The 144,179-nt window shown below is 39.4% G+C and overlaps 1 protein-coding gene across 5 annotated transcripts; it reads right to left on the bottom strand.

The window, feature by feature from the left end:
- Positions 1-65,454: 65,454 nt before the first annotated feature.
- Positions 65,455-127,649, bottom strand: TENT4A (terminal nucleotidyltransferase 4A). Of its 5 annotated transcripts, none has more exons than XM_069853460.1 (12): positions 126,835-127,649; positions 111,981-112,104; positions 110,495-110,541; positions 109,504-109,624; positions 107,789-107,896; positions 106,953-107,081; positions 105,653-105,866; positions 98,698-98,824; positions 91,079-91,179; positions 90,643-90,815; positions 78,886-79,044; positions 65,455-67,692 (listed from the first exon to the last, which is right to left on the bottom strand). In XM_069853460.1, the coding sequence occupies exons 1-12, from the start codon at positions 127,593-127,595 to the stop codon at positions 67,513-67,515; spliced, it is 2,244 nt and encodes a 747-aa protein (XP_069709561.1). In that variant the 5' UTR covers positions 127,596-127,649; the 3' UTR covers positions 65,455-67,512. The 5 variants fall into 5 exon arrangements, with proteins under 5 accessions (XP_069709561.1, XP_069709562.1, XP_069709563.1 ...); XM_069853461.1 differs by having other exon boundaries at positions 65,455-67,689; XM_069853462.1 differs by lacking the exon at positions 78,886-79,044.
- Between the last annotated feature and the right edge of the window lie 16,530 nt (positions 127,650-144,179).

Genomic DNA, 144,179 nt, shown 5'->3' with positions numbered 1-144,179 from the left:
TCCCAAATCGTTGCCAGATTTTGTTTCTTCTTCCTAAGAAAATTCACTAAGAAATCCAATGATATCTTCTGTGCTCACAGGCTTTGCCATGCCCTCATTAGCCAGCTGTACACTTGGCATTGTGCTGTAAAACGTCAAGTCTGGCAAGCTGCAAAATGCACTCCTATTTTATGTACCATTTTGCTTGCTAATTGTGATGGCGTAGGATCAGAGGAAAGCAACTTATAGTCCAAAGGGGATATAGAAGTTAGAGTCTGCATTTGCAAAGAACTTACTCTCAGCCAGAACTCTGCTGTATTATGGGGCTATGCTGGTGGCCCTCTGAAAAGCCTGCTGGGCAGTTCAGTGCTGCTAGTTCCCAGCTCCCAGCATGGAACCAAGCAATGCTATTTTAAACAGAAAGAAATTAAAACGGTCTATTTTAAGGTGCAGAACCACTGAACAGGCAAAAGCATTAGCTGATGATAAGTTTGCCAGGCCTTCCCTTTCAACAAGCTGCATCAATCCGTTTCTAAAATAGTTTAAATTACAAGAATATGTATTTCCAAGATTCTCTACTGTAAAGGTGTAAAGGAATTAGTGGTCCTGGCCAGGGCTCTCTAGATGATAGAAAAGATCAATGTGAGAAATTCTATATCACCTGACGCAGGGACCGGACAGTGTACACAGTGAAGATGATATAAATGTAGACTGAAGGTTTGAATGTAGCTGCATATATTGAAGGACCAGAGTACATTGCAGGTACCCTACAAGCACACCTAGCCCCTATTAGCTTTCAATATGAAAATGTCTGACATTGGTTTCATGAGAGAACTAGGACATTTATAATTACTTATCATTGTAATCTCCAGCATACATTCTACCTACATATTCATCCAATGTATGCAACGTGTCTGTGAGGTACATTTCCCTGTAGTGCTTAGATACTTCATATTTTTTCACCCCATTACATTATATTCCCACGCTTACTTTTCTGGAAGTATTGAGAAAGCATTTCAGTTCCCTGGAAGGACCATTTTCTTTATCAAATGAAAATCATACTTATGATTTTTTTTTTAATTTATATTTATAAAGATTTAAGCATGTCCTTTTTATAGTTCCAGGTTTCCTCAATGTCTTGATCAGTTAACAGCCATGACAGAAAATGCATTTCAAACATTTCATTAACTTGGTATTTCACATTTATCCAAATGCTTTAAAATAATTAACTTCTAGAGTAATTATATTTATATCCTGAAACTCTAGGCTCAAATATTTCAAATGTGAAAGAATCCCAGGGTCAAATCAAAGTTTTGAAGAATTTAAATGATAAACAAATCATAGCTCTAGATTTACATACAACTGTCTTAGAGGGTACTCCCATTGTATTATAGACTTTTTCAGAAGACTGATATATTATTTTAGTAACTGAATTTCAGAATGATTTAAGATAGCTGATTCTAGCTGTCATTCCTTATTGTTAATTTAATCTGTCAGGTTCCAAATTGTCTACAACAGCAACAAATCCAAAATATATGCTAAGTGATTTCTATGTAACTCAATTTCTATATCAATAAATCCCTCAGGTTTCAATGCAACTACAGTCTGCAAACACATTCTTCCATAAAGGACAAAAGTATTTTTAAAGACCGTGGGAATATTTTAGTTTAGGAATTTAAGTAGAATTATTTGCTTTAAACTGATTTTACCTAACACTACGTCAAGGGCATGTCTCCTCCCAGAAAGCGATCAAGTTTACTCCTCTAATTCATTCAATCATCTGTTATCCAAGACTTCATCATAGTCTATAAATCCATTTTTAGCTTGGTATAGTTGTGGTGTTCAACACACCTTTGGGTATCTAAGTTGATGAGCTAAATGTGGAAAAATAGAAGTCTGGGTACATGAATGTCCAGTTTCTGCCTCCCAGCTGATGTGAAGCAGCTTTGCTGAACTGCAGGAATCATTCTTCTGCTCGTTTCGTTACCTCGTATATGATAATACTTGCTACTTCATTGGCCATACAAGAGGCTTTCAGGAATATATTTTCTTCCTTTTGCTGGCTATGGAGCTCTCTCCTTACAGTTCAGATATTCTCACCATCTCCAGCTGAGATAGATGTGTATACACTGCAGTTTACTATACTTGTGCCTCTTGTTTCACCATGGGAGCCCCAGGTGTTCCTGTAAACCCATGCCGAGACTCCAAAGCATCTGTGTGTTCCTGTAAGCCATAACATCTCAAGTCAGAAAGGTCAGACTTCAAATAAGCCTTTCACTTTGTCTGTGTAACCTGAAATTGTCTCTTCAGCAGGTTGATAACAAGGAATTTTGCAAAGAGAAATACTATCAATTTTCCCTCTGCCTCAGCAAAGCCTCTTTCAGAGGCTTACTCAGGTCATATAACATTCTTTGCAGTTATAATAATCTTTGCAGTTATTTCATTTTGAAAATGCACAGCTACACTGAGTAGTTAAGGAAGTCAAGAACTTCGTAAATTTGGGAAGCAGCTTTTGAAAGGTGTTGTGTTAGAGTTGCTTATGGTGACTCTGTGTTAAAATACTTTATAATTAACACTGCTGATATTTTAAACAGGTATAGTTATTATCTCATGTGAGAAAAAGCCCAGCCACATCTCTGAGATAACATCTGAGACTGCTTCTGAATAAAAGCTTTCAAAAATGAATGGGCACTGTTACAGAATTCCAAGACTCTGTCTCTGTGAGCAAAGAATTCAATGAAGTGGTAATTTAGCAGTTAGATGGACAGGGTTTTGGAGATGTCATAAATCAGAAGCATTCCTTCTGGAACTAACAGCATTCATGGCATAGCATTAGGCCAAGTGAATGTTTTATATTAGAAATCTGAGAAAGCAGATTTTACAGGGAGCTGATCTTAAAAAGAAGGCTAACAATCAACTTTGATCTTCATTTATGTGGAAAGTTCAGAAAGCTTTAAGACTTCTCTAAGAAAAAGTTACTTTACAAACATAATTATTTCAATATGTGCATAGTAGTAATCCACAGAAATGCATGCACAAATCAGTGGAAGAAGTTCTAAGGGAAATGGTTCAATACTTATGGATATCATGAAAAACTAATGAAATAATTAATTCATTTTCTCCCTTATTACCATTTAGATGAGCTCAAAGCAAGCAGTTAATACAATAAAATGTGATTACTCTTTTAAATATTCATAAAGATCTGAATAAAAGGCAGTGCCTAAATATCATATCGCAAAGTATTTCAAATGCATTTTTGCTGTGAACTTATTAAATATTATGTCTGAATAACAGATTTTTTAACAATAAGAAAAATTAAAAGAAGTGTTAAAGATTAATTTCCAGTTATGGAGAATGAAAAATCTTTTATGTCATTTATGCAGTAGTAGCAATGCCAGAACTCAGGCTTTCATCAAACATAGCATGATACGAGAAACAGAGTTTAAAACTCCATTATCTTTATTGCATACAGTTCTGAGATTATTTTACCTTTCATTTTTGAAACAATTAAATTTCTAGGTCTTGCAACCACACAAAAAAAAGTGTAAAACATCCTTTAAGAAGCTCATAATCAAACAGCAAATGCTAGAGAAAATGTGATTTGCTTTGTTTTAATCACATGATTTAGGTCTAGGAGGGAGTTTTGTACAATATCGAAGAGCTGTAGCCTATTTAATGAAGACAGTTCTCCCCTCTGACAATATACTTCATAACAGCTGATGTTATGACAACATCGTACTTGTGAGGCTACTCTCAGTTATTTTTGAAAGGCTGTGATGATCAGGGGAGGTTCCTGAGGACTGTGGAAGAGAGTGAATGTCACTCTTTTCTTCCACAAGGGCAAGAAGAAGGACCCAGGGAACTGTGGTCTTGCCTTGATCCCTGGGAAAGTGGTGGAGCATCTAATCTTGGAAATCATTTCCAAGCACATGAACAACATGAAGGTGATAAGAAGCAACCAGCATGGATTTACAAGTTGGAAATCATGCTTAATCAGCCTTCTACAATGAAGTGACTAGCTTGGTGTGTGGGCATAGAGCGGCGGACGTTATTTATTTGACTTTAATAAGATTTTTCAGCACTACGTCTCATAACATTCTCACAGATGAATTGATGATGTATAGGCTAGGTAAGTTCACAGGGAAGCAGACTGAAAATTGACCAAAGTGCCAAGCTCAGAAGAGTGGTGATCAAGGACACAAAACTCAGCTTGAGACCAGTGACTAGTAGTACGTTCCAGGCATTGATTACGGGTCCAATCCTGTTTATCAACTTCATTAGTGGGACAGAGTAGACCCTCAGCAAGCTTGCAGATGTTACAAATTTGAGAGGATTAGCTGATAAGCCAGGTGGTTCTGCTGCCATTCGCAAGGACCCTGAGAGGCTGGGAAGATCTGCAAAGAGGAACCGTAAGTAGTTCAACGAAGGGAAATAAAAGCCCTGCACACAGGAAGGAATAATCCCATGCACCACTACATGCTGGGAGCCAACTGGCTGGGAAACAGCTTTTCAGAGAAGCCTTTTTAAACAACTCCAGTAATTCTATAACTCTATAAGTTCTATAATTCTATAAATCACAGATTTTGGTCGGAATATAATATGGCATTTAAGCCATAAGCATTTAAGCCTTAAGCGTTTAAGGAAATTTTTGGTGTGTGCCAAAGAAGATGAAAACCAGGCTCTTCATGGCAATGTATGGTGGGAGGACCAGAGACAAGAGGTATAAAATGAAACAGAAGAGATTCAGGCTAGGTATAAGGAGAAATTTTTCTACCATGAGGACAGTCACGTAGTGAAACAGGTTGCCCAGAGAGCTGTTGCAGTCTCTATATTTGGATATTTTCAAGACCAGAATGTATAAAGCCCCAAGTAATCTAACCTGATGTGAATTTTGGGGTTGTCCTATGCAGGGACAGCAATTGGAGCCAATGATCCTTGTGGGTCCCTTCCAGCTCAGGGCATTCTATGATTCGATGATTCTATGACCTTGTATAGTTGACTGTTCTTTGAGCTGGAGGTTCAAATAAGTGATTTCCTGAGCTACCTTCCAGACTGAATTTTGCTATGGTCCTACCTTCTCATTTTTCTATTATTTCTATAATAAAATCCCTCCTTTCAGAAACAAGAATTAAACTACAGAATTTTTATTAAACTGGGTTTTTTTGTTCATATTCATTACATAAACCCCTCGTACTAAAGCAACTGTATTTCACAGACATTTCACTAGTTATTTTTCCCCATGTTATAAAGGTGTAACTATAATAATATTTATTTTTGTAAGTCTGTTTCAAGGCATGCTAACTGATTTAAACAACCTTTAATGTATTACAGAAAACATTTGCTCTCAGTGCTGAATTTGCAGCATGCATCATCTTTTAGATAGTGTTCTGTTACATTTTTTAGAAATTAGGCAAAAACACTATGCAAATAACTTTGTGCTACTGATTATTTAAAAGCTTTCAGCTTTGAACCTGTTTTCCTGCTTTGCTTCAGTTAGCATCTGTTACTTCAGCACTCAGAATTTTGTTCTTGGCTATACATGACACTTCTCAAACTTTAGACTGAAGCTACCCAACCTGGTTTTGAGTTGCTCAGTTAAACAAGACATTGGCTGTTGCATGCTTTCTCCTCAAAGGTATAAAAGAAAACAGTTCTGAATTACCCCTGGTGATGATCATTATTTGAAATGCAGACCAAAAGAAGTTGATTCTGCAGCTGACATTTCAGGTTTCCTAAGAAGTTCACATGGACACTGAAAGGATACACTGGAAGAACTGGACTTTGTGGGACTCTCCTTTCACATTGGCAAGGTACAGAAAGAATACTAGGATATGTGGAAAAATTTATTTTGCAAATTTCCTCTTTAAAATGGGAGTAATGATATTCTAGCCCAAATTTTGCACCCAGTATTAAAAATACATGGAATTTTTTTTATTGTTGCAGGATTTTTGTTGGGTGGGGGTTTTTTGTAATGTTGTTTGTACATTTCTTAAACAGGGCATGGCATTTGAGGTTGAGATAAGGAAGTCGTAATGAATGTTGGTTATTCTGCTTTGTTCCAGTCAGGTTTAGAATCACCACCAGACAGCATTAAGAGAGGCAAGGGAAGCTGTTAGAAACAGGGGCATCAATGAGAAGACATGAGGTGGGAAGGATGAGGATGATTATAGTTTGGGAGACTTTCAAGGGAGTTCAGTGGGAGGCAGAAGATGTCTGTTTCTTGAAAGAGTGCAGAAAAGGCACAGCATTTTCTCCCACTCTTGAAGCTTAGGAACTTCTGTAAAATGTCATCTTACCCAGTGAAGACAGTCACACTGATTTGCCAGAGATGGGGGGAGAAAAAGGCATTCCCCGGGAAAGTGTAGTAAGCTTGGATGTATGGCATGCCCTTGTGTAACATACATTCTTAAAAATATGAAGTGGAATTTTAACTTTTATCTCTTTCTAGCACATTAGCAAATACTGTTAATTATTTGAGCTGGGAATCTAGGAATTGAGCAAGGTTTTTTGGAGAACATATGCCTCCAAGATATGCCAGCAGTGTATTTTACTGTCATGACCAGTTTTGTTGCCTATGCTGAAAACAAACACAAAAGGGCAGCCTGGGGCACAGTTGGAAGGTCTCTTTAATTGCTTCCTTTGGCAGAATTTATTTCCAGTAATGTTATCACAGAATTGGAAATAAAAATATCTCAAAGGAGCATTTTCAGACAACATTCTCAAATGTGACTCTTCTGAAAAAGTGATCAATGAAATAATATATAGAAATACAGACGTTACCTACTCATTGCTGCAGTTATCACCCTCTCCTGTTCCCTTCACACAGAAGCTGGCAGTCCTGGGTTTTACAGGAGAAAACAAGAAAGTTTTTTTTATATTTTAAAATCATGTCATTATTCTTATTTTTCTATGGTTCTGAAACCTTCTTTGTAACTTAAGCTGATTACAAATTAGAGAGTGGCAGCCATGCAAATCACGCATAAATAAGGATCTTGCATATTATCTTTCAACAATCTTTTTTTCTGCATTGACTGTGTTGCAAATGTAGAAGAAAAAGGAGTATATACTCCTCCTTTTTAGTTTTGAATGCCATCAAGTCTTACATTCATTGGAGAGCTGGGGAGAGGTCTCCAGGATTTCTCAAAGGACACTTGCCTACAAGAATCTAATGCCCACAGACAAACAAAGAGAAAGAGATAGCAATAATATTTGATAAGATCTTGCCACTGACTTGTTTATCTGAGTGTTCTGTTTTACGTGCTACAGAAACCCGCAAAACTGAATATTTTAAGTAACTTTTTGTTCTGGTTTGAGATAAAGTAGAATCACTTTTCTAATTTCAGCTAAGTCCTGTCTAAGTAACTTCATTTTCTGAAAGTTAACTGTGCGTTTTTTAGACAGTGTTTCTCTCTAGAAGTGATAATACTGGGCATTCACATGTAGAAAGGCCATTGCTCGTTCATATTCCTATAGAAATCAAGGCCATTCTTGAGCTGATGAAATGCCTTAAGTCAAAGAGTCAAAGAAGGGTCACATCTGCAAGGAGTGCACCGGACAGGTAACCCCAAACTGACCAACAGAGTACTCCATCCCATGTACGTCATACTCAGCATAAAACTGAGGTATCGTGAGGGTCACTCTCTCTTCTTCAATGGCCTATGTCCAGTGAGGACCTTGTCTGTCTTTCTTGCCCCTGGTCTCAAATCCATGTGTTCCAGAACACAGTTTCTGAGTCCAGCACTTTCCTGCCACTGACCTTTTCCCCATGCTTACTCAGCAGCATTTGAGGTGATGTAGTCACTGGGGGCAGGGGGAAGGGGCAATTTTGTGTATTTGTGTATATTTTATTTTATTGTTGTTGTTGTTAAGTTAAAGCTTTTCTAGTTTTAGCTTCCAATCCACAAGTCTTTTTCCTCTCATTTTCCTTTCCCTGGTGAGAGGGGAAGGGAATTGGGAGCCCAACTGCTGCATTTTAGCTGCCAGTCGATCTGGGCTGGTGCTAAACTGTGACATTATATCTAAGTCTCTGGCCTAATGTTTAGTGTCAGAAATATAAAGGGTGCTGCAAGTAATCAATTTGTATCTCCAAATGTAAATAGAGGATTGCACCTTTCTTGGCATTATGGAGAAGAAAATGTCATTCTTCTTCTGTACAGCTGACTAGATATTGGTTTACCTCAAAATTTCATGTTGTGGTTTCCCAATGCAGAAAATCCCACATGTTGAACAGCAGCATGTGAAGTATTGCCATGTATTTCTGAGCAGCCATCTCTATCACAGAATGCCCCCCTATTCTACTCCTTTTCAAAACTCAATGCAATGCACTTTGCAGTTTGCACCATGTGTACTTGTACAGTCCCCTGTCTTTTCTCAGTGAAGCTGAAATCCTTTTGGTTTTTGTTTACTTATCACTTAGTGGTGTAACTGAGATCACCAGATGATAGAAGCACTTAAACTGGAAGGAACTCTGAAGGTCTTCTGAGTCAAGCACAATTACAAGGAAGACTGTCTTCAAAGTCAATTCAGGTTGCTCAGGGTCTTGTCCAAATGAGTTTTGAATATCTCTACAATCTCACCGAGATACCTGTTCCAGTGACTGAATGCTCTTCAGGTGATGAATTTTATCATTACATATCTTCAGAATTTTCCATATAAGTGCTGCCATATCACTTTTCCCTATAATGCTTGTGAGAAGACTCATGCCCTCTTTTCTCTATAATCCCTCTTTAGGTTATATAAGACCAAATCATCCTTGAACGGTGAAAACAAATATAGAAAAATACACTGTTCTTGGAAATAAGTTACTGTTAGTATCATTTCTTCTCATTTCACAGGTAAGAGTCATTCTGCTAGAGATACTTTTGCTTAGGAAAAAAAAAATAATGCAAACATTATTAAAATAGCCCTGGTTTCTTTCCCTTTTTCATGAAAATTTCTTGTCTCCCTATCTCTTTCTGAAGATCTCACAAATTTCTCAGTGCATTTCTCAGCCAGGTTTATTGTTGCACTAAGGTCTGCCAAAAAGGGAGCTGGCAAAATTAATTCTTCTGCTTTGTATTCTGATAGTATTTTCTCATGGGGATAAAATAATTCAGAACGTATATTTCTGTGCACAGTATTTGATTATTCAAATGTCTGAAAGAAATTTATTGTGAAAATGTGTGAGCTTGTCCAAATGCAAATGTATCCAATTTTTCCAAAGAAATTATGCTATGTTTTCAAAGCCCTGATATTTACTTCTTAGCTTTATTACCGTTTGAATATGAAGTGCTAGAGGCCTGTTTTTTAGGACTGTTAATTGCAGGATTACTCTGCAGAACAGCTGACCACAGTCTACTTGGAAGACAGGTATGAAATGTACATGGAGACATCATATATTCTCCTGGACCTTGTGGAAGAGTCCTCAATTCTACTGAACCAATTTAAGCTAGGAATTTGCAGAACCTTACCAGGGAACTCAAGCTCATCTTCAGCTAGGAAGAGGTTTATCTAAGAGTTTTGAAATTCTTTATTTATTTTTTTTCTTTACTGAAGAGAAACTATAAGAAAAATTAAATTCCTAGAATAGCTTCTTTTTTTCTTGGATAAGCTGAAAGCATAGTCTGAATGCACATACTAAGACTGAGAAAGATTTGGAGATTTGGAGATAGCATTATATTATGTCAACATATCTTCTCATTGACGACAGTTCAACGTGGAAGAAGCTACTGTTGAATCAAAAGTACGTGTCTTTAGGGAGGGGAAAAAAAGAAAGAGAGAGAGACATGAAAAGGGGGTAGAGGCACAGAGAGAGTTCCTTTAAGTGATAATTCAGTCTCCCTGGACTTTTTTGTTTGTTTATTTTATCTAGTAGGCTGAGAAATACGTTGTTCTCTCCAGATGAAAGGTGAAGATAGGTTTCAATTGAATTGAAAAAGGTATTTAATGAACTTGGCTGATGATAACCCTGGTAATAGAACATTGAATTGCAGTGAAATGCCTTACTTGCTTTGTATTCACAGGAGTTTAACTTAATAGTATAACTTAATGTTCTAGTAGTAGTAAATCAGGTTATCCATCCTAAAAGTGCTTTCTAAGTAACAGGAAGAGTAAAACAGAGAGGCAGGCAGTGCAGCAAAAAAGTTTTGCCCTTAGGTTGATTTTTTTTTTTAATAAAGGAGATGTACACAGTTCTCGGCTTAGATGCAAATGCTGAAATGCTTTATTCATGAAGTGATACGTGATTCAACCTCCCCACAAAGACTTGGAGCTATACCCCTTCAGTATGCAAAAAGATGGAAAGTGTCATGGGGGAGTGATATGGCAACACATATGTTTCTCACCATTCTTTCACTGTATAGTTTAATAACTAACATATCACAGGAGGCACTCTACCCCTCGAAGCCTTAAATGACATGTCCCATCAAAGTCCTTAAAGTAAACAATATGAACTATTTACATATTTCATCAAGGAACTGCTAACTCCCCTCCTCCTCATTCAGTTGTAAGTTGTTTTGCATCAGGAGGGGTCCAGGTTTTTTCTAGATCTCAGTAGGAAAGGCACAGCAAAAAATGGTGCAACAATGCTGTTTTAATAACAATAATAATAACAACAACAGAAATGGAGATAGAGATAGAAATAGAAAGAAAAAATAGAAATGGAAATAGAAACAGAAATAGAAATAGAAAGAAAAATAGAAATAGGAAGGAAAATACAGATGGTGAGTAAATCGTATGTCTCTTCAGGTGCTGTTCTGCAGCATTAGACAAGACCCAGATGCATGGTCACAGCACGCTGTGCAGATCCCATCAATGGTGAGGTTCACTCCTGCCCAGTACCATGTCTCCTTATACCTCCTGAAGCAAACAACAATATATATCTTGCTTTGACAGGTGTCTTCCTTTATGCCCACCAGAGCATGCCTAGGCAAAGATATCTTGGAAAGGTATCCAGAAGCAGAACAAATCCAGAGACTTCAAGCATATTGCCCTCCATTGTTATATACCTGGGGTTATGCAGCTGTTCCTCACATGAAGTTACGTGTAAGTCAAGCAGAAAACACAGTATGGTTGTCAGGCGTTGATCAAGATCACTGGCTCCTCGAATGCAATGTCTTCCATAAGACTCCCAATGCAACAGTATTTCTCCTTTGCTTCCCTTGGGAGCCAAGACAGAAAAAAGGCGTACAAGAAAGAGGAGTACAGACTGGAAAAGAGAGTGTGATGGGATGACAGCCTATGGCAATTAGTGTATCTTTCCACTCTGAAAAGTCTAAAGGTGCCTACAGTTCTCAAATTTTACCATTCCTCTGCTGTCAACAAACATATGTGGAATGAGGGCTGATTTAAATAGAAGATAACACCAGCTGTTGATGTTGGTTTTTCCATTAGCTTTAGTGACAAACAGATGTGCAAGAGGTCTACTTGTGATGGGCTCTGCGACTGTCCCCTCTGTGATAGGATCTGTGCTCTTTTAAAACAGAAGCAAAACATATAAATGTCATACAAAGGAAATGTTATGAGTAGACTTGAGTGCAAAATGTTCAGAAACTTGGATATTAATATTCACTACAAAAATCCTCTTTTTTTTTCTTGTAAATATCTGATTCTGCGTATTAGATGTATCTGCCTTCTGGATGACACAGGACAGTACAATAACAGAGGCAGCAGATCTGCCAGAGTTTGAAGACATGGTGTGATGAAGGCAGAGGACCATATGAGACCACACTAGACACCTGATCAAAGAAACCAAATGCTAATTAGCAGACCTACTCTGCAGCTCTGTCTCCTCAGTGTACCTGTAAGGATGATTGTTAAATGAGTAAAGTAAGAAAGGAAGTTTCCTGAAGGTAATGACTCATTTATGTTGCTCTATTGCAGGATTCCTTAACTAAGACTCTATTGCCTGATTTAAATTCTTTTTTTTTTTTTTTTTGATTTGCAGCTGCATCAAGTACTTGCAGCTTGAAATGAAATGAATAATGCTGTTTCTCTGAATGTATGAAAGTTTCCTTCCCCTCAGGGGTTCTGTGAAGATACAATATCAATATATCATGCATGCTTATAATATTGTGATGAGTTCCAGGCAATAGTTTATGAAAAAAATATTTGGCTTTTTTCATCTGAGTGAGTTCTGAATGGTATATAGTAAATTAGGCCTCATTGGAAAATATGGAGGAAAAAAACAGATAATGAAGAGACACTTGCTTAAATTATTTCCAGCTAGGCTGTACACTGAAAGAGGTAGGATGGTCATGGGAAATATCTAATGAATTCTAAGGCTCATAGTGGACTCAAAGATAGTCAGTTTCAGGGTCCAAATTTCCATTATCTTCTGTTTGCATATTGTTATTGACTGCTTAACAATTCCAAGAATTGTTAGAGCTCTGAGGACACTAAGAGGCCTTGGTCAACCTTCCAAGGTTCCATCCACCCCTTCTACTCATGAGTCCAGGCCATTTTAAGCTCCATCATGGGCGGTTAGTCCCTGTTAGTTTGATGTATGTTGTAGGTTTGCTTGTTCCTACCTGTATCGTAGCATGTGCGTGCCTGGCCACAGTCCCGACTGCTGTGCCTGAGCTGTGGACTGACAATCTGGTTTGACCTCAGACTTGTCCTGTCACCTGCCTTGATACTACTGGACTGGATCTGACCAAGGGTACTATTAAATGATTTGGCTTACATTCATAGATTACTCCTTGTCTTGCTTCAAATGTGGTCTGAGGAAAGCATCATTTTCTTGAAGCTTGGGGAAAAAGCTGTATATGAAAACAGCAGCAGGTCTCATGTTATTTGCAATCAAGTCTTCTTCATGTCACAACACTCTTTAGTGAGCTGGAGGGCAGAACACTTTTCCTTGGGAAATGCATCAGTCCTATCAAATCTTATAGTAGTCAAGAATTTCCAGATTAGACTTAGAAAACAACTAGAAGCCAGAGATGGGCGTCATTTACTGTTTTGGCTTTGAAGGAGATTTTGAATGCTGTATGAAAATGTGCTGGGAGTCGTTTGTGACTCAATGCTTACAGAATCTAATTAATGGATGGGATTCTCATTTTCTTATATTTATATGAGCACTTATTTTATGGGATATTGCACAATTCACAACAGCTGCAAATCTAGTCAACGGGCAGTCCATACTTCATGCAGAATAGGATGTGTATTTCTTTTTCTGTTTGACAGGTAACCTTGTTGTTATCAGATAGCTTGAACAGTGGACCATTAAGAATTTATTGCTCCTTGCAGAAACTCATCTGTGATAACAACAGAAGGTGCACCAGAAAAATCCATAGCCCACAGTCAAAATCATTTTCTTTATGCAATATAAGAGAATCGTTCCTTATAAAAAAATTATTCTTCAAACGAAGAAAGAAAATACTCTAGTTATTCTGATAGTCTAATTCTTTGGGTTTAGGAAAAAATAACAATAGCAAAAAAAATAAAATTTAATAAAGAAAACAAGGTATTTTCTATCTATCTGCTCTGTGAAGGTAAGAGTCAGGAAGAATTGCCTGTAGGATTCTTTAATGTAAACTGAATGTTGGCACGTGGTTTCTCAGTTTAGACTGACACATCTTTTTTTCAAAGTGAAGATAGCAGTTAATCATATTTATCTAGCATTTTTATAATATTTGTCTACACTTTCTTCCAAATTTCTTTGGTCAGTACCACAGAAAATTCTTAAGTAGATCTGTGTGATATTATGTGATGATTTTCTTCAAAGCTTAGAAAATAAGTTACCAGATATCTTCAGTCCACAGGGCCCTATTCAAAGAATTATCAAATATTTTAGGCTGGAATTATATTCTGATTTTAGGATCTCAGAAGGTCATCTAGTCCAGTTCCCTCCTCCAAACAGGACTAACTACCATGTTGTATTGGACCTTGTTTCCTCACATTTCAGAAATCCCTAAGTCTGGATATTTCCCAGGAGGAGTCAGACTCCATCCTCTCTGCCACTACCTTAAATAAAGGAAAACTGTAATGAGGCTTCTCACTCCTCCTCCTTCAATCACTTCTTCTCCAACTTATAAATCCAGCTCCCTCACTCTCTCCACATACATTAAATGCTCCATCCTCCTAACAATCATTCCAACTGAAACACCTCACCTTGTAGACAATGGCAATCTAGAGTGCCTGCATGTCACTCTAGCTTGAATGACTAACTCCCAATCTCTGCTGTCAAGAAACAAGCAAATGTAATAAATCCCTAAAAGTAATGTTGGGTGGGGCTCTGAGCAACCTGATCTAACCGAAGATGTCCCTGCTTACTGCAGAGGAGTTGGACTGGATGACCTTTAAAGGTCCCTTCCAACCCAAGCCATTCTATGATTCTATGATTCTATGATTCTGTGATTCTGTGATTCTGTGATCCTATGACTCTATGACTAGGAGGCTCTTCAGCACAGCATCAGCTGAAAGGTGGGCCTCTAGGTGCATAATAAATCAGAGACAAACTGCTGTCACAAACCAATAAAAAGCAAGCAAGAAAATGATACTTTTTGTTTTTACATATGGATACAGAATTTAACAGTAAAATACCTCATTGAATTAAAGTAGCCCAGAGTATCTAGAAGCAAAATATTAAACTGAGGTGCTTTTAATGTTTTAGCAAATTGCAGAAGGTACTTTAAGAAGTATCCCACGTCTAGTTTTGAAGTTAGCCCTGGTTGGAGCAGGAGTTTGTCCTAGATGGTATCTAAAAGTCTCTTCCAAATTAAATTACTCTGTTTTTATTCTATACCCTGAAACACTCAATTCTATGACATACTTAAGAGAGGATCATCTGTAAAGACAAGAGCAAATGACCAATGGATGAAGGAAAGAACATTAAAATGGAGATAAAAGAATATATAGATACTTGAGTCCAACATTTAGAAATATAGGTTGTTCCAGAAATACCCACTAACCTGACACTTAGAGATCTCTACGAGTCTGTTTTCCCTGAATTTTCACTCCAGCTCCTGTGTCTCATTTGCATCATCTCACTCCATCCACTGCATCAGCATAATTTCCTGTGCAGTAACACAGTAATAAGGGTAACTCTTTCAAAAGGACATCACAAATCCCACTATTTTGTATCCTAGCTAAGAGCCCTGACTCCTCTGCTCAAGCCCATTTTGTTTCTTCTGTCCTTAGGGGATGAGATTTATTTTGTGCAGTAGAGAACAGATTCAATAGGATAAACAAAGCCTCTTTAATCCCATCTGAACTAGGTTGCAATTTGTGATATTTTTCTGAACTGAAAGAAACCTGTCCACTTTGTGTACTAGAACAAGTGACCCAGCTGGAAACATTAGGCAGATTCATGAATACAAAAGCCCTTCCCTAGAGCATTTATGAAACTTTGCTGCTAACCTCTAGTAAGACTCTCAGACTTGCTAAATTCAGGCGTTCACTTCCAATGCACAAAATACAACAAAGGGATCTAAACTGTGCAAGAAGTCTGTTGAAATCTAGCAGAAGTTTGTCAACAAAACACTACTAATATCATGATGCAATAGAATCGTCAATATAAAGATGGTGATATTGGGTCAAGTCTAAATATAGCTTCTTGGTGTTAATACCAGTACCTTGCTTCTGACCAAGAGCGGCTGGAGCACTGAGCCCTTATACTGTGCCATTTGTTTTTCAGCCATCTCAGAGCACCAAGCTGATAAATGCATAAAAGCACCTTTTGTAACTGCAAATTCTTGCTCCCAGGCAGTAACAGTCAGCTCAGAACCCATCTTTTTGTATGTAGGATTATTCTCATGTGCATTGCTTTATGTTTATCTAACTAGAATGTCATGATTCATTGTAGTGCCCAGCCAGTAACATGAGTTTTGGCTGTAGTAAAAAAGCCACACGGGTACCTCAGGTACCTCAGTATGAGCTGCAAACTTTGTCACATCACTGTTTATTTCCTTTTCTAGCCTGTTGATGTACATGTTGAATGGCACAAATGTAAGCCCAGATCCTCAATAAATCTACTAGTGACCCTGCTCCGCTCTCAAATCTGACCTCTACACACTTCACGCAGCTCACCAAAGGCTCTTGAATCATGGAAGTGAAAGTAAAAAGCCACTATGAACCAAAATTAAATTCTGTGGTAATGTGTAAGGGATGAAACATTCAGTCACCAAGAAAATGCTTTGCACAGAACAAGCACTTCATCTTTCAGTCCTGATCCTCAAGGGAGACTTAGAAAACACTGTGCACAGACATACCTTGGAGCTAAATGCATAACACTAGGACATCAAAACCCATGGATTCAATAGAGACACTTTTTATGGCACATTATAGTCACCTTCTTCCCCTTTCAACATTTCTGAGCTTCACAGATTGCAAAAACTCTCTCTCCCTCTTTCTTTCCCCCCTTGTGCCAATATCCTATGTGCTTTGAAGATTCCAGACATCTTTTCTTTCACATTTAGCCCGATAAAAGAAGTAATCTGGATCTCAAATTCTGTTTGGAGTTTGCTGCTCTTGGACAAGGGATTGCATACTCAAATTTGTCTTCTTTTGTCCTCATTGTACCATTTAGTCTAACAAGAGATTACTGCCTCTAGTCTTTATCCAATTATATCTTTAGACCATCAAGTTTATACAAAATGCAATATTTTTGTTTGGATTTGCCTGTTTGCTGTTGTTTTTTTACATCCACAGGGGATGCAGCTGGAGTGTCAGATCTCCAGTCTTGAATATTATCCAAATATTTCCCAAATATTTTTTCACCGGGCAATAGCCCAATGCTGCACCTGATTTCAGGCACTGCTCCCAAGCTGTGCCAGCTTAGTCTGACCTTTAACTTCTGAAATACTTCCAAATGTCTTGCATATGTATTTAAAAGCCATCAGCCTGCTTATACCTCTGGACATCAGGGAATATTAGACCATCACTCAACATCACAATTCAAACTGTCAGGTATCCAGATATGAACCTTCAGTAGAAGAATCCCTCCATTGTTTTTCATTACCACGAAAATCGGTCAGATAACAAGTGCAGGCATCCTGTTTCTTACTAACAGTGAATGAAAATGGAATAAAAATACTCTCACTTGGTTTACTGAAACACACTATGGAACTGCAAATTCTTTATGTTCTTTATGCAGATCATTTGCTTACTGGCTTACAAGGAACTGCAAAAAGAGCACATGACACAAAGCATGGGGACCTACCATGTCCTTTCAGTAGAGGTCAAATATTGAACAAAGTTATTGTACTTTTTCTTGCCTACATTCACTCAGAACAAGTGTGAATGCAATAAGCATCCACAGCCATATTCAGATTACACATCAGTGATACGAGTGCCAGTCAGGAACTGGATTACGTACAGCAGAAAATCAAGTGCCTTCCAGATTCACAGGAAACTGCTGTCCAGGCAAATACAAATTTCCTAGCACAGTCTGAAACTAAATGAACTGTCATTAGGGAAGATAATATCTATATAGGAAGTACTTGTGCACAAAAATTTCCCTTGTAATCTCATTTATTCATATCCCTTTAAATGGCTATAATGTTTGGGGATTTTAGGTTTTCATTTTAATAGTGACATGTAAGCAAGTAACATGGTGCTGTCAAGCATTCTGAAAAGCAGAAAGTAAGGACAGATACAAAGAACTAATCAAAGAGACAAGATACAAGACCTAATCAAAGATGTCATTCTCTCTAACTAGAAATTCAAGAATAATGTAAAAAAGGATGAATGTTGGGTGGGTATTGGACCCACTTTTATCCTGAGCTAAAAGACTTTGTGTATTTTGTTTATACTGTTTTACACTTCTTGTTCCTTAAACAGACTTATTTGCATGTCCATGAAGTAAAGCAAGTAAATCAGTCCTGTGCTGAGATACTTCCTCTCACAATTGAAAACAATACAAGATCTTCATTTTACCGGCACTGAGATATTAGAGTAACAGTTCAGTTGTTTCCTAGTTGTTTCACTTTACAGATTCTAATATCATTTGTCTTCAGTAGGCAAGTTCATTTGTGAGTGACACCTTTTGTTTCCTCTCCTGTAAAAATTATTTTACAGTTAAGTGCAATTTAGGACAATATTTAGACAACAAAAAGCATTGATAACATTGATAGCATGCTAAATTGTAAAAAGCCACAATCTTTGATCAAACTGCTGACAACAATTTCATTGAGGTGGGATCACACTAGTGTGGATTCAAAGGAACTAATTCCTCACTCACCTGTTTCTCCTACAACACTGCCAAGTCCCTTGTTGCCAAACAGAGCCACAACTCCTTTCCAACTTTCTGACCCCCATGTAGTCAGTACTGAGAGCCAGACCATGTGTCTCTTACCAGCTGCATCTTGTAGCAACTCCTGTCAGATATAGAAATAATCGTTACTGTGATAAACATTCACTACTAATATTTCTAGAATTCTCACTGTAGAAAAGATCTAGAGATTGAAGAGTTTTTCTTTTCTGAGATGTCTCTTAGAGACAGAAGAAAAAGGAAGTGGAGAAGGACATGAAACTTTAGGAGAGAGGTGGACATGATATGACTTGACCTTAGGTACTACCTCCCACAGCATCCTCATTTGGAAACTGAGGATGAACATAATGGACAAGACGACTTTTAGAAGGACTTAAAATTTTGTGGACTAACATGCTCAGAAAGTCGATATCAGCATCCTATTTGAAGATGGCAATGAGAGAAGTGGAGATTCATATTAGTGCCCATATGGGTCAGCATTTTCATTGGTGGCTCGGATAGTGACAGAGCCCATGTTCAGCAAATCTGTAGAGGACGCTGACCTAGGGTTGTGGTTATGACTGTTAGGACTTGCCAAATCCTGTAGCCCAGGAGAGAAATGCTGCGGCAACTCCATGCCTCCAGGACCAATGAGTAGCAAGGTTGAACGTCTATCAGCCAAAGTCCCATGCACATGTGAACAGCACATATATACACATATACACACATCCAGATGCACAGATCACCACAGAGGGACAATCTCAGCCCACAAACAAACAGCACAAATGGCCTTATTCTCTTCCCTTCTCTGGTGGAGGAGAATTTGGCAAAGAGATTTGGAGGACACCATGCTCTCTGCCTACACTGCTAGAAGAGGGAACTACAAAGTCAAGGGAAAAAACATTTCACCATAGTTCCAGGCAATATAACAACTAACAATAGCTGCAACCAGCAGCGTGGGGGCTTCAACAAGAGGGCAATGCAGCACCAGAATAAGTTGTCCAGGAGAGATGGAATACGTATGATTGGAGGCTTTCAAGCTGTGGTTTTACAAGACCCAGGCTGGTACAAACTAGTGTTGCCCCATGTGGGAGGATGAGGTATAGGAGCAACAAACCAGGGGCTGCTCTGAAGGAGGCAGGGCAGGGGCTTGCCAGCCTGCCCGCTCCCAGTCCTACAATGTCATAGCAGGATGAGTGGGGCAGGCTAGCGGGAACAGTCAGATTCAACCAAGAGTCCAGGCAGGTCTGTAGTCGCAAGGCAGATCCAAGGTCAAGCTGGGTAGACCGTATGCAGGTCAGGGTCCAGCCGTGCAAGGACGTGGTTGGAGACCAGCACTCCTACAGTACAGCTCAGGCAGGGGTTGAAGGCCAGAGGCTTAGTTTGGAATGGGGCACCAGGACCATGAACAAGGTAGTGGGAGGCTCCAGGTGGGGCTGTTCAGGGCCAGGAGTCTAGGCAGTACCTTCAGAGCTCTGGTGGGATGCTGAACTAGAACCCTCCAGAGATCTCCTCCAAGCAGCATTACTATGGTTCTTCAGAGGGTAGCAGCCACATAACCTCCATCACCATTCTGCTAATCTGTATTACCGGAGCCATGAAGCAAGCTAGAGAACCAGATTTCTCTTACTTTTTTCCCCTCCCCCAAAGTAAACTGGGAACAGCAGAGAACCTGCCTAATCTGATTTTCATAAAGTAAATCTGATTATGAAAATGGAGAGTGCTTGCTAATGCAATCAGCATTTCAAAAGATGGATGATTTTAACAAACAAACCTGACAAAAGGTTCCTAATTATGCTTTTAAGCATACATTCATCCTCAACTTTCTGTATTCCCATACTGTCTGCAATATATTTTCTGTGCTGACACACATATTTTCTGTTGTGTTTCTTCTTGGCTTTTCTGTGAATCAAAAGCACTTGATCATCCAGTAAGGAGAAAAGAAAAGTATCAATTTAATCTTTTTTACATACAGAAGTAGCAACTAGGAAAAAAGGAAAGACCAAATAAACCATGCGAGGAAGTACTCCCTGTTTTCAGTATTAAGTTGGTCTACACAAGGGCAAAATAAATACCTCTAGGGTATCAGCTACTCAAATTTATTGTGAGAGAAAAGCAAATGAAAATGATTTATGAGAGGTGAAAGTCAGATCTGTAGACGGGTGTGAAAAAATTTGCATAACACGGGGCATAAACTGAGAGATGATAAGAGGCAATCAAGTTTTGCACTATGTGAAAAGGGAGGTATATATGAGATACACCAACAAAACCTGATGTGCTTTAGAAAGTAACACACTTAAGGAGAAACAAAAAAGCAATGAGATGCAAAAGAGAAAAAATATTTTCTGAGGAGATACAGAATGAAAGGTGATATGTTAATATAAACATGTAAAAGTGAAAAGTAAAACCTTTAAATGTCATAGCTGAATAGAAAAAGGAATGATGAAATGGAAAAATAATAATGAAACGTAAGTATTTAAGAAGAGGAAAACATGAAAGAAATGTAGAAAGCATCGCTGATGTGGTGTGCATTCAAGACTGATGTGTAATAAAGAAAAATGTGTAAAATGGGAAAAATGCAAATAAAAAGATAAATCGTGTTCTATAGAAAAAGAAACATAGCAGCCCAGGGAAAAGAATATTCAAAGTAAGGTGGCAGAAATAAAAGGTTAAATAAGAGGTAAAATTTAAAAGCTGTAATGTGATTCAAAAAAAATGGACGTGTGCTTTGAAAGTAAAAATTAAATAGTGCAACGTACTGGCAAGTGGGCAATAAAAGGTGCAAGAACATATGCAGAGGGGTATGAGTGCATGCGGCAGGAAAGTTAAAATAAATGTTGAGCTACAGGGAAAAGAGCATGTGTTAGATATGAAAATGCATACTGAGTTAAAAAAGTGAGACACTTCAACAAGAGGTGGAAAGAAAAACATAATGAGATGCGCAATTTAAGACCTAATCAATTGTGAAAAAAGAACCCGCAGTACGAACATATATAATAAAAGGAAAACCTGAAGAAAATATAGGGAGATGGTAGAGAAGTGGATAATGATATGAGCAAAGATCACATGTGGTGCATATGAGATCACATCTGCTGCTCATAAACACAAATAAGTATTAGTAAGTGGAAAAATGCAACATTAGCAATGCATAAGGGCTGTAAAATGGAAATGTGTAATGGCATTTTAAGGATAAATGAGGAACAACATGTGAATAATGGAGCTCCATAATGAAATGTAGAACAGACATAAATATTAAAAGAGGAGACACAAAAATCTAAAATGGGTTATGTTATACACCAAAGGAGGTAGTGTATAAGTTAAAAAGTCAAACTAGGTGATTCATTCAGGAAAACATCTAAGAAAAATTTAGGCTTGATGAGAGACAAAAAGGAAAATTCATTTTGAAAGGGAAAATTAATAAGAAAATGCAAAAATAAAAATGTGTAATTAGATAAAGAAGAAAAGTATGACAGTATTCAAAATCAGAACTACGTCATGAACTACAGAGTCTGAAACATGTCATTAGAAACAAAACAAGCCTCATAATCACATGCATTACAGAAAGTGCAGAAATAGCTCTGAAAAAAAGAAAACAAAAAAATGCACAATGTGAAAAGGAAATGTGTGAGGATTTGCAGATATGAAAATGTATGCCTAGAGGCAGAGCCACCCCTAAGTTTCAAAAAAAAACACCCAAATGGAAGTTCATTATGCACTGTGTAAATGAAAACCTAGTATGAGATACAAAAACTAAATCTTCAATATGATACCATTCAAACGAGTGATGAAATATTAAAAGAACATGTTTATTGAGGTGCAAAACAAACAGTTTACTCAGGTGTAAAAAATACCAGATTTCAAGTCATAGTAAGAAGCTAGTAGGAATATGTGAAGATTACCTTAAGATATAAGAAGTTAACTGAAGAATGTGAGAAAAGGAAAACACATGGAGAAATCTGAAAGCTCATGCTTAGCATGCTATGCGTGGTCTGTAATGGACAACAAAAAGGAAATTGACTAATAAGCAATGATACATTAAATTCCTAATTGGATCTAAAAGTACATAATGAGATGCTGAAGCAAAACCAAGCAGTGAAATAAAAATGAATATACACAGCAAAAACCAAAACTGGAAAATGGAAATGAGATGTAAAAAAGCATTCATATCAAGATGCAGAAGCAAAAAAGTGGGTAATGAGATGTGAAAAGAAAAACTCATAATCAGATTCAACATCAGAAATTCATAGTAAGTTGAAAAATTGTAATAAGCCATGAAGTACAAAATCTGAAAGAGTAATGATGGGCAAAACCAAAAGTACACCTTTAAGATCAAAAAGTAAAAATCAAATAGGACACAAAGTTAAGTAGTGAATCAATGTGATGCAATAGGGAGAATACAGAGTTAATTATGAAAGACTAAATGCATGAGGAAATGCATTTTGGAAGAAAATTTTTGGAAGAAAATGCATTTGGAAAGAAAAATCCATAAGAAGTTGTGAAATATCAGTGTTTGATGGGAAGAGCTCCCCCGCAGTGTACGGTGTAACATGAACACTGAAACCCACAGTGAGGATCTGGAAAATTAGTAATGAGATGTGAAATCAGAAATAAAATTATTTGTGATAACTATCATTCATAATGACAAGCAAAAACAACAATTGAAATGCTAATGCAGCACGGCTTGTGAAATGCCAAAGGAGATACAATAGCTGAGATGCATAATGGAATATGGAAAAAAGAATATAAAATGAAGAGTGAAAAAGAAAACATGTACCAAAAGAGATGTTCATAATAAAACATGCACAGCAAATCATCTTGACTTAGAAGGATGAAGAACATAAAGCAAAATGAAAATGGAACAGTATATGTGTTGAACTGTCAAAACTGAAACATGCAAGATATTCAGAGCAGGAATTTTACTCAAATATTTGAGCAACGGCATTAATTACCAAGTTACCGACTGTTGAGGGCTTACTTTACCTTTTTTTTTTTTGGGCTTGCCCCACTTGCCTCTAGTCAGATATGTAAAGGATCTTGCCCTCCATTCACATGAGTTTTTGACATCCACTGATAGAGTATCCTGATGTGCCGGCTTTGTTTTGGGTGGTATCCTCTCTCATTATGTCACAGCAACAGGCTCCACTGGCATACTACATAGGAGGAACAGCCTCTGGGAATTCTCCTGCAGGCATGTCAAGGCCACCAAACAGCTTATTAATTGCATAACAGTCTCAGCCTTCAGGCCCACGTGCAGAGACGTGGATGACTTTGTTAGGTATAGGTCTATGAAGAATCAGACAACAGATACGCAGTGATTTCACACATGTTAATAGTGTGTACAAACTATGGGCTTGGGTGTCTAAAGGGGAAGGCAAACAATGGGTGTTCTGTTGAAATGCTGGGTCTGCTTGGCCTTGATAGCACCTTCTGGGGTGTCTCCAGTCATTGGGCTGTGACTTTGACTTTCACCTGCAAACACTTAATGCTAAAACAAACCTGGAGTCCAGTATCTACCCCAAAGGCAATTTGACATTGGCATCATCTCATGCTCCCCAGGATTTTTCCATCTGACGGGTAACTCAAATTTGCAGAGACTCTGTAGCACAGGTAGGCTGCAGGTACTGCTCATTCAAAGAGGGAAACCTCTGAATCACCGTGAGGGCAAGATTTAGGTCTTGCAAGACATGCGCCAGGGAGGCTATGCAGCCACAGGCAGGTTGGGAGCATGCTTCACCTCAAAAACGATGAGCTGGGGTCTCTCTGGGATAAATGTGGGGATGCAGAAGCAGCAAATCCAGCTGACTCACACAAGATCATCCTACCCCTAAAACGAGTACTTCAGAGGCTGGTCTGGGAGCAGACACCAGAAATACAGTGTAGCACAGGCTGTCAACCCTGGTCAGGTGGCTTGCTCAGGAGGGGTCACTACACTGAATTTGCACTGCCTTATTTCTGTTGCCTGTCATCCCTGCCACATGCAATGCAATAGCCACTGCTCAGAAGCCCCCCCTGTATTGAGGCTGCTGCTGTTTTTTCCATTTGCAGTAGAATTTTGGAGAAAGAACCTAAAACTCTTCCATAGAGCTGGCTGAAGTAGAAGAGGGCAATGTTGGCACTGATCTCTCTTTGCAATCTCTTTGTCTGTTGTAAAACTATCATGGCATGCTACAATATAAACCAGCTAAGTCATCAATTCTGACTGTACAAGGGTCAGCCTGGCATGCTGGTGGTGTTGTGGAAGGGTCCCTGCTGCTGGGCAAAATTGAAAAGCCCTTGCATGGTACCTCTAGGGTATTTCTTGGTTTAGTATATGGTATGATCAAGAAGTGTTCTATCATCTTTGCAACTGCCCACTAAGATGAAGGGAACAATTAGTTGATCCATCAACTTTTTCAGAGGTCCTCAACATCATATGTTTCCTTAAGTCATATGTTATGGGTTTCTGATCATCTTTATCTAGCTGTTGTCATATACAGCTAGCTACTTTATTTTATGCTAAATGCTATGCCTAGGACTACTTGAAGGGTCGCAAATTGTAGAATGGTTTGAGTTGGAATGGGCCTAAAAGATCATATAATTCCACCCCCCTACCACCACCATCTGGATCAGGCTGCTCAAGGCCCCATCCAACCTGGCCTCGCACACCTCCAGGAATGGGGCAACCCCAACTTCCCTGGGCAACCTGTTCCAGTGCCTGGCCCCCCTCATTGTGAAGAATTTCCTCCTTAGAGCTAGTCTAAATTTTCCCCTCTCCTACTTACAGCCATTCCCTCTAGTCCCCTCCTGCCCTTTATCATCCATGGTGAAGTATAATCATCAAGGAAGTTTGATTTGGATTTATATAAATGTATATACTTTGTTACTCTCTTATTAATATTATTAATACTTTCCTTTTTTATTACATTTTTTTCATTAAAGCTCTTTTAGTTTTAGTTTCCAACCCACAAGTCTCTCTCTCTCATTTTCTTTTCCCCTTTCCCTGGAGGGTTTTGGGACCAGAGCTGCTGGACTTAGCTGCTGACCTGGCTGGGGTACAGTGTGGGCAGCTAAACCAGGACATCTGATCTGAAAACAACATAAAAAGCTTCTTGAGTTCTATAAAAGGTGGTTGAGGAAGTAGAGCTGCTGGGGACAAGCATGTGTGAGCTCCCTGATCTTATAAGACATTTCCTTCTAGAGATGCCTTCCCTCTGGTTCTCATCCTAGAGTGCTGTGAGATCAGGGCAACAACATTCAGTCTTGGCTAGGAAGCTAGCATGAAAGAAAAATGCAAAGTGGCCTTGGTGGAGATTTGCAATGGTTAGCATCAAATGTTTCAGCACAAGTGGTTCAGAAGTTTCTTTGGAGGGGAATGGTTGAAGATGGGTTTTTAATAGGGAGAGGCTTGTACCTCCTCACTCCTGATACTTTTCTTTTTTTTTAATGCACACACAACTTCAATTTGACCCATGATTTCTTGGAAGGATCAGCATCAGATTTGAAATGTCCAAGCCCTTTCATCTTAGACCCAGAAATGAGAAACTCCTCACAGAAAGCCGACTGTCATCTAAGCTTGAGGGAAAACACCATGTGACTGCAAGAAAATCCTGATTTCACCAGTACCTCCACTTCAAAAACTGATTCTTCTAGTACAATAAGCTGTAAAATTTGATCTGACAAGAGGCAAAGCCCTCAGTGGCATTAAGCTTATTAGACTGATGCCAAAGTAAAAGTAATACTTTGATTAGTGTATATTGCGTGCATTAAGAGCATAATGAATAAGAATAGAGTAAGTTGCCAGAAGCAGCTGGTAGCTTGTCTTATGCCGTAGAGTCAATCCAAATTACTCACTGAACAACAGAACACTTTAAAAAATGGGTAATGTTTTGGATGAGAAATAACACAAAAATATAGACTCTGATAGTAAAGATAATAAAGCTAACACAGAGGTACTGAGCACACATACAGAATCCATTATCTTTCCACAGCATGCTTTCCTTCGATATATCCTGCAGCCTCCATTTATATTGTCTGGTAAAAGGGTATTAAAGCCATGCTCAGTCAGCTACAGAAAATGCTCACAGATTATCTTAAATAAAGAGGCATTCAGCAGAACTCAACTTTAATGGTGCACAAAGCATTTTGTCAGAGCTAAAAAACAAGAAGATTGTGTATCTTTGATACAAAATTTACCATACAGTTGGTTCCATCTCCTGAAAATGTTGAATAGCTTTTCTTTTTTGAGATAATCAAAATGTCATTACAAAAGTCTCCTTGTTTCAGTTAAATGTAGGCCACCCAGTCTCTGGGTGTACATTATTTCTACTACAAGTAAAACCGGTCCAAATTGTGGAAAGCAGTTTGCACACCTCACCTAAACCTCCAAAATTTTAAGGGCCTGTTATAATAAACTTTGTTTGCAGCTCCTCTCTAGATCACCTTTTTGTTTTTCTTCTCTATCACGCTATTGTAATTCTCCTCTAGGACGTTGCTTGGGTGATATATTGCAGCAGTACAGTCAATTGAACCTGAACAAAAAGCTGCACCAAGGTTGGAAAATGTTTCTAAGAAAACTGGAGTCTTTGTATGGGCATTCCAGACAGAAACATGTAAAAGTGTCCTTGCTTTCTTCTGTTTATTTAAATTCTCACATTGCTATGTATCAAGGATGCGGATGGGAGGAGACTGGTATTTAACATCTCATCATCTGGTACATAACCAAACGGTGTTTCAAGTGAGTTTACACTGGCTGGCAAAGACCTCTTTGAATTGGATTTAAAATTAGTATAACAGGCTCTCTAGAGGCCACACTGAACAGCACAAGTTAAAACTAGAGTTAGTGTAGAAGTCATGACTCCCACATTGCACAGTGAATGCTTCCAGTAACACTTTACTGGAAATGGGAGCAGGCTGACTTTTAAATACTTCCTGCTCATAAATAAGAAACCAAATGGATATTTAGCATGTAGTTAGGACTGATTGATTTTTTTTTAGCATAAAAATTGTTTTCTATTAGTTACAATTTTGTTAATCTTAAGCTGTTTGGGTTCAGATTCCACCATTTTTGTGCTGGCTGCAATTGACGATTATCTTTAACTTTTAGCCCATGTAATACAGCCATTTCCAAGGTAGATGTGCCAAAACATGATTTCTGCCGATCTGAAAATAATACGGCTAAAAAAAAAAAAAAACTGAAGAAAAATCCCTTCTTACATATGTTTCTTTGAAAAGCCTTGGCACTTCTGCAGATGAAGGTGTTGCTACAGTCTCTATATATGTTACAAGAAGGCTTTTTTGGCTCTGGAGGCTGCCCAATTACATTAAAATGATAATTCTTTAGAAATTAGAAGTTGGAAGTCCACATGTATGCAAGGCTACAAAGCCATCTAAAGATGTGGCCTTCAACTGAGTATATTCCATCCTTTCACTATTTACATATAAGTAAACAGCAACTGCTCAGTGAGCCACAGAGCAACCCATGCGTATCCCACTTCAGTGCTGGGCGGAAAGGATTTTAACTGCTGATCTTCCTCCTGACTAACAAAATGGGAAGTCCCTATGAGTTTCACAGTGTTTTCTCTGGTGGCAAAGAGCCCAAGGAGACACAGACTCTTTCCCTGCTGATCCTCCTTGTAATGGGAATGGGAGTTCTAGAAACAGAGACAGGGACAGTTCTTCAGTGTCTCTGCAAACACATGGGAATACCATTGGTAAAACATATGTCTCTTTTGTGGCGGTAAGTTCATATCCAAGCATCCCTTTTAACAAAGGGGTAGGGGGCTGTGCTGTGGCTCTTCAGGCCCCCAGGCAGCAGATGACTCATACTTTAAGGAGGGCTTAAGTCTTTTTAAACATTTCCCACTAAATTCTAAGGCAAGAAGTCTAATTACACTTTAGGCTTTAGCACGCTTAGAAGAACAGCATGATTTGGAAATGGCTTTTTTCATAAAATGGCTTTTTAGAACACATTTGAAAGTGATTGCTTTCCTGAATGCAAATGTATGAATTCCTCCAATTATGTAACTGGGGAAAAAGAGGCTTTTTTTAGACTGCCAGTATCTGAAGAAACTATGAAAGGACAGAACAGCTTCTCCCAGTATTCCTTTTTAGTGTGTTTTCTATTCTGGTTCTAATACATTTAACTAGTGAGACTGCCAGCACTTTCTTTCTGTTATGCAGTAATTAGATGTCACTCTTTAAAAAAAAATATGCCATGATTTTAAGTTTCAGCTTCTCAATCCTAATTATGCAACGTTGTCACACTGAAGTTGGGAGCCCCCTAAACACCATTGCATGCGGTTCAGAAAGGAAGAAGAAATGTCTCCAGGACTTGCTATTGCAAACCTAAACTTGTCTTTATCTTTACAGGTAAATATCATGCCTGTAGTAAGTACAGCATCTAATTGTGTGAAAAAAACACAGTAATAGTGCATTTTTCATTTTTTTTGATGTAATTTCACAGCAGGAAACTGGAAAAACAAGCATCATGGCTGTATCTGAGCTCCTTTAGAATATGATTTAGAGATGAAAATAGCTTCTATACTCACTGCTTACAGGTGGGAGTATCATCAAACTGAGTCTTGAGATTTCTGCTCAGTTTTCTGGGATGGGCAGGGGTTGGGGTTCCACTGCAACTTTTATTTAAAACTTCCTCAAGGGAACACTCAGCTGCAGTCAGTCAGCCTCCACCTATCTCACTGACGCTTTTGTTAACAATATCAGGCATAAAAAGATCATCTTCATGTCTTTCCTAACTGCAAGAGAAGATATGGGCTGTAGGTATTAAGCGCTTGGTCCTTAATGGATAGGTGTGGATAGGTATTCATTCTTCTTATGATATGCATTAGTGATTAAGCCTTGATCTCGCAGCCAGCTCCCAGGACAGCTGCAGTGGGAAGCTAAGGTACAGATGGTGTCTGAACAATCTTTAAAGAAGCTGTCAGTCCTGCTTCTGCATCCTTGTTTTCCAGCTGCCTCTCTTCCTACTATCACATTGTTTTCTGTCATCTGTGCAGTTGAACTCCCATTTAAACTGCCAGTCGGCAAGATGTAACTGGATTTCTTGAATTCCACAGGGCATTTTGCAGACAACCCAGTCTTAGATTTTGTTTCTCTTGTTCTCTATCTGCTTCATGACTGTCACAGTTTAGATCTCTATATGTCATGGCCTACCTGCTTTCAAAAGACCCTAAATATGAGTCTTTAAGTATATATTTTATTCAAATAAACTAATTCCACCCACAAGAGCCAATTTACTTCTCATTTCTTAGAATAAGTTAGACTGTTCTCAATTCAATAACTTGAGTTGTCCCAGGATTTTCCTTCACAGTCATCTGAAGGTTTAGTGAATGGGACACATTTGCAAAAGCAACAGTCCCTTCTACACCTGGGAAATTTGCCTTATGGTGATGGGTGTCATCTCCAGACTGTAAAGCAGAATAGACTCCTGTGACAGCCCTGGAAGGAACTGGAGCAGGAGTTCTACTTTCCTGCTCTTAGTCTGTACACTGACTACAGGTGACAAGATTTTGGCAGCAATGGGAATGAGGGGGTGTCTGCAGTGAGATGAGCCTCATTTCCCCCTGTGCTGCTAAGGGCAGAGGTAGATGAGTTGGAAGTGAAGAAGTGAAACTGAGCCTGGGAAAGGGGTAAGGGAAAGTTGTTTTAATGTTTTTTCCCCATCCTGATGAGTGGGGGAAGTGAGTGAAAGGCTAGGTGGGCGTTTGGCTGGTGGCTGGGATCAACCCACCACAGCTTGTCAGTAACTTGCCTGTCATGTTGCATCTGTGCTCCTTCATGTTTCTGGAGAAGGGCCTTCTATGTGCTGATTATTCCTCTGTGATAAGCCTAGGAGTAGTCCGATAGAGCATTATTTAGGTTCACCACTACCACCATTGCTCCTCTGAACACTTTTGAGTAAGTGAAAACAAACTTTTTATAATACAACCTAGCATTTTTTATCTTGATATTCCCTAAAAGAAAAGTCTTCCATGTCCTTTGCTCCAATTCCTACAAGAACAAACCTCTTAAATTCAGTTTCTATGAGCTATTCTCCAGTGTTTTTCTGTACTTATTCTTAATATCCCCTTCTCTGCAGATAGCTCAAGCAATGAAATTCTCTTCTGCTGATTCACTACCCATTCCTGGACTCCGACTAATCCAGCAATTGAAACTAAGATACTCCCCTTTTCCTTAGGAGACAGCACAGAAAGGTAGATAATTTCAAATCTTCCAAATCTTGTTTTTCTAAGGAATAACCAAGATTTTCTTCTTCCCAGCCAAACCTTCAGGACTGAGTATTTAATTTATGTAGTTTAATCTGCATATCCTGCAAGATGCAGCTTGCTGAAAGTCTTGACCAGCTGCAATCCTCCAGTCTCTTTAGGACAGACTATCCTCTTCTGCTATTTATAAGTCTTATTATCTTCCCATCTTTAGACATTTTTCATGTCTAAAAGTCTTCCTGGTCAAAAAATAATATGTACACCTTTTCAGCTTCTTTATGCTTTCAAGATGCATAGTAGCAGCAATCTTATATAGTCATCTGCCTCCTGGACATGAAGATGAGAGTGCAGGCATGCAGTTTTTGTATGTTAACCCTTTCCTATAGTTTACGCTGTCTGGTAATTCATAAAACCAAGGGAGGGTTGAAAAGCAAGAGGCAGTCATGGAAACAACTTCTATCACATCGCAGCAGATAAACTACACTACACTGTTCCCAGTGACTAGTTGTGCACAAACTAATGACCCTTACTGCTCAAAAGTCCCTCCAACAATGCCAAACAACAGTACAGTAAGTGAAAAACTGTTCTGTGTACTTGATCCCAGACACTGACACAGCATGTGTGCTCTGTATGTTTTATATACATACAGATATTAATTAATATAGATGAAAGTGTGCATTAGGTAATCTCTCATGGCAATAGAAGTGCTGCAGCTCTACTTCTTCATTTTTAATATTAGCAAAAATATTTGCTGGTCTGTTTATAGAATCCTGTCCCAGTTTTCCTGTTGGTCTATAATGGCTCTTCTTATCATCTAAAAGTTGGTAGTGTATTAGACTAGAAAAGTAAGAAGGTACCCGCTAAGTGTTTCCTCTGTTGTGACCACAAGATTTGGATTTCCTCATCATTTTTATCTATCCTGTGAGGGAAGTAAGACCTCCCTCTTTCCTGTACATCAGATTTTTTCTATTCCCAATAAAATATCATGAAGCATTGTTGGGTAAGATGTATAAAATGCACACACATATACAGATACATTTTGCTTCCTTACAGATTAATAACATTAATGAACTATTAAATCAAATCTCATCTTAAATACTAGAAAATACCACTACTAGATTTCAACTGCCAATTAGCAAATCTCTCATTCTTCTTCTCCTGCTTAAGTATAATTACTTCACTTTTAGCAAAATCAAGAGATCCAGCTCTTCAAAGCAGAGAATAAAAGCCAAGTGGTCCATCAGTAAAATAATTTCACATGAGATCAGCGATCAAAATTAGTGATAATCATAAAATATGTTTACTGGTTTTCACAAAGTATAGGTTTGGATTTCTGAAGCCATACAGTAAAAAAACCTGAAGGAGCAGTTATCCATGGTTCAGAGAAATACATTTATGTGCTTGTACAACTGGAAAAAGCATTGTCCTTGGTATAAAGCATTACACATAAGTATGTATTTTTCAATATACCTGCTGCTGTCTGTTCCTAAAACACATCTGAAAACTGAAAATGGGAAGTAATATCTTTGCCCTGACTAACTTTTTGTTTCTTCAACAGTGATATTGAAGATGTGACTGATTTCCAGAAGGGTATAATGTAGTTATGTCGTTGCCTTAGGGCAATGATATCATCTCTAGGGAATATTGTGATTTTATCCTGGTGCATACATCAAGGCTCCTTTCCAGTGTGTGTCTCAAATATGAAAAAGAAATAACTGCTGTTGTAAAAAGGAATTTTCTTAACCTCACATTATACTTTGAAAAAAAAAATGGAAACAAGAAAACTTTGGTATAACACCTTCCATCATGGAATTCAGTTTCAAGTTAACATTGACATTTCTAACTTTATATGCTAAAACAGAACTTACAGAGATATATTAAGGTGTATAGGAGAAAAGAACTTTTTTCCACAGGGGCTTTTCTGGTGCTTTCTTTTCCATTTTTGCACAGTGAACTGTGGCAACCAAAGAGCACTTTTTTTAACGTAGCAAGGGGTCCAGAAGCATATTAAGTTCACCCAGAGGCTGTTGTGACTCCATCAACTTCTAATCAGAATAAATGATGAAAAAAGACTTAGTTACCTGATAGGAAAATTTTATTCTTCTACCGTAGTACTCTTTAACAGTTAAATTTTAATCCTATGCAATCAATAGATGAGACAACACTATCAAGAAACATACATTTGTGGTGTAGATAGGTGCACCCAAAATAGAATCATTCTTTGCAGCTTGCATAAGATCAATATGTAGTGTCAGAAATTTTGTTCTGTCAGATGAGACCTTACTGCAGTAGTTGAAGAGTTTATTGCTCTGACTCTGTATCCTGACCTTAGGTTGATTTTTGTGTTAATTGAATGCTCATGAAAGATCATGAAATGATAAACTCTCAGACTGGACCTTTGTATGTTTTCCCACAATAAATAAAGTAGGCTGTCAAGAAACAATGTACATTTTCACTGCATTTTTTCCCAGAATAAATAAAGTATGCTGCCAAGAATCAATGTACATTTTCACTGTTCCACTGCAGACTTAGATGAGACATTCAAGGCAAGAAAGTGAAGTTAAGTGAAGTTCAGTCACTGAGATTGTGTCAGTTGGAAAATGTAAGAAAAGGGAATGAAACACTTTGCTTGGCTAAGAAGCTTTTTCTGAAAGTCACATTCCAAAATACACATAGTGTTAGAAATTCTTCCACCTTGATGATTGCAAATATTTTAATTCTAATCACAATAGTTCAAAAAAAAAAATAAACAAGGTCTGGGCATGTAATAACAATCTAAATTAAAATCACATTTATTCATTAATTTAAGAGTCTGTTAAATTACCATATTTAAAAGATAAAACAATCCATATTAAAAATTAGCATCAAATTGATAACAAAATTAAGAAGTCGAAACACAGAATTCAAACTTTTGGTTGGTTCCATTTCTTTGAGTTGTTTTAAAACATTTGCTGACTCCAAAATAGTACTTAAATATTTCATTATCCAAGTGGTTAGGATGCTAGCTTAGAAGAAGGAATGGGATGACATTAGTATGGTTAGGAATTGTCAGATAGCACAGCATTAAAAGAGCAAAACACAAAATTGGAGTGCAGTGTAGTATGCATTCAACTGCAATATCAATTATGGAGACTTTAGATTGAGTCTGACTGTGGTGGAATCTGAAAGCAAACAAGGTATTTTACTTCTAGTCACATGTTTAACTTCCTTCTTGACCACATAACTTTAGGGACCATGTTCTCTGTTGTGGTTGGTAGTTTGGGAATACTTTATTTTTTCCTTCCCTCAAAATCAACACAGTGAGTAAGCACCAGAATTTTCCCATGGACCAAAGGCTCAAAGCCTTCACCATACAGCTGGTGAGGTCCCTGGAGCTCATGTGAGTAGGAGGTGAGGCTAGCAGAAGCATAATACCTACACAGCTTGAATAATATCAGTGAAAATGCCACCTTTGAGATATCACTTCTGGGCAGAACACATCACACTGTATCTTGCAGAAAGGTAGTTCATTTCAGTGGAATGTGTGAACCATCTTTTAAACCTTTGCAACAATGCTTCAGCCATCTAGTCTCCAGTCACAGGCCTGGTCTGCAATCTTGTCATAAGGAAAGGAAATCTTAAACCAGATAAAAATCCTTACACTTTTTCTGAAACTGGGATCTTAGCACCTATTTGTGGGAGAGATTTGCCAGGGGGTCCTGCAAAAACAGTTCACTTTGTGGCAGGCATCACCAAAGGATTTATCTTGCTCTATACTTATCTTGAAGAGCTCTAGCTTGCTGAGAATGTTTTGGTTGCATTATTGTGCTATGTGCCAACCAGCAGTGATAACAACAAGATCATTTCTGCGATGGGTGATAAGCTGCACTGACTGCCAGTATATTGCCCACACATTGACACAGTCAACGTTAAAATAAAGAGTGACCAGAACAAGCACATCTCATTTCTCTTTAGAAAATTGATTGTAAAGTAACATCTGCAGCCTTGGAATTCTGCAATATTTTAAAAAATCCCACCAACACAGTAGAAGCAAATAATTACAGTTATCCAGCCTTGTAAATTAATTATACAGTACAGGCAAACAATGGTGCCCCTAGTTTTGCAGGCATTTCTGCTATGTATGCCACAGGTGTAGGTTGTATAGACTGTAGCCTGCCATATATTCTGTGTATGTCACTGGTACACTCCATATACCTCAGCTGTAGAAGGGCAGGACAACTTTTGAAAAAGGGTTTGGAAACTATTTTCACTTGTTGAAAATATCCCTCAAGACAAAAAAAATGCATTTGGGCGCATTTCCAAGGTCATGCTGGGCAAGTTGGAAACAACAGCAAATCAAGGAGGGTTTGTGGCTTATTTACATTCAAAGAAAAATCTTTAAAAGAAAGAGAAACTTGTCATGCATCTTGGCACACTTGGCATAGGAACATCCTGTGCATGCTCTTTAGAAAGACAAGGATAGGAGTCATCAGACAGCAGCCTGGATGAGAAGAAGAAAAAGAAAAATATAAGTAAAGAGGTGTAACAGAAATTGAAAGATCAGGAAAAAAAGAGAGGACCTGCTCTAGCATTGTAAAGGACATATATCTTTTAAGGGACAGTTTATTTTTAAGGCTGCTCAGAATAATACATTGAATTCAAGATAAGTTTGTTCGAAGTGTCCTAAGCACAGGCCAGCATTAAGAAAAAACTTTGTGGAGGTACCTCCAGTTTCCATTCTGCACCTCTGGACTTTTTCAAAGGCAGAAATGGAAAACATTAGACAGATATGGACACTCTGCTGTACCTTCGCTGCAAACCTATGAAAGCTGGTGGGTCTAACCTCAGTGTCAGGGAACTGTGACCTTGTTGGCCTCTGTTTTCTGTCAGTTACACTGAGGAAGCCACTTACACCCCAGACCAACAGCTGCTACCCCTCCTCACACTAATTCTGCCACCCCTAGTTACATCGGTGACACTGACCACTCATTTCTCCATGGGGCTGTTATGCAAAGACACGGCTAGGCAGCAGAAAGCAGAAAATAGAAAACATTTGAGGCAAATTGGCTCAGCTCTGATGGCCCAGAGTAGGAGGATTAAGCACTTGAGACCACTCCGCTGCAATCTGTTCTTTGAAGACAAGCTTTTGTAGAACTGAGTGGATGTAAAAATTAGACTGATGTGCAGCACAGACAGCATTTGTTTGATGGACATCCTAGCAACAGGGGCCTAAAAGCCAGGCATTACCTATGGCTCGCTCTTTGTAATGAGAATGTGGATGGCACACAGGGTACATTTAGGACACAGTGAGTCTTTACACGTGGCCAGTGATAAATACCTTGTTGACTGGATGGACTTGAAAGCATTCAGCATAACAGCAGACAGCCATGCATGTCAGCAACCAGGAAAATTTTCTTCTGGGACAGCTGCCCAAGCTTGTTGTATTTGTTTGGATAAATAACAATGCTTTGAGCAGCAGTTGTGCTTAGAACCTCTCCTTTGAACACTGATATATAGATTCTGTGGCTTTATATGTGGATCATGAACAAACTATATGAAAGACTACAGATGCTGTCAATCAACAGGGAAGAATTCACCCTTGACTATATCCTGTTTACCTTCAACCTGTCTCCAGTTCACTATTCCTTGATTAAAACAGAAAACATGCGAGCAGAAATACACTCTGTAGGGGCATTGATCACCACTGTCAATATGATTTTGGATGGCATATTTGGTGAAGTGGTAGAAATAAACCAGAGGAAATGTGACTTTTGACTAAATGTGAAGATAGACACCAAACAGCTCTCCTTTTTTTTTTTTTCAGCAAACCTCTATGCCAGACAAATGTTTCTAGGCATGTACTTGAATGACTGATGACATAGCCCTGAGAACACTAACAGATCAACAGCTCCAGAAGATACAGGTCACTTATCAGACAGTGGGAAATCATGCTGCTAAGCCTGCCCTGATAGCAAAGCAGGATGTTTGTCTGGGTCTTCCCTATTTAGCACTGGATGCTGGTAGCCATTTTCAATATGTAAATGGCCATCTGCAGTGACAAAAAAAAAAAAAAAAATCAGTTCTTAGCCTGAAAGCCTCCAGAAGCACCTAAACAGACAACCAGGCACCCATATGGTGTAACTTCAAATGCTTCTAAAAAGAAGCTGGCCACACTGGCATACATCTGCTCAGCTAAGGACACAGCCTGAAGCTTATCTCAGGGGTTCTTAAACTTCACCATGTATTTTAAGTTGAGGGCGAAAGTGCAGCTCTTTTCATGTATGTGCCCATTATCTCTTGTTCATCCTTGGGATAACACTGAGAAGACTCTGGCCCTATCTTCTTTATACCTTCTCATTAGGTATTTAGACACATTGATAAGGTACCTCTAAGCCTACTCCTTTCCTGGCTGAACAATCCCAGCTCTCTCAGCCTCTTCTCATAAGGATAATCACTAAGAACTTCAGCTGAGTTCTCCGCAAATCTGATTAAAATATATTGCAAAGCAGTTCCAACTTTATTTGTAGATTTGCGGTTCAGATGCAACAGCTGTGAACAACTACAATTGAACATGACACTCTGGGGTCTAGCAAAAAGCAAGCAGTTGACATTCTCCAAGAATTTTGCAAAGTACTTTTTCCCACAGTATTTTTTCCCATTTTTAGTCAGTATCCTCTTGTTGTAGAGCATCTCTGCATCTTCTGAAGGGGCCTTGTTTCTATCACACAGTTCTTGCTCATGACAGCAGAGCACTTTACTATCATAATATTTTGGGGTACATCAAGCCCTGAATTTATGCTACAGTCTAAAGTGGGGTCCTTCAGCAAACCAAAATTTGTGTTCTCTGATTGTTTCCTTTAGAGTGTTTCCTTTAGAACCTTTACCTTTCCTACATACTGCAGGTAGGTGTAGGATTTGAGTCTTCATGATGCAGACTCAGTAATGTGTTTGTCTGATAGCAGTTCACTTGTTAGGTCACCTAAACAGGGCTCAGTCACCAAGCTGGGGATGTTCTGACCCCCTGAACAACTCCAGAAAATCTGAGTTTGTGCTGTGATAAAGCTAGTGACACTGGAGGGCACCTGAGAGGTCATAAAGCTCTAGGCATATGTATGTAGGAGCAAAGCAAACTTTGAACTGTTAGCACTGTGTTCCAGAGTCACGCCTTTTGGCATGTGCCTATGAATGGGGGCTGCATCCATATGGACTGAATCACACGAGGACACAGCGAAAGTCAAAGAGGTTGCCATACAACTTATCTCGTTCCCTCACACTAGAAGAGGTAGAGTTTGCTTTCACCAGCCCAAAATACACGATAAGAGTGTCAGAGCTTTCAGAAATAACTTTGGGATGACCAAGATGGCACTGTTTTGTTGATGAAGTGATAAAAATTAGTAAAATCATAGTTATATATCATCTGATTTACAGGACCTGAGCTGGCACAGGTCTGCACTATGACCAACAGGCGTAGGCAAGGTAGCAAAGCAGATCCAAGATAAGTCAGGAAAGCCAAACAACACTCCAGGAACAGGACTAAGGGCAGACATACCCAGTATGTAGCTCATGAAGGGACTGAAGACCTATGACTGTCCTGTAAATCACTAACTTCTCAATGGACAATAGCCTTCTGGTCTACTACAGTTACCCTAAACTGTGTAGAAATCATGAAAATAAAAACCAACCTAAAAATGTTAAGACTAATTACCAATTAAAATCAAGCTTCACTTCTTATGGCATCTACACATGATGGTTGTTATTTGGAGATGGAGCTGTTGGGACACAGCAAGCATAAAGCACAGAAGAGAGCATCAGTATTTTAAGCCACTCTGAAATCAAGAGGCCTGTGGATAAAATTCAATTTAATGTTGTTGGAAGTCCAGTGTCACCAAGGGCAACCACAGACTGATGCAGCTGATGGAACTCCGTGTTATTTAAAATCATCTTCAAAACTCCTCAGTTCCGCCTGGAATACATTGGTTTTGATGATGCTAGAGTTACTACAAAATTAACTTGTTTTAATTCAATTAATTTTGACCACAACACTTTAGAAGCCAAAAGCTGTGAGTCGGTGTTTCTGCTTCCCTTGTATTTCAAGCTTATCTCTTTTAGAAGAGGTTGTATGTACTTGTTGGTGAAATCTTTCCAATGAGGCTCCAGATTGGAAGTTTGAGGTCATTTTTTGCAGCTCAGTCCCAAATGCTTGAAAAGTGAAGTATTAATTTTCCATTCTTTAGAGCTGCACAGACAGCAACTGGATCATGCAAAAAACAACTATTGCTTCTGATGTATTTTTCCAGGCATACATATCACCCACAAGGAAGCTTGGGGCTAAGTGCAGTAGGGCTAAGTTATTTGTCTTACTTCAGGGACATATAAACAAATCCACTGTGATTTATTACTACTGACAAACTAAATGAAATAGATTGGGAATATCCATTCATGAGGTACTAACCAGTGCAGGAGCAGTGCACCAATGTATGAATAATAAAAATGATCTATCAAGATAGACTGCATGATGTAAAGGCAATTTTTTTATTTAGTACAGTTTAAAGAATCAAAATATTTTCTTTCCTTTTTTTTTTTACAGATATTTTTGCAGGGCAAAATATACAAAAAAAAATCAGCAAAGAAATTAGTCTTTGCCTTGATTATTGTCATTTGCATTTTTTATTGGATCCTGTTCTGTTGAGCAATCCCATTTTCAGCCATAAGAGGTTTGCGTTCTCAAGACAGTTTTCTAACAAGATGGCATAGAGCAATTTCCCTCCTAGCTCATCACTGTCGATGTACTGTGAGTACTGCCTTCAGGTCTTTCATGTATGTTCACATTTTTCATTTCTACTAACCTCTTCTCTTTCCTCTGTAGATGTTTGCTTTGAAAAATCCACAAGACCTACATGATGTTTTTGAACTGTAAGTTTATATCATTAATTTTGATTGAAAACTATTTTTATGTCTTATTTGTTTCTTCATCTTTCCTACTTGCCTATAGCCAAAATCATCACAATGTGTGATTGCCTTTGGAATACACTCTAACTCTTTGCTAAATAATTATGATGACTTTTATTATTTTAACCATCTATTTCTTCCTTTTCTAATACACTCTAGCCGACATGTTGATCAAATGAAGTCTTCTCCTAATCTTTTCCATGAGAAGGTAGTGACAGAGAAGCAAAGGCACTCAAGAATCTGAAGCTTTAAAATTAATTCTTGCCCCAAAGGCTGCTTCCAATGAACTCAGCCATGCACTGGTCCTTTAAATGTCATCACAGGACACAAGAAGTAAAGCTACCTGTAAAGTTATGTAGATTTTGACTACAGAATCTGGATGTGTTTTGCCACCCTGCTGCAAAGAGCCGTCTGGTCTTGGACATAACATTAATTTGTTATCTTTGAGACCTTTTATTTCTTCTTCCAGCTGTATTACCTCTGCCATCTAATGTTAGGCTCTACTCTGTCAAATTCTCTGAGACTATCTGTGACGCTTAAGTCTTAGACTGGTTGCGTTCTTATTACAAATGACAAGAGAGATGATTTCCTGGTGATATAACTCAGACATGCAGACTAAGAATGAGGAATTGCAGAATAAACTTGAAAACAAAGTTGCTCATGCAAAATCCAGGCACCAAATTACAAAACACATAATGAATTTTTCATCTCTTTTAAACCTTCCTGTGAGGCTTGAGACTCAAAGTCTGAAATCTCCAAATTCACAGTTGATTGGCTGGATTTTGTGGACAACAGCAATTCCCTTAATCCCCTATTTAAAGAAAAAGGGAGATTTTCCTCCTTTCTTAGCGCATGAAATATCACTCCCATTAGCCTCCTCCCCAGACACTGGTTACAATGTTAGTGAATCCACTTTTAATGACTATCTATTGTAAACCTGAGCAGATACAATCCTGATCCAAACACAGGTGCTGCACAGAATCCTATGCAACTGTACCACATACCACGGGAGCCCTGCACATTTCAAAGACTACCAAGAGTTTAAATCCTATCAATGCAGGGGCTAAATTTGAGTCTCAGACTATATCCTGTGTTCATAAAAACAGGAGCCGAGCTCAAGACTAGTTCACAGTTCTTTTTAGCTTGCAGGTAGGAGCAATGAGAGCATGCGTGCATTTGTGAATGTCTTATACTCAATTAATTGAATATTTGTATTGCTATAAACTAGAATTCATTGCATTACAAAGCATTTTAGTTGCACCCTTGTGCAACTCCTGTCATGTTAAATTCCTTGTATTTTAATGAGATGTAATAAGGTGTAATCATCAGACAGAATTTTCAGACTGTTAGACTGGTTACACTCAAATTAGTAAAAAATAGTGTTCAGTCTGCTCTAATAGAATGACGGTGTTGTCTTTGTACAGACGGCTCAGCTTCCAGTCTAGTAAATCAAGTTGAATACCACACGAGCACTTAGCACTCACACTTCCAGAAGGAAGAGCAGCCAACTTCGCAGGGTGGACCAGAGGAGCTCAGGGCTTCCAGGGGACTCCAGGTAAACAGGCATCGGATGAGTGAGAGAGGGCTTCTGGCCAGCAAGGGGAATGACTAGTTCAAGCCTTAATTAAATTTAACTTAAACCACAGTGTAGGGCTTTCTTTGTTAAAATATCAGTTTTGAGTTTGAGAGCAAACCAACACTTCTGGGCAGTGAGCAGATAAGAGATCTATCTCAAGAAGAGATTCTTCTGGACTCATTCTCCCATCTAGATCCAGAGGGCCTTGAAAAATCTACCCAAGTTTTTCTGGTTTGGAACAAGAGTTTATTTAGTGGATCCCATACTGATCATTCCCCTTTGGAGGCAAAAGCGTAGGATTATCAGCTACCATGCAGAAAGCCAAGATGGCTTAGCAACAGTGCTATGGTAGCAAGCCACAGTGGAACTGGTCAGAGTCAAGCTCATAATGTTACCTACTGATAGGACTTTTCAGGCTGCTGCTGTACAGACCTCTGGAGTAGCTGAGGACTTTTTTAAGGCTTCTTCATCCAGTGCCAAATGAGCAACAGAGAGTTGCACATGCGCTGTATTTTGGATCCACAGTGAGCAGAGAGCAAATTCAGAGTGTGTAATGAGGCGAGGCAAGGAGGTCATAACGAAGACCTTGATAATGTCTATTTACTCACAGCTAGCTTCCCCAGATTCATTATCTTCCAGTGAAGGTGCATTGCCCTTTAGGTGAAGTTCCCTTGGTTTTGCTAGGGATGTAAGTCGTGATAGGAGCCTAGATGATGGAATTCAGGTCTCCTGGTTTGCAGCTTTTCTTATTATGTATTTTTAAGGAGGTCACCTCCTCAAGAACTGATTCATCCTTCCCTGTTACTTGTGCCAGCTGGAAGGACCACTAGAATTTTACCACTAGTTCATTATAGTTCATTATCAGAATTTCTTCTTTTTCCCCCAGTGAGGGAGAAGGGTGTGGTCTCTGGAGTTGTTCTTTGAGTATAGTCTTCTATGCAAAGTGACTATAATGTTAAGGATTTTTCATGTTTGATTCTGGCAGTGCTTGACTTTCCTGTGTGCAATAAATCTGGAATTTAGCAGTTGGACCCTTAATCAAGCATGCAAAAATGCCTCGTACTATGATATTCTGGCTTGTTCAAAGAGAGTTTCCTTCAGGGTGCATAATTAGAAATCCCTGGACAAACTGCTAAATCCCAAATTGTATATAATACCAGTTCTGTAGATTTTCAGTTTGTACAAAGCTTTATGTCAGAATATATACAAGAAATTACAGTATAAAATTAGACAAATTTCTTGTTAACTTGGTAATAAACAGTTATATAAATGTAAGATTAACTCTGGTTAATATTAGTCTCCAGTTTGCCATGACAAATGAAATTTTCAGGTCACCTATAATCATGAAAATTTCTTGTGGGTACATGGATGATTCGCACGTACTCTGGAGATTGACTGAAGTAAAAGAATGGTTTCTTTTCATGTTGTTCCTAGTCATCTCTCCTCACCCAAGAGTGAAAAAAAAAAAGGTTGTTTTGGTCTTTAATAAGGAGTGGAACATTTTGTTTTAAAATGGAATAGCACTTCCCTGCTATTTAAAATGTTTATTACTGCACAGTTTTTCATCTCAGTCTGAATTAAAAAGTACAATCTCTCAGCTGACCATTAAAGTCTTACTTTGCTGCCAGCTTGTTATATAAAAATCTCTTCTATCTTTGTCATCTTTGTAACCAATAGCACATATTCAGAATCCCTCAGGAAATTTAGGGCGAGAGTGTCAGAGCAGACACTGTTAAACATTGTCCTCAAAATGAACTGTAGTTTTTTCATCATATGTAAGGAATATTTTTTCCCTTGTGCATAGATAATAAAGATAGATGGGCTAAGTAAATTTCTGAACATTTTCTGATTGTGAGCTGAACGGTTGGACCACTTCAGCCTAATAAACCCATAGTTTAATAAAGTCATACTAGCTGTAATACAATATTTGAGAGATACACAAAACAGCAAATGGAACAGTAATGGAAACATATTCCGAATTTGAACCTTCCACTTTGATTTCTCCTGAACTGTGGTAAACAAACAACAACTTGATTTCTGTGCTACTTTCACATAAAATTTAAGTTTAGTCTGGGGTCTGGTTCCAATTCACTACAGGTATTTTTATCAGCTTGCAGTCTTTTGGCAGATAATCCATAGAGAAATATTAATGATGTTGTAATTTCCTTTCTTATTTCCCTAAATATAACTGCAAATTCCATACATATATTGAATTTTAAGAGGAAAAAAATTGCTATTTCGTTTCCTGATAGATAATCTTCATGATGGTGAATATGATTTGTGTCTATTTTAAAGTGTCTTCAATCTTAATAGTTACTAACGCTATCTGTTATTTAGGCTTCCTAAGGTCAGCAATTTAAGAGTCTCTATTTTAAAACCATCATTTGTCAAACTGATCATTCCTAAATAGACAGACACTTGGTAATATCTTATCCCAGAAATAAATTACCAGAAGTACTGGCACATGCAAAAACCATCATTAGAACCTCCCTGCTGTATGTGTTATCTGCCTCCAGTATCCTACGCCTCTTTGTATATTGCTGTTTGTTATTCACAGTGCATCACCTAGAGATCCCATTTAATACCAGGAGTTTGTCCTGCAGGACACTGCACATACATCGAAAGACAGTGCCTCTTCCTCAAAGTCCACCCCATGGGCTGTTCTGTCCAGGCAGTGCAGAGGATGGTAGGATCCATCCTTCCCAACACTCTTTCAATAGGCCTGTCTCCACCTGTACCTCCTCTCCCCATGCCACATGTATCCTTGGCATCATCCTGGGGAAGCAAGCTTGGAGGTAGCAGCATTATTCCGAGGAAGAAGATATGGGTCCTTGTTTGCCTGAAACTCTCCCAAGACTCAGAGGAAAGAGATAAAGTAGAGAGAGATTTGTAATGTCAAATCACCATCAGCTTTGTACAAGATGCTGGCTGTATGCAAAATACAATGTGCACAGCGTTGCTTCAGATGGACATCTGTGTATATGAGGGTGACAGAGGTGAATCATAAATGTGATGCTCTTTTCCCTATCGCTTCTGCTCCCTCTCCCTACTTAGCTCCAGAAAATTCCCAGTTGCTCTCCAACCACCTAGTCTATGAGCGGGTCAGTGGACCACAGGACCTTAGGCAGAGAACAGAGGAAACAGACAAACTTACCTTGGAATAAGATGACTATTTCTTGCTTCTTCATGTATATATAGAAACAGGCTGGAAAAACACAGCGGAGAGCTGCCTCGCCATCCACTCTCCCCTGCAGCCCACTTAGCTACAGGTAATCACTGCGGCACAACTCTCCTCCCCCACGCTGGAGATCATTTGCATTTTGTAGGTTATCCTGCCTAGGCTTCTCCTGCAAATAGTCTTATTTGGACATGATCTGTAAAAGAGCAATAATAAAAAAAAACCAAAATAAATAGTTACACCTAAGCACGCCAGGAGTAGCAGTCATCAAAGAGCAACATTTTTCCAACTCGAGGTTACAGAAGTTGCAGCCTGATAAAAGGGCAGCAGATTGCTTTAGAAATCTGCTGCAAGCTGTAGTCAACAGACTGTTGTGTAGGCTACAACTGCAGTAGTTAAGACAGAGAAAGTTCTCTCATGATTTAGAAACAAAATAATATAAGTTGAAGCATCTTCTTTTTGTAATACCACAGACCCACCACCTGAGAGTTGAAGTAACAAGAAACTGTTAGAAAAACTTCAGTATGAGCTAAAGCACTGAGCAGAGCAAGAAGATGTGGCTAGAAGGGCAAGCAATGAGGGATAACAGCAGCAAAACTGGAGAGCAGAAGTTGCTTACAGCACAAGATCTACAGCAGATCTTCAAGACTTGACTGTAAATCTGTAAATACAGTTGTTGCAAAAATAACAATTTTTGTTTCTTTTGAACTGGTTTCCTGCTAGCTTTAATAGTTTAAGCCTCAAGGTTTGTACTGTAGAGCCGTGAACATATTTGTCGAACACTATTATATCTCCCCTGTCTTTTCTAGGCTGTAAAGTCAAGTGGTAGGTGAATGGATATTTTTTTCCTAAAAATAGACATTTGATCTTCTATTTGGACCATTAGTGAGCACTGAGACAATGTCTTCATGGAATCATTTAGCACAGCCCCATCGTCTTGCCTCTGCATTGTACAGATCAGCTCTGGGTCCATCATTGTACAACTGAAGCAACTCGTACCTTCCCCCAAAGTGTATCACTTTACACTTAACCCTGTTAAATTTTACCTGGGTAAGTTTATTACAAGACTGGGTGACCAGGAAATGCTTTTCAATTCTTTGGAGACTAGTTAAACCTTCCTGGTATGAATAACTTTGCACTATGAGCAATTTTCTTAACCCATTGCTTGTTTCCTTTTCTGATTTGCAGTTCAAGTCCTTGTAGATTCACTGCTGAGCTCTCTTTAACCAGGCCCAACCATTTACTCTTATTCCCTGCCCTTTTAACCCATTGTATATATTGATGCATGGGCCTTCTGCATGCACTTTCCCTGAAGGTGTTTAAGGCACGGGTGGACGAGGTGCTAAGGGACATGGTTTAGTGTTTGATAGGAATGGTTGGACTCGATGATCTGGTGGGTCTCTTCCAACCTGGTTATTCTATGATTCTATGATTCTATGTCACAGCTGGAGAGTTTCCTTAAAAGAGTTGGTGAGAGACATTGTGCGAAGATACTGATCTGTTCTGCTTATTTGTTCATACTCTGGAAGCTCTGATCGACTAGGTACCGTAGGACATAAATCAGTCTTCTGATGAGGCTGGTCCCCTAACAACCCTCATGCAGTGAAGAGGCTACTCAAACGTAAGCAACAACCACAGCATTTAAGAAGCACCAACAACAGAAACAGCTGATATAACAACACATCAATGAACTACAGGTTGTCGCAAAGTGAAGTAGGCAAAGGCTCATGATAACATGCATTGCATTCTAGTGTGGTAGGTGAGTAAGTCTGTGCGAAATCCATAGGGCACATCTGGAGGCAAGAATCACTACGCTATATGAACAGGGCCAGTCATTCATTGTAGGGAAAACAGGGGAACAGAATGAAATTCTTTTGACATAAGCCAGTCTCCGGCAAAGGGTCACTATGGTGTGATACCATGAGTATAAATAAAGACATGTGTATGAATATATGCATACATGTATATATAAAAATACACAGATAAACTCAATTTGCATTTTAAATTTATCTTTTAATATTCAAGTACTGAATAGTATTAAAACATGACTTTTTAATTGAATCATTAGTTACTGATTAATAAGTAATGACTATTAAGAGACTAAATATTTGCATATTTCTTTTAAAATTATTCATTTTTTAAAACAATCTAAGGATTTCTCTGTCAAGAACTTGCACATCCTTTCACATCTCATTTTCCCCCCTTACAGGAACTGTCAAGAATCCCAATATCATATGAATATTACAGGTGCCAATGCAGGAAGAAAATCTACAACCAGACAGTTGCTTTTCAGATATGACTGAATCTAGAAAACCAAAGAGGTTAACTTCTGTTGCTACCCTTCTAAATCCAAGTGTCTCAAAGGTCCCAGAATCTGGAATTCGGAGCAGCTACAGGTAGCACTGTGATAAATGTGATGAAAGAACCAGAAATTAGAAATTGTTATAGGATATTACCCAGATCCTGACATTTTTTTAATGAAATGAGATTTGTTGAAAGTAAAGCAATGCCTTGAAAAAAAACGGTTTAACAGTGCAGTTTAAGTCACATTTTTTTCTAAATAAGAATTTGGAGAAAAATTTTCCTCTAACTAGAATTTTGTAAACTACATTTCAAATCCACTTTCCTAGAATATGGCAGTACTCTAAGTAATGACATAAGACTGGCAGATGCTATTCAGAAACTTATCAAGAAAGAATTAAAACAGATCGCTGCGAACATGTGAAGAGGGAAATACCATAGTCAAACATTAAGACAAGAATTTCCTTGGGCATGGAAATGTAAAATAATGAAAATTTCAGAAAATTGGTCTTTATTTTCAAAATATAATCACAAAATACTTTATGTAAGGCACTTTCTCTCTTTTTTATGAAAGGTAGCAGGAGATCTTGGAAGGACTTTGTTGTCAGTAGAAACACCATGAAGAGTCAGTAGGTAAAGATTTTCTTTCAACATGATCAGTGCACATCATGGTACACTAAGTCAAGTGGATCCATTCTGGTTTTACAACCAGAGAGCCAGTGTTATGTTAGCTTTTCTTTCTGCAGACAGTGCTGAGCCACTTTGTTCCTGTATGGCTGCAAAAATGGCTGGTATGATACAGCACTAAAAATCCCAAGACTAAAATCATAAAATCTGTCAGCAGAGGTATTCCCAGTAGATTGATTCACATTTTACAGCCCATACTCAAGAAAGGTGAAAGGCATGTGGAGAAAGTCTACTTGAGAGATGAAAGCGAGGGGGGGAGGTGTGGAGGGAGCTGTTTTAAGAGAAACTGACAAGTTATTTGTTGTTCAGCTCCTAGCAATCTTACTCTAAAAGGCAAAAATTATTCTAGCGTGTATATTTGAGTTAACATCAGGGAAGAAAACAAACTATTATGCATGAGAACAAATGTACAAATAGCCATGAGAAAAGGACATCTAGACTATTGATGTAGTCATGTTCTGACATGGGATTTTGAGAAAAAGAGGAGGATCAAAAACCCCAGACAGTTCAAGTCTTAGTAAATTCATGCTTGCAAGAAAACTGGACTGATTTGGCTGCTCAGAAGTTTTTCACAAGTTCCACTGAACAGTGGGAAACACAATCTGGGCTGGACCAAGCATATTGCCTGGCAGTTTCCCTACCTGTAAATTACTGTGAAGTTGAAAATGAAATCATTTTAGCCAATGAGTATGGCCTTTGTTAAGCAGGAAATAAAAGAGCTGCACTAAAGAAAACTCTCAGAAAATGGAGTCTTCTATTTTATTTAAAAAAACTATTTAACTACCTTTCTATTCAAAGTTTTATTCTATTTATAAGTGTCTGCATCTAAATCCATATTGTCACTACATCTTAAACAACTGCTAGTGATAATTTACTATTCCTTGCCAGCCTCATCCTTGCTCTTAACTGACAGACTTGTATTCAGGTCCACAACTAGGTACAGCAAGCAGTCTCAGACCTTCCCAGCAGAGCAGCCTGAAGGTTAGGTCTTTAATGAAAATTAATTGACTGACGCGATACTGAAACATTCAAAGCCTATTGAAGAATACCCGTAGGAATAGTTCTTCCCATAGACAAAATGAAGAGTAAATACGCACTGGCTAAAAAGTACAGATAATCTGAACGGCAATGAAAATGCAAACACTAGATAGCTCACCTGCACTCATCTTAACCTCGTGTATAACAAGGGCAAAATACACAAGACAGAGATAACACAGGCAATTTGAACACTATGATACTAAGAGTACAATGAACCCATGGTCTCAAAAGTGATAAGGTAAGCTTCCCTCTATATACACAGGTGAGATTCTTCAGCCTATAGCGAATAGGCTGAACTAAAAGCAATTCAGGGTGTTTATAAAGTCTAAGCACAGAAAGTACTACTACAGGCCAAGAATTATATCATTTGCTTCTTCAAGAGCTCCTACTATATATGACATTTCCTGGAGCCTGATATCACAGCCATTACACCAAACAGGCCAGTTCACTGTGGCAGAAATAGTGCAGCATCCAATACATGATGATGTTAGAAGCTGGCAGGTTACTATCCTTGGGAACTCCTGTTTCTTATGCATAATTCATGTGTGAGGAACAACAGAACTGAAAAGAATAAAACAAATCTCTATTTACTGATACAAATCTAGGAAATATGGAATCAAACTATTAAGAGTTTGCTCATATAACCATGCAATGTAGTTTTGCCATGGCTAGTAACAGGCCATAAGCTTTGTGCTGAGTTTAAAAGGCATCAGACCTGGAGCTTTTAAACCTGTTCTGTCCCAATTTTTCTTAATCTTCCTGCAAGTTTGCTTTACTTGGTTATTCCAAGTTACTCTACTTGGTTACCATGTGTCAATGGCTATTTCATTTTAGTTACGTTTGTCTTTATATTGTACAACCACAGCTTTATATAGATAGCAGTAATAGTAATTTTTTTCTATGTAGATTCAGTTGTTTATGCCTCTAACATAATAACAAAGTATAGAGAAATATAAGCCTGGTAAGACAGAAGAGCAATATATTTATGAACAGTAATATATAAAAGACATCATATAAAGTAAATTTTCATACAACTCAGAGCTGGAAATGAATGAAGAAAGAGCAAAGGTGTAAAAGTGTGTAAGGAAACATATAAAAATTACCCCAAGTGGATCCTAGAAGGAGGAAGACAAAACTATCAACGTTAATATCCTATTCCTCCTAGTAAAGAGTACCAGGTGCTGATAAATCACCCTAACACCTACCACCACCAGAATGAAACCACAGACAATAGCTGGAGAAGGAACTGCCCTCCTGCTGCCTGAAGTCACAAGCCTCCAGCCTTCACAATCATGGGAGCCTCCATTTACTTCTCCATGAGCACAGGGTCTGGCCGTTCCTGCATGCAGCTCAAAGTTCAGGCTCTTGTTTTTGCAGTGACTGGATCCTGTCTGGAAAAGGTCAATGTGTTTCTCATCATTCGTAATGCTGTGCTATGTGCCACTCTCCCCTCACACCTCCTTAACTTAATAAAATACCTCTCATGTCAGGATATCACCTTCCTCCACCACAAACTTAGCTGGCAGCACCAGGAGCTGTCTGCAGCTCCAGACGTCTGGAATTTCACCTGAGCAGAGACCTCTGATGTTCCTGGGGTGGTTGCTCCTGTCCATACTGGATAGGACAGTGTCCTGAGGTATCAAGTTGCTGTCACATATGCCACCATCTCATTCTGAGAAGCCCTTGCAAGGAAAATATGTGCCTACTATGATTTAAATTCTAGGGCAGAGGTATGAATAGCAACAATTTAGCACAGAGTAAACTAACAACTAATAGGCAAATCGGAGGCAGGAGCAGCTAGGGGGGAAGATCTACCTTGGTGATATTACCCAAAATAAGTACCATAGCTTTTTTTTCTCTCCTTTCCTACGAGCTTTTAAAAAGCCAACTCTGAATGATACTAATAATATTTAATTAGCTTCCTGTTTATCAATCATTGTTCCTTTCAGAAAGGAAGTGTATTTTTCAATGATTCAATGCTTTCTGTAAATATTCTGGCTATTTAATTATGTTATGAGCAGTTAGAGCTGATCTTTCAGTATATTCTCTCAGCTAAATCAGACCTGAAACATGCATTTTCCACTTATAACAAGAAACACTTTCATCCAGTTTAAAGTCCACGAATATAATGGGCTGGTCCCCCTACACACACCTCTCTTCCTTGAAGCTCTTTTGAAATCCACACAGTGTCCAAACTATTACTCTTCCTTGTTTGGCTGTTTTTCTCTCAGTCTTATCTAACATTGCAGTAGGGGTTTTTATCAATAGTAGGGCACCAGTCATTTTCAGAAGCTGTTTAATCTCTTGACTTCATATCATGTATCAGGGGAAAAGAATTTCATCTGTTAATGATGCAAAAAGAAATATTTCAAACATATCACTGATGTAACAAGCTGTCTTCAGCAACAGTCCTGATATTCAAAAATAAAATTGCATCAACTATTTTTCATCCAAAATAAACATATCAGGATATAAAAAATCACAGTGGTGCATAGAAAGGGTATATAGCAATCACCATATCTCAGAATGCTTGATACAGGTGTAGCAGATTCATACACAAAAAGATAATCTCAAGGAGAAAGCCAAAGTCAGCCTTCCAGGATCTTTCCACATATAAGTGAGGAAAAATGACATGAAATACAGGGAGTATTTCTGATTATGTAGGTTGAATCCTTTCTTTCATGATTTGGGAAACATTTTCCAGAATGTCAGTAGAAGAAAGAAAAGGCTCTGTAAGGTGTCAGTCTACAAGACAGTCAACATTCCTACTAAGAGAATAAATTATTACGATAACAGGATTAAACTTTAAACTAATTATTATTTTATAAATTGTAGGATTAAGAAACCAGAGACAAATAACATTAATAAATATTAGAACTGCTAAGTAAGTGGGAACAGTTAAGTCTCTTGAACAGCTTAAGTCTCTTGAAACCTCTCGCAAGAGAAACCGAAATACTGAAGCATAACTGCTTTCTCCAGTTCATCTTGCAGAGTGGTCTTGTTTTAACAGGTGGGTCCTCCTCATCTCGTTTAATCTACTGTGGGTGAAAGGCTTTCTCCCCAGATATTACCAGTTTACTGTAATAAAGAAAAACAAAATTTGTATCTATTTTTATTATAAATTAAAAAAAGCTTTTTTTTTTTTTTAGGGAGAAGGAGGGGCAAAAATGTAAGAGCACTCTCCTGTTTACACAAGTATCTCATGAGGTTAATCAAATTGGACAGAAAAATAGGGTCATAATATAGCTCACATTGGAAGGGACTTCAGTCTCAGAAGGTCATCTAATACAATCTCTAGCTCAAAGCAGGTTCAGCAAGACATTACTGAGGGTTCTACTGAACCTGGTCCTGAGAACTAATGACAGAGACAACTCAACCACTCTGGGCACCATGTTCCACCATTTGACTGTCATCATGGTCAAGAAGTTTCTCCTTACAACCAGTCAGGGCCTCTTATGTTTTGATGTATATCTTTGGCTCTTAACATCCCACCAGGAACAACTGTGAGGAGCCTGGCTCCAACTTCTTGATAACCTCCCTATGCATACTGGCAGCTGCTGTCAAGTCACCCTGAACAGTTCTCTTCCATGCTGAGACATTCCCAGTCCCTCAGAACTCCTTACAGAGAACATGCTGAACAAGCCATGAGGTAACTCACTTTCTGCACCTTCCCTAAAAATCTGCAGCTGGATGAAGGGGAAGCAAGAGTACAAGAGCATCCTGACATCAAACTGCAGTGATAACTCAGAGGGTGTGCCATCCATACAGCCATGGTCAGCTGGAAAGCTACAGCTCCAGGTTAGTTACAGGATTCTGTCCTGCAGTGATATCACAAGACACCCCGAGTCACTGAGGTTGAGGGTAGGAGACAAAAAATAAAATCAGAGCAGAGTGAAATTCATTAGTTCTGCTGGTCATAAACCAACCTGCTTCTATCAGATTTTGTTTCCTTCAGATACAAAATTCAATCAAACTCACTTTGCAAGCTTTGTGTTTGTTGCAGCCCTTTAAGCATTTTGCTTCTGCATAGATATTATATTCATTCATTGTTCTCCGATTTATAGTCAAAAACTAAGTGCGAAGCAAACAGAGATCAGCTTGAACAATTTTATTCTGCATTGTTGAACTCAATCCAAGTCATTAATGTATGACTTTTTCAGAGTGATAAACATTTTCTAGTTTTTGAGAATAAAAGTAATTTTTTCAAACTGAAAAGAACTTATAGGAAATGAAAATAGCTTCAGCTGTTACCACTGAACAGCTATACAGCAGTTATTCCTGGTATTACAATCCTGTGCGTGGACATTTTACTTTCTGAGACTCCCTGAGGTGAGCTATATTTTTTTAAGACTCTCATCTCAAATAATGAACAACTTAATTAGCAGCAGGATTTACACGCTAAAAATAAATGGAATGTACCTGCAGCAAAGGAGACAAATATAATCAAAATGTTCTCTGCTGCCAAATCTTGATATCTGTCACAAATGAAAAACTGCAGTTCTGTTGAAAGCAAGACTGATTAATAGGTCTAGAAGACCATATTTTTAGGTAGGTTTCCTGAGAAAGCGAAGCCTACACCATTTCATTTTCTAGTTGTCCATCTACGTGTTTTCTATCAGAAGATTTCATTCTGTTGACCAGCTTCAATAAGGCTTGAAAGGTGTGAATATCAGGAAGATAATTGAGTTACTCTAAGTCACACGAACATTAACAGCTTGGTAGATGACACAGAATCACAGCAGCATACTTGAGGAGGGAACATTGCAGAATTCACCTTCTACAACAAACACCATTTATCAACCTCTGAAGATGATGACATTTGAATCCTAATATCACCTTCTCATGCTTTTATAAGCACTTATTAATTATTTCAGTATTTTATACTTCTTAAGACATTTTACAAACATTAAATCCTGCATTATATTAAAACTCTGGAGAGCTCTTTCTTAGCTGATGCAAATCAGTTAATTTCACAGCAGGATTCTGACATACACCAACAGAGCAAGCGTTTCCACAGAAAATAAGACAATACTGGATTGCAGCTAAGCAGAAAAGAATTACAGTGATGCATTCTGCAGTCTGCCTGATTTATTTTTTCTTTCCGTACGAGAGCATACTAAATGTTTTTATAATGAAGTAACAAAGTCGTCTAGATTTCACCTCTCAAAGTCCAGGTATAAATGAATGTAGTTATGGAGTAAAAATTTAGTAAATCCATGCATGTGAAATCATTGGATTTTCAGGAAGGGAAGTATTTTAGTGTTAGATATTGTTAAATACAGGGTTTAAGGGTGTTCCCGCATACCTCTAGTAAACACTGTGCAGTATAAATTACATGCCTAGGGACAGGAGAGATATTTAGTTAAAAAACTCTTTAAAAGCACAACCAAAGCATAACCATTGTAACCATAAGGGAACGATAATATACTAAAGAGGCTTCTACACATTAGGGAAAGCTCGGTTTTATATATGTAAGAATATTAAGTGTATGCATGAATATTATGAATATTTACCACAGATTCCACCGGCCTGAATCCCGCATGTGGGTAGGAGCACAGCCACACTAGAAACAGCACTGGCCACACAACACAGGAGTGGGAGTGACAGGCTGAGATAAATCAGAACAGCAGTAAATGGCAGAAGGGACAACAACTGGAGGCTCTAGTACCACAGGGTATTATGCAGAAGATGGGGAAGTGGTGCAGTGGGGCAGAAGGACAAAGAAAGTAGTAAGGCCCCGTAAGTGGCTGCAAACTCTCTGATTTTATTCTTCCTCTTTTTCCTCATCTGCCACAGGTCACACTGATCCCTCCTTCCGCTCCCCCTCTCTGCTAACTCTGTGCAATTAGCTTGTGCTTCATTTTCTCCTCACTCTAAAGCCTTTTACTGCACTCCACTCTCCTGCGTAGTAGGAGAAGCCAGTATCACCATCCCCTTTTAATGCAAATTTTCTTTAATTTCGTCTTATGTCTTTTCCCAGATCTTGTTCATAGCAGAAACTTCTTTTCTCTCCTCTCCCTTTCCTCCTCCATACAAACTACTCAGCTTATTTGAAGACAGCTTACCACACCCTGAAGCCAGCCAAAGCTCTGGAGCTGCTGCCGGCCTTTGAGGGGGATGAAAAGAGATGCAGTGGGAGAGAGATGCCTCCATCTGCAGCGCACAGCTCTGCTTTCCAAACCAACCCCTTTGCAGCTCTGGTTGTTGCATCCAGAGGTGTTATCTCATATTTAATAGCCCTGAATGGGTTTCTTTTCTTGGGATTTGTCCAACTGCATTTCAAACTCATAAGATTTCACATACAAAAACTTTCAGAAAGAAATTCTGCAGCTTAAGCAGAAGTTACTAAAATTCTTCCCTCTCCTCACTTTCAACCCCCACCTATGGGATTTGTTAAACTGTTATTAGAAGAGACTGGCAACTATCCCCAGCCTATTTCACATCTTTGTCGTAGCCATCTTCACTTACCTATTGTCAAAGGTGAGAAGTCCTAATTTGTGTGTTCTATACAGCCTTATACGGAAACCATACAGGACATTGCTCTCAACATCTCCAAATCTGCCAATACTTCGAATAGATGACTCAGATTCTTAATTTAATCTGAATCAAGGCATGCATGGAATGACTGACAGCCACATGGAAGCAACTTATGAGGAAAAAGAGACATATGGGTTAGGCTGCATTGCTGAAAGCTTTTTTTAACATAGTTTGAATTCAGGGCAAGGAATACAATATCAAACCAGAATTTGAAGTGTTTTATCAACCTCCAGCATAAAAAGTTTTGGCAAAACACAAAAAATTTGTGACAAACCGTGATATTTTCTGAAGGACTACTCATTATACAGCCTAGAAGTAGGTGGAGAGAGGAACAGGCTCTAGAAGAGGTCTCCTTTTGGAAGAAAATTCAAGACCCTTCCACTACTGCAAACAAGGGCTCACTTCTGACAGTGAAGCCAAGCAGCTGTGTAAAGCCACACATTTCCATAGTGTCCATGTAAACACCAGACAATTAAAGTCTCTTATTGAACATTAGCCTAAATTGAGGTAGCACCCCAGCTAAAAGGCACAAGATGAGAAACAGATGTTAGTATCTCTATTTCCAGTAACTCGGAGGAAGAAGCAGGGAGGAAGACAGGAAAAAAAAACTGGGGCGGGGCAGGGGGACAAATGCAAACATAAAACCAGCATTCAAACCCAGTGAGATGACTGATGCTGGGGCAGGAAAAGATAATCTTGTGAACAAATATGGTTAATTAAACATAAGAGCCTGCTTAAACAGAACGTCTACTGTTGCAGCTTGTTTCACTTACGATTCCAATTTCTCTTTAAAAGCACAAAATTACCTCTTAAACTGATGATAGCACAGACTCCCTGCACAGAGTCTGGACTGTATAGAAGAATTTAATTAAGTTCTGGTTTACACCCGTCTTTGCTCTATATTAGAAGTCCTATTGCTATTTATTCTTCCCCATGCACATTTAGAGAGCACAAACTCATTTGCCTTGGTGACTGATGATATTACATTACTGATGAAAGATTTCACTCTATCAACTCTAAACCTTAGAAAATGGTCCTAATGGTAAATTGACCACCGAACTAAACCTGGATAACATTAGCACTTGTTTGCACAAAACAAGGAATTTCCAGTCTGCATGATGCTTGGATATATAAACAGTGGGTTTACAGTGTCCATGATGAGTATAATCTATTTTGAGCTGACCTGTTGGTGAGCCACTGGCACAGGTTACCCAGAGAAGTCATGGATGCCCCATCCCTGGACGTGTTCAAGACCAGATTGGAGGAAGCTTTGAGCAGTCTGATCTCGTGGAAGGTGTACCTGCCTGTGGCAGGAGACTTGGAACTGGATGATCTTTGAGGTCCCAACCTCTGTGCTTTTATTATATTAAATTTGATTCTGTGCTTTTATTATATTAAATTTGATTCTGTGTTTTTATTATATTAAATTTGAAGGGAGAAAAGTGAAAAACATGCCCCTCCAACCCAAAAAAAACCCCCAAAAAACTTAAAAATGGACATTTCTGGCTAGGTGGAGAAAATCTGTCAGTCTCCCAGTTCCACTTTCAAGAGCAATTAGGAAGAAAAAAATCTCATCTGCATGCTAAAATAATTAGGAGCTCGTGCACCTGGGCTGTATTTACGTAGTTAGGGGACTAAGAGATCCCTGAGGAGGAAATAACAATTTAACATCTGGAAGTATGAAATGTTACGCTAGTGGTATAGCAGCACAGCTGTAAGGGGTTTCCCAGGTATAGTTTTGATAGAAAAACAACTGCCTTTGACAGTGATCTTTTACTTAGTACAAATAAAGTGTTCTGAGTATTATCCATACAAAACAAAATGAAATTACATTTACAGCTACCCTGTGCCTCAGGAAAGGTTTTTCAGTCAAGGTAGCACCCCCTCCAAATCAGAAGCGGGTGAGATGTTTCTTTCTCGATGGGATAAAAGAGCGGTGCAAGAGCGCACCCTCTCTGCAGTCAAGGCAAAATGGATTTAGCAATTTTCATTTACCTTGTTAACAGCAGAAAATCCTGTAATACCCTATAAGGAGAGAAGTTTGTTTGTTTTTTTTAAAAAAAAAAAAAAGAAATTCTATACTTGAGTCAATTTAAAGTCCTACTGCTAGATGAGTGATGTTCAGTTCCAGGACTCCATGGTGAATTTCACATAAAGTAAAGAAAATCCTCTGCAAAATGAACAGGGGAAAAGGTCTGTTTTACCCTGATGCAATGTTTACTTAGAAATAAATAAGGACAAGCTAATTGTGAAGTAGTTACTGACAGCAATGCTGCTTTACAATGCTGAAAAAAGTTAATTCACGTTCATTCCAATCCTTTTCATAATATATCTTTAGAAAGATCCTGCTCAGCTGTTTCTACCTCATGTACATCAGAAGGGTCTCTGAAATTTAAATGCAGAATTAATAGTGTGTTTTGTCTTGGTAATTTAAATAGTATTCACAGCTAGATGATTATAGACTTCACAATCTCTGATGCCTCCCCGTCCCCTTTCCCGCTGGGTCTTCTTTCCTCTCAGGAGCTCACAAGAGCCAGAAAGCACAGGTTTTCAGCTCCTACCAAAGATAAATGGCTATAGGGTAAAAGAGAAGAGAGCTGTGAGATAAATGAACAGGCAGATCATTTTGAGAAATGTTTATTACCCTTTTCTTTCTTTGTGGCTTGGTTGACATGGCTTTTTTTACCCTTGGATGCTCCAGGCTGCATCCTGCATCTTAGGTTTTGTCTGGGAATTTCTGAGTCTTCTAAGGTAACAACCTTAGCACTGCCCTGCAAAATGCTGTTCTACACTTGGAGGTCTCAACAGTTCCATGTTTGATGAAGGTGCACATGGAGATCCCATCTAGCTGTTCTGAACATATCATAGATGGAGTCATTTCTGAGCAAAGCTCCATGCATGGCTTATGCCATGGTGGAATATAATCTGATCACTCAGGTGCATCTTGTGATTATCACATGATCCTATAGCAGACTCTTAACGTGATCTAATAAGCTCTATCAGCTTGAATGACAGCTCCATAGTCAGAGTTGGTCCCAACATCCTCCCTGCTGTAGGTACAGTATTGGGACTAAGGCTTAGTGCCATGAGCATCTTGAAATATTGAAATATTCCTCTGGCCTGGAAGCATCTGCTTTGAGAAAATAACCCAATAAACTAATTCCCTAATCCAAAATGTACTTCAGAGGATACTACATCAGGCATCTGAAAGGACTGAAAGTAAGAAACTAGCATGGATATAGATTCAATAAGGTGATATCTGTCATTAAGCCCTGAACCTTGACTCTTTCCAGGAGGTGGGTAACAACCACCAAAAATTCTGCTGTATAAAGCTGTAAGACCATGCTGTAACCTAAGGCACATTCATGAGAGTTTCCTTTACGCATCAAATGTGGAGCTTCAGGGAGCAGCTCTGTATACATTTATATCCTGCATAAATCTGAGACTATCGGTATTAAGAATATTGTAGAGCAAGCAACAAAATCAGATTAATGGAGCTATTTCTCCCATTCAGGACAGCCTAGATTATCCATATCAAGTTAAAGAAAACACACTAAAATAATGGAGAAGAAAATTATTTCAGGTCACTAGGACCTGACTATATAAGTAAATGGGAGAGGGATGTAGGGAAGAGACAGAGACATTTAATCTATTTAGACACAACAATCTATGGTAGATCTTTCCTTCATTGTGGGAGGATCCTTCTCTTTGATGGACTAGCCTTTTTTCAAGCAATCACAGACAGCCAGGAGCCATGCAATGAGAATTTAAATAGCTTTCATGCCTACAGGATTACAGTCCTCACAATCTCGGATACCTCCCCACTCCTCCTCTCCCATACATTTAAGTTTGGACTTATCTGTATCAGTGGGTCCATAAACAGGAATGGGAAGCAACAGCCATCTGGGACTGAGCTAAGTCTTGGATGCCAGGCTAGGTCAAAGGGTGTCCTGAAATTCCCACCCCATTTTATTCACTGAGGTGCCCAGGGTTATTAGAGTGGTCTGAGACACTGCATTCCTTTGTCCTCCAGGCGCCACATAAGCATCTGACAGGAAACTCAGAGTAAAAGCACACACATTTCTCCACCAAAACTGAGGAAGGAAGGGTAGCTACTGCAGTCATACCACATTCCCTAGACTGATTACAACGAGTCAGATCTTCAACTTGTCATGATAGATCTGAAATCACAGTCAGCCGGTATATTCAACATCCCCAGGAGGCAAGTCCCTCCTACATCAAGGCCAAAAATCATAAGTTTGTCACTACAAGAACCATGCAAACTGATGCAAAAAGCTGGGTGACGGTATCTGCCAACCCTAGTAATTCACATCACTTTGACATGAGATCATAAAAGGTAACTTGAGCTTTAATTAATCTCCAGACAAAGTAGGTCCTTAGGTGTCATAAAATTCGTTAAACTTGTGTCTGTAGCTCCTGCCATGACTCAATAAAGAAAAAAAATCAAAAGAGGATTACACTTATTTTCTTTTTGTCCTTTTTTTTCCCCTTTCTCAAAATGAGGAAAGCCACAAGTAATTTAACCAGTAAAGCTCTGGACTTGTAATAAATGAAAACCATTAACACCACTGGAAACATTTCATCTGCTATGTCTTAGCTTCACATGTCGTTTTCATAAGACAGCTTAGTGAATTCAGTCATATGGTCAACAAATATGCCCAGGTCTCTCTCCTCTTAATCATTTCTAACCCATAAGCTTTCACTGTTCGGAATATAGCTATGAATTCTTGATATCCAGCCTTGTGTTTTGCATTTCATCCCATCTCTAATCCTCAGTACTAAAAAACTCTAACACTGTGTTTCAGCCATGGTCCCCATGTTTGTCACGTCAGCAAATCCAGCCAGTGCACGGCAGTTCTTGTGTCATGATCATTAGCAAACACAGACAAAATAGTCTCTTTCCAAAGCTAATCTTCAACTAACTGCACCACCTTGGCCCAAAAATTTGCACTCAGCGCCATCTATTGATACCATTCAAGTTAAGTAGAAGGTGAAACCATTCATCATGTGGCACTGAAACATATCATAATGCTTTACTGAAAACATTAAAATATGTACATATATTATAATAGCAGCAACTTTGGGTCAGGCATTATAAAAGAGCTGATAAACCACTCCTAAATTTTGCCTCAATTTCTAGTTGGCTTTATTCTGCTTTCCCACAGAAATAAAGATGAAATACTGATATGAGTTGTCCAAGTAATGACTTTTTGTCATTTCTTGGCAGTACTAGTATCTTAGAGACCCTGAAGCTCTTCTCTGTACATCATACTAGCAGTTGTGGGGCTGGAGGGGAGGGTATTCCTGGTTGATTTAAGTCTTTATTAATAGATTTAGAGCTTGGAACATCACAATTCCTATTCTGCTGGGATTGTTACTTTGTATTTCAAGTTAAGATCAATAAGCTCTTGGATTTTTTTTCTTCCCTTTTCTTTGTGGAAATTCTCTTTTCTATATGCTCATTCCTAATTAATATTATTCTCTGATTTCAATGATGCAAAGTAAAGGACATATCTGACCTAGACAGATATGACCTAGAGTTATTTAAATAAAACTCAGGCTAATGGCAGCTTCCTAATCTTACCTTTAAAAAAACTGGTTCATGATTATTTCAGCTCCACCACTGCTCTTCTACTACCTTTCAGGCAGTATTATTGGAGGTAATTATGTACTTCTGTACTGTAAAATAAAAGCAAATAAGGAGATTTTCACTATAAAATGTTTCCATAACTAATCAGTGCAACTCATCAGGAAGAAAAGGTGAAATACTTCACTGGGAGTATTTTGCTGATGTCCTAAACAAATTGTTTCTCCTGCACACACATTATGTCACCATTGCAAGTGCAATTTGACTGAAATCAGAGGAGATATCTACGTTCAGCAATAATAATAATACTATAGAGAAGATAGAAATAAAAATGCATTTTAGTCTGGAAGATTTATTGATTTATTTCTTGATCAGTAATATATGTTTGGGGACTATGAATTTCCAGGGACTCTTGACTCAGATGTTAGTGTGTTCTTATTGGTTTCAACCTGTTGGTCCTAGAATTTCCAGATATATTTTACCAAGTGCAGGACAAAGCAAAAAAATTAACAACTCCTGCCCAAATTCTGCCACCATTAAAACACTGAATAAATCCAGCAGAGATAGAGCTAAATAATAATAATAATAATAATAATAATAATAATAATAATAATAATAATAATAATAATGTTATTCTTTTTTTACGATAGCATAGAAAAAAATGGATTAAGAGAAGCCCTACAGAGGTCATATGGCCCAACCTCTTGTTCTAGACTTTGAAGTTAGATTTGGTTTCTTAGAGCCTTGTCCAGTCAGGGTCTGAAAATTTCAAAAGAAAGAAATTTCACAACCACTCAAAAGCACCGGTATTCAGCACTTAACCACTTGTTATTTCTAAAATTCACATCCACACTGTGTATGTAAGTCCCATAAGCTTATATTCCTTAACCACTCCTTTTAGTAGAGGAGTAGGAAGAAAAGGCAAGTCATTGTGTTCAAATGTCGTATCAGGAAATAGTCGGAAAACTTCTTGCAGACCTGCTCTTGGGCAGAAGTGGCTGAGGGCCACACAGATCTACTGGTCTGACTTTGCTCCACCTGAGGTCCTCGTAAGGACAGCAGAACAAAACTCACACTTGCAGCTGAGAACTACAGCTCTGCTCTGTTCATCCACACGAGACCGCACACACGTGTGCGAACAACTAATAGATTATCTTTATTCTCTGTTCCTCAGTCTCTTAAGAAATCTCCCTGAGAGAACAGAGAGGATCTGATGATCTTGCCCACAATTATGCAGTAAGTGGTACTCGAGTTGTCTGTTATCACTTGGCCAGGCAACTATTGACAAGGGTGAGATTTCACCTACTTGTCTTGGCTTCTTAAATTAGCCAGTTGCATCCAACAGTAATCATGAAGGGGCTAATGTAGCTCATCAGAAGATTCAGCTTTTCCCCTCTGGAAAGGAGGAGCAAGAAACAAAGAATCTTCTTGCAAAGATTCTCTCAACAAAACATCCCTAAAAGGATCAGTGCCAAAGTTTTCACTGATGGAAAGTGACAATTTTAGCACTGAGGTTATGGACTTCCAGTTAAAATTCTCCTTTCATCCTCTCACAAAGAAAATCCTGTAATAGGAACTCCTAAATCCTGCTTGGTTTAAGTTTAAAAATGAGTCAGTGAAGCATTTATTTGGAACTCATGTTTCAGTAAGACAATAAATCAACCTACTGTTCAACACTCATAATTTGGTCAAGCAGAAAACGGTTTGCTGCACAGCTAAGAATCTACAACAGAAAGCCAAGTCACATCACTGGGTAATGGGAAAGTAGCTGGGGTCAGATGCCCTTTGCACCTGCAACCCTAGCATGAGAGTTAATCCTGATCAAACATAAAAACATGTATATCAACAGTATGAGCATGCACATGGGCTACACCCTGAAGGAAAAAAAAAAAAACCACCTCTTTTCATAATTTCTTTATGCTCATACAAAATTCCTCAATAGAAAGGACTTATTAACAAAGCAAATGGTTGGAGGATTGCTGACTGAATTGAGACTGTTCTCCCATAAGTAACGTGTTGTCCCTAAGTTCTTGCAGTAGTGTAACACTGAGAAGAAATGTGCCCAGAGCATTAGGGAACAATTTTGTACGTTTCAGGTACAAAGATGTCCTACAAGATGCATCCCTATCATCCTTACACTGAAACACAACTTTAGCCTGTGATCATTACTTCAACCAATTGCAACAAATATATGTGGATAGTCTTCTAGCAATAACCCTTGGTTAAAAACTTAAATACATTTTGCCCAATAGATCTCCTGCAGGCACAACTGATCTGCAAATTTCTGTAAGAGATGCTCTGCTGCCAAGAACAAAGTACTCTCATCCAAAATAGGCAAGGGACCTCCAGGACTGAAACGGAGGTAACACTGCACTTGGGACACCAAAACCCCTTGCAGCACTACAGGCTTGGGGAAGAGTGGCTGGAAAGCTGCCTGGCAGAGAAGGACCTGGAGTGTTGGTCAACATCCAACTGAATACAAGCCAGCAGTGTGCCAAGGTGGCCAAGAAGGCCAATAGCATCTTGGCTTGTATCAGCAACAGTGTGGCCAGCAGGACAAAAGTGATTCTCCCTCTGTACTCGGCCCTGGTGAAGCCGCACCTTGAATAATGGGTTCAGTTTTGGTCCCCTCGCTGTGAGAAAGACATTGAGGCTCTGGAGCGTGTCCAGAGAAGAGTGATGAAGCTGGTTATGGGGCTGGAGAACAAGTCTTACGAGGAGTGACTGAGGGAGCTGGGGCTGTTTAGCCTGGAGAAGAGGATGCTGAGGGGAGACCTTATTGCTCTCTACAACTACCTGAAAGGAGGTTATGGAGAGGAGGGCGCTGATCTCTTCTCCCAAGTGATAGGACAAGAGAGAATGTCCTTGAGCTGCATCAGGGGAAGTTTAGATTGGATATTAGGAAAAATTTCTTCACAGACAGGGGTTATGAAGCACTGGCACAGGCTGCCCAAGGAGGTGGTTGAGTCACCATCCCTGGGGACATTTAAAAGGCACGTAGATGAGGTGCTTGGGGATATGATTAAGTAGTGGACAGATAGGGTTGGACTTGATCTCAGAGATCTTTTCCAACCTAATAATTCTATGATTACGTTGTATGTTGGAAGCAAAAAACCACAAGCCAAATTTAGTACAACAGTTTAATATCCTGGTTGAAAAGAAAGCCTAAAGCCATACGAAGATGGTTTTGTTAAAGATCAGCTGCAACAGTCTTCCGGCTGTTAACCTGAGGTTCAGTAAATGGCTGGTATTGTCATTCTGATCCCATTTTTGGTTACACATGAATTAAACTGTACCAGGTCTGAATACTGGGGTTTATTTACAAACCAACAAGATTTGAGCTTTTATTCCAGTTATTTCATACATGCATCCACTCACTCCCTCTTTGCTAGGGTCTCAGCTGCCTTCCCAGCAGGCAGGCTTCCTGCTGGTGTGCACAGGTCAGGCAGAAAAGCACATCCTTTCATTCTATACAGCTACTCACAGTTACCAGTCTGAGGCCATATCAGCCAAGATCCCTGGGCATCACCTAGTGTTTTTCTCCATGCGTCTTCCTGATTTCCAGGATCCTTCCTTCAGGCAGGACCTTTTTCTTTTCAGGCTTCCATCTCTCCAAGGCCATTTCCAAAATCCTTTTTGGCACCATATCTACTTTCAAGAACACTCAAAGCCCCAATTTAAATAGTCTATTTGCATAAATATAAGGGATGATCAGCTACCTAATCAGTGCCTCCATCACGTTTCTTAATTGGAGAATTTGGGACATTAGTTAAGTCCAGTTGTTACTAAGTTTACAACCAGACTACACTGGCAGAAAAGAAGTAGAAGGCTTGCTGTCCTTGAGACCTCAGCAGTTGAGCCCCTCCAGACCTACATCCCATTGTCAGTCGCCTGTTCACATTCACTATTTAAGCTTTTGGTTTTGCCCACAAATGATGAAGAGCTCACATTGCTTGAAAGCATGCTATATTTCAACACCACTCTTTGACAGAATGTTACTATGCACATTCTCAAGACACGGTCCCACAGCATTTCCTGTGGAAAGAAATCTTGCTTGAACCAGGAATATTGTACCAGCAGTCACACCTTCACCTTCTTACCCTGCCTCAGGGCATGGGGGGATGGAGTTACAGGGAAAGTCCAATGCAACAATAGCATTGACATCATTTAGAAATAGAAAGAGAGCAATTGAGCTTTCTCCCGTGTACTCTGTGGGTCCCGTTCATCCATTGAGGTTGCAGTCTCTTCCACATCTGAAGTCTGTGGCTAATTTTGCCTAGGAACAGCGTACAAAATAATCAGTAGGGCTGGGAAACACATCAGGTGAGTATCAGAGATTATTATCAGAGAATAAGAGTTCAAGAAACACAGTGAGACTCCCAGTGTGTTGACAGAAGACTACTAACAAGCAGAAGTCATTGAGCAAAATCTGTGGGAAGAATAAAGCAAAGTCATCATCTAGGCAGGAAAAGGGAAAAGTTGGACCCCAGGAAAACAGAAGCTCCAAGACCAATGCTGCAGCACTAAAGTGTCTGACGAGATAATATATCCACCGGTCACCTGTGTCCCACTGGCTAACTGACCTTGACAGAAAAAGCATTATTGTTATCTATAATTATATTCCTATCTATAAAGCACCTATCATCACGCTGATAAACATTACTGAGTGTTTATAATTTTCCCTTCCCACCGCTTCTCTATTTTTCTCCAGTGGATACATAAGACTGAACAATATCTTGCTGGTTCTGACTCCCTCGTCCTACATTATTGTCTATTAAAAATACCTCTGTCCCGTTCCTTGGAGTTCAAGGATTTACACAAGTTCCTTCCAAAGACCCAGTTTCTGAAATTTTGAATTTGAGTCAGTTATTGACACTCCAGAGATCTCTGAGGGTTAACAGAAATCAACAAAAAAGACAAGGTATGTCCAGTCTTTGAGGAGGCTAAAAACTGGACAAATATTTCAAAAGGAAGTGAGAAACTACACAGGGACTAAAAAATTATATGAAAAGTTAGTGTCTCATGAGATAGGTTAGTCAAACTCCATTTTTAAAAGTATTGTTGGGTACTGCCTCAAACTACTTTGCCCTCTCGTATTATCAAAGGATGAAATCCACAATTATGAAACCAAGAGCAGCATGCATTACTCCTTCTATAAAGACGTCACAAATGTTTCAAAGCATATGTCAAACAATGGGATATGGTCAAATACTACTTCATCCATTAAATTTCCCATAAAAAGGTACAGAAGAGTGACTGGTCTCCAAAGTTTATTAAAAATCAAAGAATAGAAAACTTTACATAAAAATATGTCAATTTTAGCTTCCACATAGTTGTCCACACAAAAAATTTAAACATGATGTTTTTAAACCTGTAGCACATAACCACAGTGATAGCCAGGCCAATTTATTTGGTTCAACATGACTGAAGTGTTACATGATACCACTTTTCAAATGAGCTTTGCTTTAAAATGGACGCTAGTATAAGACACCAACTAAAGCCTTTGAAGGCTCTTGAATGTAGTTATGCTCAATATTGCTAGTGTGTGAAGACTAAGCAGTACAGGCTCATGTACCAGCCCTTACATATTCTTTATGAATCAGCTCACAATTTTTAAAACTTGTTTTCTAAATTGTGATGAGTCTGGAGCATTAAGACAAACTTTGCAAACAGATATGCGCTACTCTACTTTGGAATGTTGCCCTCTCTCCCCTCAAGGACCTGTTTGTGTTCGACAGATTCAGTAATAACATGAACTACTTCTGCTTCAAAGCATACAGCATATTAAAAAGCTTCATGCTTGACACCTCAATTTGAAATTCAGATATCAGTTTTAAAACCTCCTATATCTGTACACAGTATAGATGTCCTGTTAACAGGATTCTTCAGCTTTCTCTGTGTGTGGACTTATATAACTGACCTGTAGTTTTCTGTATAGCTTAAGAACTCTCATTAAAAAAAACGGGAAGTCAGAGGGCGTGAAATGTGACCTACTCCCAGGACAACTGTGGTGCTTTAAAAACTCAGGGTTAGGCAGGATGTACATTTTTCAAAAAGTTAAAGACAGTGTTTGTCATGGCAATACACACTTGCATAGTATACCTGTATGCATCTGTAAATTAAGTGCCAGCCACTCATACTGTGTACAACACTGGGCTGTGCTCTCCTGCAATACATTAAAAGATACTCCTCATAATGCTTAGAGCAGCTGAAGTACTTTTTATATATTTGCTCTTAACAGAACTAATGCATACTGCTATACAGATTCCTTAATGGAATCAACATATTTCCTTTCTCCACATTCCTTAAGCCGGGTATCTCTGTTTAATAATGTTGTTTGAACCCAAACATTAACAGGTTACGTTACTAAAACGCATCAAAGAGTGTAGTTCACAGCTTTTTAATTTCTTATCAGGACTGGAACCGTCTTCTTTCCCCACCCTCTCAAAAGTCTTACTTCTGGTACTACAAATGTTGGATTTGTTGTCTAATTAAAGGAATAAAATTAAAACCCATTGGTCAGAGCAAGACAACTGATAGAGGCCAGACAATGAGCTAAAAAACACAGGGTCAAAATGCTTTGGAGCTTAATACCTTCTTAAAACCATTAGCCAAATTGCATTTCCATTGTGAATCAAGAAGCCTCAAATATTACCAAATGTCATGTTTGTAACACTGCTCAGACAACCTGCCAAAACTATGAACCCAACTTAGATAATGCAACCTGGGAAAGGATCTGTAAATTAAAAAACCTCTTCCCCTTAAATATAACTTATGTGACAATATGAAATTAAATTAAAAATTCCAAGTTATTGCACAAATTATACTTCCAATATTTACAGAGCAAAAAATTCTGAACTTTGAAACAAAAACAGGAGAGCAGCAAATTTACTTTTATGAATTCCCAACTCAATTTGCTGCAAAGAAAAAAAATTCCAAGGGGCTGAAGTTTCCTTCACTTCTAAAATAAAAGAAAACAGAACCCACAAAGGAACAGATGTAGCCACAGCAAAAAAGCCACAGCATTTGTAAATGTCCTTGCAGTTCTATTGTCAGAGCTGCTTCGGCACTGTATGAACCATTGTGGGAAGGCAGAAAACATACTTCCACATTTAATAAGGCTTCACAGATAAGCACAACTACTTCTTGAAGATGGACTGAACCACCACACAAAGAAACATGCAAAGAAGTCAGCTGCAGATATTTGGCAACACCAATAAAACGATGTGCTGGACGCTGGTCTCTATCCCTCAAGTCGAGTCGCACTCGCTCAGTCTGTCTGAACTGGGAAGGTCATTTTGGCATCAGCCATTATCTGCTCAGACTAATAGGCAAACTGTCTCTGTGTTTTTTTCTTCTCCATATATTACGATTGTACTGGTGGTGTCCTCTGTTGCCAACTGGTTGTCTCATGCCTCCACTGTTGACAGGGCTGTAGCTGTTGCCTTGGTTATGAGTTCCTTTCATGGAAAACTTCATTCCACTGTGCTGCTAAAAAATACAAGATAAGCACTCAGTTTCGGTAGAGAAACAACTGAAACAAAGCACGTATTACAAGTGGTATTTCCTCAGCATACAAGTCATTCCCACATAACACTGCTTGAAGCAATTGGTCTTTTTATGCTTGTCTAATTTTAGCTGTGCAAGCCCAATGGCACTAACAGCGTAAGAAGTGTTTTCTGAAGTAAAATGTCCTGCAAATTAAATTGTGCAGATTTCAAAGCATCCTTAAAACACTTTGATCTCAGTATGAGATGCATTCCCTATACATCTGCCTTACAAAAACAGAGACCCTTCCACAATAAATACCAGCTGTGACAGTCATGTTTATTTCAGAGGATCTTGGCAAGAACATGACCAAGCAAGATACTGAATAAGACTTTCAGAAACATGGAGAAATATAAGGGGGTGATTGTATGAGCAGATACATACAAAGCACATCTCTGCTCTGCCCATAATCTCACTCAGGTAAAGGTAAAGCTAGCTATTGCTTGTAAGGAGCTTGTAAATCCCACTGGATCAGAGTGCCTCATAGCTCCTAGCCCATAGCTCACATCCAGACCAAGACAAAACAATTAAATAATGAGGAACACAGCATGACACTTCAGGGAGAAATCTCCAATAACTTGCAACAGAAACTGCCAAAAAGGATAGTATCAGCCTGAGTAAGTTTATCACACCATAAGGTACTACAGGCGACCCTATCATTTAAATATTAAACCAATGTAGTGTATGCCATTATGTACTTAACAAAACAGGTACAAGAATTTTAAAAGATTGAATTGAAACAGACTTTCCAAATACTTCAAACTTCAAAGCAAGCAACTTTTTCTGATGCCTGACAGTAGGCAGACAACTGACAGCCTATAACAAAAGCTAATACACCATTTTGTCTACCTCAAGTGATTAAACAGGAATACCACAAAGCTAACAACTGAGGTTAACTGTTCAGTATATGAAACATCTGCAGCTACTTTACTAACATATATTTCCAAACAAGTTTGGAGTACAAAGACAAAAATGACAACATCAAGCCATCATTAAGGCTTGAGACTCTAAGCACAGAGGAAAGAAAAAAAAAAGGTCAAGACTAGTATTGAGAATTAAAAGTAACACTGGGTTGACAAAAAAATACCTGAACTGTTGGGGTTTTTTTTTCAACTTTTGGCATGCAACTTCTAGACTCCCAAGATAGACATGCTAACAGATATCCTTACACTAGCAATGGTAAAATATTCAAGGACAAACAGGAAACAGTAAGGACAGAATTTCTCATTCTAAACTGCCCAAATGTTATTGATACATGCTGCCAAAACATCAATAACACCATACTAAAAAAATTTAGAATGTTTTATATTTCTGGCAAGTGGTCCATCAAGCAAATGTAACACTTTCTCACGTGCTTTTCCAGGAAAATCTTCTAGTTCATTAAGTGTATATCTGACTCAATTACATAAGCAGACAATCAATCACCTACATTCAATCACATCAAAACACTAAAAATGATTCTTCAACAGTAAAAACACTAAAACCAGCCAGTCATTAGTTACCTTTGACTATATTCTGGAAAAAAGACAGAGGAAAACTTTAGGTTTGCTACTGTACAACCAGAGCAAAACTGTCCAAGGAGCACAAAATCTCAGTAAGTCTATTCTCTTCAGCTGGAAATCAGAAAAAAATGGCAACTTCATCCTCAATTTGAAGATAGCACCACCCCCCCAAGTTATTTGGGGCAGGAAGGCAGGTCACCACAAGATCAGACAAGCACCACACCAAGTATGACAATTCAGCCTATCTACCTGTGATCTCCATACCCTGCAAGGAAGAATTTTCCATTGTGTTTTAGGCTATCAAGATAAAGACTTTCAAGTTATCAGAGTAGAATCTGAATCCACCTATCTTACAACTCATTAGCTGATAGCAGATGCTTAAGGAACTTGACTCTTCAGTCAGAGGTGATGCCTTTACATGTAAGAGTTCTCAACTAGATATCATTCACTAGTTTGTTTGTATTTTTGAAGACATAAGCTTTTTACATCCTGCATCCTGTGTTATGGTATTTTGCTGCTTAAATGAGCATCATGTTTAATTCAAATCTACTACCTGATGATCTTTCAGTTCTTAAAGTAACTAATTTCTTGTCATTCTGCTGACTTTCCCATATACTGCTGATGAATACACAGACCTAGATAATTTACCTCCTCATTTCTGTCTCCAGATTAGAGACTCATTCATTCTTCAACCAGAAGCAATTCCATGCGTTTGCCCCCTCTTACTATCCCTTGCCTTCTTCTTCCATTTGTATTAGAACTTTCTTATGTTGTAGGAGGCAAATCTATACTCACTGTTCATGATGGGGGATGTACATGGATTTTTACATGATAATTTCATATCTGCTCTTTATTCCTAACAATGTCTGAAATTTGGTTTGAGACTCAATTCTCAAGAATCAAGAAAGCATTATCAAAGCAGTTTTCTACAAAAACATCAAGATCTGATCTTTGCAAGAAACATCAGCCCCGGACCTATCACTCTCTACAAAGTTTAAAGTGATTCTCTTCCTCCTGATACATTAGTTAGGATGCAGAAGTACCTTTCATTCTCAGTTAGCCCCTAAGGAAGTAAACACCTCAAGCAAATTTCACCATACTTCATCCACAGCTATTCAGATGCTAGGCAGCACGAGGCACAGCGCAAACTCCTGCAAGGATTTCCTGGTGAACTCCCTGAACTACAAAACCAGAATATTTGTTTCTCATCTTCTACGTAGTTAATTGTTCACAAGATGACAAACATCTTTCATTTTGTTTCTTTTAGAATCTCCAGTAGAAAAAAAATCTACTTTATGTCTTTTGGAAATTCCAAGAGGCTATATCAAACAGCTTTCTCTTGTCCACACAGTCCTTGATATTCACATATACAGAACTCCCATAATCACTAAGAAATACCATGTCTGTAAGCAGATGGTGCCTGGAGAAAGATCAGATAATCAAAAAAGCAAGCTCTTCATTTGTAATAAGACAGACAAATCTTTGGTTTAAGATCTTTTGGCTTCTTTAGATCTACTTCTCTTGATAGAATAATCTCCTCTCCCATCAGAGGGATATTAATTCAACAACTGAATGATAGAACTGGTTTAGTTTTGGGGTTTTTGACAAGTCTGTTTAATTTGACCCTCTTCAAATAAAGGCTACTAAATCTGGAGAGAAAACTACAACAATGCATTTAAGTCATGAGCAGGGTGGCGGTGGTGTATGGAATTATGTATCACATACCATGTTAGAGAATTTTCCGGATATTTGAACAGAAATATGAGAAAAGTTCTTGTCTTTACCCCAAACAACAGAAATCTGGTGGAAATTGCAATACCAGTAATTATTTGCTAAGGAAACCAAATTTTTATTCTTAAATTCTGGTAAATTCAATATACAAAACTGCCTGGCATTCAAAGACTGTCATTATTCAAAAAAAAAAAGTTAATAGACAAAAATATATCACTTTGAAATAACACAAGTAACATAACAAGGCTCCAGGCAGATGTTAAGCAGCTTTTGGATACGTGAAGAGGGCCTACAAGAAAGCTGGGGAGGGGCTTTTTACAAGAGTGTGAAGTGACAGGACGATAGGTAATGGTTTTAAATTGGAAGGAGGAGGACTTAGATTAGACATTAGGAAGGAATTCTTTGATGAGGGCGGTGAGGCACTGGCACAGGTTGCCCAGGGAAACTGTGGATGCCCCTCCCCTGGAAGAGTCAAAGGCCAGGTTGGATGGGGCCTTGGGCAGCCTGGTCTGATGGGAGATGTCCCTGCCCATGGCAGGTGGGTTGGAACTGGATGATCTTGAAGATCCATTCTATCCAAACCATCCTATGGATTCTATGATAACAAAGCTGAAGTCTATACGTAAACAGGGGTTTGTTTAGATGTCTGGGGTGTTTTGCCAATCAGCATCTCTAAAGTAAGGCAAAAAAAGCAGTGAAGTGTCAGCAACGAAAATCATAGAATCATAGAACAGTTTCAGTTGTGTATGTGTAATGAAGTATGAGTACTCTTAAAAGAAGAGATCTACATATAGTGCTCAAAAATAATTGGCAGGGATCTACTAAGCTAAAGTTTAGCAAAGGCATAAAACAGTTCAGAAAAGACACGTATTTACTGTTTTGTTGTCAAGACTACGGGATTAATGGCCATGATTGAATCCAGTCTGCAGGTGATTGGAATTGTAATCAAATTCGTACACTTCAAAAACATTCCATGTGAAATATTACAGAGCAGTATTCAAAAATTTAATGCATCATTAACATTTTAAGTACTGCCTTAAATAACTCAATAGACAGCCACAAAATAATTCAAAGGTCTTTTCAATTTCTCACCATGTTTCCAAATTCTCTCCTTTTGGCTTGTATCAAAAAAACCCATAAAGAATTTTTTTAAAAAAATTTATGTTCACTTTCCCACTCTCTGAGCATAACAACATCTGGAAATATACTAAAATATAGATCTGGCATGTAAGCAAAATTAACCTAGTTCTTTTATGAAATAAATACATTGTTTTGCAGAGAAACAATGGGCAATGACCTAACCAACGTTTTAGTCACTACTGCATGAGCAATAAACCTGAGTAATATTTTGAACCACCTTGTGGTAAAGGAACTATGATATAAAACATGAAACCTTTTTGAGCTTGTCACCAGTCAAATTTCAAACATGAGGGGTGAGAGTCAAAACACTACCAAAAGACAGAACTTATATTGCAAGTTTCCTGCTGTTGTGACATGGGCCATGAAGCGTTACCTGCACACTTGTCATTAAGAAGAACAACAGATAATAGCTTCTCTAGCACAGAGCTGACAATTTTACATCTTAAAGAGAAATCTTACCTCACTGAGTTTTCTCACATTCTTATTTGGAACAAAAGTAATTATGACAGAGAAGAGACCCAAAACACTTACAAATTACGAGCTGATATCAATAAAGTACATGTGAAAAAGTCAGTAGAGAAAATATATGAATATTCCAATCAATCTTAGTTTGGGAGCAACAATCTGATTGGAGTGACATTGGAAGATAAGCATCCTATGCAAACAAAAATCTGGTATTACCTTCTACATTTCCATAAGCCTATTTTGCATTTATAGTAGGTTTATTTATGTTCCTAGAAACTACTATTTAGACTTTGTCTTTCCTGGAACTCGAAAAGCACTCAGGAAGCAACCACCAAGGTGGCCAGAGACTTTCATACAGTCATATAAACACCTAGGCTGATGTTCATATGGACACCTCTGAAAAACATTTAATCCAACCTTTGTTGTAAGCAGAGTCAGATCAAGTTATCCAAGGTCCAGTAAAACTGAGTCAGTTTTGATACACAGAAGGATATCACCACATAAAGAACACCCATATGACAATCTAAGATGAAAAATATCTTCAGCACTGTTTTCAGTTAAACAGTCTGTGAAACTCAGATGCAGTTTTTTTCTGCTCTCCATTTTTTAGTAAAGGAAATAAATCATCTTTTCCTAATTTTGCATGTATTAGGTCAAACACCAAACAATGTTCTGTCATCTACAGAAGACGGGAGTCTGACGTTTATATTCAAAACTGTTTCACAGAATCACAGAATCACAGAATAACCAGGTTGGAAGAGACCCACCGGATCACCGAGTCCAACCGTTCAAAGTACGTTTCTAAAGTACACAGTGCTATCCTTCCTTCCTTTGCCAAAAAAGAAAAAAAGTATTCCATCTTAAATGAGAATGCTCCAAAGAAAATATAAGAAAAATGCCATTTGGTTGACCGCAGAAACCTTCAGTACATAAAAAGTTTAATGATCACACAAAATCACAGAATTACTAGGTTGGAAAAGACCCCCCAGGATCATCAAGTCCAACCATTCCTATCAATCACTAAACCACGCCCCTGAGAACCTCACTCATCCACCTGTCTTTTAAATACCTCCAGGGACGGCGTCTCCATCTCCTCCCTGGGCAGCCTCTGCCAGTGCCCAATGACCCTTTCTGTGAAAATTTTTTTTCTGGTGTCCAGCCTGAAACTCCCCTGGCAGAGCTTGAGGCCATTCCCTCTTGTCCTGTCCCCTGTCACTTGGGAGAAGAGGTCAGCTCCCTCCTCTCTACAACCTCCTTTCAGGTAGTTGTAGAGAGCAATAAGGTCTCCCCTCAGCCTCCTCTTCTCCAGGTTAAACAACCCCAGTTCCCTCAGCCACTCCTTGTAAGACTTGTTCTCCAGCCCCTTCACCAGCTTCGTCGCTCTTTGGACTCGCTCCAGAGCCTCAACATCCTTCTTGTGGTGAGGGGCCCAGAACTGAACACAGGATTCGAGGTGCAGTCTCACCAGTGCCAAGTACAGAGGGAGAATAAGCTCGCTGGACCTGCTGGTCACACCGTTTCTGATACAAGCCAAGATGCCATAGGCCTTCTTGGCTACCTGGGCACACTGCTGGCTCACGATGCCACTGAAGAAACAATCTATCACGTCTAAATTGAAGTTAACATACTAAAAATTCTGAAGCATCACACTATACTAAGAGAATTTAGCATATTTGTACACCTGACTAGTTGATGACACTTGCATTCTCAGAAATGTTTGGTAAAGTGAACCAGAGTTCAGCCTGGACATGAATTAAAATGTATCTTTACAAATCTCTCCTCCAAAATGAACTACACTTAGCTGCTTGCATTCATCTAAAATAAATACATTTTGACTCAAGCCTCTGATCAATGTTATTTTTGTTTCCAGTTCTGCTAACTTTTGAGGAATCATTCCACAAATACTAGTGGACCAGCATTACCGGCAAGATAAAGCAACACTATTAAAAATTGTTCTGGATAAAATAAAGGACTGAAGCAAAATATTTTAGCCAGTGAAGTACATTTAAATCAATATAAACAAGCAGTTTGTATGTTCAGGGGTCTGGCCTTATATGCCAAAACACAAAAGCATCTGGAAAGCAAGCTACTTCTACAAGTTCCAGTAAGAGTTACTTAGACTGTCATATTTCAGCACTGACATTAAGGTTTCATTTCCTAGTTGTCTCCATGGAGGTTTTCTTAGACATGCTGGAAACCAGCAGAGCAGAAGGACTAGTGTTTACTGGCTTTAGCTACTTTTGAATCAAAAAAACTTTTCTGGGGAAAGAAAAACCCACAATTTAAAAAGGTATTAAAAAAAGAAAAAAATGTTCTGACCTAAGCAACAGGAAGTTTCTTCCATCTCCATATTGGTGACTGTGACCGGCAATCCAAGAACGAACTGAACTTATTTCATCCCCAGATAAAAAGGAATCTACTCCTTTCTTCTCCATGGGAAGTCTCCAAGCAGTTTCCACCCCCTCCATTCATCTGGGCATGCATGCCAATTATCTGTTTTTCTGCTTATTCCAGTGGGCAGCACTGCTTCATAAATTGATCTGCCCACCCAAACCCAAGTGAAATTTTGAAGTGCTTGTCAGCAAAGTAAAAGAATTATTACCTTGGGAAAATGATGATGATGATACAGAAAAGCACACAGATCTATATCAGGAGCTTAATTAGTCCCTGAACTACCTTGAAATTCTCCATTTAATTATGCAGTATGCAAATAGAATTGGTAATCACACTGAAGCTGTTTCAAGAGAGAAAGTATTAGGCAGCTCTAATGGCAGAGAATTTGCTTAGAAGGCTGCAAGTTGTTCAAAATATAGTTAGTGCTCTTGACACTGGCACCTCTTGCTTTTAAGGACAGTACTGGACAACTAGGTACAGCTTCCAAGCTGAACCCAGGTGGAGAAATTTGCCATGGAAAAGGCTTAAGACATCCTACAGGCAAATGAATCCCTTTGTTCAAGTCTATCAGGATAGGAGTCCTCTGAGCTAGCAAAATGCACCCATTAAAAGTTATAAACTAGCATGGTTTTAGGTTGTATCAGCTGCAAAATGAAAGCCATCAACCTTACCTAGCTCAGTGATGTTCCAGAAAGTAGCAAATAAGAGAGACATTTACAGTATGATTTAATTTCCCACTTCTGTATTTGTCATAATCCTTACCAAAAAGAATGCTTCTACTTCACGATACATAGACTTCTGGTGAATTCAATGCAGGAAAACCATCAACCCATTTCTGAACTGCAGAAAGCAAGAAATTCCTCTACTTCAACATGAATCTCAAAGGCACATCTTTGTCAAGCAAAAGGCACAGAAAATTTCCCAATTTTAATGGTTTAAGTATCATATGAACTAGCAAAAGAATGGCTAACAAGCACTGGAAAGGACAGCCAAGTAGTAGAAAGCCAGGAAAAGTGCTACAAAGCAGTTGTTTTCCAAGATTCAAAATTCCAACAGAGATCCAAAATTCATGCAACACGTTGCCGCTTCACAGCTGAGGCAAAAATTCTGGATGCCAACTTGTTTTGTACCAACAACTGCATGCCTCAAAACTGGATTATTTTTTTGTGTAATTTTGATGAAGTTAAGCACCAGGGTATCCCTTCAGAAAAGCAGAGCTGCTAAGGAAAAGAATGCACTAAACTAAGTTTGTATTCTAGATGAAGTTTAACATGGCATGCTATCCAGTTTTATTTTAAATGAACTTCAAAAGTTTGACTGTACACTAGCGGGTGAATGCTTAATTGCAGGCAGTAAAATAGAAATACATTGTTCTACTAGCTTCTCACTGATAGAAAACATTTCCTGTGTAGACAAGCTGCTTTTGCCTAGGTAGAGATTCAATAGCAGTGGAGGACAGATAAAGAAGAGGGAAGAGTAAACTCATATTTCGAGATACAAGAGGGGGTTTGCTGGATGACTGAGGATCACAAAGGTAGATGGGAGAAGCATGTGGTAACAGCTTCCAAAGATGGTGCCCCTTCTATCCTGGAAAGAAATAGCGGAACACCTGCAGTATGCAAAGGGAAAGCAGCCTGGTCTAAACACAAAAGAGGGTGAAAAACACTTCAGTAAAGTGCCCAAAATAAGTACTTGCATAGCAACTATGAAGAATTTGGGTATCAAGGTATAAACTGCCCTAACTAACTCAATGGTGATACTACAGAACTTTGAAAAAGCTGTCCAGATGAAATTTCTTCATTATTTATCTAAAAGTTTCAACGATTAAAGCATTATCTAATTTTTTATGCTGTAGTAAGTGGCAGTTACCATCTCTAGACACAAATCAAACTCACAAGCTGAATGCCAGGCTCAAAATATTTTAATAGGCAGCACTAAGTGCAGCTGGAGGTCTGCAGCTAGCAGTATCTCCCAAGAGCTGCTACAAGGGCCAATACTAGTTAACGTCTGCATTAATGACCTGGATGATGGGAGACAGTGACCCTGCAGCATGGTTGCAGATTATACAAAATTGGAAGGAGTGGCTAATACATAAGACAGTTGCGCTGCCATAAAGTGGGACCTCACTAGGCTGAACAAATGGGCTGACAAGAATCTCATGAAGTTGGAAAAAGGGAAATGCTCAATTCTGCCCTTGGGAAGGAATAATCCCACACACCAGAATACACAAGGCACTGACCAGCTGGAAAGCAGCTTGTCATAAAATGACTAGAGATTCCCAGTGGAGTTGAACACAAGCCAGAAATACGCTCTTGCACCAATGAAGGCCAACAGCATGGTAGGCTACATTAGCAACAGTTTCTCATAGCAAGTCAAGGGAAGAGGTCATTTCCCCTCAGCACTGGTGAAGCCACACATGGAGTGCTAGGTCGGGGTCTGGGTTTCCCAGTAAGAAAGACATAGGCACACAGGATTGAGTCCAATGAAGGTCCATGAAGATAAGTAAAAGACCTGAAACTTTTGTCACTCAAGGGAATAACAGAGCTAGGACTCTTTAATCTCAAGAAGAGAGCACTCAGGAAGGATCTTCAGACTCTGCTCCCTCGCGCTTAGTGAAAAGACAAGCAGCAATGGGCATAAGCTGAAATACAGGAAAGACTATTTAAATTTAAGGACAAACGTTATTGAAACAAGGTGCCTAACGCAGCTGGGGAGTCTCCATCTTTGGACATACTCAAAACCCTGACTGGACAAAGCCTTGAGCAGGCTGCTGTAGACACTGTTCTTGTCAGGAAGGTTGGACTAGGTGACTTCCAGAACCCTTCCAACCACAACTGTTCTATGATTTTACAAAATACTTTAACAATCTCATAGAAGAAACTGAACCAAATACATCTTATGTAATGCCTAAAGTGTTAAGGAAGTGCTGAAGCACATAAAAAAGACAAGGTCATTAAGTCAAAAATATACTGGCCCCAGGTTCTCAAGAACTATGATAGGACACAGGAAGAAGGAAAGCATCACAAGAACCTGACCAAAAATTAGGTTTCAAATAAATCACCTCATTGTTTTGTTATTATAGGCAACCTACAACTACAACTTACAATAAAGCTCATGTGCAACATCTGTTTTGACTAACAGTTTTAACGGTAAGACTGAAGGAATGTTTTCCTGCAGATAAAAGCACAGTGGTTGTAAGAAAAACTGAGGATTTTTCTTCCCTTAATGCAATAATGGTAACAGCAGCTAAAATACTTCAGGCTAGTTAAGCAATATACCGTTTCACTGCATGTTCACCTTCCGGTATATTTAAGTAGACATTTAATATTTCTGTAACAACTCTTGTACACATGCCCATAATTAATTTTCTATTCTCTGCCTTTAAAAATGTATTACAGAAAGTTACAAGTGTAGTCAGATCTATTCTAATAATTAAAACCCAAGACAACTAAACAAGCCTAGATAGGTCAGTACTATTTCTTCAGATTAAAAAACTAGCTTACAGATACATCATCTACATAAATTTACTATTTTAAGAACAGGAAGTTACATAGCCTAAAGACCTGCAAACATTCCACTGGTTAGGCACCAGGAACCTCAAACAGACCTTACGGAGTCAGATACCTGACACACTTACTTCAACGTATTCCTAGGTGTCAGCGTGCTGTGGAAGGGCTCTTCTATTCAGAGATGCATCTCAAAACACCAACCTTTTCCCACCCATTCCACTCCCCACAATTCTGACATGGCAGATAAGTACTTTCATGATTACATGAAGGTTAGCACATACTGTATGATGGTTATCCATCAGAGGCTTTTAGACTGACAGAACAGTGCAAACGTTCTACACTTCCAATCTGATAGCTTTCTCATGAAAAAGTTGCTCCATTTAGTTGGCTCATACCTGATTACTGGCGGCCATTATCAAGGTTCCCGTAGGTGCAGATTGGGGTTTACCACTTGGCATAGGCAATGCGGGTGGTAAACTGGCCATAAGCTGAGTCGGTGCTTGCAGACTGAACTGGTAAACATTAGGAGCTGTGCAAGGTGGTGTATCAGAATCCTTTTGGCAGAGAAAAAGGGGAAAAGAAAAGCAACTTTACAGAAAGCACAGTATATACAGGCTATGCATGTGAAAATGCACCCAAATATCAACTTTCAGTAGTAAAAAATAAAATACCAGCCAGCACTATATTTTACACATGTAGCAAAAGTTTAATTGAACCTGTATCAAGGAGACAATGTCAACAAGTCTATGGCAATCACAGGTCAGTTACAGTCAGTGCAATCTAAAGCTGAAGTTGCATTTCTACCAATTTGAATTAAAAGATGGGAACTATAGTTAGGAGAAAAACACAAAAAGATCAGCCACATAGTTAGTGATACAAGGCCTAGAATTTTAGGTGTCATGACAGAATCAGTCCTCTGAACAATGTTCCGGATTGTACTTATCAGTACAGCAAAGTTACTCACTGTAATTATTATAGTCTTCTCCCATTCTACCCAGCAACAGCAAAGTTAGGGCTCCACCTACCAAGAAACAAGGAGATTGTCTGCCAGTCAAGACTAGTCTACACACACCAGTCACTTGCTCCACTGCCAGCTAGGAGTTCTGTCCCCCTTACTTTCCATCAGAAATCTGAACGGTAAACCTTCAGTGGAAGCAAAATGGATGTAGGATTACAGAAAAAAGATACTGTAATAGAACTGATATTACTCATGACAATTCCTCCTCCTTCCACTTTGACCACCAGCAACTACAGATGCATCACAAGCAGTCATACTGGCGATGTTAAAACACTGTACACCTGAAACACTTAACGGACAACAATCAAGGAGGCAAGCAGAGAGGCAGAGCTTTATAGAAATTATTAAATTCTGAAAACACCCAACTGCCTCAGTTCTTAAATGACCAGTTATTTTCCAAGTTGAGAAAGTGGAAAAGCAAGCTCCAGACTTTTAAACAACTTTGAAACAACTTCTTTTTCAGCTGTAACACAATGACAACACATGAGTAGCTTTCCCTACATTTCACTGCTCCTTCTAATCTCACCCCTAACTCCAAAGTATTCTGAACTTGAAAATTACGGACAAAACGATTCTTTATCCCAAACCACTACTGCTTTCTCCGTTCACAGCCATCTGCCTCGAAGTATAACAAGAGATGTCTTGGCCAATTAGTTGTTTATAAGTTACCGTATTAAAAGACATTACTGGCTCCAATCAGAAAGGACTTTACTGTTAAAGTAATTATTGAAATTCTCTATTGCTTTTTCCCTAAAGATAAACTGCCTGGGAGCAGACTCCTTACTTAAATCAAGCAAACTTTAAATAACCTGCAGCACTACTACTTGCCGTCACATGGCCTTGCTTTCCAAATTACACTCTTTGGTTACAGAACAGGCTTGTCTAAGAAAATATTTTTCCAGAACAGAAATAAAATTTAAAGCTTTTTTGGGGGAAAGGAGGAGGTCATTTAAGAGAGACTGACAGCTGTGAATACTGAAGCAATGAGCTACTAGAAAGCAAAAGTTGCATCCCAGCTGAAGTTGAATATCCACAGTAGGAAAGAGTCCTCAAGAAAACTATCAGCTATTAGAAAAATCCCCCTTTCATTGGTCCATACAAAGTTGTGCTTGTTAAAAAATAAGTTCCAGAATGAAAGGAGCTGTTCTCCTACTAGGTCAACTGGTGGTAAAAGCTACAGTATACCTCTGTGAAGCAGTTTCAGATATCTACATAACTAGAATTCACTAGAAACAGATCATACTGGTAACAAGAAGCCATGCAGAAACTTAAGTATAATTTATGAAATCACATGTTTTACTACTTAATAAATGTGTTCACAGCAAGCAACTACATGCTGTAGCACTGACCAAAAATTAAGCTTAGTTGTTTGCACACACAAGGCTGACTTGCCTGAATGAGAACACCTTTCTCCTTTGCCCAATCCTACAATATTAGTCACAGAAACAGGCCAAGGTCTCTACAGAGAGGAAGCTGATACGTTCTTAACTAAGTAAGTAGTAGTGAGGTATAGGGGCAAGAACTTGGATTTTTAAGCTGAAATTTCTTTAGACTTTATTGGTCATGGAATTATTAAAAAGCTTGTAAAAAGAGGGAAAAATAAAGAGAGAGTAGTCAAGTTTGAACAGACAACTTCTGAGCACGCTTACAAGTGACTATGAGCAGGCAGATTGGAGGAAAAAGGGGACCTGACTGTCTATGCAAATCAATACATTATGTTCCGTGATGAAACCTTCACAAACCTGACCACAGAATAGTTTTAGTCTCTCCACTCAAAGAATCTCCTCTTTCTTTTCTGCTTAGACAGTTAGACACCCTGAAGATTCACACACTTAACCCAGATGTGACATTTCCCATTTACAAGATTTCTAAGTTGTTTCATGCAACAAAAACTTAACTCCAGTATGGAAGCAGCAGAAGATGAAAGAGAAAAGGGAGTCATACAGTTTTACTGAGATAGGTACATTTCAACATGAGGAGGCTTGTGTTGCTTTATTTAATTTTGTAATATGCATGGTCTTCTGCCTCAATGCTATTTATTAATACACGTACCGTACAAGGAAATTGTATATCTCTTTTGAGGTGATTGTGGATTGCTATCAGGTTTACTGTATGGAGCTGATATGCTAACTTCTCATTAGCATCAAAGCCCTTGTGAAGAGCAGCATTACCTTTCTCACTCAAACAGAAAAGTTAATCTCAGTGATCCGAATACTGAGCCTAACGTGAACAAAACTCATTTTCCACAAGCACTGCCTGCACTGAGGGACTACATCTTGGTTGAGTCTTCTGTACAGGACTCAAGTCTAATGTGCAAACTTCAAGCATTACAGAAGCTCAGAAAACCTTTAACTAAGTAAAGACATACAGGTAATACTCTGACGTTAGATCCATGTCTGGAAGACAAAAAGCTCTGACAGTTACTGTGGTAAGGGTACAGAGGTCACCTTATAATAAGATAAACGTAAAATAAAGGGGTAAGATCTTTCACTTGGTTTTAGCTAATAATCTAGGGATAAAGCTACAAAGACTGCACTAAGAACCAAGATAAGTTCCTGAACTCATGAACACTATTACTATAAATGCCAGTCATATAGAGTCCCTTTATCCTGCAGGGAAAATCTCCTCTAAAGAGATGCTTTTGGAAACAAAGACACTGCCAGGTACCAGGTTTATCCTACTGTGAAGTTTCCATTTAAAAATATATTCTTTAAACTAGTTAGAACTTCCAGAGTAAGAACCTAGTACCTCGAAGGAAGCTTTCCAGTATTCATACCTTGATTACTCAGAACTTTTTAAATTTACCTTAGTGTTGGAAAGAAGATAAAAGTATAGAAGAGACCTACAAAATCAAGTGTTAATGAACCCATCTAACTGCAAATTTTGTTCAAGAAATGGGATCCCCTAGCCTTCAATCTAGGCAGAAACAGTGAAACACTGCAGTCATATGACAGATGAAGAGCTAAAGCAATTTTACAATCCATACTTCTCTTCCTGACATCAGGAGAGAACAAAAAACTCCTTTACTGCTCTGCAGAATGCATCTCCCATTATAACAAGCCCCAGGACCTCATCAACAAGAGATTATTTACTCATCAGAAGCTCCTTACTAAGTAGGTGTAGGTGTAAGATCTTGTTTCATTTCCATTAATAACTCAAGGCTTAAGATACAAGGTAAATGTCCTGGAACATTTATCCCCCAAGGTAATAGTTCAGTTTCCGTGAATTTCATGTGCATTCAATTATACTCATGGAAAAAGTAGTGCCTTCTGCTTTATTTCACATTGCAGTCAGTTGAGAAGTTTCAACTGACTGACAATAGCTACCAGTTTAGAGCTTTCTATTTCCAAGACAAATTTTTTTTTAAAGATGGAGTGGCCTAAGAAGATTAATTCATCATCCCAGTCTGTTAAAATTTTGGCCCATGGGAAGAGTAACTATCCTAGAAGTCAGTATTCAGAAATCAAAACTTAAAACAAGAAAATGCAAGTTCCTTGCTAATGTGACAAATTTGGGTCCTTACACCCCACCACACACCCGAAGAACAAAATACAGAGGTTTTGGCCACAAGGGTCTTATTCTTTCCTTTCTTTAAACTTCTCCCACTAATTAAACAATTGTTTCATTTTTTCTACAACATTCCCGAGCTGGAAGCTGTGACAGAACAATGACCACGTCAGTAACAATTGTTTTCCATCTTTGAAAGCAAAGAACTGAAAAGAGTGAGAAAATTGGTGTTTCTAATTAGCACTTTAAAGATTTTTTTCATGTGCTTCTCCTAACATTGAAGTGATTTAAGAGATAATTGCTGCCAGCCTTACTCATTTTGCCTCTTTTCCATCTTCTCTATCATACCAGCATTAACATTTGACATGATTATAAGCCAATTCACAGAGGTAAACCACAGAAACATTAATCCCCTTTTTACTATTTTCACCTTCTTAGTCAGCTCACCACAGGATTAGCTGACCAGCAGTGAAGAAAGCAGGAGCAGCTGGCAAACAGAAACATCCCTAGCAAGAACATCTGACTGGGTTGGCTAGTAAAAACGTAAACCCACACTACTAGGAACACAAAGCGACACCAGAAAACTTCAGACATTTCAGTATTTGGGGCCATGGGAGCAGAACTTCAACACATGCTCTCGCTTGAATGGTTTTAGCCCTGGCATACTTAACTCTGCTTGAAATAACACTCTTCCAAGATGATTTCACAGACAACACCCCTCCACGCCATCTCATTTCTTCCACATTAGCTTGCACCATTTCCCTTCTTGGTAGTGGAGCCATAACTTTAATTATGGTGTAAATAAACGTAGAATTGAGATGAACAACATTTCTGCTCTAGGTCACAGGATAGAGAATTTGCATCAATACAGTTGCACCATTTCCATTTGCCAGTTTATAAACAATACAAAATGATCTTGAGTAAGATGCAATTTGTTGATTATTCTGCCTTTAGGTCAACTGCATTACAAAAGGAAAACAACTTGGTTATTATGCTTACAGGAGGGGAACAGTGAAAGAAAAGATTTAAGATACACAAGCAAACTGAAAAACATGCATTCTTCCAAAGCATTTGTGTTCATTTTACAGAAACACAACTGAAAATGTAATCTAGTTAGTATCTACCAAGATTTGATACAAGTACAGTACCCCTTGAATCTCACGTCATTCTATCCTGCCAGGCCTGACACTGAGCTTATTCCAGGTTTTACCAATACTCACTGTATCTCAGATAAGCCATCTGAAATAAAAAAAGCTCCAAAAAGTGTGCAATTGCAAATTTGCATTGTTACCCCTAATACTTTCATTTCGCAGGCTTTCAATTGCTCCGAATTAGGAATACAGTAATATTTCATGTTAATGTTTTTCAAGTTAAGCATTTGAATTAAATAAGAAAGTATACGACTCATTATGCAAGTGTGAATGTATATCACACTAGAAAATAAATACTGGATTTATGGGGTTTTTTCCATTCTAAAATGGCTTAGGTACCCCTGGGTTTTTTTTCAGGGGAGGGAACATTAATACATGGCAAGAATATGACTGACCTTTGGCATCAGAAAGTACTCTGAGCTCAACTTCTACAAAATTGTGTGCTTCTCTCCTTACTTCACTGACATCACAGCAGTAAAATTCAATTTTACTTGCCAATTTACACATTCCCTCTGTATCCCTTGCTGCTTTGAATAACTTGATATTAAATAAAATTACTTTATAATTTTGTGTACAAAATTGTGCCTCCTGCAGCTGTGCAGAAATTTACTCTTACTTCAAACAGAATAGACTATGCAAGCAACTGAGACAGAACAACTGAAGGACAGCATGAGACAATATAAACCAGCACATGGTCAGATACATGGGTTAAAAAAGCAAACAAATACGGAACTATACAGTGAAAGAGGAAAATAAGCAAAAGTAGCACTGGAAAAATTTGCTTCCCTCCAGTTCAGAGAAACAATCAGTAATCTGCACAATAAGCATCGGAGAAAAGATCATAATTTTAAGGATTTGGGGCTTAAAATCTTAAACGCCCCAAATCAAATGCTTTTCCCTGGTAACATGAGTTTGTGTCTGCAAGCTCAGGGTTACCCATTGCTCTATTTGGAGACAAGCTGGCTACAAGTCAGCACTTATATCTTCCTTTAAAAAGGTAGCCTCTTAATCTTTAGAGTGCTTGCCTCTATTTGTTCAGGAAGGGGGAAAGAGTAGGATAGAACACCTGCATTCTTCTACATAGACTATCCGTTTTTGAATTCCTAATTTGCTTAGGACATGAGAATATTCAGGCATGTAGAAAGAAGGGAGAAAGTCTTTGTAGCTCTTGCTCTCAGACTGAGAATTTTGTTGGACCACCCCTGCTGTCCTCTCTCCCTACATACATACTGTCCACTGGAACTCTACAAATTAATCAGACATTAAGACAAGATGGCAAGAAGAGCTATCACAGTAACTATTCTTAAGTCTGTCCCTCTACTGCAGGTAAGCACATGCCTTACACCTGCAAATTTAACCACGTTAAAAAAAGCAACATTTATCAAGACAAGGTATGTCATATACTCTATCACCTCTATCTGTGAACAGGGAAGTACAACAGTTCCTGCTAATAAGCCGAAATTCACAGTCTCTGACTAACAGGAAGGAAGGCTAGACGGTGCTAACTTCATTAAACAGGTTGAGTTCAAGTACTAAGCCGCATTTACTGCAGAGCAAGTAATAGTTCCAAAGTCAGTGTTGATCTTGTACTCATTCAACAGAATGATAGGAATAATGAGTATTAGTCCTATCAGCCATATTATATACTACTCTCACAGTGTAAGCAGTCATTAAAAACTACTGAACACATAATACCTGAAAAGACACATTCCAAGAAACACTTGGGGTACTGCTCAGCATATCCCCTAGCTTCTGGGGGCAGAATGGTGGGCAGATCAAGCTCTGACATTATGATGAAAGTGTGTTATAAAGCCTGAACAGCTACAGCTAAAATTTCAAGAACAGACTGAACGAACACACTGTAAATGCTAAAAAGTTAAGAGACAACTGTATTCTCCAAAAAGAGACCACGCAGGTACCTTGTTCACCTTGACATGACTGCATAATCTTGAAGTCAGAACTCTCCAGTAATCTTGTCATAGAAATCCAAAGAACACTATCACCAGAAACACTGAGGTAAGACATATGATATTTCTTAGACCCAAGCTTCTAACGGACTACTTCAAGATTCCGTGCTGGACTGGATCTGAGATCCTATACCCATCAGGTTAACAGAAAAGAGCTTTAAAACTTTCCTATGAACCATTACATCTGTTACTGATACACTGGTATCACTGTCACATTAAATGCTATAAGTTATTTGGCAAAAGAGTATCAAAACTGAAGAGTATATTTAGCACCAGGAATTATACCAAAACAAAATGGGACTGTAAACCCAAACCTGATTATTTTTCACTTGGCAGAGACTATTGATCAGGCAGCAGATATTCCCCAGCACCACTCTACGACTTCCTGAGCTAATAAAAAAAGCAGCTTTCCACAATGCTTAAGCAACAAGAGATCCAGATCACCAGTTACAGAGTGCAGGTCCAGGAAAAAAAAAAAAAAAAAAAAAACACCTGAAAAAATGGTCTTTTCAAAAGGAATTTGATCATTGCTTAGGTTCTCCAACTGATATGCACAACTAGCCAGAACAAGCAGAAATCTGGGGGTAAGCATAGCTCATTTCATCTGGTTTCAGATTCTCGTAACAATCACTTAACTCAGTATGAAGGTTAAAATGAGATTTCCTAACACCAGAGGCTTATTTTCTGTTGTGCAGCAGTTTGACTCATGCTCCCATAGAGTATAAACTGACACACACTGCATGGCTCTTGATGGCAAATGGCATCTTCCATTATTCACTTCAACATTTGCTGGATCACGTGGGAATGTATATAATTCTGCAACTTACCTGTTTGCATGAGTAAGAATACATACTGCCTTTTTGTCAGTGCAGCACAAGTTATTTTAAATATTTCCACAGCAGAACACTTCAATGAGAAAAGACTTACTACATAGATAAGTTTGATAATTAACAGTATCCAGAAAAATGTATGCACAGTCAAATACATTCCAATGATCAGAATTCCTGTATCCAGAGGTTTATTTCCATGTGTCCTCATTTTGCTCCTGATCACTAATACTTATATTCTCCACAGAGCTGAGATAACAGGGCAGGAACTTAAATACTCAGTATTTTGCAAGGATGCGCCAGTGACAACATCAGGGCTCTTTATTGACATGTATAGTAGGACAAGCCCATAAATTGAACAGCTATCTCACTAATAGTAACAGTAATACCAGAAGACAGATCTGTCTTCAATAGTCTTTGATCCAAAATTTAGTGGTCCTTATGAAAGCTTTCTTCTATGACCAAGTTTTCACAGTTAGCTAAGACACTTACGAAAGACAGCACAACTAGCACAAAGCGTTCTGCAAATAGTTTTAGTGCCCTGGAAAATCCATAAAAGGATATTTTAGTACAAATCATGATTTTGCTGCATTAGAGGAAGTTGTTAGTTTTGGGCTGGGTAAACAGATGCTAAGAAGCTTGTCCGCTTGCAAGCTAATCCTGGATCTGCAGAAACAAATGTGCTCATCCTCCTGAATTTCAGGTTGTGTACTGAGGGAAAGCACAGGCATCTAAAATATGAGGGAAAAAGAGAAAGCTGTTCTTGAAGGAGGCAGTTCTCTTGTTCCTCAGACATACACAAGTTCTCATCTTCAAAAGGTATGGTCTCCAGAGAAAGAAAAGCTGTGGCAGGATTGGAAAGAACTCAGGGTTGTAACTTTAAGCTCTTATATCCCTACACTTTCACTTCTCTGAATACATATAGAGGTTGAGAGGCTGACTTCTAACATTAGCTCTGGCTTATGCCAATCTTGTCTCCAGAAAAAACTGCTCCTATTTATTTTTCTATTCTGACACCTGTTCCCCTACTGCTGGAAGAAATCTGTAATCACTGCTGTCTCCGAAGTGCCCATAAATCCAAGACACCAGGAGCTTCGTCTATCCAACTGCTGAGTCATTTTTACAGAATACAAGGCAAAATCCGTAATGCTGCCAGAACTTAAAGGAAGCAAAGCTTTAAAAACATACAAATATGCTGTATTACAACCAAGATTCCAGGATCCCTATGAGCAATACTGCACTGCTTTGATAATGCTTGTATACTTAATATATACTGCCAATATTACTGCCAGGATATACCAACAAATACATGCAAGGCCTCCTGACTTATGGCCGCTGTACAGTGATGTGATGACTTCCGAATATCTCTGTGCTGGAGTGGACAGCACTGAAGTACACAGGGAGGCAATATGACCAAGTCAACTCACAAGCTGCCAAGCCTATTTCCTCTTCCTCAACATACATAACTTGACTTCTATTATTAGTAGTCAGATTGCAAAAATCACGGTGGAACTGGTTGTTATTACCAGTGAAACTTCATCAGTAAACCAAAACACAAATGCACTATCAAGTCCCTCTAATTTGACAGCTGGGATCTTGTAGTTGATACGTAGCAAAAGATATTCTCCAGTCATGCAAAATGCATCTCCAGAAACAGTGACCTTTTGTGCAAGGTTAACAGTGACATCACAGAGACAAATATTTTGCTATTAAAATTAAACCTTAATTATTGGGAAGAGATTAGCAAATTGTCAACCTAGGCTCTTGCAGTCTCCTGAGTTTTCTTCATAATCTGTATCTTGTTTTCAGACTTCAGTATAAGAGAACTTCAGAAGATTTAACTTTAAATGAATACAGAATCGTTCCTGAAGAACAACCCCTCCACAAGACCAGAGCTAGGACATTATATAACACTGTAGTGATGAGATGCACCATATTCATATTCCCTTGTTCTGAAGCTGGTACCAAAGTTGACTGCATCATACCTGTTCACAGCACACCAGAAGTTCTGGCACAAATACCATTTCTAACACACTCTAGATGTTCCTTTGCTAGAACCTGGGCATAGTATTATGCCAGATCACACCAATGATACTCTCTTTAACTCTGGCACAACAAGCTTATCTTCCTGAATCGGATGCAACTCAGGACTACTCAACCAGAACTTGCTCATCCTCACTTATCTATGCGTGAGTAGGATTAACTCATCAGTTATTTCTCAGAAGTCTGCCATTCCAAATTCTAAATCAAGATAACATGCTGACAGTCTACTATGGACATAATACCAATTAATAAACAGGGCTTAAACTAGGGCTTGTCACAAGCACATGGGCATAAGGCTGTTTATTTTGTTAAAACAGGTAGTATTTCCATTCACTTTGTGGACACCCAAACCAATTTTAAATCTTTCTTGTTGAGAGCTTCCTTTTCACTTTCAATTAATTTCTCTGGCATCAGGAAATGAAGTTTCATCTTCAACACTGGGCAAAAAGGGACTAAGGGGAGGTCATAACTACTCACCGCCCGCTATTTTCAAAGTGCACAGTACTAAGCAAATGTTTGCTTTTTTCATAAAACTTTACATCGGTATCTTTCTCACTGACATACTCAAACCAGAAGCAGGGCTAGCAGTACCACTAGCAAGAACCTTGCTGTGCTTTTTCCATTAGCGAGATGGTACAACTAAAGCATATATCATATTTACTGGAAGCAGAGTGAGAAGACAATTCAACACAAAATTCAGTAGTGTAAAGGAATTACAGAAAGTAACCAGAACATATAAAGAAAGCACTTGTCCCTCCAAAGTTTTTATTGAATACAATTCCCAACTTTTAATTCCATATTTGACTAGTTGATGAAAGCAAGTAAGAAACAGGTACTTGGACCTCTCTTGGCATCATCCAATTATTCACTGTTGTGGTTAACTGGAAATTACATCTTGTTCCACTCAATATCTCTTCCTAGCACAGAATGCTTCAGTAGGTTTACAGTGAGCACCTCATGCCATGCAATGCAATTTTGTGGTTTATAATCTGCACTGACCAATTCCATGTTGATTTAACATCATCCTGAGACAAAAACACCTTATAGAATATTAAGAGTCTGGGAACATACCTAAAGAGACTACAGCCACCTCTTCCAGGAAGTTACAATAAAGCCCACGAATTACTTTCAAGCTGTACTTTCAAACAAGGAAGCTGACAGCAAGACTTTACGTAGGAGGGCCCATTATCATTAAAACCTGAACTGACTGCTTGGCTGGAAGTAGTTAAGTAATATTATTCACCTTCATAGCAAGGTATCATTCATGTTCATGTTCAATTTGGGGTGTGGGGAATAAGGACCAGAACTTTACAATGAGTGATTTTGCTTGATGGGAAGACTTATGAAGACATATTTCTATTCTTCTGCTTAATTAGCTACTGTTAACTTGTGTTTCTATATTTTATTATATCTCACTACTACCATAAAGGGTACCAACGACTCAGGATGGAATTAAGACCCATTTAATTTAATGGAAAAAAATACTTGATTTCAGTAATTCTTCTGAGTGGGGGAAACTATTAATTTGCTGTAGCAGCTTAAGGACAGTACCACATGAACTGCTGTTGCATCACTTGAGGCTCTGAAGAGTATGACAAACTCTGCTTCTTATTAGAACCCATTAAAAGAAAAAGCTTACAATGTCACTGCCGGAGAGTGATGATACAGAAGAGGCAGATGAGCCAGAGGATAACTGTTGCGTATTACCCAATGACAAAGTCAAGTGTTGGTTGTAAGATGTTTCACAGTCTCTGTTCTGCTGCTGTTCTCCATTGCACGGAGATATCTGGTCTCTTACTTTCAACCTATTATCTGTTAACAGAAAACATAAGCATCATTTAAGAGCACAGAATACAAACAACATGGGTCTTGAGGTCTAAGAGCAGCTGCAGTTTAACAAGCTAATAGAAAAACAGTCTCAGAAAAAAACTAGTCTTGTGTTAGATAGTTACAAATTCCTTTTATTTTTTTCCTATGTATCTGAAGGTGATTAATTTTAAGGCACGAATATTTTGAATTACATCAAATTCAAGAAAAATATTTAAGTTGGTTTCAAAGATTCCTGCTATACCTACCAAGTTCAGGTGATAAATTAATTTTGCTCCCCCACTTCTTTTTAATCCAGGCCCTGTAGTCAATCACTTCTTGGGTCACTTTGATGATTCTACCTAATGTGCTAAGAAAATTTTTCAATTGAGTATTAAACAGAGAGTGTTGGTTACATATTTACAAGCATTTCAACAAGCATTCAAATTATGCCAAAAGTCAGTTTAAGATATCCCTAACCAAGGAAGCCTTTTGAACTTTCATCTCCTCAGTGCACCATTTAATCCACTGAAGCATCACAGTTTTTAAATTAGTATATTACTCATCTTCTATCACACTAACATGCAAGCACTGACACATAGGTAATATTTTTGCTTTGTATTTCTAAATGCAGTTAATCTTAATTATCAAGAATGTACATGCAGATAACAGCACACTTGATAAAATTTACAGGTACTTGCATTCCTTCACATAGAAAATATTTCCTTCCACAGGAAATATTTTTTTCCACAGAATCTGGATTAGAACAGTTATGGGATGCACTGAAGAAATTAATATCCCAGCTCCTCCTACTTACAGATTTACAATACAACTTAAAAGGTGTAAGATGCCCAGAATTATAAAGGAAGTACCATGGATCGTGAGGTAGTGGAAACAAGAAACAGACTGGCTCCAAAACCAGAATCAGTTAGAATTTAAGAAAAATCATAACAGTAACCAGTTGACAGAAAAAGCCTATCTGGTCCTGCTGAACAGTGACCAGTTATCAACAAGTACAAAGTAATATTTTTCCAACATACCTTCCCATTTAGCTATTTGAACTGTATTTCTTGAGCAGGAGTTGTGTCCTTGTTAGAGAGCTAAACTTTCAAGCTTTCAGGGACAAGTGGCTGCAGCACTAACTATAAACTCCATGCTCAAATACATGAAAGACTGACTAGTGTACAAAAATGGGGTATGAAAAGTTACTGTCTTGGAAAAGGTAATGTGATTTGAGCTTTGAAAATCTTCCAACAGTTACAATAAAGCTTCTTTTGTATTTCACATCATAAAGGTACATTGCATCTGTCGTGGAATTTTCTTTTGGTTTAGGTGTATAACAGGAAGGGAGGACATAAATACCCAAAATTTATTTAGACCATCTTTATTAGGTCATTTCATAGTAACACATACAAAAGGAGCAATAATTCTCCAACTGGCTTAGGAATTACTATTTCATACAAGACCAAATACCACATGTTCAGTCTTCCAACTTTAAGACATGTCAGTCTGTTAGTACTGAAAAAGGCAGTTCAGCATTTCAAGCAAATATTGAATCCAATAGTATCATATAAGTCTAATAGCTACAGAAGGGCCTCAGGGACCAAGTGAACATCATCCATCATTCTATTTACATGTTGTAGATAAAATTCTGCATGTTGGAAAATAAAAGCTTTATTTTTACATGCAGAATTAAAGGTGTGATTGCTGCCACTCAGCAGCTAAGGACCTGGGTTATAATAAGTAATTATTTGGAAATCCTTGTTCAATAGCTAAGCAGAGCACGTTAAGAAAGGAACAAATAAAACACAGAATAGTATTTCGTCAAGTTATACTCCCTTGACATAGAATCATTTCAAATACTTGATGCAGTTCAAAAGGGAATTTTAGCCAGAGGAGAAAGAATTAAGACAGCGATGTCCCATTCCCAGAAGTGTTCGAGGCCAGGCTGGATGGAGCCTTGAGCAGCCTGGTCTGGTGGAAGGTGTCCCTGCCCATGGCAGGGGAGTTGGAACTAGATGATCTTTCAGGTCCTTTCCAACACAAACCATTCCATGATTCTATAAAAAATACTGCAGAGGTTCAGCTGTAGCCCTGAAGTTTAAGTTCTCAAAACAGCAATGCCAATATGGGACTACAACCTACACATGCTGGATCTCTCCAGAACTGGGATAGAGAAGGAAATCTTGCAGCTAAAAAGCATCATCTGAGAACACCTTCAGAAAGGTTTCAGCTCTTACTCTAAGATAACCTATAGCTTTCACAGCTAACTACCAGCTGGAATCTTAGAACCAGAGAATAAACAAGGATTAAATAACATAAGCTTTTATGGAAAAGGAGTTTAACAAGTCTGAATTACTTTCCCAGAAGTAAATCAATAGTCATGCCTTCATATATAGCAGAACAAAAATGAATGATATAGGATGTTTATCAGCTTGTGTGACTGATATACCAAAAATGCCTGCTATTATATAGGTTTAAAGTGTGAAAATACTGCTACAACCATAATTAAGGTAGAGCTGCAAATACAGAACCTGGGAATCTCTTCTCTCACTAGGTCCTTTTACAGAGAATAGAGAACAAATCCCCACACTCATTTTCGGTTGAAAGGTGAAAAATAAGAAACTCACTAAGTTATCTTGTCAGGAGTTCAAAGGTAGATCCATACTACATAGTTCACACATCAAAATTAAAAACATTCATTACGAGACATCAGAAACTGAAAGGTGATTAAGGCTATACTGCCATATACTTAATACAGCAGCAAAGAGAGAAAGCATAATCAAACTAGATACTGCTCTCAAAGAACATAATTTCATATCTATGCAAGTCAAGCACATCCACAAGGAAGGAGAACAAAATTTTTAAAATAAACATTTAGAGATTGTGCTTATATCTGTTATCAACATTGCAAATTCTTAGGAACAAAAAAAACCACTAATCTGCCCCACCATTAGTATAAGGAAATTCCATGGTTAAGCATTTCTTTTTTTTGGCTGAGGTAAGAATTTGTACAGATACGAGACATTCTTACAATTCTTCAAAGACGCTTGTTTGGAAAATGTGGAAAAATCACAATTAACTGGTTAATAAAATTAGATAGCTCTCCTATGAAAGATGTTCCTTTAAGGTTTTTCTCTTAATACTACCATATGGCAAAACCAGGAATAGGCTATTTACATACCTAATTTATTTTACAGTAAGAGCTTAGAGGGCCCTCAGTTCACAGGAATGCTTTCTAGCTGTCATTACAGCACAACTAAACTGCTAATTAATCTTAAAATCATTCTTAAACAGCTCAGATTGCTGACATAAGATTCAGTACAATCAAATATCTAAAGCTCCAGCCAAGCTCCACATGAACAAGCAAGTACCAGAGCAGGAAAAATCAACATGTCTGTGAAAGAACAGTCAAAATAACTGTTCAATAGGCCTTAACTAAACTTATGACTATCCCCCTGATATTAGAAGGGCAATGTAATCTAAACACAGACTAAGGAGCACCTGAGAAGGATCTGCTTGAAAACAAGGATTGAAAATAAACAAATAAGCTAAAACCTTTACCCAGACAAACACTCTGTGTAAGAAAAGCTGATACTGCCGATACTTCTTAAGAGACAGCTGCATTCTAGTGACAGCCACCCACCATTCAAGAGGTGAAGCAACAGAAGGACTGTTTCAGATAACACACTTAAGCTTTTTGTGTCAGCAGATCTAGCAGACATATTTAACATTCCATTTGACAGCTCCCATAGCTCCCACAACTACCTTGTCCAACTAAGGGCAACTCAAACCAAACATACAGACCCGTCAGCACACAGGTCAGTTAAACTGTACACTAGGAAAGAGATTAAACAGCTTTCAAGCTCAGAGATGGAAAATACACTTCATAGACAGCCCAGACTATTGTTGTTTTGAATATTATGACATGTAAACAACAACCCCAGACATGCAGTAGCAAAACCATGGCAAGGTTTGCTCAAAGTCTGACCTGCTGGAATGAAAGTCCCTTTCCCTCATCCACTCACACCACGCGTCTGGTACCAATAATGAGGAACTTGCGACCAATCTGCAACTCTAGCAAATCAAGAAAGATTTCAGAAGTCTAAGTTAAACTGGAAGAGCACATCACAGCAGAACAAGTCTTCCATTCCTCATTTTATATGACTCCTTCTGCCTCCCAAATGTGGCTACACTGCTGTTTAGAGATGCTGTCTGAGTGTACATTTGTATATGAACCATGTGACAGACCAAAATGTAAGACAACATCCTGATCTACAGATAGACATATTAATATAAGGATTTGTCTGTCACATCCAGATCAGTATAACTTATTGCTGTCAAATGGTACAATACAACTTTCCACCTTGCCCCAAAAGTGAACTCCTGCTGCTTCTCTTGCTTCTGACTGGTCCATCACACAGACAGAAGCTATACCAACTTCTTGACATGATAGAAGTGTTGATGGATTTGTTTTCAGTCAGATGAGACTCCATCTGACTCACCTTTTGCCCACAGGATCACTAGATCTGATCTAAGACAAGAGTCAGGAATACACAGACTGAGAAGGAAGAAGGCCAGCTGACAGTAACCCACAGATAGTAGCCCACAGACAGTTAGGCTAGCCGAAGTATAACGTGAAACTGCACCTTAACATTAAGACCATGGACACGGTAATAATAAATTCCGCACCATTTCAAAGAATGTAAATCAATGAGCAAGAGTGTTACCAAACACCTGCTAAGTCTTCCCATCATTTATCAAGAAACATAATAAAACTCCAAAAATGGTCACTAACCTGAAACTTCGTGTTCAAAGAGCAGCAACAAAGCTACTGAAGGAGCTGGAGAACAAGTGCTATGAGGACCAGCTGAGGGAACTGGGGTCTAGTCTGGAGAAAAAGAGGCTGAGGAGGCATTAGTGTTCTTAACTATATGAAAGGAGGTTGTAGCAAAGTGGGTGTTAGTGTCTCTTCTGAAGTAAGAAGAAATAGAAAAGGAAATGACCTCAAGTTGTGTCGGGGAGGTTTAGACTAGATATTAGGAAACATTTATTCACCTAAAGGCTTGTCAAGCACTGGAACAGATGGCCCAGGGAAGTGGTGAAGTCACCACCCCGGGGGTATTTAGAAGATGTGTGGCTATGGGCAAAGACTGTACTAAAACTGTTCAAAGCACATACCCGACACTGACCCTTTAGCAAGAGCTATCGTGTCTATATCTATAAGTTACAGATAAACACATGCTCCCTGTGGACCCAAATATTAACAAATCAATGTGACTCCAGCCAAGATGATTGAAGACCACAGCACCAAACTTCACCTTGTGTACATATTGTATAGATTCATTTTCCCACTAGGAAAATCCCTCTTTCCAAGATGATGGGAATGTGCTTGCTCTAACAAAATCTACTGAACTGTCTATCAAGCTCTCCTGAGCTACTCTTGAAAAAGGATGAGTCAGACACTGGGGACAAAACAGAGATACAGTACTTTCTGTAGCTGTAAGAATTAACTCCAGGATTCAGCCTGTTACTGTTTCCACTCAGAAAGAAGATAGCTTTCAACTCCCACTACACTCCAGATGTTATATTTGGAAGCATGAATGAAGATGCTGTTAAGAGTGATTTGCATCTATCCCTTACTATTCTATGAGTCTTGTTACTATAGAACATGGACATGTAAAAGGCCTATGCTGAAGGACCAAAATCTGACTTTTTCACATTGGGAACACCAGAAGCAGCTGTTGCCTAGAAAGCCTTAAATTAACTTAGGCTTGTGCTCCTTCAAGTTGGGCTGACCCTGAAAAACAGCAGTAACAACAATCACTCAAAGATTTGAAATCTACTGAGATTGTCTACTAGGAAACATGACTTTCTACACAGAAATTTTCCCTGGAACAAGCTGATATGAATTCAAATCCACCAGGCAGTTCAAGAATAAACCCTTCTACCCCAATTATGACAAAATGGAATAAACTGAAGTCAGCCTGTAGAGCTCAGCCTTCTGCAAGTTCCAACACTTTCAAGTACTCTTTACTTAGTCTCTGTTGATCCTTCTAGTACAATGCCACAGCTAGTCACTGCTTCTAAAGGGAGCCCATACTTTACTGTTTAGCCTACCACTAACAAGCCTAGAAAAGGGTAAAAACATGGATCAGGACAAATGGCCTCTGGATAGCTAAGGCTTTAGGTCAGGCCACCAGAAAAGTCTCTATACCGAGCCTGGATGACTCTGCCCAACAGGCGAAAGAAGGATTTGAAACAGACCTGAATTGCCCAAGCACATCACGTTTAACTAAAAACTCTGAGTGAACACGGACTGCTGTTAAGGTTCTGCAACAAATTGTTACCAAACAGCACATCATTGACCTACAGGTCCTTCAGCATTGACAAGACTGGTACTGGGGGAACCACTTGCATACAAGAGTTCATATTAAATGCTATTCCTCTTGCAACACCACTCTGTTTGATGTATTATCAAGCCACTGGTATGAGAAGTTGAGACTCATGCATCCCTGACAGACAGGCCAGAACTAGCAGAAAGAAGTGTCAGATGTACAACACCAGAACACCGCTGCTGGGACCTCTCCCCACATTTTAAGTTGTGACAAAATCCAAACATTTTCCCAAACACTGTAAGTAGTATAAATGTGAAGTGCACATATGGACAAAATCTGAAGCTTACATTAAATGCATTTTACAAATATACTTTTTGATGTCTGTAACAAACAGAAGTACCTCAAATGAGAATGACTATATCCTTGGAGAACCATCTTAAAACAACAGTATCAAATGCCAGTGTGTAACATTATATACTGCTCTTCCTATATCTCCATCACATGCAAAAAAGCAGCCTCCACCTTTGTGAATTTAATACCACAGAAAACCTAGAGATTCACTGGTACTTTTAAAATACTGTCAGTTTTAACTGCAGAAGTGAAAGAGACTGCATCCACTTTGTGGTAAACTTACTATAGGAGAACTATTTCACCTTGCAATTACACTAACACCGGAAGTTAGCAGCTTAACTAGAATTTGAAATTGAATCTAGACAGCTTATGCAACTTGTTACACCTATTACTCCTTGCAATTAGCTGGGGAGCTCAAAGTCATTGGGATTCTAGGGAAGTCGCAGGGAAGACATCCTCCAATCTAGCCCCAGTCTGTACTAAAGGTTAGAATAACCTGCTAGAGCAGACACATAAATGAAAACACAATATGGCTGACATGCATTCATCTTCTTTCTCCTCCCCCTTTCAAAAAGCAGAAAGCTTGCAAAGATGGGAGCTAACAAAGTACTAGCTGTACAGTGTTTCTATGAGAGACATTAAGAACTGCATTAAAAATGGCACATTTAGAAGTACGCTAATTTTAATGACAGTTCTGACATTTCGGTCAAACTGAACTGATTCTTCTAATAGCTAAATTACCTATTAAGTCTTTTAACAGCTTATGGGAGCATGTATTAAAAAACTAGGAGAATTTCTAGCCTTGTTGTCTAGTTTTGAGTCTAAACAGGCAGCTTTATCATACTCACTTCTTTCTGCCATAGCACAGACATACATCGTATCAAGCATTAAACCCACAGAACTTCCCTTGAAATACTTTAAACAGAATGTTTGATGTAAGACCAATTATCTTCTGGCTCCCTTCCACACCAAGAACCTCACATGAGACTCATCCTGGTTTTTGTCATCCTGTCTTCATTTCAAAGTTGCACGTTGACGTATCACACTCTCATAACACTGGGGAGCCTAAGTTTCTGGGCAGATTTCAATACAGCCGCAGTTAAACAGTAAATAACAACAACACTCCTTTTATTGATTATACCCAAACATTCCTAATTGATTACACAAACAAATGGACATTCAAAAAGTGGACTAATTACCTCTCAGAATCTCTATTTGGATATGATCTTGCAAGTGGTGATACTGCATGGCTAAGAACAATGTAGGCATAATCAAAAACTTGTTTCACTTGCATGGCACCGTAAGAACTTCTGCCAACGTCGTTTCCTGCAATAATGTGACAGTCATCAGATCATCTTTTTTTAATGTCAGTAACCAGAAAATTTTTTATACTTAAAGCTCAGAAGCCTTAACAATATAGCTTAACTCTGTTTAAATTGGTTAGCCCATCCTATTCGTATCAAGAAAAACTAAGCATGCCTATCTCAAAGAAACTAACCTTACAAATCACACTTAATATTATGCATTCAATTTACCATTTTTAAAATACCAATGAATCAGCATCCAAAAGAAACAGAAAATAGAGATCAGCTTAAAGCTTTTATAGCTGCCTTTTAAGAGGGAACCTACCAAACTTAAAGCAACATGTCTCACTTACCAGTATAGTTTCTGCAGGGCAAATTCAGCTTAAAATTCCACTTGTGCGGCCACGTTATCTTCATAGGGCCCAGCATACTTAGATCAACCCCTACTTAACCTTATCAAAACTACAGATTATTAATCAGCCCATACACAGTATTTATATCCTCACTATGAATCGATTTCAGAAGTTTGCACAGCATTGTTTTTTGATCAGAGACATTTCTTGACTGTCCCTCTTTAAGCATAAGTGACATTTACAGCAGAACTCCTGGCAAATCCAGTGCCACATGTAAAGAACCGCAGAAGTTAAGAACATGCTAAAGCTTCTCTATCAGTGACAAAGTACAAGCATTGGTCTCTTATTTGACACCTAGAAAGATCTTGCTAGTACTAGCAAAAAAACATTTAGTGGTGAAGGAGTTGTAGATATATTTGGCACCAGACACCAAAGCTTCACTGTCACCACTCATTTTAAGAAACACAAAGAAAACTTCCTTCAAATTGCATGTTAAAAAATCAGACTAGATCATGAGTGGGTAGAGAGCTGCTTAAAGTAAAAGGTTCCCTCCTTCAGAATGATGCTTAAAATGCTGTGAGTGGAAAGTGATGAACCACTGAATGTGTTTATTTTAAGCTTGAAAATCGGATTGGGGCCCATGAACAGGTTTTAATGAAAGGTCTGCTTCGAAAATTGATGGGTTAAAGGATAGAATCTATCCTTTGGAGGACTGAATGATCCTGAATTAGGCTTTAGAGGAACCCTTCACTCACTTAAGTATTTTGTCCAGCAAGCCATTATAGACAAAGATGCTGAGGTATGCCACCCAGAAGAAAAAAAAAAAAAAACAGTCTTGGCTTTACTATTTAACTTTTTAGTCCTTCAGTATTCTCCAGCCATAACCCACTTTAACAGGAAAGCATAATCAGTTAAAACAGACTGGCAACAGAAGAATACATGGGAAACAATTTCTTCAGTAATTTATATGGGCAAATAAAAGCTGATGAAGAAATGCATCACGTTTATTAAAGTAACCGAATATCTTGTTCTGAATGCACTGCTGCAGTATCCTGCACCTAATACGTTCAGAATTACAGAAGCCTCTCTAAATGGCACATCTGCAAATGGATTCCATCCTGAAGTAGAAGGAGAGACCAATGTGGGCCTGGGACAGAAAACCTAGGAAGAAACACATTGTAGTCAAGTTCAGAGCTGCACTACAAAGTGGCAGAGGACTTCACAAAGGATTTCGTCCAAAGGCAGCTGAATGGAGACTGAAGTATTTCACTGGTAAAGAAATCAGACCATAAAAAGGTAATTGTACTAGAAAAAAAAGATTAATTCAGTACAGGTTTTCCAGGGGCAGGACACACTGTTGCATCCTGCAACAGCGCTACCTTCCACATAACAACATGCTAAACATACATGCAAAACATAATTAAATTGAGAAGCAATACAAAACTGGAATATATTCAAGTGGCTAAACACACACAATTGCACCTACCACTAAATTTGAGTCCCTCTATAGTTGGGCTCTGATCTTAAGGGCTTTTTCCAACGTAAACGATTCTATGATTCTATCAAGTCACATAAGAATTAAGAATACGCAATCAAATTACATTAGTTCAGTCTAATCTGCTACTTAATGCAGCTACATTTGACATGCATCCTACATGGAGTTATACCAAAATGATACTGATGCTACAAACTGTCAGTTACTCTCTTAATCAGTTGTTGCCACCTTCCCCATCATGCCAGCAAGCCTTCCCTAATCCACTTAGGGCAACCCCCACCAAAGTTCTGTATGAGTCTTGATTGAAGTAGACTTGAGAACAGAGGCACGATAGTGCATGCCATATAGCATTCCAAGGTTACTGGATTGCCTCATTCTGTTCATAAAAATGTCTGAATAAAAAGTCTTATTCAATTATACAGTATGCAAAGCTTCTGACTTGTGCTGCAGCTGGAAAGTAGGTATGGAAGCCAAAATACTAAGTGAGCTGCCGTGAACTGTACCAGTCAAGCCCATATAGAGGTGGCCCTTACCCAATCCAGAATGCAATGTATTAAAGAAGCCAGAAGATCACATATTTGCCCTTGCTGTCCTGAATAAATTTTCTTCTGAGAGATTATTCCTATTAATATATGCCATCTTACGTATCTGAGCGTCCTTCTTTTGTTCACAATCTACAGCCTAAACAGTCAAAGCAGCTAACCCAAGTGCACTCTTTAAAAAAATCATAGAGACGTCAATCCTCAGATGTACATCAGTAGATAACAATGCTGTGTGATTTCATGTATAATTCAATACTCATTTTTCTTACAAAGCCTTCATCTCTAAAGGAGCTAGTGAGTGATGAAAATCAGTATTATCACTCCATCAGGTAGCCTTCCACTACCTGAAGCTGTTTTAAGAACATGGTCTAGAAACATAAAGGTAAGACCACAAGCTAGGACCGAAGCAGATCTTCTTACATTATTATTTAGTATACACTTTTCTGCAACATTCAGCCTTAAAGAGGTTCTTTCAGATGCTAATATCAATGTGTTTGTGTATTTTACAAATACATATCTTTTATATGCACACATATATTTGCGGGTTATAATGACAAACAGCAGATATTGAAAGGGTGCAATGAATAACTTCAGGAAGCCACTATGGCTAGAATAGATAATCCCAACAGCCACTGCCAGTATCAAATCTAATTATTTCCTGTATTTGTAATCTATCAAGATGCAGAAAGAAGCAACACAAAGCATAATTAGTTCTGCAAGTTAGAGAGTCTCTTTTCAAAGAGAACACACAGAATTTAAAGTTTAGAACTTTTGTTAGCGCCCATAGCAATTCAGAACAAAGACCAACCTTTCTCATTAAGAGACATCAGTACAGGTAAAACCCCAAGTCTTAAACTGGGATTTAGCTACCCTTGCCACTGCTAATTTGAACCAAGATTAAAATCATTCCTGTTCTGAGCATCAGAATTGACTGACGAACTTTGTTGGGGAAGCTTATTATCCTATGCTTTTGTGAATCAGATGGCTATATCAACCTGCTTAATAAACACCAAGGTATTTTTACAACCACAGATTAAACAAAACATTTGTCACCTGCAACTAGTCACGTCTTTCAAGGCAGGATTCTGCTAGATGAACTCCATAAAAACCTCTCCTAGGAGGTCTGTACATCTATCCTGCTTCAACATGTTCCTGTGAACAGACTTCTGAATGCAGTTCTCCTAAGCGAATGCTTTCACTTTTTACACGAAGAAAGGACAACTGCTTCAAGAAACTGAAATGGTGGCAGGTACAATGTTTATAGAAACTCTCTTCTTTGAATGTTTCTAAGGGAAAGATTTTCATCTTATTACCCTGTTCTAGGATACTAACTCCAAATGAAGAATTTTATGCTATGTATGAAGATTAAGTGTAAACTACCACTTTAAAATGTATCACCAGCTAGACCAGTCTGATATCTCAAAGCCAGATTTAAACAAACTTCCCCCTTCAGGTGTAGACATTTGACATCTTAGTTTGAATTTTGGTCCTCAAATCACAGAAATTATAATCCTCTAGCACCATTAATAGGTCTCTGAGAACCTCAGAGGGAACCCTACAGCAACTAGAAGAATCTGATTAAAACCCACTACAACCAAAACAGCAACACAATAGGCTGTTCCTTCCAGATCTAGGAATTAACCTGTTCCTTCCAGATCTAGGAATTAACATAAGGTACTGAACAGGTAGAACTGACGTATTTTATCCTTCTGATGACATCATTTACCTGTTGACCAGACCTTACCATTTCACACTGAAGTAAAAACAGTTCCTTCAGCTTCCCACTGAACTTAATCCTGCCTCCTACAAGACTGTTTAAAGCTATTCTTATGAGTTACACCTTTCAGCATCTTATTGCTGAACAAGTGCATACACTTACACAACAGACTTTTACAGTACCTGAATAGCCTTGAGAAACTGAAAGGTTTTTTCATCCCTGTAATTTTTTTTGTCTGATTTCTGGATTAAGAAGTTATTTCGAAGTAGTCTTCCAAGGCTTAACCAGTATTTTAGAGAAAGCTGCGCTCAGGCTAAAAAATTACTGCAAAAATTAAAAACTTGCGCATATAGTACATAAACAAGTTTGAGGGATAAAACCTCTACAGCAGCTTATGCTAACTTAAGTTAAAAACCATCTGTGTCCACTCTTCACTAAAATACTTGTTCCCATTTTCTCCACATTGCTGGCACTGACCCTCACAGAGTTAGATATTGAATGGATCTGATCACAAATTAATCAAGCAGAGATGACTTTTCAACTGGGCAAAGACATGAACCCTTCAAAGAGTTTTTTTTGTTCTGGCACACTAGCAGCAACAGAATTAAACCAACAGAAATCTAGACATTATCTACATACATTTGGAAAGGTTCTTTTAGATACTATACGAAAATACATGATTAAGTCTAGATCCAAGTCTGTATTTGTGAGACCCAAAGAGTTCCATTTGTGAGATCCTTTTTGTTCTATAGAATTTTCCTCCTAGTTCCATCATAGGCAAGGTCTGAAACCCTGAAGTACTTGCCAGAAAATATCTCTATGGGACGCATTGGTCAGATACTTTCAAGTTACTGTCTGCTAATTTCCCTTGCCAAAACTTTCTCTCTTGCAAGAACTACATTACCTAAGACCACAGAACCTAATCTAAAACTCAAGTTCTTATCTACTATTTGATAGCATATGACTACATATCTTCTAAATTATAGCATAAATCTTCCAGAAGCAAAGAGCTAGGAGAAGCGCTTCAGAACCCCTACTGGTCTTGTAATTTATTTTTCTTCTCTGAAGAATCATCAAAGAGAAGATAAAAACCCCAAAATTTAACTATAAGCTCTGATTAAAACATTGTGCAGCATATGCCATGTCTTCTCTTTCAGCCCTCAGCAGACAGGAAGGAACAGAACTGGAGAACAATAAAGGTTTTTGACTCCTAAGAAATGTGGCTCACGCTGCTACTCAAACAGGTCTTCAGACAAATAAGCACACAGCTTCTGAAGAAAATCACAACAATGCAATGAAAGTTCTGCCAAATCATACCATGCCTGGCCAAGTGCAAGAGTCATTATGGACACAAACACAGGACTACAAACATATCAGAGACTTAATTAGACAAATGATTATCTGAGCTTGCAACCTGTTCTAGAGAACTATGAACATTAAACATATTGAGTATTTAGAAAGGTGCCAGACTTCAGCTCCTGATCCATGGTATTTGCTTTAGAAATGCTCTGCATAAGCAGTCTACCCAGAAAATGTGACAGTATGGTATTTGTGTGCCAATTACATTTTAGAATTACTAATGCTGAAGTCCAAATTAACAGAAAATTGACTTTGTTAAAAAACTGGTTTGGAATTTCAGCTACTTGTGACAGTCTAAATAGAATCCAAACTGAGTATTAGCTGGAAATTTTTTTCAGGAGCTTAGCCAAAATTAATCTTGATTACTTTGAAGGTTACTGAATCAAAACCAAATCATAAAGAAAAAAAAGTATATTTTAAGTTACTTTCAAAAGTAGATGCAAATAGAACTGGCATTCTCTAAAGGTCCCTGTGCAGCACAGGAAGGCAGTAATGCAAACCAGACTCTTCATACCAACACCATAATACAGCTACTCCCTTGCTACACATTCATGGATACACACGCATGTTTCTGTGCAGTCTCTAATGCACAACCTTGCAAGACATGCACCTCATCTGGGGTGTTTCTTTCCCATATGGTATAATTTATCTGAAGTACAACACCACACACTGTGGAGGGGAGACCTTACTGCTGTCTACAACTACCTGAAAGGAGGCTGTAGAGAGGAGGGAGCTGGCCTCTTCTCCCACGTGACAGGGGACAGAACAAGAGGGAATGGCCTCAAGCTCCGCCAGGGAAGGTTCAGGCTTGACATCAGGAAAAAAATTTTTCATGGAAAGAGTCATTGGGCATTGGAACATGCTGCCCAGGTTGGTGGTTGAGTCACCTTCCCTGGAGGTGTTTAAAGGACAGGTGCTGAGGGACATGGTTTAGTGATTGATAGGAATGGTTGGACTCGATGATCCTGTGGGTCTTTTCCAACCTAGTGATTCTGTGAAAAGCCTCCCCTTCCATTCTCATTCTCTGAAAATGAAAAGAGCTGTTTCTACTAACAAACCCTTTTCCAGGATTTCCTGGACCTCTATTTTTCATTACCCCTGATCACCGTTAGAGAATCTTATTATACAATTATACAATTCTTACTCTCCAGTGCATTCTGTATCTGCACTGGTTATGTGCAACCCAATTTATTCAGGCTATGAACCTTGGCAGGCTCCAGGTCCTTACTGCTTAGCCTATCTCCATAACTGTACCTCAACGACAGCAAAGTCGCTTCTCAGCACAGGTTAACTCATTTGACAGACTTTAGGGATTCTAATGTAAGCTGTGAGAGCTCAAGCTGAGCCAGAGCTCTGGAATATTGCAAGAAGCACACAGTCTTACCAGGCAGGAGAGGATCTTCAATACATAGCATGGATGGTCTGTATCCATTAGTCATGACTTTCATGATCTCTTCTTTGGCAATATAGGCACCTCCATTTTTTATTCTAATACCAGTTTTCAAGTAGTTAAAATTCCTTCCATAGAGTTCAAAAAATTCTATCAGAAGCATTCCAAGGTTTTCATCAGCTCTTCTGGCATCAATTCTTGGATGCAGCTGTAACACAAAACAGTTGTTAATTATTAGAAATCAATACTTTTCAGACCACAACAAAGTGCAACAAAAAGCTCTCAACTAAACAGCTGACTATAATCTCTTTACACAAGTCTGAATTGTGTCATTAATTCTCTTCATGTACTTAAACCACTTTCACACAACCAAGAGGGGGCAGCACTTCAGCAGTATCTGGAAGCCAAAGAACTCCTTTCCTCTTCCAGCTTTTTGAGGATTAGGAAATTCTTTTCCCTAGGCCAAAAAAAATGAATAAGTACTGCATACTACATTATGGCTTAGTTAGAAACAGAGTAAAAGCTGATTTTTCACAGAAAATCCATGAGTCTTCAATGTTTTCAGAACTGGGGGTAATCTATTTATCCCAACTGAAATACAGTTCTTTTCTCAATCTCATCACGTTATAGACGCTATGTATGATCTATTGTAATATTTCAATTAATAATTAACAACCACAGGATATGTAGGTTTTTCCATTATTGCAGCTGCTGAGACATACTAACATCATATTTGTACAAAGCTGACTGTAACAAAAATGTATTGAAAGTCATTATAACTCATTAGCAATTTAATCAGTTACCTGCAATATCTACAGTTTTAAGTATGTTAAATCCTAATCAAAATATAATTAAAAAACAACCTGATTTCATAATTTTAATAAACACTGAAATCAACTACTCTGCACGTTCAGCATCAGGAGTCTAGGAAGTAACAGACTTAAACTGCATCCTGGCAGATGTACAGACACCAGCAAGATGATTCAGGTCTTGGAACTGGCTGGCTGCCCAGGAAGGCAGCATAACTCACATCACAGGCTCTGGTACGCAATGCACAGCCCCTGTGCTATTCACAAGGCTCCTGCTGGCTGCTGTATCAGTTCACACAGTGAATAGAAGTTCTTAGAAGTTTGCGAGGTAGTCTATAAGAGCTGCCAACAATCAAACACCTAAAGCCATAACAATAAAGCTGCGCATTGATAGGGCAGTCTGAAGATGCAGCATCAGAACAGGGCCTAAGTACAGAAACCAGAATATTTTAACCAAAACAGACAAGAATAAGGAACAGACTTACCTGCAGGAAACTAATTGCCATTAAAATTAGGCTGTAAGAGCTAATTCCACCAGTAAAAACTTCATTCAAGTCCCTCTGAAGGAGGAACTGTTTTAATACTAAAATCAAGTAAGGCAGCAAAGAATATTTCTGCAAAGCAAAATAAGTCTCATCAATGACAACGTCAACATTCCAAAACAACAAATGAACTACTTAATCTCAAAACAAGAATATTCCATCTTCTAGTACAAAACTGCTATTCAATAGTGTGTTGTAAAGTGTTTCCCCAGGAAGAACTGAAACATGCATGTTTTTAATTTTAATTCTAGAAACAAAATAATATACTTCAACTGTTATTTGATAAAACAGTTTACATACCACATTTATTTCCCCATATCCCAACAGGAAGAAATTTATATCTTTCTCTCAGTGCAGTGTCACTCATTACCGTCAAAGTTTTCCACCTAAATAGTACTTTTATCACAGAGCATAAAAGTAAACTTTATTTTAAGTGCGTGATTACAGAACAATTGATTTTAGACTGTTTATCACTAAAATTCAAGGTAATCAAAACTTAAGGCTTGCTTTAAGAAGCAAAGTTTAGTACCTATCCACAATTCTAGATGTGACTGTAGAAGGCTTTTCAGTGTACAAGGTTATCCACACAGACACCTACCACTCAAAGGCAACACTGAATAGATACCAGTAAAAAATAAAATATTCATGTTTAATTTGTATTAATGAAAATAGCCTTCAGCAATAAATCTTCAAAAGTTTTAAGCCACAGCAGAAAAAGATTAGCTAAGCATCTAGCACATCCTTGGTCGGTAGCATAACATTCATTAGATGGTTGATACCTTCATGTATTCCTTGATAAATCGAGCTGCCTTCACACCAGTTTCTACATTAAAACTGATGTCAACTTTCACTTCTGTCTCCTGGTCAGTAAGTTTAATTATTGGTACCTGAAAAGATTAAAACAAGGTTTTACAAATCCCCAGAAACGGAACACTGGTACTACTCTCCAGCTTACTCAAGACATGTGGATACTACCATTCCAAACAAATGCAACTATCAAGACAAGAAAATGAGGTTTTGAGAAAAGGTGACAATTCTAACATGGCTGACAAGTGAACACTTCTTAATGAGACAATTAAAAACACAGGCATGTAAGATCATATAAATTTATTATCACTCATGTACTCTCCCATAGCTATTAGATATCTGCCTTCATAGCTGTGATATCAGTGCCTCGTAAGACAACTAAATTTATTTAATTTAATGACTTGGCGCTGTTAGTAGGAGACCTTCTACTCCTATAACCTGTAGTAACTGCATTCATCTGACCCAGCACTGCACCATTCACTTGCTACACTGATAGAAGACTGGCCTAGCAGAAAAATAAAGCACCGTCTGTTGGTTTATCAAGCTGAACTGGTTCACTGCGGACTTAAGTGAAAGCCAGAGTGGATAAAAGCAAAGCAAGAATAGCAGGACTTCCTCTTCTGGCACCAACGCATTATTACAGAACTCCTGAATACGTAGCTCAGTCTAAACCACCACCTTGAAGGCAGCGTCCTAAAAACTACAAAATGGTTGTACATTCAAAACCTAAACTTCAGCAGATAACATTTACTTTAAATTGAAGTTCTCATATTTTTAATCTAAAATGGAAAACAAAAAAGAGCGGAAGTATAGGATCATTCTATACCAATAGCAGAAGGAATAAAATAAGAAAGGTCAGTAAAACTGACAAGCCTAGGTGAGTGCCATTTTCCATCACTACCTGGTATCGCTGACTCTGAAAATCCCTCTCCTCCTCAGATAAATCAAAATTATCAGAGCTATCGTTAAATATTGCTACTCTAACAGAACCCATAGAAGTCTTCTGGACTTGAGTGAGTCACCTTATTTCAGAGAACACGAAAAGCAACAGCTTGGTAATAGAAGACTGGAATATACTGCTTAGTCTCCTGGAGAAAATACCATTTGCTCCATAACACGGAACTTTCATACTTGTAAGATTTTAGCATATTCAACGTGATCTGTCAGGCTTACAAGACTGATCCAAGACATATTACGTATCAGTTCCACAACTAAAATAAAGCTCTGAAGACACATATTTTGGAAGGGAAAAACAAACATTAGGTTTGGAATCCTTCACTATGCCATCAGAAACAAGACAACTTGAAAAACTGATATTTCAAGTGAGATAGCTATAGTAGCTACTGGCCCCTGGTTAAACAAAGTTCTCTCAAAAGTCAGCACAAAAACATTATACAAATAGTTAACTTACTTTACTAGATATTTTGCAAATGCTGACTCTCAAGACTTTTATTGACAACATAAGCATAAAGTAGGGCCTTCCAGCAAATACAGTACACCATTATCATTGCTCATGTAAACTGTGTGCTACTGCTTAGCACATACACATTCTATTAAAAATTTGTGGAGTAAAACATTCTGCTTAAAACAACATCACTGGCTTCATGAATTAATGACACTATTTGTCACAAGCATTTTACGGGGTCTGAAAATTTTTCAGTTCAATATTCAAAAGAGTAGTACTCACCGTAGCTTTATCAAGTACTTTAATGGAATATGGCTCAGCCACATTGTGTTTTCTTAGTGCTTGCTCCAGCAGTTGTAAAGGGGGTCGTTCCCATTTCCCAAAAACAACTAGATCAATATCACTAGACAAAAAGAACACAGAATGACATCGACTAAGTCTAAAGGATAATATTCCACTAAAAAAAGATAAAATTGACATCCTGCAAATTACAAGTCCTCCAGGGTGACCATTCTGCAACTTTTAATCTATGTTCCCAGTAAGCTTCCTTTAGCAATGTTAAGAGATGGCGTAGTGTGCTTTAGGACCCAAAGTAGTATTATAGTTTCTTGCTTCCAGTGTTCTGATGAGCTACTCTTACCTTTCCTCCTTCTCCACCTCTGACTTCCACAGCCCAATCCCATCCTCATCTAGCCCATGCTGATAAGCATGTTAATAGTCCAAACAATTTTTATCAGCGATTGCTAGTCATAGACATGAGAATTCCAGTGTTTTCCTACCGAAAATTTAATTGACATAAAGACAACACTGTCTTCACGACACAGCTGCACAGCTTTTCTGCATCTATCTATTGAACCATTAAGCAATTTAAAACACTGAATTAAATAAGACATTTTGCTCTCAAAAAAAAAACCTGTGTTAAATGACACATTCAGTAATTCACCTTATTTAATGAAACAGCACCTTTACACATGAAACATTAAATATTCAGTTTCGTTGTATCTTAAAAACAAAAAGCCAAAGACTAACCCCAAAGTCAAGGAAGAAAAGGTAATTCACCAAAGGATCAGTAAGTACCTACAGCAGTACAAAGACATACCAAATACTTATCCCAAGTCTAAGTTCACAAGCTCTTTCTTTTGTCATATGGGACATTAGGCAAAAATTCTACTGGAAGTTTGACAGGTTTACACATTCCAATTTAGATGCTCCCTTGAAATTTAACATAGCTCTAAAAGAAGACAAACTTTAAATAAAGTAAATTACTACTTACCTAGTTGGAAGATAAAGCCCTGTACTAAAGCTGCCAAATATCTGGACCTGAAAAAATCCACACCAGTGAAAAACCATGTAATTATGAATGCTCGCTTCATTTCACTTTCACAAGACTTAATATTTTTCTGGATCTGTTAAGGATATAGCCCAGTAAAAAGGTTATTGAACTTACTTTACTACATACTCCTTTAAGCCTGTACAACTGCTCTTTCTCTTACAGATGTAACTTTAGAGGAATGCACATTTTTTTAATATGAAATGACTACTAATCCTGCCAGCTGCAGAACACAGACTTTTGAAACAAGTCCTTTTCATTATTTATTTCCAGTTCAACAGAATTATAAGCTGTTACAAATTTCCTTCCTTTCCTGCTCCTTTCTTTTCACACAGGATGGCTTTACTGAAATTAGATGAGTTTAAGGAAAACATTGTTCCAAATTTTTAAGTTTAAAAAACAACAAGTGCACCTAAACATATAATTCAAATAACGCCAGACATTACTGTAACGGCAATTATGAAATTGCAGTAAGTGCTTGTGTGTGCAAAAGAAGGTCTGCTGAAGAGACATTCACAGTCCACATCAAGTACCTTTAGGATGCTTCCAGTCTAGAGAACTGAGATATCCTTCCTCCTCTGCTACAGCAGAAAACAATTTACAAGTTCACTTCTTTGAAGAGACATGTGAAAAGGCTGGGCAACACTGGGCCATTTCAGAGTTTATATTTGTTCTCAAAACCTAGGAAAGCTACTACTGAGGAAAATAACAGGTGAGGATGAAGTAGATGAGCTTCAAGGTATCTTTAGGCTCAGTACTGTGGCCACAGCCCACACTTTTTCATGGAAGGCTATGAAAACACAATGGTCTGAAACATTTTTCTGCTACAACACTACTATTTGGTAATCATAAAGGTCATGCTAGATATACAGCTTACATTACATCCCTTCTGGATGTTTGCTGCTCGGAGGAAACTTAATCTTTGGGTAAGAAAGGGTTTGAAAATACAACAAACTTTTGTTGCAAGTTATGCCAGGAATTACAGGTCCAATTTTCCCACTACAGCAGGGCTAAAGTAATTCCCTGAACATCAAATTTGTAAAATACTTTCATTTACAAATATCCACATAGTCAGGACTCCCTGTAGAAATGGATATGTAGGTAGTCAGTCTCATTGCATATTCAAAATAAATTGGTTGTCTCTGCATAACTTCAAGAAGCTTTTGCTCTAAGAAATGCACTTCCTAAAGTGAACAGTTCTTCATATTCCCAGTCCCAAAATGAAAATAATTATCATCAGCATTCATTAACTTGAAATCTAGGTTTTAAATTTCCTCCACTTTTTAAAATAAACGGCCAAGTACTGCAAGAGCTGTGATATTAAATCAAGTCTTATCTGTTCATTTCCAAAACAGAAAGATAGTAAGGTTAAGTCAGCCAAACTCTACGATTTACTGCAGAAGCAAGGCAGCACTTGAGTTACACTCACATCAGCTGTAGGCCAAAGATCTTTGATGACCGTTTCTATTCTTTTCACCACTTCTCTTCTCATAGCTGCTTCTTCAGGACGAGGGGACATGAAGTCATAGAAGTCAATTATTTCTTCGTGTAGTCTAAAGGATAAAGCAGCATCAGTTATAATTACAATAAATTTCAACAAAAACAGGCCACAGGCTTTAATTAATTTAATTTAACCCAGACCAGCAGTATTTTGAAGAAAGGTGAATGCCACAACAATCAGACTTCCAGAGGGGAAACCGTGGGCTTTGAGATGCGGGATTTGAGGCAGATGTATTCATACTTGATTTTCATGCCAGCAACTCACAGTAATCTCACATATACCTACATGCCAGTTCTCCTCACATTACCTAAATGCTAAAAATGCCAAGAGACACAGGACACACACACTAGTAGACATTTACTATGACACCCCTTCTTACTAGCTCAACAATGAAGGTCAAATATAATTCCCGATTCCTAAAGATTATTTGCTTTAAAAAATAAAGCATAGTCTTAAAAACTACACAACAATCTAAATGAGAAACAACACAATTAAAATATTCAAGTATGTTTATTCTTCCCGGAGTTCTTGCTTCTGTTGTATGCGGAAGTCTACACAGACTTGGAAATGGGCCAGTGGCATTAATGAGACTTTGTAGAGGCAATAAAAGGGATATTTGAGCATTCCCTGATGAAAAACATCTTTGACAAATAGGGACTCCTTTGACCACTCAAGCCCTTTGTTAGCCATTCATTCATATAGGAAGTGGCCTTCCAACAAAACTACTTAAAGTGAGAAGTGTTAAATATCTTCTCATGTGTAAAATACATTAATACCACTGCTACATGAGGACTTGGGACACTAAATCTTTATAGACTTAAGTCCTTCTGTTTCCCATCTCCCAATATTACAGAACACTTGATGCCAAATTTGATAGAAAATTAATTTGAGTTTTCAGGTGCATATTGCGTTTGCTTTCAAAGGAAAAAGCATCAAGCCAAATAAAAACAAAAAAATATTTCTTAAACAGGACAATAGCTACTGCTGTGGTATTTTAGAAGATCTTTCAGACGTTGATGTATTTCTAAGATCTCTTTCTAACCCAAGAAACATGAATTCAATATTGTAGTGAAATCCAAACACTGTCTTAAGACAGAATAGGTTCAATCCTTAGTTAACATACTTAGCGTTCCAAAAGGAACATTCTACACATCTCTAGTAGAACTCTTGATGCTTTCCCTGAGACTTTTGCAACTCATTTTACTAGAGAATTCCCCCTCTAATAGATAGCTTTCAACAGACCATTTGCTCAATTTTTAGGAGTCAGGATTCTTTTCCATACACCAAGATATTTTTTAAGCAAAGCACAAAGACAGCTCTAAAAAGCATACGTACTTAGAATCACTGTTTGACCCTTCTCTTATCTTGAATTGGGTCCATAATTTAACATTTAACCACACAGCAGAGCTAACAACTAAATCTTTCAATTTCTTGATGAATCTGCTTGATTTCAGAACTTCAGAGCAAGACAGAAAATACAAACTAACATGCACCTGTTTTACTCTGTTTAGAGAAAGTATGTTTCCACACACACACTCCAAGATGATACAACCAATGCAGAAAATACTTGCGTACACCTAACAGCAGTGGCACCAAATAAAGACTTCCCATTATCCTGCTAAGACAAGTCAGTAGTAGGCAGATAGAAGGTGAAAGCAAGACAAAGCAATTATCCAACACCCCTGCAGCAATCGTCCCAAGCCTCTAGTAATATTATTTGGCATACTTTCAAGGTGGATCCCAACCATAATGCATATTATCTCAAAGAACGTCTCTTCCACTGATTTTTCTGGGTCGTCTTAGTCCATTTATGCTTTTGTCATTCATAGCATTCTATGATAATTTAAGTATGCACTATAATTAAAATTAAAAGCTTTATTTTAAACTGCTGACTGTTAATGGTTTTAATTTATGCTCTGGTTTGAGGGGGTGTAGGGAGAATTATTACTGGCAGTTCATCTCCAAACATATCATTTCTCAGACTCTCAATTTCTATCCGCTTGTTTCTACCCACCAGCTCTTCTCAAGCTAGCAATCCTCATCTTTTTTTTTTTCTCTACACAGGAGCACATCCAAAGTTTTATCACTGCTAACCTTCTTCAGCTTGTTTTCAGCTGCAGCACATTTTCTGACAGGTGGCTGCAAACGCACAGAGTCAATACATAATCACACTATTCAGTCCATGACACACACGTTTTTATTTTGTTGTCTGTATCTCTGCAAAGATTGCTGCTAACTGCTATTTGAGGATATCTGAGCACACAGCTGCTCTTTAAAAGAAACCATTGTGAAGGAGCTTCAAGGTGTTTTCCGAACAATAACCACCAGCATAAAGCCCTCCCACTGGGGCTTCAGCCTGCATTATTTTTCTTCAGATTTATGATTCCATATTTACTATAATTTAATTTGATCAGCAATTTTATAACCTAATGAACAATGAACTCCCACTGTGACTGTCTGCAGTCAGTTCTAGCTTTCAATTATCCTTTCTATCCTATTCTCATTCGTTTCTTCCCTACAGGTATTTAGGAATACATCAAGCAACAGAGTCTTGAGTAATTCCACTGGTGACCTTCCCTTATTATAAAATAAATAATTTATTCATTCCTTTAGTTACTTCTAGGCAGTTAAGCCATAAGCCCAGCAAACCTGTGATGGTTCAGTTATTATGAGGTCTTCAAAAAAATCTCAGAAACATTCTTATGAAAAAAAATCAACAGCTGTGTGTTATTAAAATGACCAAATGAATAAGGATTAACAATGAATCCTTTAAGGAAATGAGACCTGTGAGACACATTTACCTTTATCAAAGCATGCACTATGTTTATTCAGACAAATAAGTTCTGTTTTCTTATGGTATTAACCCCATCCAAACACTCCAGGAGATCCAGACATTCCTGAAAAAAGTGTTTCCAGTAGCCATCCCACATTAGGGAAGGAGGAGAATAAGAGAGGTCTCAGTTCTGCCATGCGCTGTAGCATCTACCATACACAGCACAGACTTTCAACAGCAGCTCCTAGTGTGTCAGCAAGGTCCGAAAACCAGCAAGCACACAAGCACTCTTTCACTTCAATCCCCTCCTGAGCTTCTGTTAGGTGATCAACACCGTCACAATTCTTAATCATATGAAGGACTTGAAAGAATATCACTCATTTCCAGTCTGCATTTCCTTCCTTGCTTAAGAAGTCAGCTTCACAGTTTCTGCTTTGCACTACCAAGGCAGCACTTCATTTAATGCTTCAGTTTGCATGGGACAACAGCACAAGGAGTAGGTAATCAGAATTCATGTGAAGTTCAAAGCATGCACAATGGCTTTATGGTTAAGTTCTTCTGGAATTCTTCAGCATACACCACCAGATGTGGCTGTATAACAGTATCATTCTGCCGATGGATTTAAATTCCATTTCTGAAATTTAAAATGACCATCACCTGCCATCAAATAAAGTTCTCATGTGACATCTCTTAGGTCCTTCTCTGTCAAATATCGATGCAATCAGTTCGCTTAGGTTTGACTACATGATCCGACTTCTCCGGGGTACCCTTTCACGTTTCTCCTTCTGTGAACCCTGGAGACTTGCAAGTTTCTTGCTTTGAAAGTGCAAGGTTTTCAAGTTTTAATTCATTTAGCAAACCAGTTCTCAAGCCCTCTGTCTTCTATATTGTTTGCTTTTTCCAGTTTTCCCCTAATTCAACAGCTTCTGCTTCTCAGACGACATCATTCTTCCAGGTCTCCTCCTTTCTGGGTAAGAATCAATGCTAACTTCACCGTCAGCATATGACAACACAACCATATTAATACAGCATTTTCAAGCATTTCACCCTTCTGGCTTCCACGTGAAGTGTAGTTTAGATTTTTCTAAACATCCTTCTTCAAGCAAGGTTACTGGAACACAGTTCCAAAAATTAGCTCCGATCTCAGAGTAACTATGAAATAGAATTGACATCTTTGGTTACCAAAAATTTAACATTTTTACTGTTTTAGGGAAAGCAGACATTTCTAGTTTTCAGGCTAAAATAATACTTAGGAAACATCGTCAGACTTTTCTAGTGTTTTTCCTTAAAGGCAGGTTTCTGCAAAAAGACATCATTTAACAACGTTTAACAAGGCCAAGCGCAAGTCCTGTACTTGGGACAAAAAAAACCCTTGCAGCTCTACAGGCTTGGGGAAGAGTGGCTGGAAAGCTGCCTGGCAGAGAAGGACCTGGAGGTGTTGGTCAACATCCAACTGAACACGAGCCAGCAGTGTGCCAAGGTGGCCAAGAAAGCCATTGGCATCTTGGCTTGTATCAGAAACAGTGTGGCCAGCAGGACCAGGAAGTGATTCTGCCCCTGTACTCGGCACTGGTGAGGCTGCATCTTAAGTACTGGGCTCAGTTTTGGTCCCTTCACTGTGAGAAAGACATTGAGGCTCTGGAGCTAGTCCAGAGAAGAGTGATGAAGCTGGTTAAGGGGCTGGAGAACAAGTCTTACAAGGAGCAGCTGAGGAAACCGGGGTTGTTTAGCCTGGAGAAGAGGAGGCTGAGGGGAGGCCTTATTGCTCTCCACATCTCCCTAAAACAAGATTGCGGAGATTCTCCCAAATGATTGGTAATAGGACAAGAGGGAATGGCCTTGAGCTGCATCAGGGGAAGTTTAGATTGTATATTAGAAAAATTTCTTCACTGAAAGGTTTATCAAGCACCAGCTTGATAACTGGCTGCACAGAGAGGTGGTAGAGTCACTATCCCTGGAGCTGTTTAAAAAGCAAGTGGATGAGGTGCTTGGGGATATGATCTAGTAGTGGACAGATATGGTTGGACTTGATGATCTCAAAGGTCTTTTCCAACCTAACGATTCTATGATTTACTTTACTCATAAATTACTATATATACAACTATCATATATAACATTGACTTGTTACCTCAAGGGCTAGCCTCTATGCAGTAAAATGAAATTCTTAAACAGCATCCACAAACTAGAAGGTTAATGAAAAGCTACAGAGGCTTTGTTCCCTCAAGTAAGCATCCTGTTTTCTTTTCAAGATCATATCTACACTACTGAACAAATTAATTTATTCTAAAGCAACAGATAGAAACATGACTGCATAATTTATGTGGAACAACTGATGCTTTTTAAAAACATACTCATTCTAGTAAGTAAAGAATATTTTTCTAACTGAAAAGTCGAACGCATCACCCAAAAATCTTTATAAATGGAAAGAATACATGCCACAACTAAAGCATGTGGATGTAACACTACGGGTAAGTAGGAAAGGGAGGTAAAGGAGTGGGGATACGCAGGCAGCATTTTAATACAAACTTGTTGAAATAAGGGTTACAAATAATAGATTATGTTCTTTCAGTGAAGTGTGAACTTAAAAAATGCCCAAGGACTTTGCTGTCTCAAGATTAAATGGTGAAAGGCCCAGCAGCCACTGTGCGTATTTGAGGAATCTGTCAAACTACACCCTCACCTACAGCTACTGCAAAGAACAACTGCATTACCATGGAAATGCAGGTGAACTCTTACATTACAACAATCAAATATATTCAACAGTTGAAATCAGTGCTCCAATTTAAAACTCGGGAACAGAGGTTATTGAAATAAAGGAGAATATATATATGATGGAAAGAAATTGTATATTCTGATACAGACTCATTCCAATACCATCTAAGGTATCTGCAAAAGTAGCAAAACTAGAACTGATTGAGAAGAGGCAATGAACTTAAAATTCTTTTCTTCCCACATCTATCAGATGCCTTCAATTTTGTATACCAGACCTCACTACCAGTAACACTCAGATAATACTACTCTATGCTCTATGTAATGTTCTAGGCTTACAGATGAAAGGAACTATGAAAACCTAATGCTACATTCATAGACTGTACTGTCGCACCAAATCAGTCTCATATTACTACGTAACTCAGACAGCAATTATTTTTGTCACTGTAATTGTATGGTAGGCAAAGTCAGACTGGCAGGATAAAAAAAACTTCAACTATATAGAACTTCTGAAAGTGAGCTGTGCAATGTTTTACAGGTAGTTTCCCCAAATACTAAATTCAAACAAAAATCAAGCTTACTCTGCAAGTAAGGAGAGAAATTACTCTTTTCTCATCCACACAACAAAGAGGGTATAAATATATTGTTCTTTTTCCACAAGAAATCATATTGTTCACACTTCCTCTCTTGCAAGTCAGAGCCAGTCCTAATATTACATTGAGTTTCTTGACAATTAAATCCTATCTTTAAGGAGCACTTAATGGTTTGCACGCTATGATACTAAGCTTGTTGGATTGATTTATACTACAAATTTCCAGACTTACGTAACAGAATTTGTTTGCATTTTGGAATAGAAAAAGAATCAGAAACTAAACTATTTTTGCAAATTATGTCAATCCAACAAAACTCAACCATTGCCTTATCAATATCTGGATGTACTTTGAAAAAGCTGTATTATAAAAATCTAGAAAAGAAACTGACCTGTATCTACAAGTTAATACATGGCAACATATATCCACTACATAAGCTTCTGAACAGCTGTATATTACTTCTGCCCTAGGCTGCTGGACTTCATCACAACACCAAGGAAACATCACAATTATTTTGTTGCATCAGTGAAGGAGTGTATCATATATCAAACCTTGGAACTGAACCAGCAAGCTTGCAATGCCAACAAATAGAACCACTACACACTGAAACTCCTGTCTTAATACTATTCTCTTCCAAATGCTCAAAGAGAGCAAGCGATTAACAGCTCAGACAAGTCAGAAAGGTTGCAACAGCAGTAACACATCAGTGATGAGAAACTAATTATCCTAATGTAGATCAGGTATGCATTACACAAAGTTAGCCACTGAAATGTTTAAGAGGAAAAGCTACTACTGACAACCTCAAGCAGCAGAGTCTAACTCAAAACACATCCATCAAAGCACCACTAGCAGCAAACTCTGCACGTTCAAATTCAGTATCTCTGCAAGGCAACAAAAGCTAGAAAAGCCTTTTCTGGATTTAAGCACTGCTGCAGTTCACCACATTAAAGAGGAAGCTACTTAATTTAAGAACGAAACGAAAAAGAGTAATGAGTTTCAAAGACTATTAAAGATACCACACTGGTTGTTTAGCAAAGCATGCATTACTAATCAGATTTCACCTTGTCACACGATTCCATCAGATGTCTTCAGAAACCCTGAAGTCATGTACAAAGCAGGAAGAGAGGATTGTAGGATTAAGGATATCAAAAACAATTATGAGGAACAACTTAACGAGATACAAACCTAGGCTTGAGAAAGGATAAACTAACTCAGGAGCTTCTACTTCTGTTAAGTGAATTAAATTATTAGGCCAGAGAAAGCTAAATGATCACAATATCACAATGCATGACAAGTAGAGAAGCTAATGTTTTGGGGTTTTTTTAATCATCCCTCAGGTTTCCCTGATCCCTAATGATACAGGGAGAATTTGTCCCAAAACAACATTTTAATAGAAAATACTTCACAGCAAAATCTGTTCCTTGTAATTCGGTATTCACCAAAAGCAACACTCACTAGACACTGCATTTGTATCAGAATATTAAGCAGCAATCTTTCGGTTTTTTTAATTTAGAAGCATTACTTTTGACATTCATAGGAGTCAAACTAGTCAAAAGTACTATCAACTGAACACATGAATAGTTATGACTATATCAAGATGTCAGCATAGCTTTTGAAAATGGAAGTAGTGTCTTAAAGAAAAGCATTAGGAAGTATTTGCAAAAAACAGTGAACCACAAAGGAAATCCTGTTACTTACTTGGATTTCCAAATGGCAATTAATAATGGTCCCACATATCCTTTTGAAGGCTTACGAAGAAATCAAATTGACACAGGATGAGAGGGAAAACCCTCCTGTAGATAAAGTGTTTTACATGGAAAACAAACAGTTGGAACTCTTAGCTTCCATATTAAAGGCAGGTCACTAGCGAAGCCCTGTAGTGCCCTACACTAGTCAACATCCTTATATATGAACTGGAAAGGGTACAAATAGTAAAGCAAAAAAGTCTGAGGCTGCAAGGTTATCTAGAGTAAGCCAGCTCAAGAACTGCAGATGGACATTAAAACACAGTCTGCATAATAAAGTAGCAGGCAGAATTTGAGATAGGATAAATATAAGCACAGAGGCATATGAGAAGATTCTATCTTTAAAGTGACGCAATGAGGGGCTCTGCACCAGTTCTAGATGCTGAGAATTAAGATCTTGAAATAAGCATTCTGTGAAAAGGTCTGTTCAATACCCTGTATCCAAAAAGAACAGGCAAGTCTCATGTTAGTAATCAGGAAATAAAGTACAAGATAGAACAAGATAGAACAAGATAGCCCAAGCTGCAGGAATACTGCAACACTATCACACACAGGTCCAGTTCATTCTGAGGCCCAGAGATACAACAGAACTGTAAAACATACAGAGGTGATAAATATCTAGACACAAGAAACGGCTTCAACAGAAAGAATGATTAAACAGACTAGAAAACAGACAACTGTCAGGTGATTCAACTTTTCCCTTCCCGCTTTCAAGTTAGCTGCAAAGAGCACATGGACTGCCTCATCAATGCCTAGACTTGTGGCTGGCAGCAACTACAATCCTAGTGACAGCCTCAGGACAAAAACCACTGCATCTTTACATAATGCACAGCTTAGCTGAGGAACATCTTGCCACAGAACCGATCCCAGCAGCTCATACCAGCTCAAGACAAGATGATACAAATTTATACATGTAATGACACAATAAACCGATGGATGTGATCTATCTGGACTTCTGTAAAGCCTTTGACACGGTCCCCAACAACCTTCTCTCTAAATTGGAGAGATATGCATTAGATGGGTGGATGGTACAGTGGACAAGAAACTGGTTGGATGGTCATATTCAAAGAACAGTAGTCAACAGTTCAATGTCCAGATGGACATCCGTGACAAGTGGTGTCCCAAAGGAGTCCATACTGGGACCAGAGCTGTTTAATATCTTCATCAATGATACTGACAGCGAGATTGAGTGCACCCTCAGCAAGTTTGCAGATGACACCAAGCTGAGTAGGGTAGTTGCCACACTGGAAGGACGGGATGTCATCCAGAGGGACCTGGACAGGCTGGAGAAGTGGGGCTGTGAGAGCCTCATGAGGTTCGACAAGGCCAAGTGCAAGCTCCTACACCTGGGTTGGGCCAATCCCCAATTTCAGTACGCTATGGGGGATGATGTGATTGAGAGCTGCCCTGCAGAGAAGGACTAGGGGTGCTGGTCAATGAGAAGCTCAACATGAGCCGCCAACGTGAGCTCGCAGCCCAGAGGGCCAACCATATCCCAGGCTGCATCAAAAGAAGTGTGGCCAGCAGGGCGAGGGAGGAGATTCTGCCCCTCTGCTCCTCTCTTGTGAGACCCAATCTGGAGTGTTGTATCCAGTTCTGGAATCCTCAACACAAAAAGGATATGGAGCTGTTGGAACGGGTCCAGAGGAGGGTTACAAAGATGATCAGAGGGCTGGAGCACTTCCCAAATGAGGACAGGCTGAGAGAGTTGGGGTTGCTCAGCCTGGAGAAGAGTAGGCTCAGAGAAGATCTTATTATTAGAAGATCTTCAGGTACCTCCCAGTACCTGAAAGGGGCCTGCAAGAAAGCTGGAGAGGAACGATTCATAAAGGCTTGTGGTGATAGGACAAAAGGGAATGGGTATAAACTGGAGATTTATACTAGACATTAGGAAGAAGTTCTTCACCATGAGAGTGGTGAGACACTGGAACAGGTTGCCAAGGTAAGCTGTGGATGCCCCATCCCTGGAGGTGTCCAAGGCCAGGTTGGATGGGGCCTTGGGTAACCTGATCTAGTGGGATGTCCCTGCCCACGGCAGGGGCATTGGAACTAGATGAGCTTTAAGGTCCCTTCCAATCCTAACTACTCTATGATCCTATAATGCACAATAAGCTTTAACAATGCCTTGCCCATAGCCCAGGTAGTATGAGAACCATAGGTCATCTAAATACAAGATATTATTCCAGGAAATATCACCACAGGCTCATATTGATATATTCTTCTTCCAGCATTTGGCATTAGCCTCTAATGTTCTCATCCAGTACAGCTGTTGATGTTCTTAGTGCTGATTATCTCTACTGCCAAAGTCTAGCAACTGTGAAAAGCATCATAAGGCTGATGCCAGGATTAAGCTGCACACAGATGTGAGCACCTGTCATACAAAGGCTTCTCATGTCTAACCACTGTAGCTCAGCCTTTCTGATCTCTAGCGCTATAGTCTCTCAAGTCTTCTGCTGCCAAAATCTTCCCTTCCTTCTATTACCAAATGCATCAAACTAACTATGCTAGGCATCCAGTTTGCAGGAAACATTGAACTTTACATACTCTAGTTAACTTAGGTGACTGCAAAAAATGAGTGTTCTGTTCATCCAGCAGCTGCTCTTGAACTCTTTTGTGTCCTAATCACTACATATGAAAACAATCTATTCAACCATGTCCCAGTGTTCCCTCAAGTCTCTCTCCACACATTTACTACAACTAACAGGCAAACTACTCCCGAACCCCTCCTTGCGTTCTAACATATATAACGCATAGTTCTGCCCTGATCCTAAAGCCAGATCAAACAAGAATCTTGTATACACTGCCCATGCTGCCTGCCTCTTGCATTAAGACCTTCGCTACAGGTATTCACCTAACATTGCAGATAACAGATACTAACAATTTAACAGATGAAGCATAACCCATTGTGTTGATTATTAGAAGGTACTGGAGCAAGACAGCACTGTTAAGTACAGGGAGGAGTTAGAATACCACCTGTGGGAATCCCTTAAAGCCCTCACAAGTGCTGGATACCTCAGTGCAGATGGTAAAGACTTCAAAGAGTTTCCGAAGTCTGTATTTTTTCAGCTCAGCCAAAGTACAAAAAAAAAATTTGCAGAAGGGGCTGACAATGTGGCATCCCTACACATTGACCTGCAGTGTACAGCCCTGTCATCAGCATACTAAGAAGCAAGGGTTGACAAACATGGATCTAGAGTTATGGAAGGTCCTGAATGCAATGCATTGTTAACAGTGCATTGCACAAAGCCCAGTAATTGAAATTATCTTGGTCACCAAAGTTCAGCAGTATATCATAAAAGCAAAAAAACCTAGTAAGACTACAATTAGAATCATAGAATCATCAGGTTGGAAAAGACCCACCAGATCATCAAGTCCAACCATTCCTATCAATCACTAAACTATGCCCCTCAGCGATGTGGTTTTATACTACTCATAAGCTATTAGTTACATCTTAAGAGAGAGCCTCCTATAATATGTACCCCAAGCAATGCAAACACAGCAGCAGAGTCCTTAGTAAAAAGTTTAGAATAGTCTTGCTTCCATTTCTTGAAACGGAATTCCAGCACTTTTAAACTCTCTGGATGCTTAAATTAGTTAGATATATTTAAAATACTATCTTTAAGGAAACAAAAGGTATTACTTTGATGTACAAAGAAGGCAGACTCTTAAGACATCAGATGTACCAAGAGGATACTTTACAGCAGTAAGAAACCACATGTAGTTCTGAACATCAGTCACAACAGTTTGAACTAACCTCATAATATTAAAGGACACTTAGCTGCATCTCATCTGAAACCAATCATTTTTATCATCTGTACTGTGCGGTACTCAAAAACTAAACCATTTATGAATTTACACTAAAGCTATATTGATCAGTCTGTTGAAGCACTGGAAAAAACATGCGCTTAACTCTCCTTACTCCTTACCTTCCAAAAATCTGGGAAAACAGTTGACACAGGTCAATCTAGGGCATCCTAAATCATAGCTTTAGGACAAAATCTAATCAGGCATGGCTGTTCACATTTGTGTTTTATGAGGAGAATTTCCTTTACAACACAAAGATTGGCATGCTAATGTCTGAAGGTGGTAAAGGCAATAGATCTGAGTTCACTGCAACATAAAGAATGCTGTACATAAAAAAAAAAAAGCAAAACTTCAACCTTCACAACATAAAGCATTCCTAAACATCCGTACATCTACCATCACAAAGCCACTGAACATGATCAATTGGAAAAAAAAAAAACACAAAAACGGTGATGACTTGCACTCCTACAGACAACTTCCAGCTCTGAATAAGAAAGTGGAGAGAGAGCAGTACTATTTCAAAGCACACAAGCAGGCGTCTCATCAAAAGTACTACTGCAGCCTGGGAGAGGGCAGATTACCCTTAGTCTGTTAACAAAAGACAATACAATAATAATTTCACTTGGAAGAATACATAGAAAAGCATTCTGCAGAGAACAATATTCATGGCAGAGTAAGCTCTAACATTCATACATAATATAAGCATAAGAGCACCTATGATCAAGTCCTTCTTCCTAAAAATCTATGCCCAAAGCAGAACGCAACTGAAAGTTTTAAGGATCACATTTTGCCAGTTGCACACATCAGGTTGACACCACTTAAGATGTTCTATCAACTATCACAGTTATGGAAGTGATGCTTCAGGACCAGGCTGACATTTCCAAGTAACACCAGGAAACAAATCAGAAACATAAAAGATCCAGAAGAAACTTCCGTAGGGATCTGCTCCCACCCCAGTCTTTTCAGTGCCAAGCGTTTTTTTTGGGGTTTTTTTTCCTAACAGCCAAATAACACACCAGCTAGGCTTCAAGAAAACAAAGTTAAACTCAGCGGTAGTAAGAAAATACTGCATAAAATAGACACCTAAAGCCACTCCATCACCGACAACAACCTTGCAATTTCAATTATGTAAGTACTTCATAAAAAAAACTTAACACCAAACAGAAAATTGGTTTAGAATACATAGAATGTCTAAGATTCAGCTTCAGTAACAGAACTCAACACCTAAGGAAAAAACTGATTCTCATACTTAAGCACCTACGATCTGAATTTCCAAGCTCTCCTTCAGCACTAGTTCCCTGCTACTCCAAGGAACGCTACAGCATTTGTGCAGTTTTGTGAAGGTTAGTGATTCAACAAATTAACCACAAAACAGTCTGAAACTACAGGATTACACATGCTGTAGTTACCCCTATTACACTCTTAGCATCAGGACTCGCTGTGTTAATACAGATCCTTGACAGAAAATCAGGAAAGAACTTCCACTTCCAAAAATATTTAGCCAAGAACTTGTCACTAACACATCAGCAAAAGAACAACCTGTATTATGGTACTGAATAGTGCAACTGAAGCTTCACTAAACAATTTTCTAGTGTGTGGATTCTCTGTAAGTTTATACTTGCAAAATGGTATGACCTTTATTAAAGTAAAGCAAACAGAAAATAAAAACGAAGATGAAAGATAAAGATACGTGATTGGCATAGGTGATGCTGCTTAACAGCTAAAGTACAGAACCTGCAGTGCTTGGATTAGATTCCCAGATTTGCCATAGACCTGCTACGTGACCTCAGGCAACTCCCTCACCTGCGTGCCTAGCGATCTACCTCAGTGACACTGACTTATCTTACATATATAAATTAAAACATTAACTCAGTGTTCTACTGCATCTCTACAGAAATCAAACAAAGACATTCCAACTATTTTTAAGATATTACAGGCATTTTAGACATACATCCTCTTAGTACAGGGCTTAAAGCTCCTAGCACATGACACCTCTAAACCATCCAAATCTTAGCTTCCTGTAAGGAACTTTCTTTTTCATTATCAGTTTGGAACTAAAAAGCAGTAGTCACAAGTCTTGATGTCCCCTGTAGAGGCTACAGTTTGCACAAACAGAACTTTAAAAACATCTTTTAACACTTATAGGTAACTTTAATGCACTCAAGCCCTGACAGTACCACCCAAAAGAGAAATGGAAGAAGCTATCCTTAATTAAAAATAAAAAAAATAGTGTACCCTGTTATTTTCATCTATTTCCCTTTACAAACACACAGTGCCTTTATGTCATGAGCATCCAAGGGTCCTGGATTTTAGGACTTCCAAGAAACTATGAAATTACATCAAAAATCTGCTCTGGTCAATCCATGCGGCTAGCATTTTTTTCTGTTAATAAAATAACTTTAACATTAGAAAGCAATGCCTGCCATTGACTGAGGGAAATCTGACAGCTGAAATACAGAAATTTCATGAAGGGCCCCCGAGGTGCAGCCCCTTCAGATCAAACTGAATACTTAGCCTTACTAACCATCCATTTATATGAGAAAGTAAGTTATGGCCACAGAATAGAAAAGCTTCAGTTCAGATATTGGCTGGCTAAATGTGCTCCAGAGATAGAACATTTCCCTCAAAAATAGTCTAAAAGCACACTGACTTTCATACTTACTTCAGCCAGAATTGGCACTTCCCTTTCAACTCACGTGCTAACATTTCTCAAAGTAACCGCTTTGCCACAACCTAAGCAGAGGCATTTAAAAATCAGCACCAGGGTCCCTGAGCTCCTCTGCGCTGATGCCTCCCACTTCCCCCTTACTATCTGAGTGGGCCCCTAGGAGCCTGACAAGCATCCTCCACTAATCTTTACTTTAATTACTGCGGGTATCGTTTGGTAGTGGCCTGACATCTTCACCCCTGCAATAAGGCAAGGCCTAACCCTCAGCATCCCTGGGCCCCCAGGCCTGCATCGCCGTTTCTGCCAGGAGCTACCCAGCCAGCGCTGACCAAGGTGATTTACCAGAGAACACGTTTTTGTGCCCCACCATCCCCCATCATCAACCTCGCTGCCACAGCCTGCGGGACCCCCGACCCACCCCACCTCCCACGCCCAGGGGAGCTGCAGGAGAGGCTGTCGAGGTCCCCCTTGCCCTGGGGCCCCGGCTGCTCACCCCTGCACGCCCGGGCTGTATTTCCTCGTCTTCCAGGGTGTGCCGGGGCTCTGCAGCGCTGGCTGCGGCGGCTGCCGCTGCTGGTGGGGGGAGTTGTTGCCGGCGACGCCACGGCTGCCGGAGAGCAGGTAATTCATCCCATAGGTGCTGGCTTTATTCTCTCGTTTCCTGCGTCCCGGGTGGTACTGGTGCTGCTGGGGAGACGCCGGCGGGTGGGGGCTGCGCGCCAGGTGCGGGGGGGGCTGGTGGTGCCCGTTCGCCCCGTTCACTTTGTTCTCGTGGAAGTTAAAAAACTCGCCGGGTCCGGCGCCGCTGCCCGGCAGCCCGGGAGGAGCCACCGCCGCCGCCCGGGGGCCGCAGGAGGAAGAGGAGGAGCCGCCGCCGCCGCACGATCCCGACGAGGAGAAGCCGGGGCTGTCGGTGCCCGACTCCACCGACGAGCAGGAGGACGAGGAGGACACGGAGGGCGATTTCTGCAGCCGCCGCCCTCCCTCGCCGCCGTCGGTCGCGGCGGGGCCGGCGGGGACCAGTCCGGTCAGCAGGGCCGGGGGAGAAGGCGAAGGCGAGGGCGGCGAGGACGAGGAGCAGCAGGAGGGGGCGGCGGGCGGCGCGTCCAGCGCCGGCGAGTTGAGGCAGAGGTAGTGCGGGAAGCTGGCGCCGCCCCGGCCCCCGACGCCTTGCGAGGTCTCCCAGATCTGCATCCACAGCGCATTCGCGGGGCCTTTCTGCTCGGGCTGGATCCAGGCCACGCGGGGATCCATCCACGCCCGACGAGCTCCCTCCTCCGACCCTCACGGCCGGGCCGGAGCGCCGCGCGCCGCGCCGCTTCCCCCCCCCTCCCCTCCCCCCCCCGCCCCGCTCACCGGCCGCGCGCCGCTCCCCCTCCCCCGGCCGCCCCGCCGCCGGCCTCGCCTCAGCGCGCGCCGGGCCCGGCAGCGGCGCCTCAAGCACGTCCCGGGAGCGGCCGCATGTGCCGCCCGCGGAGGAGGGAGGGAGGGAGGGAGGGAGGGAAGGCGGGAAGGAAGCGGGGAGGGAGGGGAATGAGTGTGGAGAAAGGGAGGGGAAGGGGTGGGGGGTGGGGAGAAAGGCAGAGCCAGGCGAGGCGATCGCGGCTCTTCGGGAAAGAAGGCGGAGGCGGCGCGAACTGTACCCGGCCCGGCGCGCTCCCCCTCTCGCCGTTCCAATGTGGCGGGTGTGTGCGCACGCCCCCCCACCCCCCCGCCGTCCCCCCCCGAACCGAGCCTCGCCACGGCCCGCACCGCGCATGCGCCGCGGGTTTTAAACCTTCACTAGAGACGGCCGCCCTGGCAACCGCACATGCGCGCTGGCGGCCGCCATGAACCGGAGGGGAGGGGCACAGACCCCGGCGAGCCCCTCTGGGGTGGACGCTGGGAAAGGGCTCTTCGCTGCGGCGCCATCGCGCGTGCGCGGGGCGGGGAGGAGAGAAGGGGCGGTGCCGGAGGCGCTCGGAAGGGTTCGGAAGCGCTCGGGTGGCGTCGGAAGGGTCCGGTGGAGTTCGGAAGCGCTCGGAGGGACGTCGGAAGAGTTCGGAGAGATTCGGAAGCGCTCGGGCGCGCTCGGCTGGGGGAGGTGTGGGAAGGGCGCGGGGCGGGCGGGCCGTGAGCAAAAGTACCTCTCCAGTTTTAATGTAGCCCCTTTCAGGCACTGCAAGGTCGCTATAAGATCTCCTCGGAGCCTTCTCTTCTCTAGGCTGAACAACCCCAACTCTCTCAGTCTGTCCTCATATGGGAAGTGCTCCAGCCCTCTGATCATCTTTGTAACCCTCCTCTGGACCCGTTCCAACAGCTCCATATTCTTCTCATGCTGAGGATTCCAGAACAGGACACAGCGCTCCAGATTGGGTCTCACAAAAGAGGAACAGAGGGGCAGAATCTCCTCCCTCGCCCTGCTGGCCACACTTCTTTTGATGCAGCCTGGGATATGGTTGGCCTTCTGGGCTGCAAGAGTACATTGCCGGCTCATGTCAAGCTTCTCATTGACCAGCACCCCAAGTGTTTCACTGCAGGGCAGCTCTCAGTCATATCATCCACTATCTTGTACTGAAATTGGGGATTGGCCCAACCCAGGTGTAGGAGCTTGCACTTGGCCTTGTCGAACCTCATGAGGCTCTCACAGCCCCACTTCTCCAGCCTGTCCAGGTCCCTCTGGATGACATCCCGTCCTTCCAGTGTGGCAACTACCCCACTCAGCTTGGTGTCATCTGCAAACTTGCTGAGGGTGCACTCAATCTCACTCTCAGTATCATTGATGAAGATATTAAACAGTGCTGGCCCCAGTACAGACCCCTGAGGGACACTACTTGTAGCGGATCTTTGTCCGGACCTTGAGCCATTGACCACTAATGTCTGAATACAGCCGTCCAACCTGTTTCTTATGCACTGAACTTTCCACCCATTAAATCCATATCTCTCCAATTTAGAGAGAAGGATGTTGTGGGGGGCTATGCCAAAGGCTTTACAGAAGACCAGATAGGTCATATCTGTTGTTTTTTCTATGTCCGCTGCTGTGGTTACCCCACCATAGAAAGCCACTAGGCTGGTCTGCAGGACTTGCCCCTGGTGAAGCTGTGCTGGCTGCCATTAATCACCTCCCCATGCTCCATGTGCTTTAGCATAGCTTCTAGAAGGATCTGAGGTGAGGCTGACAGGTGGGTACTTCCCAGGGTGATCTTTTCTACCCTTTTTAAAAACAGGCACAATGTTGCCCTTCTTCCAGTCAGGGTAACATTGGGTTAAATGCATATGACCGGTGTGGTGGGATCAAATGCAGATACCCTGTGCCTCTGCGGTCTAAGGATCAGCCACCCCTCCAGAATCATGCTCATAACTGTTCTTGCTCTAATCCAGTAATTTGGCCTTTTCCTTGAGCAGTTTTAGCATGTGTATGGATCAAGTGTCTTCTCCCTGGCACATCCTTAGTCTCCAGTACTCACATCAATTGTACAGCAGCTACCTGACAGCAGAACAGCGGAGGGAAGGGTTGCACATGCATAATGACACATACTATCAGAGAATTCAGGTTACAGCAGCCTTCCAATGCAGTTGTTAGTACATCCTAATGCCACACAGGAGGAGAAAAGGAGAGGTCCCGCTCTCCGCAGTTCTGCTACTCCCTTTCCCTGCTGCCTTGCGCAAGCCCTGATATTGATCAGTGAGACATTTTAACTTGTTAATTCAGCAGGAAACTACACTTGGAAGAAAAAAAGTAGTTTTCAGCAGCTCATTTGGAATGAGCTCACTTTGTGGTCAGAGCTGGCACTAAGAACAGGGTGGAGAGAGGAAAAGACAACAGGACTGTCATTTGTTGGCAGAGGGCAGTTGTATTTGATACAGCTGTGTTCTCTAATTATGTCCTTAGACTTCAGAATGAGAGAAACTGACTTGAGGATGGCAGGGGACAGGACAAGAGGGAATGGCCTCAAGCTTCGCCAGGGGAAGTTTAGGCTGGACATAAGGAAAAAATTTTTCACAGAAAGGGTCATTGGGCACAGGAACAGGCTGCCCAGGGAGGTGGTTGAGTCACCTTCCCTGGAGGTGTTTAAGGCACAGGTGGACAGGGTGCTGAGGGGCACAGTTTAGTGTTTGATAGGAATGGTTGGACTCGATGATCCGGTGGGTCTCTTCCAACCTGGTTATTCTATGATTCTATGATTCTTTTAGCCCTGAATACTTTGCATTCTTGCCTCTAGGATGGCCCAGGTTCAGCAAAGTGAGGTGAGAATCAACAGTATTTCCACAAGCCTAACCAGCGTGGTGTGCTGGTGGCTAGAATGGTTACTTCGTAGACTGACTTTGAATTACTGAGAAGGCTGTAGAGTGTCAATCTCAAGTTTTAGTTCCATGTTCTGACTTTTCGCACAACAGGTGAAGATCACATCTTCAAGCTGCTGAGTTAAAAATCTTAATGAAGAAGTACTGATCAGTGTTTTAGGAGGACTAAAAAAACCCCAAAGACACAAGGACTGATCTTACAGAAACAATTCCAAGCTCTGCAGTTTCATGACCTCTCTATTTCTTTTCCTGCCCTGCTACCGTCTTTTCAAAGTCAGTGGAGGGTCTGATTTCCCACTTAGATAAAATTATCTCCAACTTCATTTTGAGGTCTAGCTGGTAGGGACCACTGCCCTGTAACAGGCACTAGCTCAAAAGTAGCTTTTGATTGAGGAGAGACCCAGTATTCCTAGACTCTCACCAATCCTAACACTGTCTTGGAAGCAGCTAGGCTGTTTCCTGAAGTAGCTACAGTCTTCTCAGGAGGAATTACCTCTCACTGACTTAAACTATATTCCTCTAGATGGAATTTCTGAAACTAAAATGGTCCTTTGTCAGCTCCTTCTATGGGGTCAAGGCAGCAAATACCATGTGTGTATTAGTGGGCATGGGACAGAAGTTTTTGGGCAAAACTTGCTCAGGGATCTGCATTTTAAGAACACAGAGAAGGAGGACGTCTCCTCTGAGATATCCATAAGCAATGGTTTGCTAACACACCAGTTCACTCATATATCCCATGATGATTCTGCAAAGCTTGCAGCAAGTCATTGAAATAGCTCTGTAGAAAAGGAGTCATTACATGTAATTCTGTATAATATGTAGAAGTAACACCCAGTGACCTGTTGTGGCACAAGGAAAAGAAAAATTAACATCAGCTCTTACTCACCTCTGTTTCTAGCACCTCCATTGACAAATCTAAATAAAGCATGTTTCTAATCTTGTCTCCTTAAAGTGGGAATTTCCTTTGCTAGGATAAATCTTTTTAAAAAGACTGGTTGATTTTGATTCAGTTGTCCTTCACTGAATGAAATTATTCACTGAAGGCAAGACTCTCAAAAAGTTTGAAAGTCAAATATATTTGTAATCATCTGAAAAATTTGCTTCATTTTCAAAAGAACCTCCTTCCCGCTGGTGAACTTGTGACGACCCAGATAGTGAGAAGATCCTAATCTCAGGAGACACAATACCTTGTTTGCTGTGGTGAAATTCAAATGCTGACTCACATAATTAATGTCATATTAAAATGCCTTATACTTGCAATGCCTGTCTTATGCCAATTACATAATGTCTTTATATCTGTTCTTTTTCATGACTTCAGTTTTTTTAAGGTAGTGTTTTACTCTGAAGTTACAGAACTAATGATTAAAGATGTAGTCTCATTACTTCTGAGGTCATTTAACTAATCTGTTATAAAGTTATATAAAGTATGTAATCTGACTGCTTGTCACAGGAAACACAACCACAACTCCCTCTTGAATGAAGACTCTATTTCAGTGTCAGCTTCAGCCAAATACATTTTCATTTGGCAACAGTGGCAGCGCTGAAGTCTTTGGTAACCTTGTACTGATGACTTTGATATCCTGATAACTGCAATTCAAAATCTGTGAATAGTTAATACATTCTGGTAAATAATGGCAATGGAGTTGAGTAACTAAGTGGGATATATACAGGGCAGTGTATTGCCCAATGCTTGTGATTGATCTGTTTTTCTTAACTAACCCTCTGAACTCACTAGCGCAGGCAAATGCAGGTTGTGTCTCGTACCTTTAATATGGCTTAATTTGCACCACGGGAAATGTTGAGATGCAAAGACAGCATAGTCTTAGCTCTGTTCTCTGAATATGGGAATTGCCACAGGTATGATTCCAGCAAAATGACACAGTGGCTGAGTGGCAACCAGCAGGTTCTCCAACAGTTCACACTCTCCACGATATCTCTGGAATTTTACCTTGTATAACCTTCTGGTCGCCTCCAATCTCTCTGCGAGCCTCTGACACATCACCTCCTTCACACTCACCAGCTCTGATGCCCTTCATCGCTTTTGTGACCCATAGGATGTATGGAGAAGGTACAGGGAGTAGAGTCTGTCAGTATTTCTGATCATTTGTCTATCTGCTGAAGATGGGAAGGGGGAAGAACTGAAAAAAACCTCAGAGTCTTGAGCTGGATGGGGGCATGGGAGAAAGGCTGTCCAGCCAAAGACATGCATCTCTAAGGTGCAGCCTTCAGAGCATACTGGTCACCAGGAGACAGTGTTGCAGAGGAGGTAAAGGGTAGACAGGTTCCTTAGCTGAACTCTTGTCCTCTTTTGTTTTTTTTCCAGTAAATACATTCTTGGACAGGAGAGTGGAGATAGAATTTTCCACTCAGAGCTGATCACATTGGGAAGACAACTGGAAAGGCAGAACAGGAGTTTCCAGTACTTGCAAGGCGTGATGTAGGGCATATCAGTCCTCTGGAAACATGAGCCTTTACCTTCTTCAATATGGCTTCTGTCTCCCATCAAGAAACACCTGGCAGGAGAAAACCTGAACAGGCTCTAATCATGTCATCTGTTCCTCCTTAAATCTACCACTCTGCGCAGTGCTTCCTCTGTTCATGGCTCAATGTCCTCTTCTGTTGAACACCAGGCATCAGCCAAATTTAGGGTGCTTAGGCTTCAGAGCCAGCTGCAGAAGCTGAAACAGCTGTCAACCACCAGCCATCTCTTCCCACTCCATCTTCCCCCACTCTCACGAGGGTTGCCAGCCCCATGTCAGAGAAGCTGAACAGACGATAAATCAACAACTGAACAGCTGCAGCTTCCAGCCAGGCGTGTTCATACACATGAGAATCCTTTTCTAGCTGCCTACATGAAATAGCTAGGTGGTAAATGGAGAAAGCGTGGGAGGTGGTTCACAAGCCATTTGGTCACACATGCAGTCGGGGTGGCAGCCTGAGGGTAAAGGTTGACGGGGATGGCCAGGTGTGATTCCTGCCTTGTGATTCTCACACTACTGGAGGAGTATCATTGTTTCTTGCAGGAACCCTGTCTTGGAGATGTTTTGTCACTGCATACGTTGTCTAGATGTGCAGTACTACAACAGGAGCAAGATAAATGTTTCACCTTGATGTACCCATGTTCTGTTTCCATTGATGTATTTTGGGCCTCTGATAGTGAATACTTTCAAATGCTGCTTTATTATGAATATTTATCTTGGCTTATTACACAGCAATTAAATGCTTTCATAGCATTTTGTTTCAGTTTTCTGTGGCATAAAACAATTATTCTGTTTCAAGGACATGCAAATTTTTAAATTGTTCTTGTGTTCTACTCTGTTTCTCTTCCTCATCTAGAGAAAGTTTGGAAGGATACAGGTTTTGGAAGGTTTGGGGTTTTTATGTCAGAGATTAGGAATTTCTGCCTTTAAGACTTGCCAGATTTTTTAAGAGAGAATATGCTGCCAGCACTAACACCTAATTGAAGATAATTAAATCTTACAGACTTGCTTTCTTCAAAGGCTTATTTAACTATGGAAATTAAAGTGTGATAACAAGCACGGAGAAGATTTTAAGAATAATTTTGAATGTAGAATATAATCTGTGAGAGAGATCATAAACAAGTGAAGTTTAGGTTAAATATCTGTAAAGCTCTTGAAAGTATTTTTCTGAGTGGGATCTAAAGAGTAGTATGAAATCAAGTGCTCTGTCTTCCCATCCTGGTTAGTGCAGATCCCTGCAGAGAGTTGCTTTTGTAAGAAGGATCTTGTAAGGATTTTGTAAGCCTTTGAATGACAGGCTGAGAGAACGTGATAAGGAGAATCTTATGAAAGTTCATGGGAGTGAACTGATCAGGATTCCTCTCTAACTTGCATTTGCAGCCTAGGAGGTCCCAGGATCCCGTTTAAATTGTCATTCTCCAGATTATTGTGTAGAGGACAGCTGAGGGCATACAGAACCTGCTGTGTGAATCCTGGCAAGGGATCCTAGCTTACAGTGTGGCTGCATGTACTCTAAAATGAAAGGAAAAAGTAGATCTCACTAGACCTGCTTGGTAAATAATCTGTACATAATGCATTGTTCCTAGGAACAATATTACAATAAAAATGGTTTTCTTCAATCTGTTGAATGTAAGCTTTCTATGGAGGAGAGCAAGATACTAATAAAAAAGAACAGGATAAAAAAGTGCTAAGGCGTACAGGACAAGCTGTGAGAGAGTTGATGTAAAATTTTCTTAATGAGGATGTGGCCTAGATCCCTCATCTGCCATAGCAGCAGATAGGGCACCAGCTACTAAACCTGCAAGAATCATTTATGCATAGCAGAATGACTGTGGATAGAATTAAAGAAATGTTACATTAGGTGTCAACAAAAACTGTTATGGTGAAAGATGTAGCTCACTTTTATTAGCTTCCAAGCTAGATCAAAGCCATATTTGATCTTGTACAGATTTCTAGGAGCTAATTTATCTTGCATGGTCAGCTGCTTAAGTATTTTTCATTGGTTCATCCTGTCCAATGGTTCTCATCTGTAGGCAGCACATGCACATACACACATTCACTCTTTAGAGACTGCACTCTGTTGCAATGCTTCACTCTCCTTAAGCAGGCCTATGTCCTGCACCCCCACCTTCAAAGCTATTATTTTTAACAGTTTTTGGACCACAATTAAATCCCTTGGACATCTCAGGAAGATTTCCAGAAAAGAAACAGCTTGATGCCAGTACAAATTGCTGACCCGAGCTCTGTTCACATAGGCCCATGGATAAGTGAGCAAAGGAGTTCAGGAGATGAAAGGAGAGCAAGATTTTTTTGGCAAAGGGTTTAGTTTTATGTAACATTAACGTTCAGCAGCTGTAGGATAGATTAGATAGGGACTGATAGGAAAGAATAATACGGTTTAGCAGGTCCTTTAGAATGAGGATAGGAACAAGGATGGGAAAAGTGTGAGTCAGTGAGAGAGCATGGCTAAGCATTTAATCTGATGTAGAGAAATACCTGGATTAAGAATAAGGAGAACAATGGAGGTGCAGCAGATAGATGCAGGTGTTGGCCCGGAGGGGTCAGGAAAACTGGCAGTGCTCTGACTCATCTGTCAGCACACACATTTGCCATTTGCTCTTTAAAGAAAATAAAGTTAAGGCCAGGGACCAACAGAACAGTATTCAGACACCTCCAGAGTTTCTATCAGCACTCCAATATTTTTGGACTAAATCCTCCTAAGCTCAACACTGGAACTATATAGCACTTCCTCTGCCTCCCTTGAGGCATGATAAACAGCCTCACCATCAGTTCTTTCCAGTGCGCAGGTTGACTCTGCACAGATATCAGCTGGGACTTCTCCAGGACTTCTTCTGTTTGTCAGTACCATTTCATCTTGGGACCTTAAACACATGCAGTGGAACAGAGATGCCCCTGAGATCCTGAAGACTGTAAATGAACAGGACATACATTAATATCCCAATTGTGATGACAGTGCCTGTTTCTCCTTGTCTGCGGGTATCAGCAGTGAACCTGATAGTTACCTGCAACGGCAGTCTCCACTCCATAGCCATGGGAATTGAGTTAAGGAGTCTGTTCACAATATTAGTGTCCAACCTCAGCAAGCGTCAGCTCCACAATGTCTGTGCCTCTGAGTTCTATGGACCTGAAGATAGCATTGAAGAAAGAGCATTCATTTGCTGACATGGGAGCAGAACAGGTGTGAGGAAGGAGAAGTGAAATGTCAGTGTTGAAATAGATCATGATTTCTGGTTGCCTGCAGTGACTATGCTTAGGCTGAGGTAGAATAGCTGTTGCCCCTCCAGGCAGGTCATAGGCAGGAGTGAGGAAAGGCTGCTGTTCCGGCTCCTATTCCTGCTGCCACAGGCCAAGATGAACCACCCATGTGACTTCATGAAGGGACAGCATCACTTTTTTTTCCCATGCCTCAAAAACACCATTGTCCTAAAGCATGGAGAATGCTGGAAACAGCTGCAGATTCCTCCAGTGAGGCCACAGGGAGACCTCACAGGGAGGATATTCTCTCTGCTGAATCTTGATGTCCATTCTATTCAGTTCAGTGATAATTCTTGTGCCTCCCAGCTGAGTGAGTCTCAATGCCCTGCGGCCAGGAGCTTGCCTTTGAACAGCCTGGCCTCAAGTACTACAACCCTAACTAGAACCTCTTTGTTTTTTATTACAGTTGCTGCCCTATGGGATTGCAGAGTCTCTGGCAGAGCTCATGGTGTGATATTGACTGGTGCCATAAAGCAGGTAGGTGGAGCATACGTTCTGCTCACAGAAACACAGAACTTGCTCAGCCATCTTTTTCTTTTGATATGGTGGCAAGGTTGCATGGATCTCCTCATTGGAAACAAGTTAATTTTGACATAAGGCAGATGTGCTTGTGTGCTTGTGATGTCCTCTTTTCATCACAAGGCTGTTGATGTTTTCTCATTCAGAGTTCCCTCGTGATCCCTATGAAGTTTATCCCAGATGGTTCCTCATGAGGTGGTGACAGACATGGTTGGTGAGACCTATTTTTGTTGCGTGGAAATTCTTTCTTACATATATACTCAGAAGGTGACAGACATTAACAAAATGTAAACCTCAAGCTTTTTAGGACTGTGCAAAATTCTCAGAACCAGGCTAAGCCATGTGGCTACCAGTGTAGGCAGTTAAGATCCATGCTGCCGTCGAGTCTTGCATGGTAGGAGAAAACTGTAGAATAAAATGCATTGAATGAATAACTCTTTTGCAGTGTCTGCCTCTTACTTGCTCAGTTAATCTACCATGATCTACCAGGAAGAATTCGATCAGGCTGGCCAAATAGACAACTCCACAGAAGTGATTTTGAGCATAAAGCCGTGCTACTGCCCTTTCCAACTGCACACATATATCATTTACTGGTTGAAAAGTACTTCTTTGACAACTTTATTGCCATTTTTTTTAAATACTTCTATTGATTCCTTCCCTTGTTGATGGTCTAGGTCAAGCTGTCCAGAGACGATCCTTTCTGACAACAGTATTCTCCTGGGATGTTGTGTCAGGGACTCAGCCAATTCCTACATCATAGAGTCATCTCTAGCTCCTTGTTTGTACAGGTTGACTGGTCCCTATGCACCTCTAGTGGGGACTCCCTCTTGATAGTTCTCTTCCTTAACTTACCTATGAGAACAATACATAGTACCAGTCTATGCCCCATACTACCCAGTGGGATGCTTCAAGGGTGCTGCTGCATGAATCTGTGGCTGGCTCTTGGGCGTGAAGTGCAGACCACTTCAGACTCTTCCCTTGGACTATATCTGTTAGGAGTGGAGAGCAAAAACTACAAGGATCTATCTGCAGCACAAGAAAGAAGAAATGGCCTGTGATGTCTCAGGGCAGATCTCATCAATCACCCAGGAAAACTTCATTGAATCATAGAATCCCTAGGTTGGAATAGACCTTTGTGGTCATCAAGTCCAATGTACCTGTCCACTACTAAACCATATCTACCCATCTTTTAAATGCCTCCAGGGATGGTGACTTGATCACCTCCCTGGGCAGCCTGTTCCAGTGCTTGATAACTCTTTCAGTGAAGAAGTTTTTCCTAATGTCCAATCTGAAGCTCCGCTGGCGCAGCTTGGGGACATTCCCTCTTGTCCTATCACATATCACTTGAGAGTGGAGTCAAACACCCACCTCTCTACAACCTCCTTTCAGGTAGTTGTAGACATTGACAAGGTTGAATCAGATCTGTTAGAACAAAATATTCGGTTTACATTAGGAAAGATAAAATTTCTTCTAGATCGAGTAGAGTTTTGGATGAGTGCCCAGCCTTGTTGCCAAACAGCTGGCCTTGCTGTTGGAGCAAAAAGTAGAAAAGAAGTACATTTCTCTGGAGGAATCTATACAGGGGTTTACAGAGGTAAGAGACCTTGTTCCCACAGACTGAAATTGCCTGGAGACTTCACTAATATCCATTCCAAATGCTTGCTGGAGCACTTTTAAGAAAACTGATTTACTTAAAATGTAAGCCCTTTCAAAAGCTGCGATTCAAAATGCCCATGGAGGCGTACTTCCCTAGGCTGAAAAATATGGTTTCATGGAAAACAATCTCTATAAACAATAAAGTTGGGTTTGTATTTTGTATTTTCCTCTTATAATTTATGCTACATTCATGTCATCTAGAACATACTTAAGCTGAAAACCACCTAATAAAGTGAGTGTATGAGTACTTCACTTCTGGGAAGTGGACAGAAAAGTTAAATTCTTTGTGTAAATATCAGACTAATTTTGTTTGCGCAGATAGTTGTAGAATAGATTTTGTATTTATGTCACCATTTCAGGTCACTAAGGGAAACAGATTTTGCTAAAAGGAAACTATTTGGGGGCAAAAATATGTTGTGAAAGTTTGATCTCATTGGTCGAGAAATAGAAGGAGCATTAGAGGTGATCAAGCACAATGAATGATTTTCAAGTACCTGATATCCAGTGACACCTCCTGTGATCGGTTCATGAGGTAGTCCATAAATTCACTATGTACTAAATAATGTTATATGAATAAAATATGGGGGGAGGGGGTGTTTAAAAAAAATGAAAGTGTTTAGAGAAAATCTGAGCAGGGAATAAGTTAACTATACCAGCAGCTGGGGTGGTAGCTGCAGGTTTCAGGTTTTCGCATGCCCAGGCGCTGCCGGCTGTGGAGAGTGAGAACCCAGGCCCACTTGCTGGATGCAATCCACGTCTAAGCACAGTGAATGGTGGATCTATAGGGTTCCTCCCTGCGTGCCTGTGTGTGTGCATGGCTGTGAGAGGTGGGGGTCTGTACCAGCAGCTGGAGCAGGGCTGCAGCCTCGGGGGCTCATAGGTCCAGGTGCCTGTGACTGGGTAGACTGGGATCCAGGGGCAGCTGCTGGGCAAACTGGGGAGATTTGAGCACAGCCGCTGGGCAGATCCACGTGGTACGTGTGCATTGGTAGATATTCAGCTGTCTGACCTTCATCCTGGTCAGCCAGAGAGGAGAGCTGGATGAGGCTGTTGGTGCTGTTTGTGTTTGCATGTGTGCTGAGCGTGTCTGTCTGTGCTGATCTGTGTGACCAGCCATTCATATATGCGTGTAAGTGTTGTAGATGGGTGTTTGCATGCGTGCCTGCTGTGAATACATGCTCAGCCTTGTTACTGGCAGGACCTGGGGGCATGGAACAGCCTCGCCTCTCTCAGGCTGCTGGATTTGGCAACACCTAACACCTAGAAGTTACAGGTCTATTAGACTTGTACTTGGTCATACACCTGTGGAAGAAACTGTATCACTTATACTTGCTACATTTATGTTACAACAGCTAGAGCAGTATGTCTGAAGCTTAACTTTCAGGGTAATTGCTGTAATTACCAACTATTGAGTGAAATGCCTTTGCACATGCTTTATTCTTGTTAGTTTCTCATTCTTTGCTCCATCTGATAGACAGTGGTTATTTTCATCTGCTGCAGTCCCTCTGTGTCCAAAGCCTGACCGGGAAAACACAGTCTTCCTCTACTTTGCTAATTCTTCAACACTGAAAAGCGATTCCTGATCACCAAGCCATGTGAAACCTTGTTGCCTTAAAACTAAGGGCTTTTAGAGAGCTCCAGCTGAGTGTATACCATGCAATATTTGGAGACATCCCTGGTTTCCTGCCTATCTCATGGGCCTTCATGACAATTTGCCTTGATGTTTCTCTTATACCAAAAACATGTTCTGCTCCCAGCACCTCTGTCTCATGCTGTACTGCAAAAACTGAAGTCACCTCTGGGTAGGACAGCACATCCTCTACCCATCACCCCGCCTCCCCCAGAAAAAACAAACAAACAAAAACAACCTAAACACAAAATAACCACTAGAAAAATTCCAAAGCCAGACAAAATTTGTCTATAGGGCAACTGCATTGGGGACTGGAGGAAAATGAGTATTGTGGGCAGGATTAGCATCCCTTGTTGTTGCATATGTCATACAACATAGACACATCAGACTGGTGCAGGGCTCTGCTGTCGGCATTTGGTTGCTTGTTTAGGGGGTGTGTGTTCTTGTTTGCTTCTGTGTCCACACCTGGGAGTAGAATAACCCTGAACGAGAGGAGGGGATTCTCCTTGAAATAGCTACGGTGACCAGTGATTTCTGCCCTAGGCAGTGCATGCTGGAAACTGGAAGCTATGGTGTAATAGATACCCCCGTAACCTCACATCTGTGCAGTGCCACGATAAGATAATTGAAAGCAGTGTTTGCCTGGATTTTATGTGTAACAAACTAAGTTAAATAGTCAGTTCAAATTTCTAGTTAGCCTAGTGTTCATGCAAACACCGAGTACTAGAAGATGACATTATTAGTCGATGAAAAATAAGGCATGGTTTGTTATCTGCAGCATTACTCATAATTTATCTTCTTTCATCTGTATTAGAAATGGGAATATTCAAGAAAAATCTCTGAGATTTAGCCACAGTAGCAGATGGCGCTACATTTGCAACAGAGTGGCCTGCTTTGTCTATTTTGAATTGAAATTAAAGCTGTTTTGATGGCAGTTCATCTAGTATGAAGAATTAGGAAACAAATTACAATTACTTCACTTTTATGGACTTTTTCTAGCAGCACTTTTAAAAGTAGCAGTTACAGTGTATTACCCATTGGGGTTTGGAATGTCTACCTTCCAAAACAGTACATGGCAGTTTCTGTTTAAGAAAACCACTTAAAGTGATTGACAAAAGACACTTGCCTACACTACAAGTGCCTTGTAAATTGATTTGTTTCACAATTTTATGAAATATTTGTAATGGGTCTGTGTGGCAAGGTTGTGGTAGTGGGGGAGCTGCAGGGGTAGCCTCTGTGAGGCCCAATCCCCATTTCCCTGTGCTGCTGGTGCAGAGAAGGCAGAGAAATCGGGAGTGAAGTTGACCCAGAGAAGAAGGAACAGATGGAGAGAAGGTGTCTTAAGATTTGTTCTTATTTGTCATTACCTTACTCTGGCTTTTGATTAGCAAGAAATTAATTTACTTTCCCTAAGTCTATTTTGCCTCTGACAGTAACTGGTGAGTAATCTCCCTGTCTTTATTTTGACCCACAACCCCTTTCTTGTATTTATTCTTCCCCTGTCCAGTTAAGGAGGAGAAGTGAAAGAGTGTCTTGGTGGGCACCTACTGTCCAGCCAGGGTGAACCCACTACAAACTTGCATAGCATTTGCATAAACAGGAGCAAATAATGATTTGTGAGAAAATTCGATAACAGGAGTTTTGTGTTTTATAAAAACGTTACATATTAGAGGAAGTTATAGCAGAGTAGCAGAGACTGAATATGGGAAAGGGAAAAACAGATACTTCCAACCAAGATTTTAAAGGACAGCAAATCAAGAAAGCGGGGAGTTGCAGAGACTAATTCACAAAGGAAAGAGAAAGTGGAGGAAGAAACTCCAGCAACAGCCACAGGGTATCCAGATGAGGACACCAGACCTCAATGAGCAAAGGAAATAAATTGAGAACTGAGAGAATCACATATCATGAATATGGCAATTTTGAATGGAACCCCACTTTATTATGTCTAGTATTATTAAAAAGTGAACTGATCATTTTTATAAAAAATACAATCCAAAACAACAAAAAACTGAGCTTAAAGAGAGAGTTAAAACCAAAATACTATACATTCAAAATCTACCTCAGTAGACTTGTCTAGTTAAAAATGATAAACTCAGTTTCACAAGCATGTTATCCTTGTCAGGTGAGGTTTGGGGGGTAAGAAGGTGTGCTGTGTCCCAGCTGCTTCTATCCTGATCACTCTAACAGCACAAATGGACCTCTTCAAATGTGTACTAAAGGTCTTCCACCTCAGCAGGCCAAACAGCATCCCAGTTCAGAAACAGCTCTGAGATATTTAAGCGTATCTTCGTAAAAACATTGCTGAGAACATGCTAGAAAGCAATGAGAAAGCTTTGCTCAATTCAACAAGCATGCCTTGGATAAGACAGGCAGCTGTTGACCACTACTCTTTGAATACCACCCTCCAACCAGTTTCTTGTCCACCGAACTGTGCACCCCTCAAATCCATATCTCTCCAATTTAGAGAGGAGGATGTTGTGGGGGACTGTGTCAAAGGCTTTACAGAAGTCCAGATAGGTCACATCTGCTGGTTTAGCCATGTCCAGCCCACTGCTGCAGTTACCCCATCATAGAAAAATATTTATCTTGCCACTTCTAATAATTTCAGGGGTTTGAGTGTATCTCATCAAGTTCACATGAATCTAGGTTATTCTAGTACAATCTTACTATTAGAGTTCTCAAGACCTCATTTGGGATAATGAAATTGCAGGTACAAAAGCCTTGGTCAGCCTCCACAAGGTAAAGCAAGGATTATTAACAGAAAAAAAGTATTCAAACAAGACACTGCAAATCATATTTTATTAGTAGTAGATATTTGGGAAAGTTGTAGGCAGTCTGAATAGAAGCGTTTCTGTTAAAAATTGCTACAGATCTTATAACCAATAGCAACCATACATGTTTTCTCTCCTGGAATGGGCAAAATAGTTTATTTTCATATTGTATATTTTCAAGAAAAAAAATTCAGTATCAAATGTTTTCTAACAGAAAAATTCTAAGATTCTGAAAGGGGAAGGGAGCACAAGTGAATCATAGAATCACTAGGTTGGAAAAGACCTCTTAGATCAAGTCCAAGTATTCCTATCTGCCAGTAAACCATGAGATCTTGTTTAAACAGAAGGCAATTCTAGTATATGACCAAGCTGATCATATGCTTTTCACCAATGTAACTTGGTCACAAAATGCAAGAGTCGTAGAATCATTTAGGTTGGAAAAGACCTTTAAGATCATCAAGTCTAACTATAAATCTAACACTGCCAAGTCCACCACTAAACCATGCCCCTAAGCACCACATCCACACAACTTTTAAAGACCTCCAGGGATGAGGACTCCACGGCCTGTTCTAATGCTCAATGACCCCTACTGTAAAATAGTAGTTTCTAACATCTAATCCAAACCTTTCCTGGCTCAAGTTGAGGCTCTTTCCTCTCATCCTATCCCGTGTTACTTGGGAGAGGAGACCAACACCCACTTCGTTACAACCTCCCTTCAGGTAGTTGTAGATGAGAATAAGGTCTCTGCTCAGGCTCCTCTTCTACAGAGCAGCCCCTCTTCCCTCAATCACTCCTCATAAGGCTTGTTCTCTAATAAGCTGCCTCAAATTCCATACTTTACTTAAGCATAGCTCCAGCGGTACAATAAGAATATAAACACAAAGACCAAACATTTTTTTCTTTAATTTCTTATAGTCAAATTAACTAGAAATTCAAAATGCACTAGCTTTCACATCCCTTATACCTTAGCTTTTCCTTTTCTCTAACAAGAAGAACATCATCAATAAGCTGGCAGAGAATCACATTTCATGATCCACATCCTGCTATAGGTAATCCATAAGTTAACCTCATTGAGCAAACCAGCTGAACTTTTAGTCAAGATAAATATTTAGCAGCATAGAACCAGAGCAAAACTGAGGCATCAATACAAGTTTTCTGTGAACTATAAAAAAGATTGAATCAAGAGCTATGGCTCTTGAATATAAGGAGACATACTGAACAC

Source organism: Phaenicophaeus curvirostris, chromosome 3 (assembly GCF_032191515.1).
Source record: "Phaenicophaeus curvirostris isolate KB17595 chromosome 3, BPBGC_Pcur_1.0, whole genome shotgun sequence".
NCBI lineage: Eukaryota > Metazoa > Chordata > Aves > Cuculiformes > Cuculidae > Phaenicophaeus > Phaenicophaeus curvirostris.
This window is presented reverse-complemented; position numbering and strand designations above follow the sequence as displayed.

Coding starts and splice junctions, on each gene's coding strand:
- TENT4A (XM_069853460.1), bottom strand. CDS start 127,595: ATGGATCCCCGCGTGGCCTGGATCCAGCCCGAGCAGAAAGGCCCCGCG. Junction 79,045..90,642: donor CACTCTCCGGCAGTGACATT/GTAAGCTTTTTC, acceptor CTCTGCCAAAAG/GATTCTGATACACCACCTTG. Junction 67,693..78,885: donor TAATGGCCGCCAGTAATCAG/GTATGAGCCAAC, acceptor TGTATTTTTTAG/CAGCACAGTGGAATGAAGTT.